The 144,179-nt window shown below is 47.4% G+C and overlaps 1 protein-coding gene across 5 annotated transcripts; it reads right to left on the reverse strand.

The window, feature by feature from the left end:
• Nucleotides 1-856: 856 nt before the first annotated feature.
• Nucleotides 857-120,549, reverse strand: LOC142311104 (mitochondrial coenzyme A diphosphatase NUDT8-like). 5 transcript variants are annotated; one of them, XM_075349216.1, is made up of 6 exons: nt 70,187-70,264; nt 34,841-35,088; nt 34,412-34,544; nt 32,739-32,816; nt 22,978-23,129; nt 857-1,480 (listed from the first exon to the last, which is right to left on the reverse strand). In XM_075349216.1, exons 1-5 carry the CDS (start codon nt 70,244-70,246, stop codon nt 23,019-23,021), a joined length of 630 nt encoding a protein of 209 aa, XP_075205331.1. In that variant the 5' UTR covers nt 70,247-70,264; the 3' UTR covers nt 857-1,480; nt 22,978-23,018. The 5 variants fall into 5 exon arrangements, with proteins under 5 accessions (XP_075205331.1, XP_075205326.1, XP_075205327.1 ...); XM_075349211.1 differs by lacking the exons at nt 857-1,480; nt 22,978-23,129; nt 70,187-70,264 and adding exons at nt 28,244-28,465; nt 119,724-119,798; nt 120,503-120,549; XM_075349212.1 differs by lacking the exons at nt 857-1,480; nt 22,978-23,129 and adding exons at nt 28,244-28,465; nt 69,480-69,759 and having other exon boundaries at nt 70,187-70,271.
• Nucleotides 120,550-144,179: the final 23,630 nt, after the last annotated feature.

A 144,179-nucleotide genomic window follows, 5' to 3' on the forward strand; every position in this document is an offset into this window, starting at 1 on the left:
GACATGGATGGTGTCTACGCACAGAACTTGCAGCTGCCACGCAAACAGAGAGTGTTGGGCTGTCGCCCTTCGAGAGCGTTCCTAGGGATGAACGCTACCGGACTTGAACTTGGGTCATCCTTCTTGTTTTGGACTCAAATTACGGTGATGTTGCATTTAACATGCTTTTTTTCTTTTACAGGTGGTCTGGGACTCAATAGTGAAATCCTCAAAAGTGATTTTCAGACGGGGAGTGTGCTGTTCCTACCTGTTTTCTTTAAAACCTTTAATGACATATCTACTGTTATTTAATTAATGTTATTCAATGTATATACGTTCATGCTTGTCCTTTGCTGCCATCTACTGGTCAGACCATTCTGTTCCCCTGGTTTCTTTTAGTCCAGCCTGTGGGAGTGTTTTCAGCCCTACATGTGACCTCACATCCTGACTCTAAGTTACTTTCACTTTTAGTCAGTGCATCGTGAGGAGCACATCTCTGTCATTTGGGCTTCAGAAAGGAAATGTTTTTGACCATAGTAGCAGCTCTAGGACCACCATCACAAGACTACCACAGTTACAGCCACTTGAACCACTGTATTGCTGCATGTTTTCGTTCATGGAGGAAAAATAAACCACCGTTGCTTCACCTCAGCGTGTGTACATTTGAATCCATCCACCCTGGAGCGCTCTAGTCATGTCTGCCCCATCTAGTGGAAATGAAGTTAAGACTCCTCACATCTCTACCCAACTACCTGCCTTCAATCGCCTCTAAGTGGGGACAGAACAAAGGGGACGAATAATATTGCACGCCCCACTTTTCTGTTATTTATTTTTTTAAAACGTTTAACATAAGCAATACATTTCGTTCAACTTCACAATTGTGTGCCACTTGTTGGTGATTCTTCACCATAACATTAACATTTTTATCTTTATGTTTGAAGCCTGAAATGTGGGAAAAGGTTGAAAAATTCAAGGGGGCCGAATACTTTCGCAAGGCATTGTATCGCCAAATCCCCGATTTCCAATCTTCTACTGTCCAGTTTTCATACTTCTTATCATAATATTGAAGTGGAGGCTTCTTCGCCTTGTTTCGGGCCACCATTTCAGAATTGTGTAACATTCATTACATAGTGCTTGCATGGACATCTGTGATCTCACTATTGATGAACTGAATAATGTTGTTTTTCTTTTCTTGGGAAATCTTCTTTATGGCTGCTCCTAGATTCAAGCCAGTTACCTTTTGCTTGGGAATAAAACTAATATAAAACTTAACTATCATAGGATATGAGAACAGATTGTAATTTGTAGCATACGGGAAGAAAAGAAAATTGCCAAACACCAGGAGCAAAACAGTAACAATGCAGTACTACATGATAAGAATCTGCATATCTAATCATATGCTAAATAGTTAGAAGTTTATGTATCAGATAGCCAAGATGATTGTCTATAAAATGAAGGTAGTCTCACTCTCAAAGCTGTATTGGATGGTGAGATATGGAGCCTGAAATTCAAAAGTTAAAAACATTGTTACCCTTTTGCTTATCACTGTATGACATAACATTTGCATCTATCTTCCATAAACTGCAATATTATAAAAACAAACCTAATTCTTTTTTTGTTTAAGGAAAAAAAAGTGTAGCAGACTGCATTTTTTTGCATTCTTAAAAAAAGAACACAAATCAAATGCAAAAAATGCATGTGAAACTGCAGTGACGTAACTAGAGTCTGATAGGTCCAAAGCAGATATTGTACCTGGGCCACCACCTGACCTGCATGTTGTTAAATGTATTTGGCTCTTATAGCATTCTTGATCCTATAAAGACATAAGTGTTTGCCCCTCATGTATTAATGTCCTCCATCTTGGCTCTTTGCCCCTTCTTGTAATAATATTCCCATCCTGGTCCCTTCCAGTGATAATGTGACCCAACCTGGCCCCTTCCTTTAAACATGTCCCCTATCCTGGCCCCTTTCTGTAATAATCTCACCCATTCTGGCCCCTTCCTGTAATAATGTCTTTCGTCCTGGCTCCTTTCTGTAATGATGTCACCCTTCCTGGCCCCTTCTTGTATTAATGTCCTCTTTGCTGCCTACTTCTTGTAATAATTGTGACAACTCAGAGTCTGGCCACTTGTGGGGGCGTGAACTATTATTAATTAGGTCAGATGTATGGTTCCTTTGTTTGTTAAATGAAAACGAGTTAGTCATTGTCTCATGTGAGACTGATCTGACTACATAGTTCAGAGGAAAATTATGCAGTTGCATTGAACTAGCGACCAATGAGAGAGCAGCCAACTCCACTAATCCTGTAAGAAAACTGAGTGGTATAAAAGGGTCTTTTGTCTGTCAAAAGAAAAAATATTCTACATGACCTCAGCCTAGGAGCTATAGTTCCAACTTGAAGGGTTACAGAACTGCTTCACTTTGAATATACAGTTAGGTCCAGAAATATTTGGACAGTGACAATTTTCGCGAGTTGGGCTCTGCATGCCACCACATTGGATTTGAAATGAAACCTCTACAACAGAATTCAAGTGCAGATTGTAACGTTTAATTTGAAGGTTTGAACAAAAATATCTGATAGAAATTGTAGGAATTGTTCACATTTCTTTACAAACATTCCACATTTTAGGAGGTCAAAAGTAATTGGACAAATAAACCAAACCCAAACAAAATATTTTTATTTTCAATATTTTGTTGCGAATCCTTTGGAGGCAATCACTGCCTTAAATCTGGAACCCATGGACATCACCAAACGCTGGGTTTCCTCCTTCTTAATGCTTTGCAAGGCCTTTACAGCCGCAGCCTTCAGGTCTTGCTTGTTTGTGGGTCTTTCCGTCTTAAATCTGGATTTGAGCAAGTGAAATGCATGCTCAATTGGGTTAAGATCTGCTGATTGACTTGGCCATTGCAGAATGTTCCACTTTTTTGCACTCATGAACTCCTGGGTAGCTTTGGCTGTGTGCTTGGGGTCATTGTCCATCTGTACTATGAAGCGCCATCCGATCAACTTTGCGGCATTTGGCTGAATCTGGGCTGAAAGTATATCCCGGTACACTTCAGAATTCATCCGGCTACTCTTGTCTGCTGTTATGTCATCAATAAACACAAGTGACCCAGTGCCATTGAAAGCCATGCATGCCCATGCCATCACGTTGCCTCCACCATGTTTTACAGAGGATGTGGTGTGCCTTGGATCATGTGCCGTTCCCTTTCTTCTCCAAACTTTTTTCTTCCCATCATTCTGGTACAGGTTGATCTTTGTCTCATCTGTCCATAGAATACTTTTCCAGAACTGAGCTGGCTTCATGAGGTGTTTTTCAGCAAATTTAACTCTGGCCTGTCTATTTTTAGAATTGATGAATGGTTTGCATCTAGATGTGAACCCTTTGTATTTACTTTCATGGAGTCTTCTCTTTACTGTTGACTTAGAGACAGATACACCTACTTCACTGAGAGTGTTCTGGACTTCAGTTGATGTTGTGAACGGGTTCTTCTTCACTAAAGAAAGTATGCGGCGATCATCCACCACTGTTGTCATCCGTGGACGCCCAGGCCTTTTTGAGTTCCCAAGCTCACCAGTCAATTCCTTTTTTCTCAGAATGTACCCGACTGTTGATTTTGCTACTCCAAGCATGTCTGCTATCTCTCTGATGGATTTTTTCTTTTTTTTCAGCCTCAGGATGTTCTGCTTCACCTCAATTGAGAGTTCCTTAGACCGCATGTTGTCTGGTCACAGCAACAGCTTCCAAATGCAAAACCACACACCTGTAATCAACCCCAGACCTTTTAACTTCTTCATTGATTACAGGTTAACGAGGGAGACGCCTTCAGAGTTAATTGCAGCCCTTAGAGTCCCTTGTCCAATTACTTTTGGTCCCTTGAAAAGGAGGAGGCTATGCATTACAGAGTTATGATTCCTAAACCCTTTCTCCGATTTGGATGTGAAAACTCTCATATTGCAGCTGGGAGTGTGCACTTTCAGCCCATATTATATATATAATTGTATTTCTGAACATGTTTTTGTAAACAGCTAAAATAACAAAACTTGTGTCACTGTCCAAATATTTCTGGACCTAACTGTATTCTATATGATGTCAGCTTAGAAGCTTCAGTTCTAGCTGGAGGAAAACAGAACTGCTTCAAGAATCATTCTACAGGATTTCAGCTTATGATCCATGGTTCAAGTTGAAGATTCACAGAACTACTTCACTGCTCAACGCTGAGCCCACTAATTTGCTTGGAGAACGCAGGATTGGACAACTCTGTCTCTTGGCTACATATCTTACTTTGCCCAGTCAGCTTCCTAAGCTTGCCAATATTCCCTCTCAGTGGGTGTCTGCCAAAAGCTGGGTGCTGCTGGGTGAGATAGTTGGCCCTGGAAGCTCCGAATTCTAAAGATTCTAATTCCTGGTGGGCCAGCAGAAAGGTGTGAGTGTCACTTTCACCATCTTGTGTTAATATGTTTTTGCCTGTTGGTGGACCAATAAAGTCTTACCAATGTGTGTTTCCTTCATCCTGTGTTGTCTGAGTAGTGTTTTTCCCGTGGAAAAGGAAAGTGGGTGTATACTGGGATGAGCCCTGGTCCGTGTGGTCTATCTGAAGACAGCCAGGCCAGTGTATATGGATAAGAAAGGAGAATATTCAGCTCACCCCTCTTCACTCCAGGAAACCACCACCGATGCACGGAAACGCCCTGGCCCGGGTGGAAAGCACATTCAGCAAAGGAAAAAATCCAGCATCGTATACGGAGATATAAAGATTAAAGACCGCAAGGTTGAAACGCGTAGGGTAGTACCTGTTCACCTCGTGTCCTTGTGTTCCTCACTGTACTTACGTTTTTAACGGATTCAAATAAATTTCAAGTTTTATGTTTATATCTTCGTATACGATGCTGGATTTTTTCCTTTGCTGACTGACCCTTGTGTCTCCACAATAATATCCCCAGTGTTACGGTCACAGAGGGGCGGTGATCATTCGGGGGTGGACACACTGGGCTGTACACCGGACTGCCCTGAAGGACCAACCACCAGAACCAACAGAAAACCTAAATGCATAACAGCCAGGGACCAGTGGAGATTGTCTCTTAAGGACGGGTACAGTCTCCTAATGTCCGTTGTTGGTGTGCAAGGATATGGCAGCATGGTGGTGGGAACTCGGACTTGGCAGCACAGGGGTGATGGTTCTGATGTGGCAGCACGGAGGTAGTGGCTCAGACATGACAGCAAGTAATAGTCCAACAAGGTTAGTGAAAACAAAAAACAGCACATAATAAAAGTTGGTATATGTGTATATATGGAGTATATGCATCATCCATAGTATGAAACAACGTAAACCCCCTCACCGGGTGCGTGACTTCTTTTTCTTCTACCAATTTTTACCTTTCTCTCATATCTTACCTCCTTCTTCACTCACATCATTCTATTATTCATTGTTTACGTTGTTTCATTCTATGAATGGTGAATATACTCCATATATACACATATACCAATTTTTATTATGTACTGTTTTTTGTTTTCACTAACCTTGTTGGACTATTACTTGTATGTGTTTATAATGGCATTATGCTATATTTTTTTGAGATATCTTGTACTATTCAGTATAAACTGTCCCAGATGAAGGCTCTGAGTAGAGCCGAAGCGTCGGACAAATTTGTCATTTGAGAACTGTTATACAAATTGGTTGTCACTGTTTTTTTGTTTTTTTTTTTTAATAAAACCACAAGCATTCACAAGCAATCCATTGACTGGTATACCCTTTTCTTGACTGTGTGTCGAACATTTTTCTAAATTGAGACTTACTTTTTTTCTGAGCACCAGGCTTTTGTAGTTGAGGCTAGCTTATTCTTCATAACTTTTCACATTGAGGCCTATTTTGACCCATGGTAAGGATCCAATATTAGAGAGTCTAGGTACTGTCCTGACTTGAAAACAAAGTGTGCGGCCAGAGCAACCAGATCAAATAACCCAAAATGTATCAATTTTTTTATTAGGATATCTTAAAAACACACATGACAAACAATAAATATAATAGAGGTCACAAGGTGTACATAAGTACACCCCCAGCGGGGCAATGACCAAATGACAATGGTGATTCAAACAACATGTAGTGCAGGTCAAATGAATTGACAAGTGATTAAATAAATGTTTCAATGCAGATAATCAATATAATCAATATAATGTATCAGACACAAGAAATCCATATATTTATCGCCTAATGCGACCATATAGTGCACAACTCACCCATGTGGAAGTCCCCACACGCAGCCCAACACGAGTTTTGCAAGATGCTTTTTCAAGGGAGGATTCACCTCACAGGTGTTGCATATAATCATGCTGATTATACAGCATGATTATTGCACAAGTGTGCCTTAGGCTGGCCACAATAAAAGGCCACAAATGTTGCAGTTTTACAGTATTGGGACGGTCCACCATTTGCCAGTCTGCCATCTGGCCTGTACAGTAAAAAGTGGGATTCTTCTGTGAAGAGAACACATCTCCCAACATGCCAGTTGCCATCGAATGTAAACATTTGCCCACGCTAATTGGTTATAACAACAAACTGCATTCAGATGGAGGTCCTGATGAGGATGACGAGCATGCAAATGAGCTTCCCTGACATGGTTTCTGACAGTTGTACAAAGGGCTAGTAAGACGTAGTACAGCGTATTCCCCACTAGGTGGCAGCAGAATAGTGAAGGAGAGTCACAGTAACACTGTAACAGAAAGGCAACTGAAGTACAGCAGAGTAACTTCAGCATGCAGTTAACAGGCAAACCACCAGGGGGCAATAGAGTAGTCAAACAGTCAGGGTCTAGCCAGGAAAGTCAAGTCACTGCAAAGGGAAAATCAAAATCAATTCAGAAAACAGAACCGAGTCGGAAGCCGGAAGATCAGGTATGCAGAGGGAAACACAAACAACAGATAGGAGCGGGAAGTCAGGAACTGGGACAGATGGACGAACGGGGAAGGGTACAGGTCAGGGCACGGTAACAAGGAGTCAGATCAAACAGGAACTCTCACCAGAGCCAGTCACAGGCTGCAGAACAAAACTATAACCAGTATAGGAATGCAAGAGCAGAGACCAGATATAGTGTCTCCTGAAACCAGAATGAAGCTGATGGGAAACTCTGGAGAGGACAATTCCGGTTCTGAATCATGACAGGACCCACCTCTCAAAGGGGACGACTGGACTCCCAGGTTTTTCAGGAAACCGTCTATGGAAGGTACAAACCAGTCGACTGGCATGGACAGATCTTGCTGGGACCGATCCTCCGGTCCATAACCCCTCCAAAGTATTAAGTACTGAAGCGAGCTGCGGACCATCCGGGAGTCGATAATGCACTCAACTTCATATTCCATCTGCCCATCAACAGAAACAGGAGGAGGAGGAGATGGAAACTCAGCAGAGGAGGGAACAAACGATTTGAGAAGGGACTTGTGAAACACATTGGGGATGCAAAATGACTGTGGTAAACGCAAACGAAAGGCAACTGGGTTCACAACCTCAACGATCTCATAAGGACCAATAAACGTGGGACCCAAATTAACAGAGGAAAGTCTCAGACGGATGTTTTTTTGTAGACAACCACACTTTGTCCCCCACCAGAATATTAGGTCCTACAGATCAACGCTTATCAGCAAGCGCTTCTATCTGCCTTGGGCCACCCCAATGTTCTTCTGTACCTCCCTCTTAACCTCGCCCAACCATGGAACTTCCGAATCAGCCCCTGGGCACCCTGAATCCAGTCTGGAAAATTCACCAAAATGGTGGTGGTAACCGTAATTACAGAAAAACAGAGTGGTGCCAGTGGATTGATTAACCCGGTTATGGAACACAAATTCAGCTACAGGCAACGAGGAACACCAATCATCCTGCTGAGATGTGGCCAGACACCGTAAAATCTGATCCAGCGACTGATTGGTCCTCTCCGTCTGATGGTAAGAAGAAGAAAAAGGTCAATTCGATACATAATCTCTTGCAAAATGCCCTCCAAAGTTTAGAGATGAATTGCACCCCTCTGTCGGACACCAGGTTCAGAGGCACGCCATGCCAAGCCGTACAATATGCTCAATAAACAATTTAGACAGTGTTTCTGCATTAGAAAAAACTGCCAAGGGGACAAAATGTGCCTGCTTGCTAAATCTGTCCACCAACACTGGAAAGAGGGATATCGGTGATAAAATGCATGGACAAATGAGTCCAGGGTCTATATGGAATTGGTAATGGTACCATTTCCTCGGCCGGACAGTTTTGGGAGACTTTAGCACGTGCAGACATATCACAATCAGACACAAATACGGCGACATCAGAGGACATGGAACGCCACCAAAATAACTTGGAAATAGCTCTCCAGGTGGCTAAGATACCTGGATGACCACTAAGCGCGGAGTCACGGACTTCCTGGAGAACTTGTAACCTAAATTGAGCAGGAACAAAGAGCTTGGTATCAGGCAACAAAGGAGGGGCAAGTAACTGGGTATTGCGAATTTCCATCTCTAATGTGCAGGATAATCCAGCAACAACAACCCCATGCGGAAGAATGGAGGAAGGAGGTTCGGGAGGTGATATCAAATCCAAACTACGAGATAAAACAATCTTGGAACCGGGTCTAAAAGTGATGGAGAAATGGAAACGTGAAAAAAAAAAAGTGACCACCTAGCCTGTCTGGGAGTTTAGGAGACTCGATATAAGACAGGTTTTTATGGTCTGTAATCAGGGTTGCTCTGGCCCACCGGGGTAGAGGGGAATCCCCCGGTAGGCCCCGGGCCCTTAGTGGGCCCCTGTGCCTTATATAGTGCGGGGCGTCTGTACAGGGCCGCGGGGCCGCCTGTTTCTCAGGGCGGACGAAAATTGGTTGGCAGATTGGGCAGCTCATCCAGGGCCCTCAAGCTCTTAGGGGCCCCCAGCCTTTCAATCATTAACTTCGGTGATCGTACAAGTTCTGTACGATTACTAAAGTTTCCGCAGATGCAGGACCTTTAGTGACATCACATGTGTCATGTGACTAACCAAAGGTCCTAGCGGTGCACTGCGGGAGTCCCCAAGCCTGCACCGATGAGGTGTGCAGGACTTGGAGACCGCGCCAGTATTCAAATGTATGCGTGTCTTTCAGGCGCGCATACATTTGTACAGTGCGGCCGGGGACCGGAGGCGGAGCAGCGCTGCTCAGCCCCGCACCGCGACGTACCCGGGGCCGGAGCTGCAGAGGAGGAGGACGCGACAGGACTGAGGCAGAGGAGCGCGCCTCAGTCCTGCACCGACAGCCATCACCAGGGCCACAGCTGCAGGGATGAAGAGGAGGATGCGCAGGCACAGGTAAGCGCTCCAGAGGAGCCGAAGATGTACAGTAATTTTACATGACGGTCTGTGGTGGGGGAGGAGCAGTGTTATTTTACAAGGGGCATTAAGAAGCGGTGGACCATATTATGAGTCAGTGGGGGATACTATAGGGTAGTGGGAGGGATATTATAGGGTAGTGGGGAACATTATAGGGCAGTGGGGGACACTATAGGGCAGTGGGGGACACTATAGGGCAGTGGGGGACACTATAGGGCAGTGGGGGACACTATAGGGCATTGGGGGACACTATAGGGCAGTGGGGGACACTATAGGGCAGTAGAGAACATTATAGGGCAGTGGGGAACATTATAGGGCAATGGGAAACATTATAGGGCAGTGGGGGACACTATAGGGCAGTTGAGGACACTATAGGGCAGTGGGGGACACTATAGGGCAGTGGGGGACACTATAGGGCAGTGGGAGACATTATAGGGCAGTGAGGGACACTATAGGGCAGTGGAGGACATTATAATGCAGTGGGCAACACTATAGGGCAGTGGAGGACACTATAGGGCAGTGGGGGACATTATAATGCAGTGGGGGACATGATAGATCAGTGTGGGACATGATAGGGCAGTGGAGGACATTATAGAGCAGTGGGGGACATGATAGGGCAGTGGGGGACATGATAGGGCAGTGGGGGACATTATAGGCCAGTGGGAGACATGATAGGGCAGTGGGGGACATGATAGGGCAGTGGGAGACATGATAGGGCAGTGGGGGACATGATAGGGCAGTGGGGGACATTATAGGGCAGTGGGGGACATTATAAGGAAGTGGGGGACATTATTAGACATCAAGGATTGTGGAAAGCAGCATAGTATAATGAGGAATGGGAGGGGGGAATTATACAGGGATGTAGTATGGGGGAGATATTATAGAAACGGCAAATGTTGGGGGGACATTATGGACAGGGGCACTTTGTGGGGCTATCTTGGAGAGGTGCAGTGTGTGGGGGAATATTTTGTGAAGGAAGCAATTAACAACCCCATCTCATTCCACTTGTTTCCCCAGACATTATTAAATAAAAGGGGCCAGAATGAGGGACATAATTACTATATGGGGCCAGAATGAGGGACATACATTATTAGTTTATGGTGGCACTTGGGGCATAATTACTCTAGGGGCAAATTAGGGGACATTGTTACTGATAAAATATAAGTTAATTTTGAGGATACTGATAATTTGAGGATACTGACAATGAGGGAACAAGAGTCTGACATAGTGTAGAAATTGGGGAAACTGTGGAATGTGCTCTAGGAGTGATTGGCTAAAGGTGACTGTTATTTTCTGCAGAGTTGCATCATGACAGAAAGAAGTGATGGCGGTGAAGAGGAAAAGCGAAGGTGAATAACGTCAGCTAGAGACGTCACTGTTAAGTCAATGTATTAAATGTATACACACATACACACACACTGTCACGGTGTGGCGGTATTTCTCCCTTGTATATGGTATTATTGTGTTGTGTATGGAGGTCACTTTTTCTCTTTATAAGGGGGAGATTATTTCCAATAGAAATTTAAATACTTGAACATTTAACTCCTCCCTGTCCTGTGATTATTACACAGCAGCACATATGCACTTACAGAGGTTCTCCGGTCAAAACAAGTAATCACTTTTTCTAAAACCAGGCGCACACAGTATTTGCTGAGTTTTTACCCCAGTATTTGAATCCAAAACCAGGAGCGGTAAAATCAGAGAAAAAGTAGAATAGAAACACGGGCACCACTGCTGCCCACTCCTGGATTTGGCTACAAATACTGATGTAAGATACTGACCGAATACTGAAAGTGTGAACGTGGCCTAAGGATAAGTGATAACTTATTCATCAGTGGGGTCCGACTCCTGGGACCTGCACCGATCGTGCAACTTTTATCCCCCATTACACTGGAGCTCGTGTCCGACTCGACCCCTGATCCATTCATTCCCTCAGTGGCTACGAGCGCTGTACTTGTTTTTATCTGACCGCCCCAAAGAGGATGAATGGAGCTGCGGTCACACATTCCACCTGCCGCTGCAAAATGTACCCCAATATTTCGATCGGTGCGGTTTCCACTGGTCTGTCCACCGATCAATACGTTATCCCCAACCTAACCTGTGGATCGGTGATAACTTGTTTTCACCAAAGACCCCATTACTTTAAACTACTATAATTGTACATCCCTGTGTATACAGTCAGCGCTCCACTATAACGGGGATAACACTAATGGGTGTTTATATTTAGCTTTAGGGTGGGCCCCTGGAGTGAATTCCCCTGGTGGGCCCCAGACACCCCAGTCCGATCCTGTCTGTAATCACCGTAATCCAATGAACAGCCCTCTCCAAAAAGTGCCTCTATTCTTCAAAAGCCAATTTCATTGCTAATAACTCCTGATTTCCCACATCATAATTCCTTTCCGCGGAGGAAAACATTTTGTTGAAAAACACACAATGGTCTCAGATTGGTTAGTGAAGTGGGTCCCTGAGTAAGCACCGCACCCATTACCACCTCTGAAGCTTCCAGCTCTACAATGAACGGTTCAGAGAGATCGGGCTGAACAAGCACAGGAGCAGTAAAACATTTTTTTAGCTTTCCAAATGCTTCAACCGCAAGAGATGACCAAACCTTAACATCAGATCAGTGAGTGGCTTGACCACTTGAGAGAACCCCTTAATAAACTTTCTGTATTAATTGGTGAAACCAAGAAAACGATGAAGGCCCTTGAGTTCTCTGGGTTGTACTCAATTAACAATAGCTTGTACCTTTCCGGGATCCATACAAAACCCCTCGGCCGAGAGAATAAATCCTAGAAAAGAAAGCTCTTGAACACAAAAGGTACATTTCTCGGGTTTCACAAAGAGGGATTTCTCCCGCAACCTAGTAGGTACAGCACACATATGACCAATGTGGGACTCTTTGTCGGATGAAAAAATGAAAATATCATCCAAATGCACAACTGCAAAACTCCCAATTAAATCAGAAAATACGTCATTCATGAAATTCTGAAATACAGCAGGAGCGTTTGTGAGACCGAAGGGCATGACTAGGTTCTCAAAAAAGCCCTCAGAGGTGAGAAATGCCATTTTCCACTGATCCTCCTCCTGGATGCGAATGAGGTTATAGGCTCCCCTGAGGTCCAGCTTAGAGAACCATTTCATTCCACATAACTGATTATAGAGATCTGGGATGAGTGGAAGGGGATAGGCATTTCTGACCGTAATTTTATTGAGTTCCCAAAAATCGAGGCATGGGCATAAGCCACCATCTTTTTTTTTTTTAACCCCTTCAGCCCCCGGGCACTTTCCGTTTTTGCGTTTTTGTTTTTTGCTCCCCTTCTTCCGAGAGGCGTAACTTTTTTATTTTTCCATCAATCTTGCCATATGAGGGCTTGTTTTTTGCGGGACGAGTTGTACTTTTAAATGAAACCATAAGTTTTACCATATAGTGTACTGGAAAATGGCAAAAAAATTCCAAGTGCGGAAAAATTGCAAAAAAAGTGGGATTGTACAATAGTTTTTGGGATATTTTATTCACCGTGTTCACTATATGGTAAAACTGATGTGTGGGTATGATGCCTCAGGTCGGTGCGAGTTTATAGACACCAAACATGTATAGGTTTACTTGTATCTAAGGGGTTAAAAAAAATTCACAAGCTTGTCCGAAAAACGTGGCGCACGTTTTGCGCCATTTTCCAAAACCCATAGCGTTCTCATTTTTCAGGATCTGAGGCTCATTGATGGCTTATTTTTTGCGTCTTGACCTGACGTTCTTAACGGTACCATTTTTGCGCAGATGCTACGTTTTGATCGCCTGTTAATGCATTTTGCGCAAAATTTGCGGCGACCAAAAAACGTAATTTTGGCGTTTGGAATTTTTTTGCCGCTACGCCGTTTACTGATCAGATTAATTGATTTTATATTTTGATAGATCGGGCATTTCTGAACGCGGCGATACCAAATATGTGTGTATTTTTTATTTTTTTAACCCTTTAATTTTCAATGGGGTGAAAGGGGGGTGATTTGAACTTTTAGGTTTTTTTATTTTTTTTTAATTTTTTAAAACTTTTTTTTTTACTTTTTTTTTTTATTTTACTAGTCCCCCTAGGGGGCTATTGCGATCAGCAATCCGATCGCTTTGCACAATCTGCAGATCTCAGCTACAGAGCTGAGAACTGCAGATTTGCTGCTTCACTTTCAATGCCGGCTGTATTCCGGCATTGAGAGGAAGTGACTCATGTTAGCCACAGGCGTCATCACATGACCCTGTGCTACCATGGCAACCGCCGAAAGTCACGTGATCATGTTACGTGACTTCCGGCGGGGGCGGGGTAAGTCACTGTCATGGCAGCGCCCATATACATATCGCTGCCAAGACTTTGGCAGCGAAATGTAAGGGGTTAATGGCCGCGGGTGGAAGCGATTCCACCCGCGGCTAGCAGGCACACATATCAGCTGTTGATAACAGCTGATATGTGCGCCGATCGCCGCCGCCCGCCGGCGGCAGGGGGCGGGGCTTACCGGAACACGATCCATGACGTATCTAGTATGTCATGGGTCGTTAAGGGGGTTAATAAAAAAGAACCCAGCAGCCACAGGCGACACAGAGGGATGTATGTGACCTTTACGTAAACTATCGGAAATATACTTTTTCATAGCAGCACGTTCCGGGCCAGAAAGATTGTACAAACGGGCCTTGGGCAATTTAGCACCCGGAAAGAGAATGATGCTACAATCGTAAGGGCGATGTGGTGGGAAAGCTTCAGCCTCTTTTTCGGAAAACACGTCTCCAAAATCTTTTAGGTACTCCAGAATATCCTCCAGATTAGGGGAGGACACTTGAACAATAGTAAGACAGCCATTTGCACAGTTAGGACCCCATTTAACAATATCATGAGATTCACAGTCAATAACAGGGTTATGCATCTGCAACCAGGGGAATCGCAACACCATCCCAGCCGGGAGGTTATCCATGATATAACATGAAATAAGTTCCTGGTGAAGGGAACCCACTTTGAGGAGGAACTCCTCAGACACAAATTTAACCACATTCTGTCTTATCAATGACAATGATATGAATAGGAGTTTCTAGCCTAACTGTCCCTATCTTAGCTTTGGACACCAGACTAGAATCAATGAAATTCATGGAGGACCCATAGTCTACGAAAAAAGAGGCAGAGAGGCAAAAACACTTTCCCATACAGAGTTCCACCTCCAAAAGAATCTTTTGAAATGAGAAAAAGGGTACCCGAGAGTCTGGGTGACCTCCTCGACTATCACCCAGACTTAGGCGTTTTCCCAGTGGCTTGGTGGTTGGAAGGCAAATGGGACAGTCCTTCTTCCAATGTCCTGAGCCTCCGCAATAGAAACACAACCTCCTTTCCATTCGCCGTCTCCTCTCTTTGTCCTTGGAATCAATGGCACCAACATCCATGGGTTCAGGATGTGTAACAATCTCGGACTTGACAGGATAAAATGGAGTCTCTATCAGGGTCATCCCTCTCTCCCGCAACCTCTGATGCATACATACTGCCTGGGTCATGGCCTTCTCCAAAGAACTAGGTGGAGGATGAAGGGCCAGAGCATCCTTTAGATGATCAGACAGTCCTCTCCTAAACTGGCATCTTAAAGCAGAGTTGTTCCAGGACACCTTGGTGGACGACTGACAGAACTTAGAACAATACCATTCAGCCATGTGAATACTCTAAGCGAGACTCATAATCATGTCCTCCGTCACCATGACCCAATCAGGTTCGTCGTAAATAAGTCCCAGGGTGTCAAAAAACCTAACAACCGACATACGTTCAGAGGCTGTCGGGGGCAACAAAAAGGCTCAAGTCTGAGGACCCTCCCTGAGCAAGGAGATAATTAGACTGCCAGGACCCAACAACCACCATTTTTCCCCCCCTAGAAAGACACAACACCGTTCTCTTATAAATTAAAATACTTTTATTTGAATTTTCCATTTTTGGAGAGAGGTATGGGGAAAAAAACCACTCTCATCTTTTGGCATAAAATTTGGTCGCAGCTTTTAACCAGGCATTAACTTGCCAACATCACGGGGTTCAGGCAAATGTACCGCCATCCGGCCGTCCGGCGCGGGTATTTCACCACCACTTTTCCTACCCCTTCCGCTGCTGCGACTTAAAACACAGTAAACTCCAACAAACTTGGAAAACAAAAGGGAGGGAGGGTGGGAAACAGGTCCGGGTCCTGCAGCCGAGAGGCTGGAAGCTGGGCAGCACAGTGATATGTATCCAGGAGGCGGGGCTTAGGCCAGTCACACCACAGGAGGCGGGGGCGGCAGGTCAGTGTCTTTCCAGGGGGGAGAACTCTATTTTAACATGCAGAGGGGCCAGCAGTCAGGGGGCAGCATCTCAAGTTTCTGGCTGCAGTGCCCCTCAGACTGCCAGGACCCAACAACCACCATTTTTCCCCCCCTAGAAAGACACAACACCGTTCTCTTATAAATTAAAATACTTTTATTTGAATTTTCCATTTTTGGAGAGAGGTATGGGGAAAAAAACCACTCTCATCTTTTGGCATAAAATTTGGTCGCAGCTTTTAACCAGGCATTAACTTGCCAACATCACGGGGTTCAGGCAAATGTACCGCCATCCGGCCGTCCGGCGCGGGTATTTCACCACCACTTTTCCTACCCCTTCCGCCAAGGAGCAGCACAGCGCCAGCAAGCTGCGACCCCACCCAAAAAACTGAAATACCTGAGCCGTCCCAGGAATTTCCGCAACCACCATATCCACAACATCATCATTCGGGATGTACCCATCTGAGCTTAAGGACAGCCAAATATTGCCTTCCAGCTGGCGGTGCCAGACCAACAACCTTTTTTTTTTTTTTTTTTTTTTTTTTATAAAAACACTTTATTAACAGCACAACTTGGGTAGGCCCCGATCGACCATGCGCCAGGAGAGATCCTTATCACCTTCTTCCATAGCTCCAAGCCCCCTGGGCCAGAGGGTAACCTTCGACCGGATCGTTGTAACACTCTGCACTAAAACAGGGAAATTTGTACCTCTCTGACCGGATAAGGGTAAGAGGCCTAGCTAGACGGCCTTGGACCAGATACTTGAAGCCTATGTGTATCACCAAGTCGATTGTAAAAAAGAGAGCTCACGCAATCTTGGTCCCCTCCGATAAACCCACAGCTGAGCCAAGCCCCGGCAACCTCTCCAATTACTTTCACTGTAACAGGAACAAAGAACCGACCACCAAGGCGAAGAGGCGAAGATCCGCTCTCCTCGCAGCCAACATACATGGAAGTAACCTCGGACCCAATCACTGGGCCGACTTGGATCTGAAAGGCAAAAACACTGTCAGAACAGGGAATTCTCGTAACCGTCAAACACCTCTTCTCTCCAAGGTGGTACTGACAAAACTTTTTTTTTTTTTTTTTTTTGGATAAACAAATCACAATCATATCATTTTATATTAGCCCTGTACGCTGTTCTGAATCTCCTTACGTGTCGAATAAAAACCCGATTTCAAAAAAGAAAACCAACTCCGACCTGTCGTCCCTCATAATGCATTTCCATTGTCGTCACCTGATCCACTGAAACTGTGCTCATGTATGCTGGCTCCTGAAGCCTTGTAGCACCCCAACTCTGGGAGAGTCCGTGCCGGGTACCAGGCTGGCAAACACCAAAAATAACGAACGAGTAACCGTCGCATTACCAACCAAAAACCAGCCCACAAAATGGAGGACAAACTACGTGACGCTAAAATGAAGTGCCGTCGTCATGGGTAAAAACTGGTCCCATACTCCCGCTCGCCTAAGAGAAACAACCGACAACGTCGGGACACCCGCCGAGTGGGAGAAAAAGATCCAAAATATCAATGTATAGATTTGCAATGGGGCGAACAATCCAAACCACCCCTTTTTTTTTTTTTTTTTTTTTTTTTTAAAACAAAACAATCTTCGGCTAAAAAAGAATAGGCCTACTGTGCTCCACTCGCTTACCATAATCATCCAACCCTTCAATACCTTTCACCCCACAAGACCCTCATCGCTTCAGTACCGTTCCACAATTTAAATTTGGGAAGACCGTCCTCGTAACAGTTTGCTTGCAACCGAAAATGGTGCACATTCGCTGACTACTGCAGGGCGTGTAATACAAGAGGGTGGCTTGTAAAATCGTCACGCACATCAACCACCGGAGCAACACCCGCTGAATAACGTACCATAGAACCGTCAAGTCCATGCAAAATGGAGGCCTGGATCATGGGCCTAACTTCACCACACACCCCACCATCTGGCTGAGAACTCCAAACCTGGATCCTGCTGGTGGGTTGAGTTACCAAAATACCTGAGATTGGGATTGCAATAAGGTGCCCGATGCTAACCCGGACCCAGATGCCTGTTTCGTCTTCAACCCTGCATTGACCCATAGGCATTCCAAGCCACAAAAAACCTAATCAGCCTGATTACTTATTCGAGGAAAGGGCTGTATTTGGTTAAGGCTTTTACCCACCGGCACCGTCGGACCACTGGTCATTCTCCTATTTCCCAGTCCACCCCCCCCCCTTTTGTGTAGCTGGAACCATAATAGGGGGAAAGGCGCAATCAAAGGTAGGTTAATGGACCATGCCCCCCCCCGGGCCCAGCATAAGGAGCATTTTTTTTTTTTTTTTTTATATATATATATATAACTATATAAACCTTTTGTATCGCAAATGATCTCAAACAGCTGGCCCTGCAACGCCATAATACTCCATCTACAAATCTGTCTGTTCCTGCTCTTGAAACTATTATGGCATGGCACGGTGGCTCAGTGGCTAGCTGCAGCCCTGGGGTCCTGGGCCCAAATCCCGCCAAGGACACCATCCGCAAGGAGCCTGTACGTTCTCCCCGTGACTGCGTGGGTCTACTCCGGGCACTCTAGCCTCCTCCCACACCCCCATAAACATACAGGTAAGGAATCCAGACCGTAAGCCCCAATGGGGCAGCGTCCCCAATCCATGCAACGCACCCAAAAACTAAAAGCGAATTTATACCTTTTAGAATATTTATGTGGAAGTAATTGTCCAGAAAATATTAGCGAGCCTAATTATTCTGCGAATAGCTAACCTTGCCGGTTTACCCATCTCACTTGTTTATTTTTGGTTCCTACGGTAAGGAAAACCAATTAAAACATACGTAATTAACCAAAGAGGGAAAATCTAGTACAAAAGGATGAGAATTACTTCACTACAAAAGAGAAGCAATTTTAGAAAAACAATCAAACCATGCAACTGTACAGAAATATACTTCTCACACTTCGATAAAACTATCTGTGGCCAATATAGATCACTTCTTTCACTTACAGCATGAAATTAGGGGTATAACAGGGGTGTGAGATCCCGTGATCCCATCATATTGTCACTAATCACTAAATCACTTGAAGGGTCAGTTAACCGGTGGCAACCAGATTATTACAAGGAATGGAGGCCGCCTGTATTAAACTAAGGTTGAAAAATAAGATATGTTTAATTTTTGAAAAAACGTCTCAGAGGAGATCTCATTCGTACCTCGTCCGACAAGCCTACAATCTGCCGTAACCCTCAGTCTGATACAGCGCCGCACAATCAGCTCTGCCCTCATCTACTGTCTCCTCACCTATCCCCTGTAGACTGTGAGCCTTCGCGGGCAGGGTCCTCTCTCCTCCTGTACCAGACTGCGCCTTGTATGGTCAATGATTAGTATACTGGTACGTATTTTGTAAAACCCCCTGTCCCATGCAAAGCGCCATGAATTATATGGCCCTATAATAAATAATAATAATTTGTATAAATACCCTCGTGGTCAATATAAATAAACTGGCACCAGACTTAATCCTCCGAGATAGGGAAAGCTTCTTTACAGTTAGAGCGGGTAGATTGTGGAATGCTGTCTACAAGGGGTAGGAATGCTAGATACCATCACAGCTTTTAACAGGAACGGGGAAAGGGCGATTCCCTCAGCACCAATAACATTGTTTGTTATAAATAACTTAGTGACAACATGTAGAGCTGGGCGGGAAGCCTGTTACCTGTGACATCACGTTATCCTCCCTAGGGGGACTTATCCCACCCCGCATTCCCCATCAGGGTACTCACCTGGTGATTCAGGAAATGGCAAGACGACTGGATCTAGATCTACCCACGTAACGCCTGCTACGACGACGCTCACACCGATCCAAGGGTTAAGATGACAGACTCCCGACATGGTGGCTACCCATGCCAAAGCTTGCTACCGTGACCCCTGCACATGACCGTACAACGCAATGGTCGGCACCGAACCCACCGCCGCCATAACATGCTGAAACCACTGTGTGACAACGGTGAGGGGCTGTTAACAGTCACCATTGTCATAATGTCAAATGGAGTGTGTTTTGGCCTGGGAGGGGGCTCGGTGTAGATGTGGTATCAGCAGGAGGGAAAACATGCCACCTGCTGACTGTTGCTTCTTGCCCCTGTTCACTACCAGCCCCCCTCAATTTGAACAATGAAGTCCTAACAGAATCCCTTAACCCGCCCGCTCACTGGGAGACCCACATGGTCCCTGGTTCATTCCCAGGCTAGCCCCCTTGGCATTCCCGGGGCATACAAACGGAGGGGAGGGGAAGTTCAGTGCGTGTGGGATGGGGTGATTTGAACTCTTGCAGGTTAGTGCCTGCATACTACATTCCCCCCTACCGTGCCTCCAACCTGCGCTGTGACAGGGACTGCACTGAGTCTGCACTTCAATTAGGCTGTGTGCGTAATTCATGCGTCCTGCGTCCCCTGCACAGTCTATGGAGACTGTGCAGAGGCCGTACGCACGTTGCATAGTAGAACGCAGCGATTCAGCTGGGGCCCGAATCCCTGTGTTCTAAGAAGTGACATGTCACTTCTTCCGTGCGCTCCGCCGGCAGCTCCTGCTCTGTCTATGGCAGGAGCTGCAGGCTGAGCGCACGTTCTCTGCCGGCACCATGCGCCTCAGAACGGAGCTTCTCAGCTGCGCTCTGAGGCACACCTTTTCGGTGCCGTGCAGAGCGCACACAGCCCTACCCTGCTCCTTCTCAGTACTGGCGGCGGTGGCTGGGCGGCGGTGGCTGGGCGGCGGGTAGGCGGGGCCAAAGACAAAAAGCGCGAAGCGCTCTTTTTTTTTTTTTTAAAAAACTTAATGGCGGCTCAAGCTGACCGGCGGGCAGGTAGTTTCCTCAGAAACGCCGCTCGCCGGCGCCCATAGCTTGAGCCTCAGCATGGAGAGAGCCGCTCACAGCTAAAAGCGCCGTGAGCAGGACGCTTTCCTCCATGCTGATTTTTGGGGAGGCTGGAGGGAGGGAGGGGGTTAAGGGTGTTTAAAAAATGACGAGCACAAGCGGACCAGCGGGCGGGTCGTTCCCATAGAACGCTGCGCTCACCGGCACACACTGCTTGTGCCTCAGCAGAGAGGGAGCCGCTCACAGCTAACAGCGCTGTGAGCTGAAACGCTTACCTCCCTGCTGATAGCTCTCATTCCGCATCCAGGAGCGGGTCCCTGTGTCCGGCTGCCCAAACAGGTCCGGGTCCTGCAGCCGAGAGGCTGGAAGCTGGGCAGCACAGTGATATGTATCCAGGAGGCGGGGCTTAGGCCAGTCACACCACAGGAGGCGGGGGCGGCAGGTCAGTGTCTTTCCAGGGGGGAGAACTCTATTTTAACATGCAGAGGGGCCAGCAGTCAGGGGGCAGCATCTCAAGTTTCTGGCTGCAGTGCCCCTCATTCCGCCCCGCTGGCTCTCATCCCCAGAGAATCTCTCTAAATGTAAAAAACGTCTTTTTCCTCAGAGAATGTATCAGGAAGCTTAACCGTGGGTTCAGGAGAGTGTAGGAAAATATTACTGGAATCCAGCTGTCTAATGGCTGACTGAGCCATGGAACCCTGGAGGGTTTTTACCTCAGCCATAAGCTCCCTCTGAAGCTGATTATGGGCACCTGCAAGAGTTCTATGCTCCACGGACAAATTCTGCATCATCTGAATTAACTCTGACAACTGTTCAGCAAGTGCACGTAAAAAGTCGATAAGAAGAGAAAAAGCATGGGCTGGTTATAATGTCACGCTGTACAAAGAGCTAGTAAGACATAGTACAGCATATTCCCCACTAGGTGACAACACAGTAGTGAAGGAGAGTCACAGTAACACGGTAACAGAAAGGCAGCTGAAGTACAGAAAAGTAACTTCAGACAGACCACCAGGGGGCAATAGAGTAGTTAAACAGTCAGGGTCTAGCCAGGAAAGTCAAGTCACTGCAAAGGGAGAATCAAAATCAAGTCAGAAAACAGAACCAAGTCAGAAACCGGGAGATCAGGTATGTAGAGGGAAACACAAAACACTGACAGGAGTAGGAAGTCAGGGACTGGGACAGACAGACGAATGGGGAAGGGTACAGGTCAGGGCACAGTAACAAGGAATCAGATCAAACAGGAACTCTCACCAGAGCCAGTTATAGGCTGCAGAGCAAAACTATAACCAGCACAGAAATGCAAGAGCAGAGACCAGATATAGTGTCTCCTGAAACCAGAACGAGGCTGATGGGAGGCAACCGCTGACATGACCAGGCCGGGTCTGGGAAATTCTGGAGTGGAGAATAGCGGTCCTGGATCATGACATATTGTTGCAGCAGTTGTCTGGGTGGCTGGTCTCAGACAATCTTGGAGGTAAAGATGCTGGATGTTGAGGTCCTGGGCTGGTGTGGTTACACATGGTTTGTGGTTGTGAGGTCGGTTAGATCTACTGCCAAATTCTCTGAAACGCCTTTGGAGACGGCTTATCGTAGAGAAATGAACACTCAATTAATTTGCAACTTTGGTGGACATTCCTGCAGTCAGCATGCCATTGCACGCTCACTCAAAACCTGTGACGTTTGTGGAATTGTGCTGTTTTATAAACTGAACATTTTAGAGTGGCTTTTTATTATGGCCAGTCTAAGGCGCACCAGTGCAATAATCATGCTGTCTAATCAGTATCTTGATATGCCACACCTGTGAGGTGGATGGATTATCTCTGCAAAAGAGAAGAGCTCACTAACACAGATTTAGACAAATTTGTGAACAATATTGGAGAGAAAAAGGCCTTCTGTGTACATAGAAAAAGTCTTAGATCATAGAGTTCCGCTTATGAAAACTGGAGGAAAAACAAAAGTTGTTGTGTTTATATTTTTGATCAGTATAGATGACTTGTTTGGGCTGTAAAAACCTGCTGACAGGTTCCTTTTAAGTTGGGGAAATCAGGCAGTTTTGGGTGCAGATGAGCCAAGAACAGAAAAAAAAGCAGAAGTGGAAACTGAGCAAGCCGTAATTACACTGAATATGTGAGTTCTGAGGAAGACCCTTCAGGTGTTGCCCAGGTTGACATGTCCACTTCAGAACTTAAAAAAATTAGCTAAGGCGGGAGCCAGGAAACTTAACACAGCTTTCACTAGTATTGTCAATGAAGCCATATATAAGGGCTTCTCAGAATTATGTAGGGAAGTTAATAATTAGTGATGGGCAAACTTGCAGATACCCGCAATCAGTGGTCCAACCAGATTTATAAAAAAACACAAAACAAAACAGTTCAGGCCCAGAATTGATCCCTGATACCTGGCCGGATGCCAGTGCCCATATAAGTCTATGGGGATCCAAATCAGGCGCTTAAAGATGGTGGTAGGAGGGATAGGGGGATTGGAGTAAGCACTTTATAATTACCAGTCTCCATGTGGCTGTAATGCTATTTCCAGGGCCGCTCTTTAAACCTCATGCATATGCACTACTCCCCTCGTCCATTGGCAGTCCCTGCGTCTCTGATTGGTTGCATTGATTGGATGCGCCCCCATCCTGTGTGACAGCTGTCTGTGTGTCTATATTGGTGTAAAAATAAACAAAATTATTGGCATTGGGACCCCCCATATTATGATATTCAGCACAGAAAAAGCATACGACTACAGGTTGCAGCCCCCAGGAGTGTGCTTATCTTGGCTGTGAATTAAAATAAGAGGGACCGCATGCGGCTCTTTTCTTAAATTATTTAAATAAATAATTTTTAAAATACGGCGTGTGGTTTCCCCCCAATTTTGATACCTAGCCATGATAAAACCAACAGCTGGGGGCCGGTATTATTGAGTCCCCCAACCTAACAATAGCAGTCTGCAGTTGCCCAGGATTATTGCATCCATTAGATGCGACAATCCTGGAGGTTTACTCGGCTCATACCAACAGCCCTAGTGTGGCTCCATTTGGGGAAATAAGGGTTCAATGACAGCTCACAGCTGCCACTAAGCCCTAAACTATTAGACCCCCATTACACAAAACACAGAAAAAAAATTATTTGAAATAAAATAAAAAAAAACCTTTATTAATCCCAAACACCCAGGTCCGACATAATCCACATGAGGTCCCAAGACGATTCCAGCTTTGCTATATCTGAAGTGACAGCGCGCGGGCACAGAATGTGACCGCACACTGTGGGCTTTAGGCAGAGAATGACTTAGTCGCAGCGATGAGCGGTGACGTTCCTCAGGTTAATTGCTGCCACAGCTGGAGGTTCCCACAGTCCTCCACCTTTGATTGCAGGTAACCTGAACTCAGGTGACCTCATTGTACTGAGTGACCTCACCTTAGGACGTATGAAGGACGTATGAATCAAGCCGCATACAAGGTTATCATGGAAAACCAGTTGCTCCCTTCTGCTCATGCAATGTTCCCCAGCTCTGAGGACTGTATTTTTCCAGCAGGACAATGCGCCATGCCACACAGCTAAGTCAATCAATGTGTGGATGAAGGACCATCACATCAAAACCCTGTCATGGCCAGCCCAATCTCCAGACCTGAACCCCATTGAAAACCTCTGGAATGTAATCAAGAGGAAGATGGATAGTCACAAGCCATCAAACAAAGAAGAATTTCTTAAATGTTTGTGCCAGGAGTCGCATAAGGCCACCCAAAGCAGTGTGACAGACTGGTGGAAAGTATGCCAAGACGCATGAAAGCTGTGTTTAAAAATCATGGTTATTCCACAAAATATTGATTTCTGAACTCTTCCTGAGGTAAAACATTAGTATTGTTGTTTCTAAATGATTATGAACTTGTTTTCCTTGCATTATTTGAGGTCTGAAAGCAATGCATTTTTTTTTATTTTGACCATTTCTCATTTTCAGAAACTAAATACAAACCTTTTTGCTTGGAAGTTCGGAGACGTTTTTCAGTAGTTTATAGAATAAAAGAACAATTTACATTTCACTCAAATATACCTATAAAGAGAAAAATCATACAAACGGAAAATTTGGAAGTGGTCTCTAAATTTTTGCCAGAGCTGTGTATATATATTCAGCCTCACTCTATCACTTGCACTTATCGAGGCTGCGCACATGTATGCAAATCTTATACTAACAGTCATACGCCCGCCAGTTCTCAGCACCCGAAAATTCTCACAGCAATGGCTGCCCAGATTCACAAAACTGCAGTCATAGAGTGAATACAGACTTGTACCCTAAAGCCAGACAACCCCTTTAATTCTAGTTTATAGTAGAAAATCTACTATAAACCCAAAACATTAACATTTCTATATGGGAAGATTCTTCACTATAGTAACGAGTTTTGCAACTACTCTATTCTGCCAATTTTCAGTGTGAACATACCCCAAATGGTGGCGATTTTGAGAAAAGTACTAGTACAGATATAACAGTATTTGGGCCTCCAAACCGCGGGGAGGGGACCGGTATATACAGTACAAGCACAGCTACTTCAGTTCCCAGGACACTTTTCATATACCCCGAGCACCACTATAACCAGTATCTTACCTCTTGCTGGTCTTGATCAGCCACGTCTGGCCAGAGTTGGAGGAACGTATGACACAGTTTAGACCCCTTTCACACATCAGTTTTTTACCATCAGTCGCAATCCATCGTTTTGTGAAAAAACGGATCCAGCCCTGGATCTGTTTTTGTCTCAATGACTTTAGCGACGGATAGTGACACATGGCCTCACGTTTCATATGTCATGTGACTGATCCATCGTAAAATGTTTGTCCGGCCGACATGGCCCGACGTCCACATGAACGTTTTTGTCTGCGTCGAAAACATGGACAGCAATGGATTTGTTGTTTGTTATAATGGAAGCCTATGGGCGCAGGATCCGTCGCAATCCGTCAAATGACGGATTCCGGCAAGTGATCCGTTTTTTTCATGCCTAGATGAGGTGTAAATTAATTTCTGGTCAGCAAAATCTCTCTCTCTCGCTCTCTCAGGATAGATAACCTTTGACATGAAAAAAAAGTGGTACGACGGATCCGTTGCATCAGTTTTACCACAATCTGCGACGGATCCCTTGCATCAGTCACAAAACGGATTGTGACTGATGGCAAAAAACTGATGTGTGAAATAGGCCTTAATGTAGAGAAAAGACAGCAAGTCAGCAGCCGAGCGCGCAAGACACTCAGCCCAAAAAAATGGAATCTGTTTTAATTATAATAGCAATGAGCCTCATTACCCGCTGTATGAGTGCTAATAAACCAGAACTCTATAAGCTGACTTCTGTTGTCTGGAAATTTCTTTTAGGGGTGGTTCACCCATTTTTTAATTTTTCACTATTAATTTAAATCCCTATTATAAGTCTTTTTTTTATTTACCTTCTATTTCCAGTTCTGGCACTGAGCGGCGCTATTCTGCTTGCTCAGTGCCGATCACATGACCCCTGGGTGCTGTGGCCTGTGGTATCCACTGATCTCACGTCAACTTCCGGGCTCTGACAGTTAACGTTACATCAGCAGCTGCCTCTGATCTTGAGTGACTGTGCTGTGGGCGGTGATCAAAACATGTCACAGCCCAGCATGAGCAGAAGAATTCACTTAGGCTGCTTTCACACATCCGGTTTTAGCAGAGCCGGACAATCCGGCTCTAAAACCTATGCAACGGATGCAGCGACAACACCGCATCCTTTGCATAAGTTTTTGACATGCGGCCCATCCGTTTTTTGCCGCTTGCAGCAGGCTACTGAGCGGCGGCCGGATGCGGTGTTTGCCGCAGGACGCTGCATGCGGCATCCATAGGCATGCATGGCAAATTCCGCCGCATCGGCCGGATGCGCCGCGATGCGGTTTTTTTTTTTGCCGGACAAAAAAACGTGCCAGGCAACGTTCCATCCAGCCACCGCATCGGCTAAATCTGCCGCATGCGGCAAAAACCGGACGGAACGCAAGCCCATGCGGCACAATACGGCACTAATGTAAGTCTATGCAAAAAAACGCAACCGGCGGCAAAAAAAAAAACGGTTGCGGTTTTTCTGCAAAGCGCCGGATTGTGCCGCACAGGAAAAACCGGATGTGTGAAAGCAGCCTTACCCATCCTGCAGCTGTGTGCAGACTGGCACCAGGAGAGGAGTCACGTCGGGTGAGTATATTATTGCGCAGGGGAGAGAATGAGCAGAGCGCAGTGTGTGCACAGTGTGTGAGAGCAGAGCACAGTGTGTGTAGTGTGCAGAGCACAGTGTGTATGTGTAGTGTGAAGAGCACAGTATGTGTGTGTAGAGTGCACAGCACCGTGTGTGTAGTGTGCAGAGCACAGTGTGTGTGTGTAGTGTGCAGAGCACAGTGTGTGTGTGTAGTGTGCAGAGCACAGTGTGTGTGTAGTGTGCAGAGCACAGTGTGTGTAGTATGCAGAGCACAGTGTGTGTGTGGAGTGCAGAGCACAGTGTGTGTGTGTAGTATGCAGAGCACAGTGCGTGTGTAGTGTGCAGACCACATTGTGTGTGTAGTGTGCAGAGCACAGTGTGTGTGTAGAGTGCAGAGCACAGTGTGTGTGTAGAGTGCAGAGCACAGTGTGTGTGTAGTATGCAGAGCACAGTGGTGTGTGGTGTGCAGAGCACAGTGTGTGTGTAGTGTGTAGAGCACAGTGTGTGTGTAGAGTGCAAAGCACAGTGTGTGTGTGTGTGTGTGTGTGTAGAGTGCAGAGCAGTGTGTGTGTGTGTAGTGTGCAGATCACAGTGTGTGTAGTATGCAGGGCACAGTGTGTGTAGAGTGCCGAGCACAGTGTTTGTGTGTGTGTAGAGTGCAGAGAGCAGTGTGTATGTGTGAGAGCAGAGCGGTGTGTGTGTGTGTGTGTGTGTATAAAGTGCAAAGCACTCTGTCTGTATCCCTCTATCTCTGTCTGTATCTCTTTTATCTCTCCTCTATCCTGTCGCTCTCTCTATTCTCTCTCTTCCACTTTTGACTGTTTTGAAAACTCCATGTTAAAAATGCATGCCACACAGATGGTACGGACGACACAAGGAGACTAGGCAAGAGGGGAAAAAGCACTCGCAAGACCCCCCGTGTCATTTTTTTTTCAATTATTTATCTCTTTCACATGTTGCACTGGCCAATCATAATTTTTGTACACACACACACACACACACACACAATCACACACACAATCACACACACACACACACACACACACACACACACACACACATACACACACACACACACACACACACACACAATGAACTATATTAGAACAAGCAGAAGATAGATGCTTTCTTCCCCTGGTTGTGCAGAGCTTGGAGCTGCTGTTGTCACTGATGTGATTTCTCTCAGTGCTTCGATAACATGCAGACACAGGGAAGAGGGCAGGGAGGAGTCTTTGGGTGGAGAGCTGAGTGAGTGTGATAGATACAGGCCTACAGGCCACCTCAAAGAATCACAGAAGTTGTAGTAACTGAACCCAGGAAGTCAGGAGAGAGATTAACCCCATCAGAGCTGGATCCAGCAATGAGGATGTGCTACTACAGCATGATAAAAGGTAATATTGCTGAAATAACATAATAGATGTGTGGGGAGGCACATAATAGCAAGATTTAGGAGAGAAAAAAAAACAGTTTTGGTAACTGGACAACTTCTTTAAATTCCATAGAAAGGAAGTGAAATTATGTACATAAAAAAATCTTTATTTTATCTTTTTGTGTACTTAACAGCACTAAGTTTTTTTTTTAAATACTGTCACCGAATTCGAGAGCCACTTAGGACGCTATGATATGAGCCCGGGAACAGCAGGGATAGGGCCGAGTCTGTCATCATTGCTGTAAGCCCCCATACTTTGTATCCCGGGAGCTGGAAGACTGGTAGAGTATAAGCATAGCGCCCATGCTGGCGGAAACATGTGCAACCACGAATGGAGCTTGTACATGCAAGTGAAAGTGGAAGTGTGAGGAGTGATTCCACCTAAGAACCAAACAGAAGATCATGAGTAAGACAATCTTGGGTCAAGAATACAATGTTAGTGTAATTCTTCTTCAGAGTAGAGTTAAGGCTTGGTGCACACTACATCTGTTCACCTAGCCTACCGTATAGGTCCAGAGCTTTCCCTGATGTACACTGTAATGTCATCATAGGTGACCATTCACCAGTCTAAGGCCAAATTACTGTTCTGCATATATTTAACTGTATAGGAAAACACATCGGACTATACTTTACTATAGGGCTCATGTCCACTTGTGTACTGCTTCTGATGCGAGAACATCAGAAGCGATATGCTAATGACCCTCTGCTGCATGCGTCAGCCAAGGGTCATGCGACTGTGATGCGATCTTGCGATCACATCACATCTACGGAGAAGATGGAGGGAACATTTTCTCCCATCTCCTCCGCTGTCTGTCTCTAAGTGCACCGCACTGCACTCACATAACATGCGAGTGCACTGCGATGTTGGGGTGCGTGAGCCGAAACTGTGCAACACGCAGCATGCTGTGATTGCACTGAGAGCCCGATTCGAGACGAAAAAAAAAAATATAAAAAGGACACTGCCCCATAGATTAACACTAGTGCGAGTGCAATCCGATTTTTTATCGGATCGCACTCGCACATGAAAATCGCAAGTGGACATACAGTGGTCCTCTGCAAAGAAACTTGGCAAAAAATAGAACAAAAAAATTACTGCTTGGTTAAAATTCTGTATTAATTACTGGACCAATGACATTGAAGGAAAAAGCAACGTCTGTTTGGTGCGGTCCAGCTTTATCCAGGGAGCCTGGATAAATTGTTTAGCCGTGGGGTGAAAATCAGTTTTTCCTATTTTGCTACTTGCTACCAGTCTGTTTTGTATTAATGATTGTTGTACGTATACCCTTTTTCACTTGTAAAGCGCCTTGGAATAAATGGCGCTATAATAATAAATAATAATAATACTTGCAATTTTCTTAAACCAGTTGAGCCCCACATTTGGCTGTGATAGTGCTAACTCAGAATTTATAGAGCTGAAAGTATATGCACATGTAACTCATATATACTCTTAAGCTTGCTTCATTTAGTATTCCCAATCAGTTTCTATTATTTGCAGAGAAACTTATACCATGCAGCATGTTTCTCTATAATAGGCCCCTACAGTAGACGGATGACTTGCCATCCCTCCAGACTAGGCCCACAGACTGGCACATACTTCCTGAGTGTATGCACCCGACAGTGGGCACAGATGCAGTCTGGGCCTAGGTTAAGCCAATACCAAAGATCATTCTAGCCTTGTGTTTTCTAGTGATATCCTCATGTACATGGGCCGAAACAGCTGAACGGCTGAAAACAGCGGGCTGCACCATGCCCTCCGCTGCACGCTGCCGTACGATATCACCGAAACCTGCATACTTAGGATATGCAATAGTGGTGAATACATTGATGCAGGATGGGGCTGGTAGGTGCTTCTTACACTAATCACCCTGTGTGACTGCTATAGCTGACATGATGACTTCACTTCATCACATCTGCTGTGTGGAGTCAGTACACCGCACACCGTGTAGAGCGCTGGGGAACAGTAGTAAGGTAAGTATACAGTCATGGCCAAAAGTTTTGAGAATGCTACAAATATTAATTTTTACAAAGTCTACTGCTTAAGTTTTTCTAATGGCAATTTGCATATACTACAGAATGTCATAAAGAGTGATCAGCTTAACAGCAATTACTTGCAAAGTCAATATTGGCTAAGAAAATGAACTTTAACCCCCAAAACACATTTCAACATCATTGCATTCCTGCCTTAAAAGGAGCAGCTAACATTGTTTTAGTGATTGTTCCATTAACACAGGTGTGGGTGTTGATGAGGACAGGGCTGGCGATCAATCAGTCATGATTAAGTAAGAATGACACCACTGGACACTTTAAAAGGAGGCTGGTGCTTGGCATCATTGTTTCTCTTAAGTTAACCATGGTTAACTCTAAAGAAACACGTGCAGCCATCATTGCTCTGCACAAAAATGGCCTAACAGGGAAGAGTATCGCAGCTACAAAGATTGCACCTCAGTCAACAATCTATCGCATCATCAAGAACTTCAAGGAGAGAGCTTCCATTGTTGCCAAAAAGGCTCCAGGGCGCCCAAGAAGGACCAGCAAATGCCAGGACCGTATCTTAAAACTGTTTCAGCTGTGGGATCGGACTATCAGCAGTGCCGAGCTAGCTCAGCAATGGCAGCAGGCTGGTGTGAGTGCTTCTGCACGCACTGTGAGGCGGAGACTCTTTGAGCAAGGCCTGGTTTCAAGGAGGGCAGCAAAGAAGCCACTTCTCTCCGAAAATACATCAGGGACCGACTGATATTCTGCAAAAGGTACAGGGAGTGGACTGCTGAGGACTGGGGGAAAGTCATTTTCTCAGATGAATCCCCTTTTCGATTGTTTGGGACATCTGGAAAACAGCTTATTAGGAGAAGAAGAGGTGAGCGCTACCACCAGTCTTGTCTCATGCCAACTGTTAAGCATCCTGAAACAATTCATGTGTGGGGTTGCTTCTCAGCCAAGGGAATCGGCACACTCACAGTCTTGCCTAAAAACACAGCCATGAATAAAGAATGGTACCAGAATGTCCTCCAAGAGCAACTTCTCCCAACTGTCCAAGAGCAGTTTGGCGCCCAACAATGCATTTTCCAGCATGATGGAGCACCTTGCCATAAAGTAAAGGTGATCACTAAATGGCTCATGGAACAAAACATAGAGATTTTGGGTCCATAGCCTGGAAACTCCCCAGATCTTAATCCCATTGAGAACTTGTGGGCAATCATCAAGAGACGGGTGGACAAACAAAAACCAAGAAATTCTGGCAAAATGCAAGCATTGCTTATGCAAGAATGGACAGCTATCAGTCAGGATTTGGTCCAGAAGTTGATTGAGAGCATGCCAGGGAGAATTGCAGAGGTCCTGAAGAAGAAGGGTCAACACTGCAAATACTGACTTGCTGCATTAACTCATTCTAACTGTCAATATAACCTTTTGGTACTCATAATATGATTGCAATTATATTTCTGTATGTGATGTAAACATCAGACAAACACAATTAAAAACCAGAGGGCAACAGATCATGTGAAAATATAATTTTGGTGTCATTCTCAAAACTTTTGGCCATGACTGTAGGTGTTGTGGTTCCCCCCCTCTCCCCGCATATGTGATTGAATATATTGAAGTGAGGTTATGTGGAGGCTCATGCTGTATATAAGGAGGCTATGTGGGGGCTCATGCTGTATATTGGGGACTGTAGAGGCTCATACTGTATATACAGGGCTATGTGTGGGGTTATAAAGTATATAAAGGGGTGTCTGCATACTTAAAGGGTTATTACCATCTCCAAGATCCTATCTCAATATGTAGTAGGTGTAATAATAATATTAGCAAATACCTCCAATTAGAATTGTAGAAATGTAGTATAGTTCTCTTGATAAAGCCATGCCTCATGTGCAAGACTTTGCAGCTTGGGTATCCATGGTTACATTCACTTATATAGTGAGTTAGTTAGTTGCTTATGGTTGTAACCATGGATACCTAAGCAACTGCAATGCCCTGCATATGAGGTAAGAGACATGGCTATATCAGAAGAACTATACTACATTTCTAATTGGAGGTATTTGCTAATATTATTATTATTTCACCTACTACATATTGGAGATGGGAATAACCCTTTAAGTATGTGGACACCCCCTTATATATACTGTAGCTTGAGACCCCACTTAGCCTCCCTATATTTAGTATGAGCTTCCACATAACCCCATATATAGTGCAAGCCCCCATATAACCCTCTTATATACAGTATGAGCCACATTTCTAATTGGAGGCATTTGCTAATATTAATATTACACCTTCTATATATTGGGATAGGATCTTGGAGATGGGAATATCCCTTTAATTGTGCTGAATATTAAGTGATACAATTAATATCAAATAATAATTATAATATGTGTGTATTAATATTCAGCAAGATTGATTTCAGTCTATTGGCTCAGCACTCCACAACAGTCACGTCTCTCTTGTGGCCCCTCTGGGAATATTAATTGCCCACTTCTACTGTACATTATTAGAGTGAACTACTCGTACAACAGACTAGATGCCTCATGCCTCCCCCAGATGGAAATCTCCCTGTTACCATACCAGTGGAGCCTCTACAAAAGTGCCACATCACACTGAACATAGCATGATTGCTAGATCACCTCAAAATGCAGAAATCAGATTGTAGAACGGTGCTACTAACCTCTTCTGGATTGGGATTTGCTGCCAGATCTTCCAGACATCCAATATTCGCTAAGACTGGCACTATGACCATGCCTGTCTGCAAGTACAGAGGGAGAAACGTATTAGGTGAGGCAGAAGTGGAAAAGATCCCAAGCGATACAAGTACAGGACTCTTTTTACCCCCTTCCCAATATGGCCAATTTCCGTTTTTGCGTTGTTTGCTCCCTTTCTTCCAACAGCCATTACTTTTACATTTTTATAAAAAAAAAAAAATTACAAGAGAGGTGAAATTGAAAAAACCCACAAAACGCAATTTTGACAATTTTTTGGTAAGTGATTTTTAAAGCATACATTGGATGCCTGCAATATGATTCTCCTCCTCTGTTCGATTACAGCAATGCCAAACTTGACAAGTATTTTTTTTATTATTATTTTAGTAGTGAAAACTAAATTGGATATCGCCATTTTCCGGGACCCATAACATTTTCATTTTTCGCACCCTCTACAATCCATTTTACACTATGTTGCCCAACTAATCCATCTGTCCCCCCGCTAGTCCTTGACATCTCCGCTCTGCCAATCCCTTCACTGGCTTCACATTCCCAACGACTCCTTACAAATTTGACCTAGTCTCCTGGTACCTACCTGTATGCAACCTCCGGTGCTCACAAGATCTCCTTCTCTACTCCCCTCTCATCTCCTCTTCCTATATTCGCATACAAGATTTGTCCCGTGTATTCCCCATACTCTGGCACTCTCTGCCCCAACATATCAGACTCTCACCTACCACGAAAACCTTCAAAAGATACTCGAAGACCCACCTCTTCCAACAAGCCTACAACCTACCGTAACCCTCAATCCTCCATAGCGCCACACGGCCATCTTTACCCTAACCTACTGTATCCTCACCCATCCCTTGTAGACTGAGTCCTTGCAGACAGGGTCCTCTCTCCTCCCGTATCACTATGTGCATTGTATTATTCATGATTATTGTATTCGTCTATGTATGACCCTTTTCACATGTAAAGTGCCATGGAATAAATGGCGCTATAATAATAATAATAGATAGATAGATAGATAGATAGATCACCCTCACCTACTGTATCATCACTCATCCCTTGTAGACTGTGAGCCCTAGCGGGCAGGGTCCTCTCTCCTCCTGTACCAGTATGTGCCTTGTATTGTTTATGATTATTGTACTTGTCCCTATTATGTACACCCCTTTTTCACATGTGAAGCCCCATGGAATAAATGGCGCTATAATAATAATCTGTTACACACAAAAACAGCTCCCTATGAAATGGGGGTAGTGCAGCACTCAAACTTCCAAATTATTGCGAAACATTATAGTCCCTTTAAAAGCTTCCTAACAAATATAAATCATAATCCCTATGCAGTTTTAGTCATGGCATACATCAACATAGAATGATTCGAAACGCGTATGACTTCACATTTACTTTTGCCAGGGTGTACTGTTTTAAACGCTGTGTATTTTAAATGGACTTCGTAAAATATCAATTTTTAAGATAATTTTGAAGTTTGCGTGCGAGACTACCCTCTTTACTATGGGACTATTTTTGCTAGTATCTGATTTCAGCCCAGGGTTCCTTTGTCTTTGCACCAGTTGTGGATCCAATATCCCAGGAGGGATTTTGTACGAGGAGAGGTGAACACACTTTCTTTTTTTCTTACCCAGTCTGTGATTGGCTTCATTGGGCCCCAGACTGTGCTGCGAGGCAGCGTTATCCCCAGCTCCTCCTGGGCTTCCCTTAGTGCTGTGTCTATCGCATCTGCATCTGATGAATCAAACTTGCCACCTGGAAAGCTGGAAACAAATACACGGTATACAGATGGGCAAGGCAGCTAAAAAGGGCACGTGACATTGTCACATTATGGTCAGGATTTTCATGGGTTTTGAAATCTAATGCAGAAAAATGCAAAAAAATTCCATAAGAAAAACACAACCTCCAAGGGCAAAAGCAAAAGATTACAATTGATGCTGCTGGTTAAGAGACGTTGTCGACTGTTCCCCACAACAATGGGGGGTGGTAACAAAGGAACCTGTTAGTTTGTTGAGCCTCAGAAACATCTTTATTCTCTGCAAAGCAGCTGGCCACCTACCTTACATCTCCCTTATGTCTCCCTTTAAGCTTGGATGATCTCAAGGTGTAGAGAAAGGCAGGAGTCCCATGAGAGGTGCATAACGTCACCAGGACCCCCGCTGACACCCTCTGAAGCAGAGGGGTCTTGCCCAGGATCTGAAGGCACCGCTGCTCTGTGCCAGCGCTCAGGGCTTCATTAGGAAGTTGTTGGAAATCCTTAGTGCAGAGACTACGGCTCAAGAGGGCTGGACGCAGAAACATTGGTTCCTATAGGGAAATAGTGACAAAGAGCAGACATTATAAAGAGGAATGTTCCTGATGCACTCATACATGCAATCTATACAGAATTGTCCTCTACCTAACTCGTCCATTAAACGTCTTTGCACTGCTTGCCACGGGGCAGTGCACTCCTGGTCACTGACAGTTTGGACATGACTGCACTGTTGACATGAGCTGAGCGCTCTCACAGGCTGCAAGAAGAGGCAAAGATCAGTGGTGTCACTGAAGCTGGTCAGATTCAGTGATCTGTCCACTGCAGAGCAGCGCTTACAAGCTCTAATTGAAAGACCTTGTAAGCGCTGCACTCCTTACTTAGATTAACCACTGCCAATAGCTTGCAGTGGTGGCCGATAGTCTGGGCAGGAAGCTGGAAATAATAACATTAAGCCTCTCTACTCTTGAGAACTGAGGGGATTTTTTTTTCATGAGAAGTGAATTGTAAAGTTGTTGATATACATTTTGTAATTTTAACCATTTCTGATGAGACTAACCCTTTGTGACAAAAGTCAATGATAAGCAATATGTCCTCTGTCCCACCTTCATAAATATGTTGAAATTTTCTGCCTTATTACAAAGTCGAGGCTTTCTAATATCCAAACAGCTTTCAGTCACTGCAGGCTCCAGGATCATCTGGTTTTCCCTACTAATGGAGATCTCTTCTGCTATGTACAGTGTGTACGGAAAGTATTCAGATCTCTTTACATTTTTCACTCTTTGTTTCATTGCAGCCATTTGGTAAATTTAAAAAAGTTCATTTTTTTTTCTCATTAATGTACACCATGCACCCCATCTTGACAGAAAAAAAACCCCAGAAATTCAGACATTTTTGCAAATTTATTAAACAAGAAAAACTGAAATTATCACATGGTCAGAAGTATTCAGACCCCTTGCTCAGACACTCATATTTAAGCCATATGCTGTTCATTTCCATGTGATCCTCCTTGAGATGGTTCTACTCCTTCATTGGAGTCCAGCTGTGTTTAATTAAACTGATAGGACTTGATTTGGAAAGGCACACACCTGTCTATATAAGACCTCAGCTCACAGTGCATGTCAGACCAAATGAAAATCATGAGGTCAAAGGAACTGCCCAAGGAGCTCAGAGACAGAATTGTGGCAAGGCAGAGATCTGGCCAAGGTTACAAAAGAATTTCTGCAGTACTCAAGATTCCTAAGAGCACAGTGGCCTCCATAATCCTTAAATGGAAGAAATTTGGGACCACCAGAACTCTTCCTAGACCTGGCTGTCAAGCAAAACTAAGCAATCATGGGAGAAGAGCCTTGGTGAGAAAGGTGAGGAAGAACCCCAAGATCACTGTGGCTGAGCTCAAGCGATGCAGTTGGGAGATGGGAGAAAGTTCCACAAAGTCAACTATCACTGCAGCCCTCCACCAGTCGGGCCTTTATGGCAGAGTGGCCCAATGGAAGGCTCTCCTCAGTCCAAGACATATGAAAGCCCGCATAGAGTTTGCAAAAAACACATGAAGGACTCCCAGACTATGACAAATAAGATTCTCTGATCTGATGAGACGAAGATAGAACTTTTTGGTGATAATTCTAAGCGGTATGTGTGGAGAAAAGCAGGCACTGCTCATCACCTGCCCAATATAATCCCAACAGTGAAATATGGTGATGGCAGCATCATACTATGGGGCTGTTTTTCAGCTGCAGGGACAGGATGATTGGTTGCAACTGAAGGAAAGATGAACACAGACAAGTATAGAGATATCCTGGAAGAAAACCTCTTTCAGAGTGCTCTGGACCTCAGACTTGGCCGAAGGTTCACCTTCCAACAAGACAATGACCCTAAGCACTGTTAAAAAGCATTACAATTAATACATCTAGTTATCAGATATGTTATAGTAAGACATATAAGTTCACAGTTCTGTTGGAGGGCATAGGTTATTAATAAAGTTTATAAGTATTAAAATATCCCTATTGAATATATATGCTGAGCACGGAAGGATATATATAAATCCATTCCAGAAGCTTCCCGAGGCTTCCAGAAGCTTACGTAAAATGAACTATATTCAACTGTGTTCCACTAGAACACCCTATATGGGCTAAGCAGCTGGTATATAATACACGATGGAGGGGGTTACGGGGCGCTCCTCCACGCTGCCTGCGGTGAGAAGATTCCAGTGCTGCAAAGATGAAGACACGCTGTCCAGCCTAGGAGATGAGATGACATCCCATGCATTGCCGTTCAGGAGCCAGAGAGAGATGGGTAAAGACTTCCCATTGTTCAGTATGGACTAAATGAACTATTTTTACATAAGCTATCAAAGTATATTATTTTTCCTTTCTGTAACTGAACCCTGGCAACCATTGTATTTTAAATAGATAAAATACATTTATTTTTTACATCTTTGGAAGTTCTTTCATTCATGCGGCTTTACGTATTTTGAAGAAAAATATATTTAAGAGTATATTTTTTAACATTTTGGTGAGCCACCCATTCGTGTTTTTTCTATATTTTTTGTGCTTCTTCCTTCACTTTGCATACGGGGGGAGAGACAGAGACATATATCTCCTGCAAAAGATCAGGAATCGACAATTTATAAAAATCACGCAGAACCTAGGAAATACGTATAAGTCAAGTTGCATGAATGTTTTTTTTAATGAACTTGAAAGTCTTTACAAAGTTACAGAAGTTAACTTTTGACGTATTTTTGAGCAAGAAAGATAAAGTCAGTCCATAAGAAGTATTGGACCTGTTGAACAAAGTGAATCAAGTCTTACAGGATCATCCATCAGATCATCTGATCATTTCAGGTAAGAAAATGGATTTTATCTCTTCATATGTGAAGCAAAGTAAACTTCAGTTCACTTATCCAGATATTTCTAATGTAGAAGAGATTTGGTTACGCTTTTATGAGGAGTGTGAACTTGAGAATTCACGTATAGAATGTGCAAGGTCTTTTAATAGAGAGAAACAGAAAATCAGAAATGTCTGTCATTTAGTCTATGATTTTCACAAGTTAATCGTAGGAAAGTGTAAAAATGGTGGAAATAGACAACCTGAATTGTCAGGAGAGTCAGTGACAGAGAAATCCAAAGACTGCTTAGAACTTGGAATGTCAGTCAGTGATATTGTGAATTCTGACTGTAATGTTGTAAATGATCAGTCAGATGATTTAGACTGTAATTTTGTAAATCAGAATTTTGATAATGGCGACAGACACGTGTTACCTAATCAAGGTGCCTTTCAAGATACTGAGAAAGAAGCAGGAAATGACGTAGAGAAGCCAGAAGGGGAAGGAGCCAGAGTGGGAGACGTGCAGACAGGACACGTGGAGAGAGAAAATGGCGACGATCAGTTTCTAAAAATAGAACAGGCCAAGTTAGGGATTACACTTAGAAAAAATTTATTGGACATATGCAAATTAATTCCTGCATATAATCCTAAAATACATGTTTGCAGAAATTCAGAGATATTTGAAAGTTCCATCGAGAAGTTAAACCTAACTATTAGTGAGACGAATCAGTTATTCCGTATGTGGTTACCTCAGCATTTTTTTAGACAATTGGCATTAAAAAAGTCTTCTGGCAATGAGACATTTGATTGTTCAAATGATAACGACATCATAAGGCTAAAAAATCTCATATTCTGTACAAGGAATGAATCTGATCCAAACTATGAGATGTTGAAGGAATTACAAATTGAACAGAATGAGAGTACGTTCTCATTTATGTCCGTTTTTGAACGTTTGTATAGGGCGGTTATTCCAAATGTCGGATTGGATGGAATGATACGTTTATTCATCAAGAAATTTAATTTCCTTGACAATGCAGCCTGTGCGGTGGCATTAAATAAAAGGTCCCTATTCGAATGTACGACATTTATTGATTTTGTTAGAAGTCGCCAAAGTCAATCAGAACAGAAATTAATTAATTCTGAAAAACCAACACAAAAAAGGGAGAGTTTCCGTGAAAAACCAACAGTGTCTCCCAGATCCAAAAATTTTTGTGACAAGATTTATGAAATTCGCAGGAAATTTCATGTGAATTATAAGTCATACACCCCCCCTCTTTCCTTGTCACCTTCAATGAAAGAGAAAATTGTCACAAAATCTGATACCGATTATCTCAGACAAGCGATTTTTAAAAGCCCTGAAAGACAGAAACAGGTGTCTTGTGCGGATTCTCTCCCCTGGTCACTAGTGAAAGAAAAAAAGTCGTCCAGAGAATTTGATAGGCAGCGACAGCTGTGTGGGTTTTCAGAGAAAGATAATTTTTCTCATTTAAGGAAAAAAATTGAGTTACAAAATAACTTCAATTCCCATTTTCTGGAAATTACTGTAATAAATCGAATCTTGCAAAAATTGAGGTTTGGTCTTTAGCTGGATAAAAGGGGATTTCTGGATAAATTAATTTTGCTATTTGATAATCATAATTTTTCATATACAGTGAATATATATATATATATATATATATATATATTAGAAGTAGTGATAGTAAATCAAGGTCATATTTTCATTTAGTCAAATGATAGTTTAATGTCATAAATTAAATAATTTGATCTCTGTATATGAATAATAATATTTAAAATAAAACAATAAGAGGAAGTAACAGATTCTAAGTGTTTCATTTTTATCATAAATATGATAATAATTTTATTCTTTTATTTCCCTCAGAATTTATCAGTAAAGCAGATTGATGAAGTATTAACTTTTATTTATACATATGTTCTTGTCCTCAATCAGGTAACATATATTTTATTGGGTAAGATTAATCGCGAAAGCAAGATTAATATTATTATTTTCTCAGGTACCAATTGCCAGAGTATTAGTGCTTTAACGTTTCTTTTATGAATATACATGCATTTTCTTTAGAGTTATTAGAAATGTAATCTGAACTTTGGAGTGTTGTAAAACTGCTTGCTGTCTTGGAATGGTGTTCCTTGCACGTGACCTAAAGCATGTGACTTGATACTAAAGCTAAAAATAAATGTTTGTTCCATGGTCATATGTACAGTCTGTAATTCATTGGAATTTGTTTTTTTCGAGAAGTACTTCAAATTAGTAACATAATCTTTGAAATGCGCATAGAATAATGGGGAATACAGGGATTTGTGTCCGTCAATGTTTTTATGTGAAAGTATATGTTACAGTCTTTTGTGCATAGATGTGTCAATGAATGATTGATTGTTTGAGCAGCTGCAAATGCTAAAGTCAAAGTACTTGGATCCAGAGAGAGAAAAAAAAAAAAGGGGAATTTTTGTTTTAACTTTGAGGGTATAATATGTATGTATACTATTAGATAATAAGTTATAGTACATAAGTATAAATAATGAAGGAATTTATACAAGATATATATTTTAATTCTTAGACATATTTCTTTAGTATAGAGACATTAGGATTTTTTTATTAAGGGTTTATTCTGAAGAGTTACATTCTAGAATAAGGTTATAACGTTTTGATTTTTTTTATATATATCTTTTGTGTTAGTCACTTCCTTTACTGATACACAGATTGGTAATCATTTTTTCTTTTCAAATATGGAAGTGATATTTATAATATGGTCTTGAAGATATACAACACAAATTTTAATTTAATTTAATCTAAACATATTAATTTTTATAATATCATATTTCATGATATTGAAAGGGAGAGGTTTGGTCTCAATCACACATTTTATATTTGATAAATATATGTGTTTACAGGATACTTTAATAATTAATATTTCAAGTACAAAGGAAGAATTGGGAATAAAAAAAAAAAAAAAATAAAAATATATTTGAAGTATATCATAATGCATTTATATACTAAGAGAAGTGTATTATTTGCAAGGTTACATGACTTAATTATTGGTTACTGATAGGTTTGGTAATTTTATAAGATACTGGTAATATTAAGGTTATCTGGTAACATTAAGGTTATGTATTATTAAAGACATAGGTGTTATATACTTAGAAGGCCTTATTTTTATTTCAAGTTTTATTTTTATTCTGATTTTCATTTTTCTTTTTATTCCTATTTTTATATTAATTATTATTTAATATTCACATTTTAATCAAAATCTTAATTCTACAATTTTTATTTTTTCTGTAGATTTTAAATATCTCAATTGAGAAAACACTTCAATATTTAGTTCAGTAATATCTAATATAAGAATATTACTTTATTAAATATGAATGATATTAAAAGGGAAAAGTTCCATTTTTTGGAAGAAAAGATACTTTTTTCATCAATATATACAATTGTTTATTTCCTAGTAATACATTATTTTTTATATTAATATGGATGAAATATTACTTATAGTTACACATTTCTTTATAGTAGGTTATTTAATAAATAATAGACAAATCAAATAAATTAAATTAGAGTAATAAAGATGGAAGATTAAGGTACATCTAGGTTTACCTTCCTATATTTACAAATAATATATATTATATTTTTAATCAATAATAATTTATAATGGGTATTATTGTGTTTTGATGATATCATCCAGTCTTTTCTAAAAGGTTATTTGCTTTGGTTTATAATTTACAAATGATCTAACTAATAAGCCACATTGTTGCCTTTCATATTTATAATATGATACATGTTATAGGTACACATTATATTATTTCATATTTTATATTATATTTTGGTTACATTCAACACATTGCCACCTATGGTTTTGGAAGGGTAATGCACCAATGACAAAAAAGGTCATTACAAGAAAATACTATTGTCTATACCATTATGCAGTATTTTATCATTCTGAGTATCAATTACATTAATACTTCTACGATAATAATAATGACATGGTATTATAGTATTAGAGTTATGATACGCTGTGACATTTATTAGTGATAGTTATTGCCATATTTGGTATCTAGATTAGGGAATGAATCAGTCTTCAATCAAGATTACAGAAGATAAAAAGACTTTATATTTTTTCCTAAAAGTTAAAAGGGATTCTGCAAAAAGGTCCAAAAGGTAACGTCTCAAATAAGACTGTGTAACATACAAAATACACTTACCGCGTTTGCATCTCAGAAACACAATAGTCCTATGATTCCAGGATGGACAATGACACATGGTCTGTGCATTAAGACCTCCCTAAAGTTACTAAGAAGAGCAATGACATGTTAAAGTTAACCCCTGTCGTGCTGACCAAGAACGTCTTAACATCTGTTCCAGGATTGGACAACAGGCAGCATGAAGGATACAAGGTGACTAATGCAAATTACACTGCACAGACATCAAAGACTTTTGTTATTCTTCTACACTTTTGAACTGTGGTTTATCAACATTGGCTATGGACTTTGTAATAAAGAATAAAGTTTATGGACTTTGATCTAACAATGATAAACGCAATATGGGACTGTATTAAATTGGTAACCATTCATTTTTATCAAAGGATTTATTTCTAAGAGACTGTGTTTATGCCGGATTACATCGGAGATAAGAAGACATCAACTCAGAGGACATCATATGGTGACCGGATTTGGTTTTTGCATTTCTTTTTAGGTTTAGCGAAGTATAGTTATATACATTTTTATATGATTGAACAGTCACAGCCTGTCATAACAGGAATCAACATTATTATATTATTGAACTTACAACATGAATAATGTAAATTAATTATTATTCATCATTATTATTGATATTAATCCATTATCGCCAAATAAGGAAAGAAGATTTGTTATTTTAATGATGTATTAATTAATTTTCGGGGTTACTCCACCCGCTTCAAGGGGGGTTTGTTAAAAAGCATTACAATTAATACATCTAGTTATCAGATATGTTATAGTAAGACATATAAGTTCACAGTTCTGTTGGAGGGCATAGGTTATTAATAAAGTTTATAAGTATTAAAATATCCCTATTGAATATATATGCTGAGCACGGAAGGATATATATAAATCCATTCCAGAAGCTTCCCGAGGCTTCCAGAAGCTTACGTAAAATGAACTATATTCAACTGTGTTCCACTAGAACACCCTATATGGGCTAAGCAGCTGGTATATAATACACGATGGAGGGGGTTACGGGGCGCTCCTCCACGCTGCCTGCGGTGAGAAGATTCCAGTGCTGCAAAGATGAAGACACGCTGTCCAGCCTAGGAGATGAGATGACATCCCATGCATTGCCGTTCAGGAGCCAGAGAGAGATGGGTAAAGACTTCCCATTGTTCAGTATGGACTAAATGAACGGCAATGCATGGGATGTCATCTCATCTCCTAGGCTGGACAGCGTGTCTTCATCTTTGCAGCACTGGAATCTTCTCACCGCAGGCAGCGTGGAGGAGCGCCCCGTAACCCCCTCCATCGTGTATTATATACCAGCTGCTTAGCCCATATAGGGTGTTCTAGTGGAACACAGTTGAATATAGTTCATTTTACGTAAGCTTCTGGAAGCCTCGGGAAGCTTCTGGAATGGATTTATATATATCCTTCCGTGCTCAGCATATATATTCAATAGGGATATTTTAATACTTATAAACTTTATTAATAACCTATGCCCTCCAACAGAACTGTGAACTTATATGTCTTACTATAACATATCTGATAACTAGATGTATTAATTGTAATGCTTTTTAACAAACCCCCCTTGAAGCGGGTGGAGTAACCCCGAAAATTAATTAATACATCATTAAAATAACAAATCTTCTTTCCTTATTTGGCGATAATGGATTAATATCAATAATAATGATGAATAATAATTAATTTACATTATTCATGTTGTAAGTTCAATAATATAATAATGTTGATTAATTATTATTCATCATTATTATTGATATTAATCCATTATCGCCAAATAAGGAAAGAAGATTTGTTATTTTAATGATGTATTAATTAATTTTCGGGGTTACTCCACCCGCTTCAAGGGGGGTTTGTTAAAAAGCATTACAATTAATACATCTAGTTATCAGATATGTTATAGTAAGACATATAAGTTCACAGTTCTGTTGGAGGGCATAGGTTATTAATAAAGTTTATAAGTATTAAAATATCCCTATTGAATATATATGCTGAGCACGGAAGGATATATATAAATCCATTCCAGAAGCTTCCCGAGGCTTCCAGAAGCTTACGTAAAATGAACTATATTCAACTGTGTTCCACTAGAACACCCTATATGGGCTAAGCAGCTGGTATATAATACACGATGGAGGGGGTTACGGGGCGCTCCTCCACGCTGCCTGCGGTGAGAAGATTCCAGTGCTGCAAAGATGAAGACACGCTGTCCAGCCTAGGAGATGAGATGACATCCCATGCATTGCCGTTCAGGAGCCAGAGAGAGATGGGTAAAGACTTCCCATTGTTCAGTATGGACTAAATGAACTATTTTTACATAAGCTATCAAAGTATATTATTTTTCCTTTCTGTAACTGAACCCTGGCAACCATTGTATTTTAAATAGATAAAATACATTTATTTTTTACATCTTTGGAAGTTCTTTCATTCATGCGGCTTTACGTATTTTGAAGAAAAATATATTTAAGAGTATATTTTTTAACAAGCACACAACTAAAATAACAAAGGAGTGGCTTCAGAACAACTCTGTGACCATTCTTGACTGGCCCAGCCAGAGCCCTGACCTAAACCCAATTGAGCATCTCTGGAGAGACCTGAAAATGGCTGTCCACCAACGTTCACCATCACATCTGACAGAACTGGAGAGGATCTGCAAGGAAGAATGGCAGAGGATCCCCAAATCCAGGTGTGAAAAACTTGCTGCATCATTCCCAAGAAGACTCATGGCTGTACTAGCTCAAAAGGAGGGTGCTTCTACTCAATACAGAGCAAAGGGTCTGAATACTTATGATTATGTGATTTCAGGTTTTTCTTGTTTAAAAAAATTTGCAAAAATTTCTTCATTTCTGGTTTTTTTTCTGTCAAGATGGGAATTATTAATGAGAAAAAAAAAGAACTTTTTTGAATTTACCAAATGGCTGCAATGAAACAAAGAGTGAAAAATGTAAAGGGGTCTGAATACTTCCCGTACCCACTGTATGTATGGCTCCATGCTCTAATTGGGTCTTTACTGAATGTGTGCTATATAAGTTCGCCTGTACCTGGAATACTGTATTCCTGCTGATAATACAGATAAATCTCTCTTCAATAAGGAGGGACCATACCCTTAGCAGATCCCTCCAGGCATATGAACTACTCTTAATCATTATGCTGATTTTCATGAGCATTAAATTATCCTTAACATGTTTGTCAGATCAGGAGAATTCATTTTAATATGCCTTAATTGGTTATACATCAGAGGGGTCTTCTATAGAGAAGAATGGTCCATCGATCACGTCGGGAATCTACGGTCGCTAGACAGGAGCCTTGAGAACCCCCTTCTTGTGTGATGGTATCCGAGGCTCTTATTTGATTAGATGACCTGGCATGACACACGCCAACCACCAACAATTTACCATCAGGCCAGCTAATCAACAGCAGATGCTAATGGTTTCAGGTAAAAAGCAGATCCTAGTGCTCCTATCCTGCAGATAATCAATGTGGTCAATGGAACATGTCCTACAAAGAGATTCACACCAACCTTAGTCCTCTATTATCTTGTGAATATGCCATAAATATCTGAGAAGGAGCGACTCCTTTAGCTTAACTGACTAGTGCCAGAAAGCTGTTGTCAAGACATATAATATTATAAGATGCATCAAAAGCGGGATAGATGATCAGCAAAAATATAAACCAGTCTGAGGCCTCTTTCACACGTCCGTGAAAATCATGCATGTTTTTCACGGACGAGTCAAAGGTGCGTATTGCCCTCGGTGAGCCGTGTGTATGGCACACGTGTGTTCTCCATGTATTATCCGTGATAACACAGGGAGAACGGGAACTTTCTACTCACCTGTCGTCGCTGTCCGTGGTGCTGATCTTCGGTCTCCGGTCCTGCCGACTCCCCGCTGCTGCTGCTTCCGGCCGCAGTGAAGTGAATATGCAATGAGCATAATGAGCGGCGTTCGGCAGCAAGTGACAGCAGCGGCAGAGACAGGAGGGCTGGAGAAAGTGAGTAAAGTTTTGTTTTTTTTTCTCGCAGACACATGTGTTTTCTCCGGTGCGTGTCACACGGAACACATCCGTGTGGTCCGTTTGTGTTTGTGTGACCCGTTTGCGTTCCGTGTGACACCCGTGATGCTGGAGAAAAACGGATATGTCTACGTGTGGACCACACGGGCACACGTATGCTCCACACGTACACACGGTCCATGGCAGAATACGCACGTGAACGCAGACCCATTGATTTTAATGGGTCTACGAGTGCCCATGACTCCGGTACATGAGAAAACTGACCAAACAGGTACCAAAGGCACAGACGTGTTAAAGAGGCCTGAGACAGAATTCCTGAATGTGAACCACGTTAGGCACAAGTGTATAAGAAGGAGATAGCACAAATGGAGCAAGCACAGAGCAGGTCATTTAAGAGGACAGACCAAGTTGGAAAAGTTTATTCCTGGGATCAGTATAGTACGACTGATCCTGAGAACAGATCTATGATGAGCCTCATCTAAATAGGTTGATAATAGCGTGGCGCGGGGTGGTAGTCGTCTGTATTACGCTAGCACGCTACGTGGAGGTCCTGCCTGAGTGGTGTTGCACTATGGAGGTGATAAGCCTTTGCAGGCCACGTTACCGATGGTTTTGGCCGGCCAGAACCAGATAGTATACAGTTCATTAAGGGAGACCACAAGTTCCTTAAAAACTTAGTTTTACTAAATATAAATTTGAATACGATGTACATTGGATAGCGGGCACAATCTTCTCCTACACTTCATTGTCACAGAACATCACTTCAGCTGTTCCAACCTCTGTAAATCTTTGTCTGCCCAACACTACCCAGCCTAGTACATCACAGTCTTTAGAAGTCAGTTTCCTCCTTAAGCGGTTCCACAAATTTTCCCTCTTGTAGGTATGTTGCCAATATGGCTGGAGTAAGCACTAAGCTACTGGAGATGATTAGGGAACAACCGCTCAAGTAGACACTTCATTCCTTGTCCTGCTCCGACTTGCACCAGAACCCGTCTCTTGGGCACTCGTTCCATTGGTCAGTGCGCTATCCCGACTCCACAAGATCATTTCGTGTCATAGTCACATCCTTCTCAGTTTTCCATCTTTTCCTCAGTTGTTCTATCCTCTATAACAATCTCCCTCACTTCAGGACACCCACGTCATGGGGCTCTGCTGTTACTCAGACCTGAAGTCTGTCTCTGTCACAGGCTGGGCCCTATCTGACGTTCTAACAAAAAGCGTCTCTCTCCCTCAGCAAATCCCCTATGGGCTGGTCCAAACTGTTTCTTACCCAACATAACCTTAGTATTTCCGTAGCAAAATCTGCAGCAAAATTAAGACAATTTAGTGAGAAATTAGCTGTAGCAATAAATCCAGAGTACATGTGTGCTTCAAATCGCTGCAGAAACAGTGCCTACTGAAAAGCCGATTTCATGCGCTCTGGATGCAGCCCCTCCCATAGACAGAGCGGGGGCTGCATGCAGAGCGCACGAAAGAAGTGACATGTCACTTCTTAAAACGCAGCTCTTCGGCAGTAGCCGAAGCGCTGTGTTCTAATACGCCACGTGGGCATGGATTAGGCACAATCTTCATAGATTGTGCTGGGGACGCAGGACTCATGCAGTTACGCTGTGGTGCAGATCGCAGTGTAACTGCATGAAAATACGCTACGTGGGCACATAACCTTAAAGGGGTTTCTCTATATCATACAAGTATAAAGTTGCAAAGTTCTTGAAAAGACAAGCAACTTTGCAATTTACTTCTTGAAAGTGCAAAGGATTTTTAATAACGGAGCAATCTATAATTTTGTTTACTGCTTGTTGCCTAGGTTACCGGCCACTACTGAAGTCTATAAGCGGTAGCTAGTCTTCTAGAAAAGGAGCAAATAGAACTGCTGAAGGGCTATAGCCTTTGCTTTCTTCTGCCCTGATGGAAAACAATGCCACGTGACCTGCCCAGAGAGCTACGGGGGCATCCATGGCTTTATTTCAGAAGGGGTTGTCCAGCAGAGGGGTACATTTCAGCAGATCAGTCTGTTCTCCTACAGCTGTGTATGAGATTTTTGGAAATCTGCAGAGAACATCTGAAATGGCCACGCACCCTAAGAAACATGGCGCATACAGATGTGTAGAAAGCTCCCGGTCTGCCTCTTTCCCCGTCTGTCTCTTTCCCTATCTATCTCTTTTCCCGTCTGTCTCTCTCCCTGCCTGTCTCTCTCCCTGTCTGTCTCTGTCTGTCTCTGTAATGCTGCCACCAGGGGGAGCCAGAGCTCTGTAGCATAATACACTACACAGAGCAATGAGAACCAGGAAGTGAATTCACAGCGTTCTCATGCATTACCTCAAAGCACAGCTGAGAAGCAGAGCTGCAGAGCATGCAAGGAATAGTCACACAGGCTGGGTCAATCACCGTACGGGCAGAAGCAGGACCGAAGGAATGAGCAAAAGCGGAGTCAAAGTCAGGCCAAGGTCAGTACCGGAGGAAGTAACCGAGTGGGGAAATAGGAGAGGGGACAGAGGACAGGAGGGACGACCAGGGGATGGAACACAGACAAGGGCACGGGGGCACAGGAACAGACAGATCAGGATATCACTCACAGGACCGGCAATCACAGGCAAAGCAGTGCTAAGCTTATAGCCGGCACTGGTTCACTGGAAATGCCAGCTTTTAAGGCATCCAGGGTCTGGAAGTGAGGCTCGAGAGAAGGCTCCGCCCCCTAGCCATGTGGACAGGGAGGTGAACCATGACAGTCTCTTTCCCCATCTGTTTCTTCCCCGTCTGTCTCTTTCCCTGTCTGTTTCCCCGTCTGCCTGTCTCTGTCTCTTTCTTTGTCTCTATCGCTTTGTTTCTTTCCCCATCTGTCTCTTTCCAGGTATGTCTCTTTCCCCGTCTGTCTCCCCGTCTCTTTGTCTGTGTCTTTTCCTGTCTGTCTCTTTCCTTGTCTGCCTGTCTTTGTCTGTCTCTATTTCTCTGTCTCTTTCCCCATCTGTCTCTATCAAGGTCTGTGTCTTTCCCCATCTATCTTTGTCTGTCTCTCTGGCTGTCTCCTCCTTCCCTGTCTGCCTGTCTCTGTCCCTGTATGCATGTCTGTCTGTCTCTTTCCCCATTTGTCTCTTTCCAGGTCTGTCTCTTTCCAGGGCTGTCTCTGTCTGTCTCTTTCCCAGTCTGTCTCTGTCTGTCTTTTTCACCGTCTGTCTCTGTCTGTCTCTTTCACCGTTTGTCTCTGTCTGTCTCTCTCTGTCTCTCTCTATCCGTCTCCCCACTGACATCTTATTACCTCACATATAAGCTTCTTATACTATGAATGTCTTTTGTTTCTATAGCAACCACTCACAGCTCCTACTAATAACCTGTAGTTCCAGGCTTCACACTGCTGGTTCATTTTTTAGTTGTTGCTCTCCCGCTGTTAAGCACACATCGCTGTGTGTGACAGCGAGAGAGCAACAATCTGAATGTGCAGGGAGCAGGAGCCGGCATCTGGCAGCCTGCGGTAAGCTGTAACCAAGGTAAATATCGGGTAACCAAGGGAAGCCCTTTCCTTGGTTACCCGATATTTACTTTCGTTACCAGCGTCCGCCGCTCTCACGCTGCCAGTGCCGGCTCCCTGCACACGTAGCCGGAATACACATCGGGTAAAATTAACCCAATGTGTACTCTGGCTACGAGTGCAGGGAGCCAGCGCTAAGCGATGTGCGCTGGTAACCAAGGTAAATATCGGGTAACAAGAGCTTGGTTACCCGATGTTTACCGAGGTTACCAGTGTCCGCAGCTTCCAGACGCCGGCTCCCTGCAAGCGCAGCATCGCTTCCACGTCGCTGCTGGCTGGGGGCTGGTCACTGGTGAGATCGGCCTGATTGACAGCTCACCAGCGACCATGTAGCGACGCAGCAGCGATCCTGACCAGGTCAGATCACTGGTGGGATTGCTGCTGCGTCGCTAAAGTGTGACAGTACCATAACAGTTTATTTTGTTCCTATAGCAACCACTGACAGTTGCTATTAATAACCTATAGCTCCCCCCTCCATTCAGTTTAATGACAGCAGGATTTTAGAGACTAAAGCGGGCTTTACACGCTACGATATTGCTAGCAATTGCTAGCAATATCGAGCGTGTAAGCACCCGCCCCCGTCGTGTGTGCGATATCGTGTGATCACTGCCTCAGCGAACATTATCGCTACGGCAGCGTCACACGCACTTACCTGGTCGGCGGCGGCGCTGTGACTGCCGAACAATCCCTCCATCAAGGGGGAGGGACGTTCGGCATCACAGCGACGTCACCGCGACGTCCCTAAGCGGCCGGCCAATCAAAGCGGAGGGGCGGAGATGAGCGGGACGTAATATCCCGCCCACCTCCTTCCTTCCGCATTGCGGCCGGCGGCAAGTAAGGAGACGTTCCTCGCTCCTCCGGTGTCACACAGCGATGTGTGCTGCCGCAGGAGCGACGAACAACATCGATAATCAACCCTTACCGATTTTTGACTTTGGGACGACCTCTCCATGGTGAACGATTTTCACCATTTTTGAGGTCGCTTAAAGTCGCTGGTAAGTGTCTCACGCTGCGATATCGTTAATGACGCCGGATGTGCGTCACTAACAACGTGAACCCGACAATAAAACATTAACGCTATCGTAGCGTGTAAAGCCCCCTTAACTGTAAAGCACGGGGTTAAAGCAAAACATAGTCTACAACGCTCCCTGGATCACATGAGGCGTCTGTGCAAAATTCCGTGATTGTAAATGCGACGGTGCGGATTCCTTTAGCGGACATGCACACATACAATCAGCTTTATATATTAGATTTGCTTGGCTAAATGTCACCTTGTCAGTGATTGCAGCCTGGGAGAGCCAGAAGTCATTGATAGTTCAGACATGGACAACTGCTAGCTCTAATCTACACTTCAGTGAAGGAAAATGACATGTAAATAAAAAGCATTTGATATTCCACTCTATCAACGTCCATAACATGCGGTAAATGGCGGAAAAGTATTAAACACCAAAATGGTGTTTTTTCAGGAACCGCACCCTAGGGGCACAAAGTGATCCAAAGGTATGTTCCCCAAGATGGTGGGATAAAAACCACAGCTAGTGTACCGCCCCGCTCTCAGCAGCCGAGCTGCTCGGATCCGGTCCTTCTGTGGGTGGATCGAGGGTCTCCGGACCCGGGGGTCTCGCGGTCACTTCAATTGAAAAGGGGCTTATGGTGTATAAGATTTTGGAAAGTTTGTACGTGATGCCACCCACGGTATGTGGCAAATGGGGTACCACCGCTGCCATTGAGGGGACTCCAGGGGGCGTTGGGCTGGCAGCTGGATGTTGTTAACCCTCTGTGGGTAGGGATGGATGCCCCGGGGCCCAGTGGGAGTTGTGGTGGTGGCAGGGATTGCAGGGAATAGTACAGTCACAGCTCGGTTGTCCTGGTGTTGGATGAGGCTGTGTTGATGTGGAGGGTCAGGAAACACAGAGTCCAGTACTTAACCAGAAATTGCCGGTGTCCGTAGGCCTTTGGTACGGGGGTGTTCAGATCCCACACCCGGTACAAGAAGCAGGGCCCTCTCTCTCTCCTGCAATCCAGCTAAGAGTCACCTTCTCTGTTTCGCACGGGGGAAGTCCTCGCTTCGCACAAGTCCGGGGTCCCGTGCACACTACCGGCGGGCCACTACCCTGCCCCGGTCCACTATGGGATCCCCTGAGCCTACTCTCCACTTCAGCTCCAAGTCTTCTGCTTTTTCTTTGCTTCACTTCCCCTGCAGCACAGGAGCTACATCCCCTGTCTTCACTCCTCTCCCTCCTTCCACCGACTGATTCAACTCCTCCGCTCCTGCTCCTTTAGTTACACTGGGGGGGGGGGGGGGGTGCGGCTGCTTCACTGTACCAGTGTTGGATCAGGTGGTACTATGGAGGTTTAACTCTTTCTGTGACTATCTGGTTTTGCCAGGGCGTCACACTAGACACAAAGAACAAGCCCCCACCAGGCTCAGATGGACATCTTCCACTTTAACCCCTTCACCTCAAAGCCTACATTCACCTTAAAGGGAACCTGTCACCAGGTTTTTCCCTTATAACCTGCGTCCAGCAGCAGCGAGCACTTATATACAGCATTCCAGAATACTGTATATAAGAGCCCAAGCCGCTCTGTAGAAAATAAAAACCACCTTTATCAATTATCATACTCAATAGAGGTGGTCGGGTCCAATGGGCGTTGCTGCTCTCAGTCCAGCAACTCTTCTCTTCCTTCCATCATCATGCCGTCACGGACAGACTTGGGGAAGGTTCGACATCAGAAGAGACACACAACAAGGGGTTCACTAAAAACAAACAAGGGGTACTTAAATAATAGTGGGCACTGATGCTAGGGATGGGGATGATGGTACACCTCTTGCACTCACCTACAGCTGCTCCCTGCACTCTTAGCCAGTTCCTATAGAGGTTCCCCCCCTGCCGAGCAGGATACCTGTAGCCCCGAGAGACCCTGTAATAGCTCTAACTAGTGAGCTGGCAGGCAAAGATCACTAGTCCCACCGCTGCACTAATACAACATGATGGGAAGGTACAACAGACGGGAAACAAGAAAGGATAAGGTCCAACTTCACAGTTGCAGTCAGACACCAGGACTGCAACCTACTCTGCTTCACTACAACAAGGTCTCTAGCAGCTCCTTCCATCTTAGGGCCTAGCTTCAGAATAACCAACAGCCTCTACTGGGAGATGTGATCATATATAGGGGAAGGGAGTGGTCACCAAACGGACACACCTGAGGCCAGGAGTCAGAAGCTGCTAGAAAGTGAAACTGACATTAACCTTTTCAATACCAAAGGAAAAGAAATGTACCACCCCAGCGCCAGCAGCCGGGCTGCTGCTCGGATCCGGATCCGCAGTGGCTCAAGGGGTCTCCGGACCCAGGATGGGTCGCGCGGTCACTCGAAGTAATAGGGGGGTATTTACAGGGGATTTTGTGGTTAGAGTTCGTGACACCACCCACAGTGTGTGGTAAGGTAGAATACCACCGCTGCTGTTGGGTGCGCCCGGTGTCGATGGAATGGCAGCCAGGTGTTTAACCCCTCTGTGGGTAGGGGGGAGTGCCCCGGGGCTTGGTGATGGTGAGAGGGGAGCACCGTTGGGGAGGAAAGGGTCATTGCGTACTCACTCAGTCCAATAACGCTGACACCGACAACTTGTAAACCGGAATTCTTAGCACCGCTGTAGCAGGGAGGGAGTACGCTGGGATCCCGTGCCCGATGGTGTTGCTTGTTAGCCTGTGACCTTTTCCTTGGCACTTTCTTTACTGGTTGGCCCCTGTAGTATACAACTAGTCGGGTTCCGCTCACCCGTATGGCTAACGGAGTGAGCTTGCTCTCAGGGTTCACACTTGGGATTTTCTGGACTATGTATTGGGAAAATCCTATTCCCCTCGTTGCGCTAGTACCCTGATTTTGGAGCAGGTGGAGGACGAATCATGAAGTCTTCGCCCTCGTCGGGTAAATTACCAGGACGCTTGAAGCTACTTCCCGGCCTAGGGTTCACATACCCCGTCGTGCCCTGGCCCCTTCCCGGAGATGGTTCAAGGCCACCGGCTGCCCTGCTCGGCAGTTCCATGCCCCTTGACACGATCCCCTGCGACCGGGGTTCCAGCTCCTACCAGGCCCAGACCAACGTCTGCCACCTAGTAAATGAGGAGCCCAGCTCTTAACCTCCTCCAACCAACTTGTGACCTCTCTTCTCGAGAGTCACCACTCAACTGACTACTCCTGACACTCCCTAACCTACCCCCCAAGTGGGCGGCCCTATTCCCTTCAGGCTACCCATTGGTGTGTCTGGTGGGTGTAGTGCAGAGTGTTTCTAGGGTTTTGATTAGCTTGTTCTTAGCAACACCAAAGGCCAGGGACCCGTAACTAAGGAGGAGATGGACACCATGCAGAAGGGCAGATTGCACAATTTCCTGTGACGACCTGATAGGCCAGGGCGTCACATTCCCCTTTGGTTAAAGGTATCTCATCCCCGAGCTACAGGACACCAGAGGTTTATTTTTTTTATTTTTTTTTAACTGTAGAAAAAGTAAGAAAGGAGTTAACATTTTTATTTGAAATTTTCATCCCTCGCAGGGGACGCACTTTTCTTAAGTGTTACTTAACTTTAAAGAGTTCATCGCCCAATGGTGGGACGCTACCAGTTTTTGTGGTAACGGAGGCTCAACCTGCTTCGTTGCAGCCCCTTCCTGCGGCAGTCCAGTCCCAATGTCCCGGATCCCAATAACCCGTCACCCAAACAACCTGAACCCCTGGAAACCTATCCGCGGGTCCGTGACCAGGTTAAGGTCCCGGGCGTGGTCTTAGACTGGTTGTTAATCAGGTAACTTCTTCTTGGTTACTCAAGCATTCATTTGCTAACATTTCTACATGAAAAACAACAAACTGTGGAAAATAATAACCAAAACCACCGATACCTAACAGTTTTATGGCATTAAACTACTGGCATTATGTGAGGGCCGGGGAGGACTGGTAGGCCCAGGAGGTGGATCCACTGGACCGAGCACCCCACCTGGAGGGCAGGGTACACGGTAGCTGGAGCACTAACGTGGCAGGAACGGGTGCAGGTATCAGGAAGCAAAGACAGGACCAGGTCACTAAGGTCACAGCGTACTTTAAGGCAGTAATAGGAAACAGGAACAAAGACCTGAGCACTTAGCTCACAAGACAAGGCATAGAAACACAAGCGATGATCCGGCGCCGCCCACATGGAGAGGCCAGTCCTATATACTCAGCACAGCCTCAGGTCATTTCCTGTTGCAGTAGTGCTGGGGCTATAAGACCAGGTGAGTGGGCGCGGCCCAGTCCTATACAGAACATTAGTCAGAATCAGACTCCTGAGACCAGGAACAGGACTCTGGGGAGCATGAGCGGGAATGGCAGGCGTGACCGGTGAACGCATGGACTGGACCAGTGAGGAAAGAGCGGTGGTACGCTGGCGAGGCAGGATCAGTGGGTACAGAGCGGTGGCGTGACGCAGGTGTGACTGGCTCAGTGGTTATGGAGCGGTGCCTGGATGGTGAGAACGGCTCAGTAGGTAAGGAGCGCTGCTGGGACACCGGGAGCGTGACACATTATAACATTTTTCAACACTCTTCTCTGTACCTCCGTGGAGGTTGACCAAAGTTAGCACAGGTTGATCTTCTTAATGCTGGACCCTCATCCCCGTCTGATGACATGGCTACATTCCCTGCAGGTTCCTCGCCCTCAGTGCTGGGTGTAACTGGTAATACCCTACGTGTGCGTGGCAAGGGAACAGGCGCTACTCTAGGTGCTGGAGTAGGTGCAGTGTCAGTAAGCCTTTCCTGTTCTGGTTCTTCCACGGGTTGTGGGAATGTTAACACAGAGACTATTAGGGGCCCTTTGCACACTACGACATTGCAAGCCGATGCTGCGATGCTGTGCGCGATAGTCCCCGCCCTCGTCGCAGCTGCGATATCATGGTGAAAGCTACCGTAGCGAACATTATTGCTACCACAGCTTCACATGCACTTACCTGCCCTGCGACATTGCTCTGGCCGGCGACCCGCCTCTTTATTAAGGGTGCGGGTCGTGTGGCGTTATAGCGACGTCACACGGCAGGTGGCCAATAGAAGCGGAGGGGCGGAGATGAGCGGGACGTAAACATCCCGCCCACCTCCTTCCTTCCGCATAGCCGGCCGGGCATCGACTCCTCTCCCATCACCAGCACCATCCACAGCAGGAACACAGCGTTGCCTGGCGATCGGAGCAGAAGTCAATGGAGCAGACTCCGGTGGTGACGTAACAGGAGTGCCTCCAGTTTCTTCCAACCAAAGTGGCCTGCGCTATTGTGATAGCCTTCCAGCACCATCCGAGCATCCTTCTGTGGCACAATCACCTGCCACACCTTCTCATGCGTCTTCGGGTCAATGATGCTCCTGTAGAGTTTGCCTTGGTAGATAAATAATCGACCCCTCTCTCTCCACAAGTACTGTGCCTCAGGCGGGGCTTCGGCATCAAGGCTGGTGCCAGGTTGAGTGATCAGCTTCTTCACCAAGCCAACCGCAGGATCATTCTCTTGAGCCTCCCTCCAGTTGTAATGAGGTAGCGGATTCAGGATTGCTTCCTGGTGGCTGGTGTGTGACTGCTGGCACTGGTTGGCTCCCCGATGATGGAACACTGGCAGTTCGATCTCTTCAAGGTCATCTACATGTTCACCCTCGTCGGCTAAGTGAGGCATCCTTGACAGAGCATCTGCGTTGCCATTCTTACGACCATCTCGATACTTGACAATAAAATCATAATTTGCTAGTCGGGCTACCTAACGTTGCTCCATGGCACCCAATTTAGCAGTTTCCAAGTGACTTAGTGGGTTGTTGTCCATGAAGACGGTGAATTTGGTGGCTGCCAGGTAGTGCTTGAACCACTCTGTGATAGCCCAGACCATGGCCAGGAAATCTAGCTTGCATGAACTATAATTTTCTGGGTTTCTTTCAGTAGGCCGGAGCTTCCTGCTGGCGTAAGCGATCACCCGTTCTTTGCCTTTCTGCACCTGTGAAAGCAGGGCTCCCAGCCCCACATTACTGGCATCGGTGTACAGCACAAAGGGTAGACTGTAGTCAGGGTAGGCTAGAATCTCTTCACCCGTCAAGGCCCCTTTCATTTGTCTGAAGGATTGTTCTTCTGCTTCTCCTCAGTTGAACAGTGGGACGGAGGTCTTTCCTTTCTTTGCTTGGCCTACCAGGAGCTCTTGCAGAGGCGCCGCCATCTTCTTATAGCCCTTGATGAACCTTCTGTAGTAGCCCACCAGGCTAAGGAACTACCGTACCTCTCGGACAGTGGTGGGTGTGGGCCATTTCTGGATGACTGTGACCTTCTCTGGGTCTGGTGCTACTCCCTCTGCGCTGACCACATGACCTAAGTATTGGACCTTCGTCTTTAGTAAATGGCACTTTGATGGCTTCAGCTTCATCCCATATCGGGATAGCGCTTCAAAGACTTCAGCCAGGTGTTTCAAGTGGTCCTCATAGGTCTTGGAGTACACAATGACATCATCCAGGTAGAGTAGGACGGTCTCAAAGTTGAGGTGCCCCAGGCAGCACTCCATCAACCTCTGGAAGGTCCCGGGGCATTGCAAAGTCCAAATGGCATGCTGTTAAACTCACAGAGGCCCATGGGGGTGGTGAAGGCCGTCTTTTCCCGATCTTCCTCTGCTACAGATACTTGCCAGTAGCCACTTGTGAGATCTAGAGTAGAAAAGTAGTTAGAAGCTTTCAAGGCAGCGAGGAATTCTTCTATCCGTGGTAAAGGGTAGGCATCCTTGTGTGTTATCTGATTTACCGTCTATAGTCTACACACATCCTCATTGTGCCATCCTTCTTTTTCACCAGGACCAGGGGGGCTGCCCAAGGGCTGAAGCTGTCCCTAATAACTCCTGCCTCTTTCATGTTTTTCAGCATGTCTTTGGCACTCTGGTAATGGGCTGGTGGTATAGGCCTATGTCTTTCTTTAATGGGAGGATGACTGCCCGTGGGTATGTGATGTTGCACCCCTTTGATCCTACCAAAGTCTAGTGGGTTCTTACTAAAAACCTGCTCGTATTCCTGCATGACCCGGTGAACCCCGTGTTTCTGGTAGGTGGGGGTAGAGTCAGTTCCCACATGGAGTTTTTGGCACCAGTCCTCTAACTATTTTTGGGAGGTCTCGTCCGCTTTTGAGTCAGCTTGTGTCAGGGGACCTACAGGTTGTATAGCGTTGTTTGGGCAAGTAAACAGTTTGGCTATGGTAGCATAGTCTCGCTTCCTCCTCCCCACAATTCAGCACTCGAACAGGTACTCTTCCCTTGTGTACGTCAACTACCCCTCTGGCTGTCAGGATTGTGGGCCAGTGTTCTGAATGAGTGGGTTCTATTACAGCCTGGTAATCCCGTCCTTTGAGACCTACCGCTGCTCTGCACCACAACATCATCTCGCTCCGTGGGGGTATCACAATGGGGTTAGCATCCATCACCCGTACGCTACCAATTTCACTGCCAATCTGGTTTACTTGTTGCTTCCTCAGGATGACTCGGATCTCTTTCTGCAGGGCTCTCCGTCATCCGCCCTCAACACCCTCAGCAATCTGGTGAAGCAACAACAAGACTTCTCCTAGACAATTCTCAATGACATTAGTGCCTAGAATCATTTGTGGACTCCTTTCCCTTGCATCATTATATACAACAATCAGTCCTTGTCCCTTCATTTCCTGCCTTCCCACCTTTATGGTTACCTCTTTGACCCCAACCTGGTCTATAGGTTGTCCATTAGTAGCATAGATAGTGAGGTCAGGATCCGGTCGTCGGAGATCTTCATCCAACCAAAACCTGTGATAAAGGACGTACGGGATTGACGTTACCTGGGATCCAGTGTCCAATAGTGCTAAGGTGGGGATCCCGTCCAGGGTGATGGACAGGACCAGGCGCGATCAGTACGAGGGTGTTCCTATTCCTGGGGACTGGCCCTTGGCCTCAGGTTTGACCCGTTTAAAGGACTGGCCCTTGCATAGTGGCCTGCTTCCCGGCAACGGCGGCAGATAGGTTGTCCAGATGGGTCATAGAGATCACTGCTCCTCCCTCGGGATGAGGGACCTCTTCTCCCTGCGCATCCAGGGGACATCCTCCGGGCTGTCAGCTAGCAGGATCCCATGGGGGGCTTTGGGTTCTGGTGGAAGTTGCATCGCTTTCAAAATCCGGGTGACGTCCTTGCTAAGCTGTTACACCTGGGAGGACAGAGTATCTGTGACTCCAGCCGAGGTGATGGGTCCTTTTGCAGCTACCAGGGCCTGCGAGGAGGATTCTGCTCCAACAGTCGGGCTGCTGGTAGGCCATGCTGGTTGGTCGGGGTCTGTGTCAATGGGGGGTTGAAGTGCCTTCACAGCCCTGCCTTTCAGAATGGCAAAGTCCACATCACTGTGTTCCAGGGACCACAGCCTCATCTGTTTTCTATCCTCAGGGGAATGCAGGCCCTGCAAGAACTGTTCTGTCATCATCCTGTTTCCCTCCTGATCACTGACAGGGTCCACGAGTTTAAGAGCCCGCAGTGCAGCTTGCAGCCTGAGGGCATAGTCTCTTATGCTATCTTGGGGCTTCTGGCGGCAGTTATAGAAACCCATTCTCAGCTCTGCCTCTGTGCGGTTTTCAAAGGCGGCTTTCAATTTGGCAAAAATGGTTTCTACAGAGCTCCGGTCATCACTGGTCCAGGCCTCAGCCTCTAATTCTGCTGCTCCAGTCAGTTGCCCCAGCACCACTGCGGCTCTCTGCTTGCCGGTCATTGCGTACATGTCCAGCAAGGTGCTGAGTTTTTTCTTAAATCCGGTCAGGGTGTCTGCCTTACCAACATATTGGGGCAGCCAGGTCGCCCCTGGGACATACGGTAAGGAGATGGGCATAATTGGGGATATTTTAGCCAGCGCGGCTGCGGCCGCCGCACCGGAGCTAAACGCTGCTGCGTTCTCCGCGCTGGGGCCAGGTGTCGCTTCGGCTGCGATGCCCTGGCTGGGGGCATTGGTACTCACAGCGTCCATTTTCCCTCAGAGTCCCACTTCTTCCTTCAATCAGGGCGCTTCCTGTCTTCTTCTGCAGGTTACTCCCTCCTCTTCCGGGGTCAGAGCGCTCTGGGGATCCTGGGACAGCCACACCTCTTCATGGGTGGTACCTCTCTTCTGTGTGGGCTGCAGTCTCCAAATTCATGCGCTTTTGCGATGTCAATATGGCGGCGGTCCAAATTTTCTGAACAGACCTCCAAGTCGCACAGTCACCTGTCTTAATAGGTCTAGTCCTTATCTTGTTCACAGCGCCAGATGAGTCGCCTACCACTGTGCTGCCGCGGTCGCCTCCGGGACACTGCAGGGACTTCTCCCTTTGGACCCCTCTGGTCACAGGTATGTCAGGTTGCTTACTTTTTTGTCGTGACGCCACTCTCGGTTTTGCGGTCCGGTGATGGGTGACCGCAACTGCAGTTTAACGAGCGTCTGGGGCTGATGGTATCTGCAGTTGGGTGGTGTGGCCTCCCGAGAGTGAGGCTGGCCCCAGGGGCTCGGGTGTATATGTGTGGAACCACAGGTCGCAGGATGAATCAGTCACAGTCCAAAGTGTCTTTTAACTTGTTTACTCACTGTTTGTTGGTTCGTGAGGTACCCGGGCGATACTGTGATTAGACCAGGTGGGACAAGGAACTCCTTCAGACCGAACTGAGGGCAGCTGCTAGCTCGCCTTCCTAGCACTCCTTTTGTTTTGGACAACCCCTGACTTGCAGTATCGTGGGATTCATCCAGGGAAGTTGCTGCGGCCTTTCTTCCATTTCTGGCCTGTTTGCCGGCAGCGTGGACCAGGTGAGATGGCTGCTGGCTCTATCTCCTTATGGGTCCCCCTGTCGCTACTGAGGCTCGGGCTCTGTGTATTTGGTGAGGAACCTCTAGTCCCCTCCACCTGCAGGTTTAGAAGATCAGTAGATCGATGTCTGGCTCTAGGGACCTGTTCCCTGTGCGTGCTGAGTTACCAGCAGTCCCCGTACTTGACTGCCCCTCTCCAGGTGTCGTTCATGCTGACTTTCTGGTCACTCTTCTCCCCCGCTAGCAGTTACCACACCTGCAGGGTCTGACTAGCGTGGCTGTACCTCTGCCTCTCTCAGCAGCTTCTGTACACTCTCTGCTCTCAGACTGGCTTGCTCCTCCACTTCCTTTCTGCCACTGCAACCTAGCTTCCAGCCCCTCCTCTACACCCTTTGCTGGGAATTGAAGGCACGCCCCCTCTTGGGTCTGCCCAAGGGTCCCCTCTAATGGTGTGGGCATAGCCGGCTTTAGCCATGTGCGAGTTGTGCGGCTGCACAGGGCGCCGGCAGACCAACAGCATAGGGGGCGCCGCAGGGAGCAGCTGTTTACTTTCACTTTGCTGCTCCTAATGCACAGGCTCCAGCAGGGAGCGCTCCCCTCCCCTCCGCTCTCCTCTGCTTTGCTCTGCGTACTGTCTGCTCCCTGCACAGGCTCCTGCATGGAGCGCCCCCTCCGCTCCACTCTGCTCTGTGTACTGTCTGCTCCCTGCACAGGCTCCAGCAGGGAGCGCCCTCCCTTCCCTCCACTCTGCGCACTGTCGGCTCCCTGCACAGGCTCCAGCAGGGTGCGCCCTCACCTGACCTCGGCTCTGCACTGTCGGCTCCCTGCACAGGCTCCAGCAGGGGGCGCCCTCACCTGACCTCGGCTCTGTGTCCTCTCTCCTGTCTTTACCAGAGAGAGGGCAGAGGGAAGGGCATCAGCACTGCCGGAAATGCTGCTACAACAGCCACACTGAACTCCTGCAGCCCAGGAAGTGACTGTATGTGAGTATAACATGCTGTGTGTCATCTGTAATGTATTATGTGCTGTGTGTGTTATGTATAACATGTGTGCGTCCTGTATACTGTGCAATGTCTGTCTATCTATTATCTGTCTGTCTGCCTATCTCTTATATATCTGTCTATATCTATGTATCTCTATCTATCTATCTATCCATCTATCCATCCCTCTATCTATCCCTCTATCTATCTATCTATCTATCCATCTATCTATCTATCTATCCCTCTATCTATCTATTTATCTATCCATCTATCCCTCTATCTATCTATCTATCTATCTATCTATCCCTCTATCTATCCCTCTATCTGTCTATTTATCTATCTCTCTATCCCTCTATCTATCTATCTCTCTATCTATCCTTCTATCTATCTATCTATCTATCTATCTCTCTATCTATGTATCCCTCTATCTATCCCTCTATCTATCTATCTATCATATATCTATCTATCTATCTAGCTGTCTGATATTTATTTGTCTATCATCTATCCAGCGTCGGTCTGGCACACAGACACCAGTCAATGCCCCAGAGGGCTCTCCAACTGGACATAGAGGGGAGTCGCCGGCAGGGGCACCACTGGCATCAAAGATCCGGAGCTCCGGCCCAGAACTTCTTGGCCGGAGCCCCGAATCTTCTGCAACCACCGCACTGAACTATGTCGGCGTCACCGCGATGCAGTTCAATCCTGTGACAGAGCACAGAGCTCCATGCTCTATCACTGCCCGTCTCCTAAGCCACAGACTGCTGCAGACCTGTGTCTTAGGAGACCGTATATCCACAAGGGTAGAGCAGTGACATCATTGCATAGTGCTGCCTCCGCAGGCCACCATAGAAGAGAAGATGGAGGCTGCGGTGCTGGGAATCCGGATTAGGTGAGTATAATTTTTTTTCATGTCTATATGGGATCTGTGGGGGCTCCTGTTGTATATAAGAAGCTATGTGGGGGCCCCTGCTGTGTATGGGAGCCTGTGTGAGGGCTCCTGTTGTGCATAGGAGGCTGTGTGGGGGCTCCTGCTGTGTATAGGAGGCTGTGTGGGGGCTCCTGTTGTGTATACCAGGCTGTGTGAGGGCTCCTTCTCTGTGTAATAGGATGTGTGGGGGCACCTGCTGTGTATAGGAGGCTGTGTGGGGGCTCCTGCTGTGTATAGGAGGCTGTGTGGGAGCTCCTGCTGTGTATAGGAGGCTGTGTGGGGACTCCTGCTGTGTATAGGAGGCTGTGTGGGGGCTCCTTCACTGTGTAATAGGATGTGTGGGGGCACCTGCTGTGCGCAGGAGGCTGTGTTGGGGCTCCTGCTGTGTATAAGAGGCTGTGTGGGGGCTCCTGTTGTGCATAGGAGGCTGTGTGAGGGCTCCTTCTCCGTGTAATAGGATGTGTGGGGGCTCTTGCTGTGTGCAGGAGGATGTGTGGGGGCTCCTGCTGTGTATAGGAGGCTGTGTGGGGGCTCCTGTTGTGCATAGGAGGCTGTGTGAGGGTTCCTTTTCTGTGTAATAGGATGTGTGGGGGCACCTGCTGTGTGCAGGAGGCTGTGTGGGGGCTCCTGCTGTGTATAGGAGGCTGTGTGGGGGCTCCTGTTGTGCATAGGAGGCCGTGTGAGGGCTCCTTCTTTGTGTAATAGGATGTGTGGGGGCACCTGCTGTGTATAGGAGGCTGTGTGGGGGCTCCTGCTGTGCATAGGAGGCTGTGTGGGGGCTCCTGTTGTGCACAGGAAGCTGTGTGGGGGCTCCTGTTGTGCATAGGAGGCTGTATGAGGGCTCCTTCTCTGTGTAATAGGATGTGTGGGGCACCTGCTGTGTGCAGGAGGCTGTGTGGGGGCTCCTGCTGTGTATAGGAAGCTGTGTGGGGGCACCTGCTGTGCATAGGAGGCTGTGTGGGGGCTCCTGCAGCTATTTGCATATAGTTGTTGTGTGGCCTCTAGAGTTAACTCCTCTTATGGACTCCAGACACCCCAGTCCAACCCATCAATCTTTTCTATAGTATCTATGTATGTGTCATGTATATGGTGTAATTTATGCAGTGGCAAAATGACTGGGCCTGTCGGTGATGGGGGCCATTGCTATTTTCTCGGATGCATGGTTGAAAACCATTGAGGAGCAGTTGGCCACTGGCTCTCTGTTTCGCCCTTGCTCTGCAGCTGTGGGCCCTGGATAAGTGTAATGACATCAGGGGGAGCCTGGGACGTGATAGCAGTGGGCCCAGCAGCTGCGGCCAGAGTGGGTGCAGAGCATGTGTAGGGGGTAATAGATTCATATATATATTTACTAGCTGTAGTACCTGGCGGTGTCCGGGAAAGTACGGTAATTGTCTCACTCTCTCTCCCTCTCTCCCACCCTCTGAGTCCCTTTGTGTCTGTCTGTCTCCCTCTCTCTGTCTCTGTGTATCTCTATCTATGTGTGTCTCTGTGTCTATATCTGTGTCTCTTTGTGTCTCTGTCTCTGCGTGTCTCTGCGTGTCTTTGTGGGTCTCTGTGTGTGTCTGTCTCTGTGTATCTCTGACTATGTGCCTGTCTCTGCCTCTGTGTCTGTCTGTCTCTGTGTCTCTGTCTGTGTGTCTCTGTGTGAATGTGTCTCTGTGTGTCTGTGTTTCTGTGTGTGTCTGTGTTTCTGTGTGTGTCTGTGTTTCTGTGGGTGTCCATGTCTCTGTATGTGTGTCTGTGTGTCTCTGTCTCTGCGTGTCTGTTTGTCTCTGTCTGTGTGTCTCTGTCTTTGGGAGTCTCTGTGTTTGTCTGTCTCTGTGTATCTCTGTCTGTGTCTTTGTCTCTTTCTCTGTGCCTCTGTATCAGTTATCAGTCTTTGTGTGTCTATGTCTCTGTGTGCCTCTGTATCAGTCTCTGTATTAGTCTGTCTCTGTGTGTGTCTCTGCATCAGTCTCTGTGTGTGTGTTTCTCTTTGTGTCTCTGTGTTTCTGTGTCTGTCTCTGTATCAGACTCTGTGTCCCTGTGTGTCTCTGTATCAATCTGTGTGTCTCTGTGTGTCTGTCTCTATATCAGTCTCTCTGTGTCTCTGTGTGTCTGTCTCTATATCAGTCTCTCTGTGTCTCTGTCTATCTGTGTGTCTCTGTCTCTGTGTGTCTGTGTCTCTGTGTTTGTCTATCAACATCATATTATCTGACACATTACTTGTCTTATACTAAGAATGCCCTTTGTTGCCTATAGCAACCAATTACAGCTCTATTAATGACCTGTAACTCCCAGCTCTATTGATTTTAATGTAAGCAGGTTTTTCGGCAAATAACTGTAAAGTGCGGGGTTAAATTTTCCCCTCAAAACATAGTCTATGACGTTCCTTGGGTCACATGAGGCGTCTGTGCAAAATGTTGTGATTCTAAATGCGACGGTGCAGATTCCTTTAACGGACATGCACACATACATACATACATACATACACACACACACACACACACACACACACACATACATGTACACACATATATACACTCAGCGTTATATATTAGATTATACACATTACATATGCCCTGTACCTGTCACGTATAGTGTGTAATGTAATGTAATTCTGAATATTGACCTGCCATATCCTATAGGTGTGTAATGTGCACTCTGTTAGGATTTCACTTGCCGATTCGAGTAGTTGTCACCTGATCGCTCATTTGTGATTTGCAATGTGTGGTCATCTGCCGAATGACGTCTTCTCCATTTTTCTCTCAAATTGAAAATTATAACAATGAGAAAATGATAACAATGAGAGAAGTAGGAGGAGACGTCATTCTGCAGATGACCCCCAGTCTGCAAATCACTGGTGAGCGATCACACGACCACTCAAATTGGCAAATGAAATCCTAACAGTGTATATTACACATTTTGGGGGTTCGACCAGTCAATGTGCAGAATGTCAGACACAGGGGAGACACCGGTCAGTCCAGGGCAGCAGAGCAGGGAGAAGACATTGGGCACCGGCCTCCCGGACGCCTCATCCTGACTGCATCGTCCTCGGCAGAGATAAAATGTGTTTTATCTGAAATGTGGAAGCATCAGAGTAAAATATACAGGACTGCAATAATGGAGCCGGTGTCTGATTCCTTCCACGCGGGGGTCGTGCAGGAATCAGCGGTCAGATTCCTTACCTGGTAGAAAATAACATTGCAGTCTCATATGTTACATGGCGTCACTGCTGTCTGCACATCACATGGAATGGTTTAGGGGATGTTAACACGGGGCATCTTTTTTACCACAAATATGCAGCGTTTTTGTCCCAAGAATGCACCAAAAACGCACCCCGGCAAAAACCCATAAAAAAACGCAATGTGTTTTTGACACAATTTTACCGCGTTTTGCCCAATGCGGTTTTTAAGTCTAATCTATTGACTGGAAGGGTTCAAAAACGAAAACGCAAAAAGAACTGACAGCTGCATCTTCAAAAACGCAGGCAACAAAAGATGCCTAGTGTGGACAGCAAAAGAGAAATCCCATAGACTTTGCTGGGAGAAGGAAGTGCATGCAGGGGCATCTTTGTGACCTAAAAATTGCAACAAAAGATGTCCTGTGTGAATTTAGCCTTAGTGTCATTATGAAGGCCATTCTATCAGTGTAATGCATCGTCAGCAGCTGAGGTGTATTATGAGGTTCTGCAGCAGCTGAGTTGTGCATTATGAGGTTCTGCAGCAGCTGAGGTGTATTATGGGGTTCTGCAGCAGCTGAGGTGTATTATGAGGTTCTGCAGCAGCTGAGGTGTATTATGAGATTCTGTAGCAGCTGACTTGTATTATGCGGTTCTGCAGCAGCTGAGGTTTGTATGATGAGGTCCTGCGGCAGCTGGGGTGTGTATTATGGGGTTCTGCAGCAGCTGAGATGTGTATTATGGGGTTCTGCAGCAGCTGAGGTGGGAATGATGAGGTTCTGTAGCATCTGAGGTGTGTATGATGAAGTTCTGCAGCAGCTGAGGTGTGCATTATGAAGTTCTGCAGAATATTACATCATTCGGCGTGGGTTTATCTTACAAATTTTCCATCAAAAGTATTTGCAGCATTGCCAAATGGGGTGAACCCAGACTGGTTAATAAAGGGATTACAGTATATATGCCATAGTTCTTCCATACACCATGCCCCTCCCTCATGGTGTGCATGTGATGCTGCACCTCAGTCTGTTCAGGTCAGTGGAGCTGAGAGGCAGTGACACATACACAGCGCCCCCCATCCTCATGGTGTGTATGTGGTGCTGCACCTCAGTCTGTTCAGGTCATTTTAGCTGAGAGGCAGCGACACATACACAGCGCCCCCCATCCTTATGGTGAGTATGTGGTGCTGCACCTCAGTCTGCTCAGGGTAGTGGAGCTGAGAGGCAGCGACACATACACAACACCCCCCCATCCTTATGGTGTGTATGTGGTGCTGCACCTCAGTGTGTTCAGGTCAGTGGAGCTGAGAGGCAGTGACACATATAACATGAGGACTCTTTATTATGTATAAAGCAGAGCTTTTTTCTAATTTCTTACATTCCCCTTTAACATTTGTATTTTGGACTTTTTGGTCCGGAGTACACACAGCATCGGCCTCCGGCTCCATGGTGCCTTGTCTGGTATCATCTGGTACATTTATCCCCAGGATCCCACCAATGGGACCATGACCTGTGCCGCTCTAAATGTATAGGAATTTATAACATCTCTTCACGAAGAGCGGCAGTGCTTCATTCTCCAGATACATGTGCGCCCCATTGGGGGGATTCATATGTACCATCCATAATGTAATATCCAGGCATACAGCATGTATGAGATGAGAAGACCCCCCCAATAAGAGTAATTTCAGATGTGGTGAATTAATGTGGATTTGAGAAGCAGATTCTCCAGCACAAATCTGGAGGACTTTATTGTATATTTGAAGAAATCAATTTTCTTAGGATATAAAAAAAATGGCCTCTGGTCCTCATTTGTTTCCTGGAAACTGGGTAAAAAATCAGTGGGGGGGGTCACCAAAGGGCAGTTTTGCACAGGGCACCATTCAGGCTAAGGCCGGCCCTGGGTGTGGGAGACCTGGTTGCTATGTGTCTGTGCGTACACACCTCGTTCTGGCCTTTGGAGTCACCTGGAAGCAATGTCCCTGCAAGGGTGCAGTACTCAGTGGTGCCTGACCAGGTCAGGGGCGCCACACATTTTTTACCCTGTCTGTAAAAAAAATTTGATGTCTAATTTTTTTTTTTTTTTTTTTTTATGCTGATGAAAGTTACAGGTTATTTTGAATGTAATTATAATTCTACGCTTTACAGTGACTGCAGCTGAGGTCTTCATATTAGATGTATTAGCTGTATACTTTTATTACTTGTGCTCTTGATTTATTATGGTTTTCCAGTTTGTCTATAGAAAAATGAACTTGGGATATACAGTACATCCCTCTGTAAACTCGGGTGCCTGGATAGGATACCATTCCATGTACAGATAAGAAAAGGAATCGAGTACACCAAAATAATAACGCAGAAAGTGTAGATTTATTAGAATTTCAATCTACGGTAAATAAATGACGTTTTGGTCTAAAAATAAGGATTAATTCAAATGGATTGCTAAGGGAATGAAGAAAAAGGCAATTGTGCCGCCCCCGTGCCAGCTGCTCGGATCCGGACCTTCTGGTGGGTGGCTCGAGGGTCTCCGGACCCGGGGGTCTCGCGGTCACTCTGAATAAAAGGGGGACATATTTGTACGGGGTTAAGGATAAAGTGTTCGTGACGCCACCCACGGTCTGTGGTGAAGTGGGACACCACCGTTGCTGTGATGGGGCATCCGGGGGCGGTGGAACGGCAGCTGGATGTTAACCCCTCCGTGGGTAGGGACGGTTGCCCCGGGGCCCACTGTCTCTGTGCAGGGTATGGTAGTGGCAGGGACTTTCACGCCCGGACGGAGCAGGGAAACAGTTATTACTCACTATTAAAGAAACCACACGAGTCTTTTGGCAAACCAAGGTGCTGGTGGCCGGCCGCCGCGGCCGGGTTGTATTCTGGTCCCCCACCCGGTTGGTGGTCTCTATCCCTTCCTCTGCACTGTTTGTGTATTTGGACTTTCTGGTCTGGAACTCAGGAGTCCACTGCCGGCTGGATGTGGGCCTAAAGAACCTTGCCCCCAGACGCTGGCCCGTGAGATCTATGGGTCCCTGGCAGTGGCCTTATCCCTATTGGTTGTCTGTTGTCTTCTTTAGGGTCTTTGGGTGGGACAGTACCTATAATCCTGGTCTCAATCGGTTAATTAGCTAAGCCGCTGGTTTCGGTCCTAGCTTCAGGGTCCGAGTACCCCCTGTGTGCACGGTTTCCGGTCACGGGTCTCCAGTGTCGGTACCGGCGGGCTCCAACCCTTCTCCGGTCCTCCTCAGAGCTACCGCTCCGTCTTCCCGTCTCCTGCTGATGGAGACCACCGTCTGCCACCTAGCCAAGGCACCAGGGCTCCTACCCTGGCACCATTCAACTTCAGCTTCCTCCTCCTGCTGGGGCTACACCTAGCCCCCAGCCTCCACTCCTCTCAACTTGAACTCTCAGCTCAGACTCCTTGTTTTCCTGCCCTGGGCTGTCTAGACCCCTAGGTGGGTGTTCCCAACCGCCTGGTCTGGCCCACTGGTTTGCCTGTCTTGCCCTGAGGGGGGGGGGGTGACTAGGGTTTCAGGTCAGCTGTGTGTTACCTTAGTGAGGGAAGGTGTTGTGCGGGGGTCTATTTGTGACTACCTGGTTTTGCCAGGGCGTCATACAATGATGTGGGCATAGTGCAAAGTGAGAAGGGGATAACCACCCTGGTGATGTGCGCTCCTCATCAGGGCAGTTATCCCCTTCTCACTTTGCTCTATACCCTCATCATTGCTTTTGTGTTAACCTCCTTAGCAATCCAGCTCAAGGAGGTCTTATTAGACCAAAACGTCAATTATTTGGATTGCAATTCTAATAAATCTATACTTTCTACATTATCATTTTAGAGTCCTCAATTCCTTTTTGTATCCATTCGTAAAAATATCTAAACTACTATAATGCCTTGCACATGAGGTAGGCAACATAGCTAATCGGGAGATCTATATTACATTTCTAATTGGAGATATTTGTGAATATTTTTACACTACATATTGGGATAGGATTTTGGAGATGGGAATACATACCCCTTTAACACCTTCACAACCTTGGACGTATCTATATGTCCAAGGTCACCTCCCCCAGTTACTAAGGGCTCCAGTAACCTGATCAGCAGATGTGACGCCCTGGCCTATCAGGTCGTGACAGGGTATTGTGCAATCTGCCCTTCAGCACAGTATCCAAGTCCTCCTTGGTTACGGATCCCTGTTCTTTGGTGTTGCTGAGATCAGAGCCAGTCAAAATCCTAGGAACGGACTTCCTATCCGGCGCTGAGGATGTAGGACGTGTGGTGAGGAGCTCCTGCACCTGCAAGAGATCATACTAAGAATCAGGGACGGATCTGTGCCCATTCGACACCCCAAAGACACAGCTGCTGGGGGATAGCTGCCTCTGCAAGAGACTCCCTGACAAAAAGCTGGGTGAGAGACAGATTGAGGGTCTGGCAGACATACCGGGGTAGAGACCGGAGGATCCCCTGACCCAGGACTCCTGCTGTGGAGACTGCCGCTGATATCCCTCGCTCTGGTCAGATTACAGCGAGGAAGACAGAACACAGCAGTGCTGGGCTGGAGCCTGCCATTAAGAGCTGAGGCCAGGGATAGAGACTGGATCAGGGGTAGGTCGGGGCGGTCCACGCTCCCCCCGCTCGGGTAGCACGGATCACTGAACTGCTGGTTGAGGTCCCCACCGGTGTCCCTCTGCCCCCCTAGATTGTGCTAAGTAGTGCCCTCACCTGTGCTGAAGAGAGAGTCCTGAGGACTGCTGGAGGTCTGGAGGGCAGAGAAAGCTGCATTCCTGCCAGACTGCTGGATCCCCGGGAAGCAGGAAGTGAGACATCTAGTGGGTGAAACAATATAGTGCATCTCATACTGAGCCATCTGCAGGACACTGCCTCCCTCTAGTGGCCATCATTGAGAACTGCATCTTATAAATTGATTGCTGGCTTCTGAAGGAGCTGGCATTAAGCCACTCATATACTAAGACCCTCACACTACAATTTGTTGTCTTCCCTCGTTAAAGGGACAGTGCTTTTGCAACTTACAGACCTGTGTTTTATGGAGTGGTACCTCCTACGTAGTGCACAAAAAATGGACTACTCTCGCGTAAGAGACAGGGCCAGCAGCGAAGGGGAGGAAGAAATGGCACCGAGTTCCCTGGAAGAACAAGTCCCTGTTGATATATCTCAACCACTTCACAATGCCTTTGTGAGTGAATCTGCCTAACACTCTGACAGCAACAAAGAAGTAAATGGTAGACTTTAAAACAATGGCAACAGAGGTTGCAGCTAATATCATGCCAGAGATCCAGAAAACCATAGAGAAAGCTATCCAGCATGCCCTCCACAACTTTCAGGGGCAATTAAACAAACATAAAGGACAAATAGAGGAGATGGAACAGAGTGTGTCATCCCTGGAAGAAGATAACAAACAACTGTCCTCACAGTTAGAGGAAACGGTCGCAGAAACGAAACGCCTAGCGGAAAAGGTTGAAGATCTTGAGAATAGGTCCAGGCAGAGCAACCTGAGAATGGTGGGGCTATCTGAAGCGGTTCACGTAGCCGAACTTCAACGCTTATGTGAAAGAGATCTCCCGGCGGCTCTGGGAATTAATAGAGACTGTAGAGTCGAAAGGGTTCACAGGGTGGGCCCAGACCTACGCTCTCATGCCCAAAAATCTGGTGATCAGACAAGACCACGGGGGGCAGCACGGTGGCTCAGTGGTTAGCACTGCAATCTTGCTGGGGTCCTGGGTTCAAATCCCACTAAGGACAACATCTGCAAGGAGTTTGTATGTTCTCCCCGTGTTTGCGTGGGTTTCCACCGGGTACTCCGGCTTCCTCCCACACGCCAAAGACATACAAATAGGCAATTTAGATTGTGTGCCCCAATGGGGACAGTGTTCCTGATGTATCTAAAGCGCTGCGGAATATGTTAGCACTATATAAAAAAAAAAGACCACGCCAAGTGATCATGAAATTTTTATACAACAACGACAAGTTTGACATAATAAGGACCTACAAAAAGATAACCCAACCATTGATCATAAGAGGAATGAAACTTCTTCTGTTCGAGGATTATTCTGCAGATGTGGCCAAGTGAAGAGCTTTCAGCAAAATATGTGTGTCTCTGCATCAATCTAAAAAAATTGTTTAAAAGAACAGAGAGTCCTCAGTGGTTGATACCTTTTAATGGCTAACTGAAAAGATGGTAATAATTGCAAGCTTTCGAGACTACTCAGGTCTCTTCATCAGGCATGGTATAACACAAAATCTGAAGAGTCACGTATTTATACACAACAGGACTTAGAATAGTGCAGTAAAAAAAAAAAAAAAAAAAAAAAAAAAAAAAAAAGAACAAGTTATATGAAACAGAACTATCTCTATGGCAGGGGGACAAGCTGTTCTAGCCATAAATACTGCTGCAGTTCAGTGTGAAAGTTTTATTGTCCTTTGATAAGGGTCTGGTCCAGGGCTGTGACACGCTCGGATGGTCAGAGGAGCACATCTTTTAACTGATGTAAAAAGACATGAATCCATGAGACACATTCATTCCTTCTCTGAATGTGTCAAAGGTCATCATAAGTTTGTACTCCCATAGTCTCCTGTCTCTCTGGGACTTGAAGTTTCCTTTCAATACCAGCAATTTCATGTCCATGATGCTGTGGTCTGGGTTACAAAAATGTTTGGCCACAGGTAGATCCATCCTTTTTTCTCTAATTGTGTGGCGGTGAGAATTCATCCTTGTCCTGAGCTGTTGTCCTGTCTCCCCTACATACAGACCCCCAGTTGGACATTTGGTACATATAATTAAGTACACCACATTGGTTGTGGTGCAGCTGAACGTACCTGGGATCTTGTAGTCCTGATGTGATCTGGGAATCTTTATCTTGTCCGTTGTCAATATTAATGGACAGGTACGTTCAGCTGCACCACAACCAATGTGGTGTACTTAATTATATGTACCAAATGTCCAACTGGGGGTCTGTATGTAGGGGAGACAGGACAACAGCTCAGGACAAGGATGAATTCTCACCGCCACACAATTAGAGAAAAAAGGATGGATCTACCTGTGGCCAAACATTTTTGTAACCCAGACCACAGCATCATGGACATGAAATTGCTGGTATTGAAAGGAAACTTCAAGTCCCAGAGAGACAGGAGACTATGGGAGTACAAACTTATGATGACCTTTGACACATTCAGAGAAGGAATGAATGTGTCTCATGGATTCATGTCTTTTTACATCAGTTAAAAGATGTGCTCCTCTGACCATCCGAGCGTGTCACAGCCCTGGACCAGACCCTTATCAAAGGACAATAAAACTTTCACACTGAACTGCAGCAGTATTTATGGCTAGAACAGCTTGTCCCCCTGCCATAGAGATAGTTCTGTTTCATATAACTTGTTCTTTTTTTTTTTTTTTTTTTTTACTGCACTATTCTAAGTCCTGTTGTGTATAAATACGTGACTCTTCAGATTTTGTGTTATACCATGCCTGATGAAGAGACCTGAGTAGTCTCGAAAGCTTGCAATTATTACCATCTTTTCAGTTAGCCATTAAAAGGTATCAACCACTGAGGACTCTCTGTTCTTTTAAACAATTTTTTTATCTCTACTGGCTAACACGGTACAAAGATATATTTTACTTGTATCAAAATGGAGGATACCAGAATGTACCGCATCTTTATGGAACTAAAGACACTTCTGAAGAAACGCGCACAACTGGACAGCGACATATTTTTCTTATCCAAATGCAAAAAGGAGAATCTGATCCCCAAAGGACTCTGGATTACAAACCCAATTCTACATACCTACAATACCCATTATGCACAAAACCTTTGTCACAGGACTTCTGAGAGACTAAGGAATCACCTTTTGCATGTCTTCTACAGCATCAAGAGTAAAATCCAGAGGGAATTTGAAACACAAAGGAAGACACTTCCAGAAAGCACAGAACAAGAAGTACAACAATACTACTACAGACTACGAACCCTTCTGATCCACAACAAGGAAAAGAAGCTACACAGACTGCGCCTCAATTCAGGACTTAATACAAACAGGTGGAGAACAAAGCCAAAACCTGACAACTTGGAAACCAAGTTCATTCAAGGCACAAAAGCATCTAACTGTGTTATCAATCTCTCGGATTACAAACCAAACAAAATGGAAGTTGCTGTGCTTTCTAGAGGACTCTCATTTTGTCCGACTAAAGCTCTAGACAAAATTGAACTCTGCAGCGACATGGAAGATTACTTCAGGAGACTACGTCTGAGGGAATATTTTAGCGATGCAGATGTTTCAGAATCCTCCCAGACTGAAGGAAGACGGATCTTGACAACCAGGAAAAGATCAGATTGGACACCTCCACCAGGACGCAACCCTCATCTGGATAACTATATAGACACTTTCAGACATTTGGTAAAATCCACTTTCCTAGACACACACAGGAGGCAACCATCCAACATCAGTGCCCAGGAGAGAAGGGCCATAAAATCTTTGAAAACCAACAAAGAAATCATCATTAAACCTGCAGACAAGGGGGGTGCAATAGTCATGATGAACAAATCAGACTACATGAAGGAAGCACACAGACAACTGATGGACACACGCTACTATAAGAAATTGGAGTCTGACCCTACACAGGACTATTACAAGGAACTTAACAAGTTGGCCTCTTGTCTGCCTGACATATCCATAAGAACTGATGAACTGATACCGGTGAGTCCAAGAATAGGCACATTCTACATGCTTCCCAAAATTCACAAATCTGGAAACCCAGGAAGACCCATCATTTCATGTGTGGGCACCCTCACTGAACAAGTCTCTGGATGGGTAGAGGGTATCCTTAAACCCTTGGTAAGGGATACAACCAGCTACATCCAGGACACTACTGACCTATTGAAAAAACTATCAGCAATAGGTCCTCTTCCAGAGGGAACCATCCTTGCCACCATGGATGTGGAATCCTTGTACTCGAATATTCCACACCAGGATGGATTAAATGCTTGCAAAATTTTCCTGGAAAATACAGGAACTGATGCCAATTCTGTGGTGAAGCTTACAAAATTTATCCTCACCCATAATTACTTTGAATTTGACAATGACATATATCTACAGGAGACTGGGACTGCAATGGGAAGCAAAATGGCACCACAATATGCAAATCTTTTCATGGCCAAGCTTGAGAGTGACTTTTTATCCTCTTGTCCTATCAGGCCTCTGGCCTACTACCGTTACATTGATGATATTTTAATCATCTGGACAGAGTCTGAGGAGCAGCTGAAGACCTTCCATGAACAATTTAATCAGTTTCATCCCACCATCAACCTAACACTCAACTACTCCTGCACGGAAATCAACTTCTTGGACACCATCATTAAACTACGGAACAATGAAATACAGACATCCCTGTACAAGAAGCCAATTGACCGTCCAACATACCTGAAATGGGACAGTTTTCATCCAAAACACATAAAAAACTCTATTGTATACAGCCAGGCTATCAGGTACAATCGGATATGTTCCAACAGTACAGATAGAGACAATCACCTTGAGGGCCTCAGAAAAACCTTTTTGAATCAAGGCTACCACCCAAGAACAATTGAAAACCAGATTATAAGAGCCACCAGAATATCAAGAAACCATCTTCTACATTATAAAACCAAAGAAGAGAACAACCGGGTCCCTCTTGTAGTCACCTACAATCCACATCTAGAGGTGTTTAGAGGAGCTGCACGGAAACTACAACCATTACTGCAAAAAGATGCCCGGTTAAAATCTATTTTTCCAGACCCCCCACTTCTGTGTTTTAGACAGCCCCCAAATCTAAGAAGCATCATTGTCAGAAGCTCCCTGTCCTCTCCAACACCAACAGGAACATTTCCCTGCAACCAGAAAAAATGCAAGACCTGTCCATTAATATTGACAACGGACAAGATAAAGATTCCCAGATCACATCAGGACTACAAGATCCCAGGTACGTTCAGCTGCACCACAACCAATGTGGTGTACTTAATTATATGTACCAAATGTCCAACTGGGGGTCTGTATGTAGGGGAGACAGGACAACAGCTCAGGACAAGGATGAATTCTCACCGCCACACAATTAGAGAAAAAAGGATGGATCTACCTGTGGCCAAACATTTTTGTAACCCAGACCACAGCATCATGGACATGAAATTGCTGGTATTGAAAGGAAACTTCAAGTCCCAGAGAGACAGGAGACTATGGGAGTACAAACTTATGATGACCTTTGACACATTCAGAGAAGGAATGAATGTGTCTCATGGATTCATGTCTTTTTACATCAGTTAAAAGATGTGCTCCTCTGACCATCCGAGCGTGTCACAGCCCTGGACCAGACCCTTATCAAAGGACAATAAAACTTTCACACTGAACTGCAGCAGTATTTATGGCTAGAACAGCTTGTCCCCCTGCCATAGAGATAGTTCTGTTTCATATAACTTGTTCTTTTTTTTTTTTTTTTTTTTTTTTTTTTTTTTTTTTTTACTGCACTATTCTAAGTCCTGTTGTGTATAAATACGTGACTCTTCAGATTTTGTGTTATACCATGCCTGATGAAGAGACCTGAGTAGTCTCGAAAGCTTGCAATTATTACCATCTTTTCAGTTAGCCATTAAAAGGTATCAACCACTGAGGACTCTCTGTTCTTTTAAACAATTTTTTTATCTCTACTGGCTAACACGGTACAAAGATATATTTTACTTGTATCAAAATGGAGGATACCAGAATGTACCGCATCTTTATGGAACTAAAGACACTTCTGAAGAAACGCGCACAACTGGACAGCGACATATTTTTCTTATCCAAATGCAAAAAGGAGAATCTGATCCCCAAAGGACTCTGGATTACAAACCCAATTCTACATACCTACAATACCCATTATGCACAAAACCTTTGTCACAGGACTTCTGAGAGACTAAGGAATCACCTTTTGCATGTCTTCTACAGCATCAAGAGTAAAATCCAGAGGGAATTTGAAACACAAAGGAAGACACTTCCAGAAAGCACAGAACAAGAAGTACAACAATACTACTACAGACTACGAACCCTTCTGATCCACAACAAGGAAAAGAAGCTACACAGACTGCGCCTCAATTCAGGACTTAATACAAACAGGTGGAGAACAAAGCCAAAACCTGACAACTTGGAAACCAAGTTCATTCAAGGCACAAAAGCATCTAACTGTGTTATCAATCTCTCGGATTACAAACCAAACAAAATGGAAGTTGCTGTGCTTTCTAGAGGACTCTCATTTTGTCCGACTAAAGCTCTAGACAAAATTGAACTCTGCAGCGACATGGAAGATTACTTCAGGAGACTACGTCTGAGGGAATATTTTAGCGATGCAGATGTTTCAGAATCCTCCCAGACTGAAGGAAGACGGATCTTGACAACCAGGAAAAGATCAGATTGGACACCTCCACCAGGACGCAACCCTCATCTGGATAACTATATAGACACTTTCAGACATTTGGTAAAATCCACTTTCCTAGACACACACAGGAGGCAACCATCCAACATCAGTGCCCAGGAGAGAAGGGCCATAAAATCTTTGAAAACCAACAAAGAAATCATCATTAAACCTGCAGACAAGGGGGGTGCAATAGTCATGATGAACAAATCAGACTACATGAAGGAAGCACACAGACAACTGATGGACACACGCTACTATAAGAAATTGGAGTCTGACCCTACACAGGACTATTACAAGGAACTTAACAAGTTGGCCTCTTGTCTGCCTGACATATCCATAAGAACTGATGAACTGATACCGGTGAGTCCAAGAATAGGCACATTCTACATGCTTCCCAAAATTCACAAATCTGGAAACCCAGGAAGACCCATCATTTCATGTGTGGGCACCCTCACTGAACAAGTCTCTGGATGGGTAGAGGGTATCCTTAAACCCTTGGTAAGGGATACAACCAGCTACATCCAGGACACTACTGACCTATTGAAAAAACTATCAGCAATAGGTCCTCTTCCAGAGGGAACCATCCTTGCCACCATGGATGTGGAATCCTTGTACTCGAATATTCCACACCAGGATGGATTAAATGCTTGCAAAATTTTCCTGGAAAATACAGGAACTGATGCCAATTCTGTGGTGAAGCTTACAAAATTTATCCTCACCCATAATTACTTTGAATTTGACAATGACATATATCTACAGGAGACTGGGACTGCAATGGGAAGCAAAATGGCACCACAATATGCAAATCTTTTCATGGCCAAGCTTGAGAGTGACTTTTTATCCTCTTGTCCTATCAGGCCTCTGGCCTACTACCGTTACATTGATGATATTTTAATCATCTGGACAGAGTCTGAGGAGCAGCTGAAGACCTTCCATGAACAATTTAATCAGTTTCATCCCACCATCAACCTAACACTCAACTACTCCTGCACGGAAATCAACTTCTTGGACACCATCATTAAACTACGGAACAATGAAATACAGACATCCCTGTACAAGAAGCCAATTGACCGTCCAACATACCTGAAATGGGACAGTTTTCATCCAAAACACATAAAAAACTCTATTGTATACAGCCAGGCTATCAGGTACAATCGGATATGTTCCAACAGTACAGATAGAGACAATCACCTTGAGGGCCTCAGAAAAACCTTTTTGAATCAAGGCTACCACCCAAGAACAATTGAAAACCAGATTATAAGAGCCACCAGAATATCAAGAAACCATCTTCTACATTATAAAACCAAAGAAGAGAACAACCGGGTCCCTCTTGTAGTCACCTACAATCCACATCTAGAGGTGTTTAGAGGAGCTGCACGGAAACTACAACCATTACTGCAAAAAGATGCCCGGTTAAAATCTATTTTTCCAGACCCCCCACTTCTGTGTTTTAGACAGCCCCCAAATCTAAGAAGCATCATTGTCAGAAGCTCCCTGTCCTCTCCAACACCAACAGGAACATTTCCCTGCAACCAGAAAAAATGCAAGACCTGTCCATTAATATTGACAACGGACAAGATAAAGATTCCCAGATCACATCAGGACTACAAGATCCCAGGTACGTTCAGCTGCACCACAACCAATGTGGTGTACTTAATTATATGTACCAAATGTCCAACTGGGGGTCTGTATGTAGGGGAGACAGGACAACAGCTCAGGACAAGGATGAATTCTCACCGCCACACAATTAGAGAAAAAAGGATGGATCTACCTGTGGCCAAACATTTTTGTAACCCAGACCACAGCATCATGGACATGAAATTGCTGGTATTGAAAGGAAACTTCAAGTCCCAGAGAGACAGGAGACTATGGGAGTACAAACTTATGATGACCTTTGACACATTCAGAGAAGGAATGAATGTGTCTCATGGATTCATGTCTTTTTACATCAGTTAAAAGATGTGCTCCTCTGACCATCCGAGCGTGTCACAGCCCTGGACCAGACCCTTATCAAAGGACAATAAAACTTTCACACTGAACTGCAGCAGTATTTATGGCTAGAACAGCTTGTCCCCCTGCCATAGAGATAGTTCTGTTTCATATAACTTGTTCTTTTTTTTTTTTTTTTTTTTTTTTTTTTTTTTTACTGCACTATTCTAAGTCCTGTTGTGTATAAATACGTGACTCTTCAGATTTTGTGTTATACCATGCCTGATGAAGAGACCTGAGTAGTCTCGAAAGCTTGCAATTATTACCATCTTTTCAGTTAGCCATTAAAAGGTATCAACCACTGAGGACTCTCTGTTCTTTTAAACAATTTTTTTATCTCTACTGGCTAACACGGTACAAAGATATATTTTACTTGCATCAATCTAGGAAGAGCTTCACACTTCAGTACCCAGCATTACTGAGTATTTTCCAAAAAGATGGTGTCAATGTGCCGCCCCCGTGCCCAGCAACCTGCCGCTGCTCGGGTCCGGACTCTCCGCTGTGTGGCTCGAGGGTCTCCGGACCCGGGGGTCCTGCGGACACTCCGAATAAATGGGGATGGATGGATTTGGGGACGTATATGTACGGGCTGAGCCGTATTAAGTTTGTGACGCCACCCACGGTGTGTGGTGAGGTTGGACACCACCGCTGCTGTTACGGGGCACCCGGGGGAGATGTTGTGCAGCAAGTTGTTAACCCCTCCGTGGGTAGGGATGGTGGCCCCGGGACCCGGTCGGCTTTGGTGCAGGGAGAAGGGCGACCGCAGAGGGTGCTGGTGTACTCACTGTCAAGAAAACACTCCAGTCTCTGGTAAACCAAGGTGATGGTGGTCGGTGCCCGCAGCCGGCTGCGTTCTGGTCCCCTACCCGGCTGGTGGTCTCTGTCTTTCTCCTGCACTTTTTAGTATGGTGGACTGCCTGTGTGTGAAACTTCAGGAGTCCGCTCCCGGCTGGATGTGGCCTAAGGAGCCCTTGCCTGCAGACGCTGGCCCGTAGGATCTATGGGCCTTGGCGGTGACCTTTTTATCCCCCTCGGTGGGCTGTTGTCTTCTATTAGGGACTTTTGGTGGGACAGGACCTCTAGTCCTGGCCTCAATCGGTTAATTAACCGGTTCCAGTCGCTTCTGGTCCCAGCTTCAGGGTCCGAGTACCCCCCTCTGTGCTCCGGTTTCCGAGTCGGTTCCCCGGGTCGGTACTGGCGGGCTACAACCCTGTCCCGGTCAACCTCGGTTCCACCGAGCCGTCTTCCCGGCTCCTGCAGATGGAGACCGCCGTCTGCCTACTAGCCAAAGGCACAAGGGCTCCTACCCTGGTACCGGTCAGTAGTTCCAGGCCTGACACACAGGCCTGCTCCTCACTCCTCTGACCTTGAACTCAGACTCCTAACTGTTGTTTGTCCCGCCCTGGGCTGTCTAGACCCCTGGGTGGGCGTGCACCGACCGCCTGGTCACGCCCACTGGTGTGTCCTCTGGCCCTAAGGGGGGGTGACTAGGGTTTATGTGGTTGGCTGATGTTACCTGTGAAGGAACGGTGTAATGCAGGGGCCTATATGTGACTACCTGGCCCGGCCAAGGTGTCACATCAACATTGTCTACAACTCGACAAGGGACACCGAAAGAGACATTGAAAAAATACTGCAAACGGCAAAAACTGCAGAGAGAAGAGGAGACCCAGAGGGGGACAACCGAACAATGTCACCGAAATCCCAGAGATCAACAGGTCGTAATAGGTGAAGCAACCCAGAGATAACTTGTGAATGGTGATGTAGTATATACCCTTACCCGCTTTCCCTTAAAACGGTCTGGACTGTTTGTGAGATGATACCAAGATAATGAATGAATGAATGAATCGGGGGCCTGGTTGGGAAAGACCTGTGAGGGAGTTCCTGGAAACCTGGTCTACAGCGCCCCCCTGTGGCCAGACGCAACAAGGTAACTGCTGGAACTGTGTATGCCTGTTTGTAACCCATGCTTTGATTGTAACTGTACTCTGACATATGTATATTCTGTAGATTCCCTATTGTATATATTGTAGTTTCTAGTGTGCTTTAGGCTGATTAAATTATATAATTAATCTTGGGCTGTTCTGTTATCTCGATCTTGAATCCCACGTCTGTGTGTTCGGCTAATAGTTACCGTAAATCGGTTGGTGGCAGCGAGTTTGTGCCAAGGATTATTGTGGGGAGGCCAGTGAGATTCGGGGAGATTTTATATATTCCGCCCGCGGAGGTCGGGGGAATATATACCCTACTCTCACCGGGGACCCTTCAATAATCGGCATAAGTAGTATAGCGGCCTCCTTGCTTATTGTCGGGCAATTCCATAATTGGCCTGACTATAAGAGGGGCGCTAGAGAGCGCATCACGTGCTCTGTCTGTCGGTCGGGAGGTATAAAGGAGGGGTGACCCCCACTTGTTACCCCCCGATTGTGACATACTGGTAGCCAGCGCGGGGGATTTCTGAGTGACCCCCCCGGTGGTTTGTGACATATTGGTTTAATTGAATGAATTGAATGAATGAATGAATGAATGAACTTTTTTCGGGAGGAGAGGAAGTGGGGGTTGGTGGGAGAGGGCCAGGAATGGGTTATGTCATGTCATGTGGGGCCTGCCATGCCAGAGGAGGACGCTTGTTCACATCACCTCTATCCCCATCTGGGGATGTGTCCTGTGGTTTTGGTGGGGGAGGAGGTGGAGTGGTCTGTTTAGACAAATTGGGAGGGGATAGTTGGGGGATACAGATGTCGTCCTGATTGATATTCCCTACATATCATGTGGTGCAGGTTGAGTTTCTCTAATATGCTTATGCTTGTGTAATCAAACCCCTTTCCCAATCTCAGAAAAAGTGAAGTCCATAGCGCTTCTGGTGGTGCGCGCAGTTCGGAACACACCACAGTGCATTTTGAATTTAGAGTTATTGTTGCCCTAGGATCTATTTCCTTGTTGTGTATTTCTTGTTCTTTTTTTTTAACACCTTTCTTCATTCAGGAGTCACAGACAGACTCCACATGCTGTTTAACCCTTCCACAAGTATCTAGTAACAGGTAGTAACCAAAACTAACAGGGACTCCTATGATTGTCATTTCCTGGAAAGTAAAGGGTCTACGATCCGCATACAAAAGTTCTAAAATATTGAGGCACCTTAAACGATTCTCCCCAGACATTGTCCTACTTCAGGAGACTCACTTAAGGGAAGAGGATTTTTTCAGGCTTAATAGATTCTGAGTGGGGACAGTAGTGGGATCGGCAGCACAGGGTAGACATGCAGGGGTAGTGATTTTGTTCCCCGCAACTTCGTTTTTAAATTATTGTCTCAGGAGTGTGACGACCAGGGGAGATGGGTACGGGTCACTATAGACCATGGGAGAGAAACCTATTCTATATATAACATTTATGGCCCTAACAGTTCAAACAAATCCTTTTTTAAAGATATAGAGAAAAAAATTGTCCTGGATAATTCTCCCTTGAAAATTACTGGAGGTGACTTTAATACAGTACATAGGATAGAGGAAGATAGAAGGAGTCAGGGTAGGACCCCCCAGAGAGAGGAGAACGCACTCACCTCTCTACTCAATCAGACTGGGCTGAGGGATGTCTGGCGCTGGCTGCATCCTGATGCTAGAGAATTTACTCACTTTTCCCATGTCCACCAGTCCTGGTCGAGAATTGACTACCTCCTGACCTCTGAGAGTCTATTAAACAGGTTGAAGTCGGTCGAAATTTTTGATTTGGTTATATCAGGTCATGCCCCAGTGGGTATGGAACTGACGGACAGGGTGGTCAGAGAACAGATTTTATATGGAGGGTTCCAGGTCTCCTGATGAAGGACGAGGGATTCAATGACAAATTGGGCTGCTGGTGGGATGAGTTTGTATCTGACAACAGAGAACACGTAGATGAAACTGCTCTGTTTTGGAACACGGCAAAGACGGTGCTGAGAGGCAGAATTTTAATGTACATCTCTTCACTCAAGAAAAAAGTGAAGGAGGGGTATTCTGAATCGAGTGCATAACTCAGACATGCCTATACAGAGTTCCTACAGAACCCCTTAACTCAAAACAGAGAACATTGGAAACTGACCAAACAAATGAGACGTGGATAGACAGGAGGCAGCAGGTGTATAGATCTAGGCAAGAGGTCGAATTACTTAGATATGGCAACAAAGCGGGTAAGCTTCTGGCGAAATTGGCAAAGGGACGGTTACAAGTATCCCCCATAGTCAGAATAAAAGATGGACAAGGAAAGGTAACCTCTGATCCCAAAAAAATAAATTCCACTATACAAAACTTTTATAAAGATCTATACAAACTCTCACACATAAATACGACAGAGGTTAGAGCCTTCCTCCACAGCTTGTCTCTCCCTAAACTCACGCAGGAGCAGCAGGATGTAATTAATGCAGACATAATGGAAGAAGAGGTGAAGCAAACTATAAGTCATCTTCAAAATGGAAAGGCACCCGGTCCTGATAGGTATAGTGGGGAATTTTACAAAGCACTCAAGGAACAGGTTTCCCCAGTATTGACTACTTACTACAACAACATTTTGACAACAGGAGATATTCCAGGTAGATCCAAGGAGACGTATATCAAAGTAAATCCAAAGCAAGGCAAAGACCCCTTGGAGGCTGGTTCCTATAGACCTATTTCACTTATTGACTTAGACCAAAAGATTATATCCAAAATAATAGCTGACCGCTTAGCAATGGTGCTTCCCCAACTGGTGAAGCCAGCTCAGGTGGGATTTGTTAAGGGAAGAGCTGCAGTTAAAAACATAAGAAAAGTCTTGGCAGTGCTGGATGAGGTAGGACGACAGCAGCATTTAGGAGACAGACCAGCCCTCCTAACTCTTGATGCAGAGAAAGCATTTGATAACGTTAGTTGGGAGTGGCTGGGGGCGACGTTGGACCCGTTCAATTTAAAAGGCAAATTTAGAACATTTTTGGATGGGGTCTACAATAGTCCTACATCTAGAGTACACACACCAGGATTCCTCTCTGATTCTTTTCACTTGCACAAGGGGACCAGACAGGGATGTCCAATCTCACCATTGCTGTTCAACCTGGCCATGGAACCCTTTGCTAGATTTATTGAGGAGTCAGATCTATTTGACGGAATCAGAGTAGGCAAAGATAAAGTTAAGATTGCTCTATTTGCGGATGACGTCATACTTTTTTTGTTGAGACCACTAGAGCAGCTGGGGAGGATCTTTGACTTTATTCAGAAATTCAGTGAATATTCGGGGTACAGGATTAACATCAACAAAAGTGAACTTCTAGAATTAGGAGACAAAATACCTCAGGGTCAAGCTAGGTCTGGACCTACGTGTCTCAAAGTCATACATAACGTATTTGGGGATAAAGATAGGGAGGAGACCAGATCAAATCTATTCACTTAACTACACCACCCTTTATAGGTAAAAATTTTTTTGGGAACCACAATGGTGGCATCACTTACCAATATCTCTTTTGGGTAGATGTCACCTGGTTAAAATGGTTAGCTTTGCCAGGCTCCTATACCCCTTGCAAACCCTGCCCTTGATTTTAAAACATTTAGACATAAACAGACTGAAGAAGGCCTTTACACATTTTATTTGGACAGGTAATAGACCCAGAATTGCACTAGAAAAACTGATGCTACTGAGAAGTGAAGGCGGGGTTAATTTTCCAAATATACCGTGGAAAGCTTCAAGAGGAACCTCAACCTCAAGAGGAACCTCAAGACCCACCTCTTCCAACAAGCCTACAACCTACAATAGCCCTCAGCCCAGTAGACCACTGCGCAACCAGCTCTGTCCTCACCTATTGTACCATCACCCATTCCCTGTAGACTGTGAGCCCTCGCGGGCAGGGTCCTCTCTCCTCCTATACCAGTCTGTCTTGTACTGTTAATGATTGTTGTACGTATACCCTCTTTCACTTGTAAAGCGCCATGGAATAAATGGCGCTATAATAATAAATAATAATAATAATAATATAATATCGCCTCTTTATTTAGACATGTAGTGGACTAGATACACGACACTAGTTAGTGAGATCCTCCTTTTTATTATATGTTGGAAGGTAGTGAGGAAGGCCTTTCAGCTTCCCTTTCTAGTTTCCAAACATATGCCAATATTTGGTCACCCCGAGTTCCCCCAGGGAGCTGAAATTAAGAGGGTCATTGATCAGAGCTGTGATCAGTTGCAGACAGCGGGGTCCATTATGTGCCGGGTGGAAAAACGGTGGATGTCTCCACAAGAAATTATGGACAAATTCAAGATACACGGGAAGCATTTCATGTAGGTCCTGCAGCTTCATTTTTTTGTCAGTCCAGACTCAGAAAGTTGGAGAGGGAATCTGTCTTTCATGCCTTAGATGACAGTATAGGCCCGCGCACCAAAATGGCGAGTATCACCTCATTGTACAGCACCATGAGGCACAAATTTGGTGAATTAAAACAGAGCAAAATGTTCAGGACATGGGAGAGGTGGACAGGAGATGGGGAGATAGCGGAGACAATATTACAAGGGTGGGAACAGGTGAGAAAATCCATCTTGTGTGAGAGATGGAGGGAGACTTATTTCAAGCTCATGCACACAGTGCTGTATGGCTTTAACATCCCGCGTTCCCATAACTGCCCTGGCCGGATTACAGCGTGTCCTAAGTGTGGGGTGCCCTTTACGAATCTGTGGCATGGGGTGTGGGAGTGCACAGAAGTAACAATATATTGGAAGTGAGTAGGGACCAGATTCAAGCATGTTGGGGAACGAAACTTCCACAAACACCACAGGCTCTGCTCTTCCACCAATTACGCCCCCCCGAATCTGAATCTCAGAGTATGGTAGACAAAGTAAAGATTCCTAGAAACATCCACACATTTTTAGTGGTGGTTCTTTGGGCTTTGTTTAGTGAGTGGCTTAAACCAAACACTCCATCAATGGGAGCAATAATATCTCAAATGAAACATCTATTGGACTGGAACTCATAGAAGCAGAAAGGAGTAAAGAAAAGTCAGCAGGAAAAGTTTTTCCGCTGTGGAAAAAATTAATTGGTTTTTATTATAGTCCTCAGGACATCCTGAAAATAATTAGCCCTTTCCGCCATACAGAATGGTATTGTCTGGAAGACCTGGGAGGGATGTTGGAGGTTTTGGGACCATCATTAGACACTTAGCATGTACCATATGGAGATGGTAGTCGACACCATAGCAAGAACATAATTGTGGAAGGGTTCACACTCACATTCTTATTCTTTGTTTGTGATACTACCTTTTATTTTTTCTTCCTTTGCAAGGTTTACAGTTGCATTGACAAACAAATCAATCTCGTGTATGCTGATGTTTATTACTTGTTTATTATTTGACCATGGATATGACTGTTTAATTTTTTTGTTATGTTTAAAAATTTGAATAAAAAAGATGTTTAAAAAAAAATAAATAAATCCTAGGAACACTTTGCACCACACCCACCAGACACACCATTAGGGGGGCCTGAAGGGAATAGGGCCACCCACTTGGGGGTTGGTAAGGGGAGGTGAGAAGTGTCAAAGAGGAGAGTTGTGAGGTGACTCTTGAGAAGAGAGGTCACAGGTTGTAGCTGGGCTCCTCAGTACTAGGTGGCAGACGTTGGTCTGGGCCTGGTAGGAGCTGGAACACCAGTCTCAGGGGATCATGTCAAGGGGCACGGATCTGCTGAGGAAAGCAGCCTGCAGCCTTGAGACATCTCCGGGCAGGGGCCAGAGCACGACGGGGTACACGGACCCTAGGCCGGGAAGTAGCTTCAAGCGTCCTGGTAATTTACCCGATGGGGGTGAAGTCTTCAAGATTCATCCCTCACCCGCTCCAAAATCGGGGTACTAGTGCACCGATGGGATAGGACTCTTCCCACAAGTACAGTCTAACAAATCCCAAGCGTGAACCCTGAGAGCAAGCTCACTCCATTAGCTATATGAGTGAGCGGGACCCGATTAGTTCCACACTATAGGGTCCAAATAGTGAACAAGGTGCCACGGAAAAGGTCACAGGCTAACAAGCAACACCAAGGGCACGGATCCAAGCTTGTTCCCTCCTGGCTGCAGAGGTGCTTAGAATTCTGGTTTACAAGCTGTCGGTGTCAGTATTCTTGGACTGAGTAAGTACACAGAAAACCCTTTCCTCCCCAACGGCACCCCTTCACTACCATCACTGGAGCCCGGGGCCCAACCCCCTACCCACGAAGGGGTTAAACACCTTGCTGCCATACCACCGCCACCGGGCTCCCCAACAGCAGCGATGGTACTCCACCTTACCACGCACCGTGGGTGGCATCACAAACTTCATAATCCCCTGTACATACTTGCCCTTTCTAAACTCGAGTGTCTGCGCAAACCCCCGGGTCCGGAGACCCCTCGAGCCACCGCGATTCCGGATCCAAGCAGCTCGGCCGCTGCTACAGGGGCGGTACACAGACATGTACAGCTAACGTGGGATTTGAATAGCCACGGCGGGGATCGTGCCGTTCCCCGCCGCCAGGGTGCGATGATGTTGCCATGATCACGCAAATTCAGCTGATGACCCTTGATGCTACCATGACTCACTTCCTGTGAGGCGACAGAGCGCCGGTGCTCACAGGAACACAGCATTTCTGCTAATCCGAGCAATGCAGCAGCTGTGATCAGCAGAAGCAATCTCAGTGTGCAGTGATAAAGGGGACAAGTAAAATCAATTAAAAAAGTTAAAAAAAATATGAAAAAAAACCCACAAAACTAAAATTTCAAATCACCCCCCTTTCGCCCCATTGGAAATAAAACAAAAAACATATTTGGTACCGCCAAGTTCAGAAACGCCCCATCAAAATATAAAATCAAATAATCTGATTGGCAGAAGGCGTAGCAAGAAAAAAAAAATCCAAACGCCAAAATTACGTTTTTTTTGTTGCCACAACATTGCATTAAAATGCAATAACAGGTGATCAAAACATCACATCTACACAAAAGGATATAATTAAAAACATCAGCTCAAGACTCAAAAAATAAGCAGTCTTAGATAAAAGCACAACTCTACATGTTTGGTATCTAAGAACTCGTACTGACCTGAGGCAACATACTCACACATCAGCTTTACCATATAGTGAACACTGAATAAAAGACCCTCAAAACAAATCGTGCAATTGCACTTTCTATGCAATTTCACCTCACTGGGATTTTGTTTTCCAGTACACTACATGGTAAAACTAATGGTTTTAGTCGAAAGTACAATTCGTCCTGCAAAAAATAAGCCCTTATATGGCAAGATTGATGGGAAAAAAAAAGAAAGCTAAAATTTAAATGCTAAAATTCAGTGTGATGAAGTTTTTAATGCATTATTTAGAAGGGTATTTTCATTTAGAATTGTAATGATATATTCTAGTGATCTGGCAGAACAATCGATGAAGCAAGAACTGTGCTCCATCAAGGGAAGGTGTCGTGAATAAAAAATGTTTTCAATAACTGAAAAAATACAAAGTTTTAATGTTTTGTTTAAATATTATTTGTTTTTAATTGTGAAAATATAAAAAAAATAAAAGTTTGATATTTTCCACTGTTAAACACAAAGGGGGAGCAACTGCTGAAATCCTACTGTAGAACTAGCTTAGGCTCACCTCACATCAGCGGTATTTTGCTGTAAAACCGGATCAGTTACAATTTTTTTTCCTTTCAATTAATTTCCAATGAAATCGCGGCAAGCTGCGGTCACATGCAGTTGCATATGATGCAAGCAACCGTATGTGACCGCATCTTGCCGCTATTCCATTGGAAATTAATTGAAATGAAACGCATTTGTAACGGATACGGTTTTGCAGCAAAATACCGCTGATGTGAGGTGAGCCTTACATTACAGCTGCAGTAAAAGTGGGCAGAATCTGCTCTCCTGTGTGTGATTTCACCTCCCCCTCCCAATCTGGGTGTTTCCAAAAGGATAAGAGAGGATGAAGTTTAGGATCACAGTGCAGAGCCATTTTGATGGCGACCGCAAAGTGATCCTAATATGTCTAAAGTGTCACTAAGGCCAGCTGCATAGTGCTCCACTGTATCCTGTGCCGCACTGTATCCCAATGCCCCCATATACTGTTGCTGCCGGCTGGGATTGGAGTTCCGAGGTGACATGCAGCGAGGAGGGGTCATCTGTAGTGCAGTGCCGCTCAGGCTGCAATGTCACGTCGCGCTCACCGCTCCAAACACATGCACTCACCTCAGACCTGTGCCCCCGGAAGCCTGTCCTGTCAGTGATAACAGTACATAGCAGCGAGGAGCAGAGGCCCGAGGTGAGCACACGCGGGAAGGAAGGGGGGGTGAGCGAAGTGGGAGGGGGATGAGCGGCAGAGTGGGAGAGTGAGCAGAGGGGGGATGAGCGGCAGAGTGGGAGGGTGGTGAGCGGCAGAGTGGGGAGTAGCACACCAGGATCAGTTACGGTGCAATCACCGCTGCCCAGCATCGGTACTCACCCTATCTATCCAGGCGGGTGACAGGGAGAAAGTGGAGCACACGGCATATGCTGTGAACTCCACAAAGATTGCGCTGATCTCCTCTTTCTGCTGTGATCTGGACAGCCCAGGGGGCGAGTCCAGATGACAGCATACATTGTTTCTGTGTTAAGTATAGGGGTCGGAGCCTGACAATGGTCTTATATGCCCAGGGGGCTAGCATAAATGAGGTAACTGTCGTTACTCACAGCAAATCCAAGATGGCAGCCCCCAGCGCTTCAGTAAAACTAGAATTAGATAAAAACTAAATAAAAAGTGAATTTAATTTTGTATAAAAAATACTTGATTTCATAATCACTTATTAATACAAAAATAAAAAATGCGACACCTTACCTTTAATAACAAAGTGTGCGAAGGCCCTTTTACTTTTTTCCTGCACGTCAGAGAACAGTACCACAGCCTCAGTTAATGATGCTTCTGTGCTAAAGATCCCTGTACAGCGAGCGGCACACAGCCACTTCATTCTTAGAGAAGCCGAGCGCCCTCATTATGTCGCAGGCGAAGGGGCGCGCTCGCCACGCTCGGGTCCGGGGCTTCTGCTGCTGCTGCTCGGTAGCTCGAGCGGTGGGCCGGACCCGGGGACTCGAGCAGCGCTCCTCACCCGTGACGCCACCCACGGTACGTGGTGATGATGGCACCACCGCTGCTGGTGACGGGGATCCCGGGAGCGATGATAGGGAGCAGCTAGGGTGTTGTCCCCTCCGTGGGTAGGGGTTGGTGTTCCCGGGGCCCGGTGATGATGCAGGGAGGCTGGATGGCTAGGGTGCAGGGTTGCAAGGGCAGCGCGGCGTGGTGACGGATGGCACTGTGGTACTCACTCAGACAGAAAGTCACAAAGTCTCTGGTAAACCAAACGGCCGGATGGATGGGTCTCGCACGTATAGGTACCGTAGGAGCCCTTTTGCCCGCAGGCGCTGGCCCTTGGATCTCTAGCCTGTGGCGGTGGCTGTATATCCTCATGGTGTGGACTGTTGCTTTCTGGCGTGACTATGGTGTTAGGAAACCCCTGGGGTTCCGGTCACTTTCGGATTTGACCGTTGTCGGCGGCTCCAAGCCTAGTCGGGGTCCGATGGCCCTGCCTGTGTGCTTAACTTCACTCCGCTCCCCGGTTCAGTACCGGTGGGCCACCGCCCAACCCCGGTCCTACGGTTCCGGAGAGATCCGCTAACTCCTGCAGACGGCCACCACCGTCTGCCGACCTTGCTGTCAGTGCCTGGGCTCCAACCCAGACACTTGCAGTTTATACTCCTCTCACTTTCACCTCCAACACTGAACTAGAACTTTTCCCGCCTCCAGGCCTGTGAACTCCTCGGTGGGTGGGGCCAACTGCCTGGCTCCGCCCCACCTGGTGTGGACATCAGCCCCTGGAGGGAGGCAACAAGGGTTTTTGGTTGACTGGCGTAACTATCCATGGGAGGGGGTGTGTATGTTATGTTTGTGACTACCTGGCTAGTCCAGGACGTCACATTCCCCCTTGGTGAAATGCAGACCGTCCGCGGGCTGCCCGTCCATCACTGGTTTTATTTTTGTTTCTGCAAAAGATAAATTAACATGTAAACATTCAACATAAGCATATTTTCATTCTTCCCTTACGGGAGGCTTGGTACTTTAACGTTGCAAACGGTAAACATCTTTATTAAAACGAACGGGTTCATGGTCTTCCACTCCCCCACCCAAGCAACCTAAACCTTGATGCTGCCCCTAAGAAACTAGCAGCACCCCTTTACCCCAGTCCTGGTCCAGGTTACCCGAACGAGAACGGGTACGGTATCTCGCACCCGGCTGTCACTTCAGGGGACCCCACATCTAGGGGGACCCCTGACCCCCGGAGGATGGCCACCAGTCCTGGTGGTGACCGGGCCCCAACCTACTCTGCTGTGGGCCATTCCTCCAATCTGCCTCTCCGGAGGCGGCACGGAACGGAAAACGGCCCACAAATTATTTACAAACCCACAAGTTCGTGGGTGGCCTGCTAGTTCACGGCCATGTTCATGAACAGTTTCTCATGTGGGAGGTAAAACACACAGAGTCCATACGGGGACAACTTGCCGGCAACGGCCGGGATAATCAACTGGTTGATGATCAGGTGAGACTTCGGTTTTGATTAGTGTTCATTCAACGGAAAAACAAAGTGCTGAGGGTCCCAACGGGGACAACTTGGTTGCAACGCTGGACCGCTGCCATTATTTGAGGTCACCCTCCTCATAGGCCTCCTCCAACTCAACATCCGGACGGCACAGTGGGGGAGGGGACTGGGACCGCCTCTGGGCACTGCGGCCTACCCTCTGCTTGACATCCATGGCAAACCAGCCCCTCTCCCCGCAATGTCGGGTGTAAGTCACTAAGTCGCCCGGTTGTAGATCGCGACCAGGATGACTGGTTGGCAGGTGAGAGTTCACATCTCGGCGGGCCACGAATATCTCGGCCTCCAGGCCCGGTTCGTACACGAAGCCGTATCCCCGCTGAGGATCAAATCGCCTCACCTGGCCTTCATACACCTGGCCCCGCACCCGAAAGGTGGCGTTGCGGAGATTGTCCTTCTCCTTTATGACGCGTGCCAGCATTTCGGCCTTCCGCTGCTCCCTAGCGGCAATTTCCTGGCCCAGCTGGCTCGGCTCCCTGTCCCAGTAAGGGGCGCTTGCATGCCCCTGCGCGCGGGTCGGGCCCCGCTGGACTTCGCCCACACCGGTCACGACCGGTAATCTCTTGTGGGGGGTCCTGCGGTGACGTGGCCTGGGCTGCTGCTTTGCAGCGATGACCTGGTGCAGCCTCAGCCGAGGCGTGGGGTGCAAGGACAGCAGGCCTCACCTGCTAGGCCTTCCGGTTCATGGCTTCCACCTCTCAGGTAGCCGGACGGACTGCCGGGGCCAGGACGGTCTCTGGTGCGGCTGCTTCCGGGGCCGACGGCTTCTTGTCGCGGACGGGCACCTCCCGCGGGATCTTCCATGGCAGCGAGAGGGATGCGGGCCGTTCACGGACAATGCTTACAGGCTGGTCCTCCAGGGCGGACGGACTGGGTTCCGCTGCCGGTGTCGGGGACAGCGAGCCTAGTGGCGAGGTGGCATCAGCCGGTGCGGGTGGCGGGGGAGGCAGCAGAATGAGCGGGCACAGACAGGGCCCCTCAGCCGCAGCGACCGGTCCTTCAGGGACACAGGGGTGTGGGTCGCTTACCCGCTACTCCAACACTGCCTCCACCTCGCGTCTCCGCACGGCCGCTGCCACCTCCTCCATTTCGGCCACCCAGCATTCCATCAAGAATTGGACCTGGGCCTGCAGGTGGCAGCACATTTGCGCGGTCCGGGCCTCCACCCACGCCGCTGTGCCTGGCATGGGCTCCGGGATCTCTGCGTGGCCGGACGGGACGGACATGTCAGCACTTGTGCTTCCAGGAACCGGATGTGTAGCAGAGTCCTGGCGTCCCTGCTCTTTATGCCCTCGGTTACATGAGGCAGGCCTTCACCCGCCCCCCTCTTGGTTCTTTCTAGCACTTCCTCTTTGGGGCGGGGCTTCACTTTCGCGTCCTCCCTATTCGGGGAAGACGCTCGAGCGGGAAATCTTCACGCCCAAGATGGCGGAACTTCAAATTTTTCGGACGGACGCCGCCGGCGGGGACTGCAAGGCGCACTTCTACCGGCAGGTAGATTGGTTCTATCCTGTTTGTGATGCCAAGTTGTCGCGGGCGGAGGGGTGCGCTCGCCACGCTCTGGTCTGGGGCTTCTGCTGCTGCTGCTCGGTGGCTCGAGCGGTGGGCCGGACTCGGGGACTCGAGCAGCGCTCCTCACCCGTGAGTGAAAAGGGATGGTTGGTTTGGGGAGATAGTTTGTGACGCCACCTACGGGATGTGGTGATGGTGGTACCACCGCTGCTGGTGACGGGGATCCCGGGAGTGATGGTAGGGAGCAGCTAGGGTGTTGTCCCCGCCGTGGGTAGGGGTTGGTGTTGCCGGGGCCCGGTGATGATGCCGGGAGGCTGCATGGCTGGGGTGCAGGGTTGCAGGGGAAGCGCGGCGCGGTGCCGGATGGCACTGTGGTACTCACTCAGACAGAAAGTCACAAAGTCTCTGGTAAACCAAACGGCCGGATGGACGGGTCCCGCAGCCGGCTGCAGTGTCTTTGCTCTCCCCGGACAGGTGATGGTGGCTGTCTTTCCCTGCACCTGTGTAGAATGTGTTGACTCCGATGGTTTCCCAACGGTAGTCCACTTCCCGGCGTATAGGTACCGTAGAAGCCCTTTTGCTCGCAGGCGCTGGCCCTTGGATCTCTAGCCTGTGGCGGTGGCTGTATATCCTCACGGTGTGGACTGTTGCCTTCTGGCGTGACTTGGGTGTTAGGAAACCCCTGGGGTTCCGGTCACTTTCGGATTTGACCGTTGTCGGCGGCTCCAAGCCTAGTCGGGGTACGATGGCCCTGCCTGTGTGCTTAACTTCACTCCGCTCCCCCGTTCGGTACCGGTGGGCCACCGCCCAACCCCGGTCCTACGGTTCCGCAGAGATCCGCTAACTCCTGCAGACGGCCACCACCGTCTGCCGACCTTGCTGTCAGTGCCTGGGCTCCAACCCAGACACTTGCAGTTTATACTCCTCTCACTTTCACCTCCAACACTGAACCAGAACGTTTCCCGCCTCCAGGGCTGTCAACTCCTCGGTGGGTGGGACCAACCGCCTGGATCCGCCCCACCTGGTGTGGACATCAGCCCCTGGAGGGAGGCAACAAGGGTTTTTGGTTGACTGGTGTAACTATCCAGGGGAGGGGGTGTGTATGTTGTTATGTCTGTGACTACCTGGCTAGTCCAGGGCGTCACAATTATATAGTACAAATATGTAAGCAAGGGAGTCCACCTTTACTGTTACTGCTATTATGGAGTTTTTAAATGGTTAAAAGCAATAGAAAGTCTGCACAGAACATGTTGGAAAAGTATCCAAAATAAGTCCTGGGAAGGTCATTACCGATGAACGCAGTTACACTGACCAATACATCTAAGCACACTGTGCTGCATGAATGTCTAAGCTAGTTATTAGTTTTCAGCCACCAGTTATCAATAAGAGCTGTAGGTCAGTCTTATAATAAAGGAGTAGGTTTACTGTTAAAATAGCACAAGGTGTTATATAAAAAAAAGAGGATGGAGAAGACATGTACAAGACAGATTCCAAAAGAATCACCAGTCAGGGCCCGTACCTTCTCGCTAAGGCCCCTAGTGTGCTGTCATGTGCCCCCTACAATGCCAAGAACAAAGTGACATTGTGCAGTGAACAAACAGTTTCTCCTTCATAATTGCACGTTTGCCCAAGGAATATCACTCTTATAAAGTAACTGTGTGCAAACAGAATATGAACAAATGACTATGTTAAAGACTCATTCACTATAGACATTTGTATATGACCAAAGGAAGGAGAAAAACAGTTTGAGTGAAAAAGTGCTAAATATTTTTACAATCAATGGTAGCGGTGGGATTTATGCTCACCAACTATCCCACCACAAACCAATGAGACTGGTATTACCTTCCAATTGATAGGGAGGGGGGGGGGGGGCGACTGTTTACACACCACACATTACCCCAGGCAATACCAGTGATACTCTAGGTCCTCCTTCCCAGGATGGAGAAGACCTTGTAAAATCTACTTATATTAGTGTTTACCGTCAGTGTAGGGTTCCGTGTTTCATGTTTGCAGACAGTGTAGGGTCCTGTATTGCAGTGTTTACAGTCTGTGCAGGGTCCTATATTGTAGTGTCTACCATTACCATAGGGTACCAGGTTGTAATGTACAGTTTTGTGTGTTGCAGTGTACAGTCCCATATTGCAGTGTGTACCGTCAGTGTAGGGTCCAGTGTTGCAGTGTAGGGTCCAGTGTTGCAGTGTGTACCGTCAATGTAGGGTCCCGTGTTGCAGTGTAGGGTCTAGTGTTGCAGTGTGTACCGTCAGTGTAGAGTCCCGTGTTGCAGCGTGTACCGTCAGTGTAGGTTCCCGTGTTGCAGCGTGTACCGTCAGTGTAGGTTCCCATGTTACAGTGTGTACCGTCAGTGTAGTGTCCCCTGTTGCAGTGTGTACCGTCAGTGTAGGGTCCCGTGTTGCAGTGTGTACCGTCAGTGTAGGGTCCCGAGTTGCAGTGTAGGGTCCAGTGTTGCAGTGTGTACCATCAGTGTAGGGTTCCGTGTTGCAGTGTGTACCATCAGTGTAGGGTTCAGTGTTGCAGTGTAGGGTCCCCTGTTGCAGTGTGTACCGTCAGTGTAGGGTCCTGTGTTGCAGTGTGTACCGTCAGTGTAGTGTCCCCTGTTGCAGTGTGTACCGTCAGTGTAGTGTCCCCTGTTGCAGTGTGTACCGTCAGTGTAGGGTCCCGTGTTGCAGTGTGTACCGTCAGTGTAGGGTCCCGAGTTGCAGTGTAGGGTCCAGTGTTGCAGTGTGTACCATCAGTGTAGGGTTCCGTGTTGCAGTGTGTACCATCAGTGTAGGGTTCAGTGTTGCAGTGTAGGGTCCCATGTTGCAGTGTATACCGTCAGTGAAGGGTCCCATGTTGCAGTGTGTACCGTCAGTGTAGGTTCCAGTGTTGCAGTGTAGGGTCCCATGTTGCAGTGTTTACCGTCAGTGTAGGGTCCCATGTTGCAGTGTGTACTGTCAGTGTAGGGTCCCGTGTTGCAGTGTGTACCGTCAGTGTAGGGTCCCGAGTTCCAGTGTAGGGTCCAGTGTTGCAGTGTGTACTGTCAGTGTAGGGTTCCGTGTTGCAGTGTGTACCGTCAGTGTAGGGTTCAGTGTTGCAGTGTAGGGTCCCCTGTTGCAGTGTGTACCGTCAGTGTAGGGTTCCGTGTTGCAGTGTGTACCATCAGTGTAGGGTTCAGTGTTGCAGTGTGTACCGTCAGTGTACGGTCCTGTGTTGCAGTGTGTACCATCAGTGAAGGGTCCCGTGTTGCAGTGTTTACCGTCAGTGTAGGGTCCAGTGTTGCAGTGTAGGGTCCCGTGTTGCAGTGTTTACCGTCAGTGTAGGGTCCCATGTTGCAGTGTGTACTGTCAGTGTAGGGTCCCATGTTGCAGTGTAGTGTCCCGTATTGCAATGTGTACCGTCAGTGCAGGGTCCCGTGTTGCAGTGTTTACCGTCAGTGCAGGGTCCCGTGTTGCAGTGTTTACCGTCAGTGCAGAGTCCCGTGTTGCAGTGTTTACCGTCAGTGCAGGGTCCCGTGTTGCAGTGTTTACCGACAGTACAGGGTCCCGTGTTGCAGTGTTTACAGTCAGTGCAGAGTCCCGTGTTGCAGTGTTTACAGTCAGTGCAAGGTCGCGTTTTGCAGGGTGAACCGTCAGTGTAGGGTCCGGTGTTGCAGTGTTTACAGTCAGTGCAGGGTCTCGTGTTGCAGTGTTTATAGTCAGTGCAGGGTCCCATGTTGCAGTGTTTACAGTCAGTGCAGGGTCCCGTGTTGCAGTGTTTACCGTCAGTGCAGGGTCCCGTGTTGCAGTGTTTACAGTCAGTGCAGAGTCCCGTGTTGCAGTGTTTACAGCCAGTGCAAGGTCGCGTTTTGCAGTGTGAACCGTCAGTGCAGGGTCCCGTGTTGCAGTGTTTACAGTCAGTGCAGAGTCCCGTGTTGCAGTGTTTACAGCCAGTGCAAGGTCGCGTTTTGCAGTGTGAACCGTCAGTGTAGGGTCCGGTGTTGCAGTGTTTACAGTCAGTGCAGGGTCTCGTGTTGCAGTGTTTACAGTCAGTGCAGGGTCCCATGTTGCAGTGTGTACCGTCAGTGTAGGGTCCCGTGTTGCAGTGTAGGATCCCGTGTATTACTGAGCAGTGTGATGTGCGCTTGTCTCAGGTAAACTCTGTCACTATATTTTACATATCCGGTCATAGGATCTATATGTGATCTATGTGCACAAGCAGAACGAATAATCATGTGTCGCTTTTGTGTGGGGTGCCCGTTGTAGTCCAGTATGAGACACTTCCTGCTGGCATCATTCACTGGGGCCTGTGAGGGGTGCACCCGGATATGACCTGGTGGTCTATGGAGCGCACGTAGCGTTCCACAGTACGTGGGGCATAGATGACGCTCCAGCAGTGAGCAACTCCACCCACGTCACATCTTATGAAGTTGGGCTTGCAGCGTCACATCCAGGGACGTGGTCAATGGGCGGCGTTCGGCGCCATTTTTAAAACACAAGTCGTTCCCCATAAGTCATGGAGCAATGGTGACTGAGGCCGAGTGATCACTTGGCAGACGGCGGCCGGTGGTCCATGCCCTACTAGGGAGCCCCTGAAGAACCCTGGTGGGATTTTCGATCGGGGGGAAACGCGTCGGGCATTGCTGTGAGATGTCAATTTGGACTATGGTTCATTGAACCACTCATAAGACTTCTAAAAAGCTAAGTATTATGACTATGACTATGAAAAACTAGGATAATTGGCATGGTTACTTGGACCTTGTTATTCTACCCTCATTTCTGCTCCATTTACGTAAGTGCCTTCTGTGAAGTATGTATTTTGCCCTTATTTATCTTCTATGAAGTATCCTCCTCTCTTTTTGCCCTACACATGCTAGGAAATGTTCAGGTATGTCCTATGTCAGCCTTTAATGATTGTGGAAGGTGACAGGACTGCAGCATTTTGATCTGCCTGTGCTTCATTGAAGTGTCACTAAGAACTGTGGACAATTGTTGTTAACCCTTTAAAGATTTATGCAGTAGGATACTGGAAATGTATCCAGATTGAGGATTAAAAAACTGTTCTTTGATATTTCAGATGAATACATGGTACACATGGTACTTCATGTATAAAAGTTGAAGCACTTATATATACACTAGAAGGTGGCCCGATTCTACGCATCGGGTATTCTAGAATTTACGTATTGTGTAGTTCATGTATGATTTTTGTTATATATATATATATATAGAGAGAGAGATGTTGTTGTCTGTAGTTACCAAGTGTTTGTGTAGGGCGCTGTACATGTTCTGGGTGTTGTCTGGGTGTGACGGGGGGTGAGAGCGGTGTTGTATGTGTGTTGCGTGTGTTGCGTTGTTTGTGGAGCGCTGTGTGTCTGTAGCGTTGTGTGTGTGTTGCGCGGTTTGTGTGTGTGTGGTGTGTTTTGGGGGGAGGTATGTTTTGTGCAATGTGTGTGTTGTGCGGTATGTGCGTATATTTGTGTGTGCCGCGGTGTTTGTGTGTTGGGTGTTGTGTGTGTGCAGCGTTGTCTGTGTGTGTGGGTGTCTGTGTAGGGCAGTTGTTTGTGGTTCCCAGTGTGTGTGTGTGTGTGTGGTGTGTTGTGCAGTGCGCGCGTGTGTGTGTGTGTGTGTGTGTGTGTGTGTGTGCATCAGCCTCTCTTCTCTCAGCCTACCTCTCCCAGCCTCCCTCCTCCCAGCCTCCCTCAGCATCAGCCTCCCTCTCCCAGCCTCCCCAGCATCAGCCTCCGCCAGCATCAGCCTCTCTCCTTCCAGCCTCCTCCAGCATCAGCCTCCCTCTCCCAGCCTTCCCCAGGATCAGCCTCTCTCCTCCCAGCCTCCGTCCTCCCAGCCTTCCCCAGCATCAGCTTTCCCCTCCCAGCCTCCCTCAGCATCAGCCTTCCCCAGCATCAGCCTCCCGTTCCCAGCCTTCCCCAGGATCAGCCTCTCTCCTCCCAGCCTCCTTCCTCCCAGCCTTCCCCAGCATCAGCTTTCCCCTCCCAGCCTCCCTCAGCATCAGCCTCCCTCAGCATCAGCCTCCCGTTCCCAGCCTTCCCCAGGATCAGCCTCTCTCCTCCCAGCCTCCTTCCTCCCAGCCTCCCTCAGCATCAGCCTTCCCCTCCCAGTCTCCCCCAGCATCAGCCTCCCCAAGCATCAGCCTCCACCAGCATTAGCCTCTCTCCTTCCAGCCTCCTCCAGCATCAGCCTCCCTCTCCCAGCCTTCCCCAGGATCAGCCTCTCTCCTCCCAGCCTCCGTCCTCCCAGCCTTCCCCAGCATCAGCTTTCCCCTCCCAGCCTCCCTCAGCATCAGCCTTCCCCAGCATCAGCCTCCCGTTCCCAGCCTTCCCCAGGATCAGCCTCTCTCCTCCCAGCCTCCGTCCTCCCAGCCTTCCCCAGCATCAGCTTTCCCCTCCCAGCCTCCCTCAGCATCAGCCTCCCTCAGCATCAGCCTCCCGTTCCCAGCCTTCCCCAGGATCAGCCTCTCTCCTCCCAGCCTCCTTCCTCCCAGCCTCCCTCAGCATCAGCCTTCCCCTCCCAGTCTCCCCCAGCATCAGCCTCCCCAAGCATCAGCCTCCACCAGCATTAGCCTCTCTCCTTCCAGCCTCCCCCAGCATCAGCCTCCCCAAGCATCAGCCTCCACCAGCATCAGCCTCCCTCAGCATCAGCCTCTCTCCTCCCAGCCTTCCCCATGATCAGCCTCTCTGCTCCCAGCCTCCTCCAACACGCCGTGCTCCTCTGCCGACACTCACACACCCGATCGCATCCACTCACACACACCCGATCGCATCCACTCACACACACCCGATCGCATCCACTCACACACACCCGATCGCATCCACTCACACACACCCGATCGCATCCACTCACACACACCCGATCGCATACACTCACACACACAGACACTGACGATATCGCACATACGCGCTTATACTCACAACATCCGGGGATATCACATGCTTCTGGCCATGTGATCTTCCGGCAGGTCCTGGAAGATCACAACAGCACAGTATCGAGGCCGAGAAGCAAGCGATATCCCAGGATGTTGTGAGTATTTGGATGCGATGTCATGTGTGAGGTGTGTGTGAGTGTGATCTGATTTGTGTGTGTATGTGTGTGTGTGTGTGTGCTGTTATGTGTCTGTATTTTCCGCAGCTGCAGGACCTTGATGTGTGGATGCGATGTGATGTGTGTGTGAGGTGTGTGTGAGAGTGAGTGTGAGCCGGTGTACACTGGTAACTATGATACACATCGGGTAACTAAGGGACCTTAGTTACCCGATGTGTATAATGGTTACCAGCTTTCACGGCCTCCGTGAAGATCCCAGCATCGCAAGGTTATGTGTGGCGCTGCCGGGATCCTGACGGAGCCGGTGTAGAAGCAAGCGATATCCCAGCATGTTGTGATGTGTGAGGTGTGTGTGAGAGTGAGTGTGAGAGTGAGTGTGATGTGATGTGTGTGTGTACTCACCTGGGAATCGGGGCTCCGTGTCAGTTGGGCCAGAGCGAGCGTGAATTGCGTGAGGGGGGAGGGGCCTGCAGAGAGCCGGGGCGAGAGGCCAATCCGTGTGGGGGGGCGGGGCCATGGCGAGCCCAGCGGCCAATCAGCTTTGTGTCACCGTAAGGACACAATTTCGGAGCATGACAGACAGACAGACAGACAGAATAAGGCAATTATATATATAGATTACTGGGAGCATTCAGCACCTTACAATTGATAATTGGTGTTTTTTTGAGGTTTATCATGTGTTGACACGGTCCACTTAAACACTATTGTAACAGAACCTTGACTGCCTTAAGTATTGTGTGTGATTGGCAACTGTCTATTGAGCTTAGTGCAGTGCAACTTTCCCGCACTCCCTCTTTCCCAGACCAGCTGCACTTGAGAAGGGTGAGTCATCGTTGAGCGGGGGCGCCAATTGCGTCCAGGTATAGGGTGCCGACCTCCGCGGCTAGGTAGGGCCACAATAGGAAACCATCTGGCCACACCCCTGTTGCACTGCAAGAGAGGTATATACATGATTTTTGCACCACTCACCACTACATATTGATGATGGGCAGTATTATATGTTTGGTAATTCATGTGGACGTATGATCACCTTGTTTGGCCACAAAAAGGACTTCTCCTTCCCCATTGATATCGTGTATTTACCTATGGGAATCCTGCAGGAAGACTCTTGTTAGCGGCTTAACTACAAAATTGAAAGGGATCTACTGTCCCATATATGTGTTTGTTGTTGTGTGGGGATTATCTGTTTGAAACTGTATCTAATAAAATTGATTTTTTTAAGGTTTTTTTCTTTTTGGTTTTGATGTCAATCACACCCTTATATATTTTTCATGTTTTTTTTGTAGAGTCCAGTGTTGCAGTGTTTACAGTCAGTGTTGGGTCCCGTGTTGCAGTGTTTACTGTCAGTGTAGGGTCCCATGTTGCAGTGTGTACCATCAGTGTAGGGTCCAGTTTTGCAGTGTAGGGTCCTGTGGTGCAGTGTGTACTCTCAGTGTACGGTCCCGTGTTGAAGTGTGTACCGTCAGTGTAGGGTCCGTGTTGCACTGTGTACCGTCAGTATAGGGTCCCGTGTTGCACTGTGTACCGTCAGTATAGGGTACTGTGTTGCAGTGTGTACCGTCAGTGTAGGCTCCCGTGTTGCAGTGTGTACCGTCAGTGTAGGGTTCCGTGTTGCAGTGTGTACCATCAGTGTAGGGTCCCGTGTTGCATTGTAAGGTCCAGTGCTGCAGTGTGTACTATCAGTGTAGGGTCCCATGTTGCAGTGTGTATCATCAGTGTAGGGTCCAGTGTTGCAGTGTAGGGTCCCGTGTTGCATTGTGTACCATCAGTGTAGGGTCCCGTGTTGCAGTGTGTACCGTCAGTGTAGGGTCAGTGTTGCAGTGTAGGGTCCCGTGTTGCAGTGTGTACCGTCAGTGTAGGGCCTAGTGTTGCAGTATAGGGTCCCGTGTTGCATTGTCTACCGTCAGTGTAGGGTCCCGTGTTGCAGTGTGTACCGTCAGTGTAGGGTCAGTGTTGCAGTGTAGGGTCCCGTGTTGCATTGTGTACCGTCAGTGTAGGGTCCCGTGTTGCAGTGTGTACAGTCAGTATAGGGTCCCGTGTTGCAGTGTAGGGTCCCATGTTGCAGTGTTTACTGTCAGTGTAGGGTCTCGTGTTGCAGTGTGTACCGTCAGTGTTGGGTCCCGTGTTGCAGTGTTTACTGTCAGTGTAGGGTCTCGTGTTGCAGTGTGTACCGTCAGTGTTGGGTCCCGTGTTGCAGTGTTTACAGTCAGTGTAGGGTCCCGTGTTGCAGTGTGTACAGTCAGTGTAGTGTTCCGTGTTGCAGTATTGAGTTCCGTGTTGCAGTGTTTACAGTCAGTGTAGAGTCCCGTGTTGCAGTGTAGGGTCCTGTATTGCAGTGTTTATGTGACACCCTGGCCGGGCCAGGTAGTCACAGATAGGACCCCGCATAACACCAGTCCCTTACAGGTCACACCAGCCAAACACAGTAAACCCTAGTCACCCCCCCTTAGGACCTGAGGACACACCGGTTGTCGTGACCAGGCGGTTGGTGCATGCCCACCAAGGGGTCTAGAAGGTCAAGGGCGGGACACAGGTCAGTTGAGTTGAGTTTGGAGTCTTGTCTAGAGAGGAGTGAGGAGTGAGTCAAGGCCAAGTGCTGAGGGGCAGGCCTGTGTCTGGGGCTGCTCTGATTATTGACAGGTGCCAGGGTAGGAGCCCTGGTACCTCTGGCTAGGAGGCATACGGAGGCCTCTGTCTGTAGAAACCAGGAAGACGGCTTGGTGAAACCGTGGTGGACCGGGACAGGCTAATGGCCTGCCGTGCCGGTACCGACCCGGGGAACCGAATCGGAGACCGGAGCACAAGGGGGGTACTCAGATCCAGAAGAACGAGGTCCAGAAGCCACTGGACTGAGTTAATCAACTGATTGAGGTCTGGACTTTAGGTCCTTTCCTACTAAAGTCCCGACTGAAGACAACAACGAGGGGGATAAGCAGCCACCGCCACGGGCTCAGAGATCCCACGGGCCAGTTTCTGCGGGCAAGAGGGCTCCTCAGGCAACCACAAGCCGGGAACGGACTACTGAAGTTGCAAGCGCAGGAAGTCCAACATCACACAAAGGTGCAGGAGAAAGACAGAGACCACCAGCCAGGTGGGGGACCAGACTGCGGCCGGCTGCGGGCACCGATCACCATCACCTTGGTTTACCAGAGACTCGTGTGTTTACTAATAGTGAGTACAACAGTGCCCTCCGGCCGCCCATCTCCCTGCACCGCCAAACTACTCCCCAACGGGTCCCGGGGCCACCATCCCTACCCACGTAGGGGTTAACAACTTGCTGCATACCATCTCCCCCGGGTGCCCCGTAACTGTAGCGGTGGTGCCCACCTTCACCACATCCCGTGGGTGGTGTCACGAACTTTATACGGCTCCGGCCGTACCACTACGTCCCCAAACCACCCCCCCCTTTTTTTGGATCGGAGTGACCGCAGGATCCCCCGGGTCCGGAGGACCCTCGAGCCACCCACTGAAGGTCCGGATCCGAGCGGCTCGGCTGCCGCCGAGCACGGGGGCGGCACAACCTTCTTTCCCTTTCGCCCATGACAGCACCACTTGAGAGATAGGTTCCGCCCACATCAGGACAGGAAACCCACTGATAAAAAGGCGGTACCTCTCTCTCCTCCACATCAGTTTGGTTTCCTGTCCTGATGGAACAACCCACGGAATCTCCCAGGTCTGACCCGGTGTCGAAGTTTGGTTTCTTACCAAAAGCCGGCATTCGGGCCTGGATGCACCTCCCCAGGACTTTGGCTGTCTGCGGTGGTGGGGCGCGGGCCTGGAGCGGGAGCTCGGCTCTGCGTCGCCCCAGGCTATGTGATCCTCACACGGAGCCCGTGAGACGGGCGCCCTGCTGACGGACCGCCGGGGTGAAGAGGAAGTGATGCGGCACCCGGAAGTTCATCACCTGCGCAAGGTGCTCCAAGATGGCGGCGCCCAGAGAACGGATTTCGGGAGGGAAATTTGAACCAGGGAGGTATGAGCAGTCACCTTCGCTGCATTCTGGTGAGTATGACTTCTCGCCTATTCAGGATGGAAGACAACTCTCCACCAGAGCAGGATGTGCTGGAACAGCATACAGATTCCCAGGGCAGCAAGGGGAGCGCTCCTCCGGCAGGGCTAGTCCCTCCAGTCCGGCAAGTCGACATTTCAGGGGATCTGAGAAATCCAAATCTGGAAGTCATAAACTGCCTCCGAAACCGGCACCAGATCCGCCATCTTGGGGGGTGAGTGTCTGCTGCAGCATTTCATTGTTTAAAAGTCTCCCCCCTATGTTCCCTTCTTTCTTCAGGAGGTACCTTTAAGAGGAATCATAGGAATTGTGGGAGCAGATACTCAGGTCACAATCCCTGGTCACCTTGGCGATTGAAAAAACAGTCATGACCCTCAGACATCCTATGTCTCTTGTGGGGTCCCTCACATCCTGCATCCCCACGGTTATTGGGCTCAGATAGATATGAGATCCCTTCAGATGGAAGTCCTGGCCTGACAGCAACAGTCAGGAGGTTTCTTGGATATGAGAATCCGCTTGGATCCAAAAGATGTTGCTTTCCCTGTCCTGGTGGCAGGACTTAACTCATCTGTCCGAAGGGGTGTCATGGTATCCCAACATCACGGATATCATCACAACAGATGCAGGTCACTTAGACTGGGGAGCTTACCTGAGAACTCACCTGTTACAAGGACTATGGGATGATCATGTGAGGACTCAGTCCTCAAACTTCAGAGAACTTACTTCAATGAAATCGGCCAGGGATCATCCCATGACAATAAGTGCAATGCTGATCCCCTGGTCACAGGGTCTTCTATATGCCTTTCCACCCCTAGTTCTTCTTCCGGCAGTGCTCAGGAAGCTTCGGGACGACAAGCCCTCATTATCCTCATAGATCACTTCTGGCCAAAAAGAGCCTGGTTCTATTGGCTCCAAAGCCTGGCAATATCGGACCCTTGGATACTGCCGGACAGGACAGACCTACTAGTCCAGGAACCAATGTGCCAACCCAAGGATCCTGCCCCCCACTTGACAGCGTGGCATTTGAAAGGCAGCTGCTCCTAGCACAGGGATTCTCTGAGAATTTAGTAAAACTCTCCTTAAAAGTAGGAAGCCGGTCGCCACCGGTATTTAGGAAAGGGTCTGGTGGAAAATCCAGCAAGTTTCCGGGGCACAGATCGGGGTCCCCCTCTCTTCCCGGCCATCCTGGAATTCCTTCAGTAGGGGTTGGAGTTCGACTTATCCACTAGCACCTTTCAGGTACAAGTTTTGGCCCTAGGAGCCCTCTACAAACATAACCTCACAGAGAATAGATGGATTAGCAGGTTCATTAAATTCCGTGCTAGAGCGACTCTTGTCCCTTATCCTCGCATGCCTCCATGGGATTAAATCTTGTCCTTGATGCCCTTATAGACACCCCGTTGAGCTTCTTTCGGATGTTCCCTTCAAGACCCTGAAGGTGGTACTACTCATCGCTTGACGTCCACTAGACGGGTGGGTGACCTACAGGCGCTCTCCGTTGTCCATCCATATACCCAAATTTTGGTCGATAAGGTGGTATTGCGTACGGATCCCTCATACCTGCCTAAAGTGGTCAAGCCCTTCAAAGGTCCCAGGAATTCATACTGCCTTCCATTGTCACCCTCCTTCCAATGACAAAGTGGCCAGGCTCCATAGCTTGGATGTGAGACGGGCCCTTGTAACCTACTTAGGACCAGGGAATGGTGGAAATCTCAGGCCCTGTTTGCTGCATTCCAGGAAAAGTCCCGGGGCTGTAAAATATCTACAAGCACCTTGGCTAGGTGGCAGCGGGATGCTATCTCGCTGGCTTACTCATCTAAGGGGGTGCCAGTTCCCCTGCAGATTAGGGCTATTCCACTAGGTCACTTTCTCCTACTTGGGCTGAGAGGGCAGAGGTCTCTACTGGTCAGATATGCAGGGCCGCCCCTTGGTCCTTTTCCTCTACCTTTTACGTCACTATAGACTTGACTTGTCCTCCATGTACGCCATGACTGGCAAACAGCGCGCAGCGGTAGTCCTGGGGCATCTGGCCGGCGCCGCCGAGCAAGAGGTGGAGACTTGGGCAGACGTGGACCGGGTCTCGGTGACTGCCATCTTTGACAAACTCCAGATTGCTTTTGGAACCCGCACTGAAGCGGAGTTGCGGATGCAGTTTTACCATTGCCGGCAGCGGCCACAGGACAGTATCTGAGACTATGCCCTGCAGCTACAGACGGCCCTGCGTACACTGAGACGGGTGGACCCCATTAATGAGGCTGACAGTTTCAAGATGCTGGTAGAGCAGTTCCTGCAGGGGCTGGATTCTGCCGAAGATCGCAAACAACTACGGCTGTGGTCTCTGGACCACACTGACTTGAACCTTACCGGCCTAAAAGACCGGGCCATAAAAGCCCTCCAGGCGCCGGATGCTGGTGCTCCCGACCCGATGCCTTGGCCGGTTGACACTGCTCCCGTCTCCGTAGCACCCCCCATGTTGGCCCTACCGGCCCCTGCCGCAACCAGCAGGGCTCAGGAAGATCTGCGGTCGCACGTTCGGCGCCTGAGTGATGACGTCGCCAGGATCCTCGCCGCCCTGCAGCTACAGATGAAAGTCAAGCCGACGGAGAAGATACAGCTCGCCGACAGCCCGGAAGACGTACCCTGGGTGCACTGGAGGAGGAACACCGATCCCCGGTACGGACCACCTGTCTGCTACAAGTGTAACAAGACTGGGCACTAGGCGTCACGATGATGGCTCTCCTCGACACCGGATCGCAGGTAACAACTATACCCTATACGTTGTACCAACGGTATTGGTCAGATAGCGAACTTGCCCCACCGGACGATAGTCTTACCATTATTGCGGCCAATGGGCTCCCAGGTAAGGTTCAAGGAAGTGACTTTGACTGTAGGACGAACCATGCTGAAATGTCAGGGGATGATTGTGGTGCAGAATGACTCCAGTGACCGTAACCCGAAAGTAGTCCTAGCGACCAATGTGATTGAGAACTGCATGGGAGAGATGTTGAGCCTGTTGCAACAATTGTCTGCCACTGCGGGAGGGCGCCGGCAGAGGGCTCTGCAATGCGAAATCCGGACCCTCCTGCAGCGGCAACAGGTGAACATGACAGGTGGAGAGATAGGTGGTGTGCGAGTGATGGACGTAGCGCCTTTGGTGGTGCTGCCTCGGAGTGAAAGGATGATCTGGTGCAGGGCAGCGGTAGGCCTCCAGGGACAGGATTACCCGGCAGTGGTGGAGCCGCTGCCTTTGGAGCATTGGCCCACAGTGATGGCAGCCAGAGGGGTGATTGATGTCAAGAAGGGGAGAGTGCCCGTGAGAGTGATGAACTGCGGTGAGCAGGAGGTCAGGCTACCCCGCTACGCTACTATAGCCAAATTGTTCACAGTAGACGCACACGCTATCTATGAAACAGCCACCACGACCACCACACTGCATTTAGACAGCAACCCTCCTCCCAAACAGTTAGAGGAGTGGTGCCGGGAGTTGCATGTCGGCACCGAGTCCACACCCATGCATCACAAAGAAGGGGTATATCGGGTAGTGCAAGAGTACGGACAGGTTTTCAGTAAGCACCCGCTAGATTTTGGGAGAATTAAGAAAGTTGAGCACCATATCCTTATGGCACACATCCACCCATTAAAGAGAAGTACAGACCAATCCCACCTGCACACTACCAATGCGCCAAAGATATGTTGAGGGTCAGCCGGGATAGTTGTAGTCCCTGGGCAGCTCCATTGGTACTGGTTTAGAAGAAGGCTGGTACCATGAGGATGTGTGTGGATTACCGGAAGATTAATCAGATAATGCATAAAGATGCATACCCTCTCCCACGTATGGAAGAGTCGCTGGCTGCGCTGAAGACTGCTAATTATTTCTCTACCCTTGACCTTACTAGTGGATACTGGCAGGTGGCGGTCGCGAAAGAGGACCGCGAGAAGACTGCATTAGCTACTCCGATGGGACTCTGTGAGTTCAACAGTATGCCATTTGGGCTGTGCAATGCCCCGGGAACCTTCCAGAGGCTCATGGAATGTTGCTTGGGACATCTCACTCAACTTCGAGACTGTTCTGCTGTATTTGGATGATGTGATCGTCTATTCCAAGACGTATGAGGCCCACCTGGAGCACCTCGCGGACGTGTTCGCGGCCCTCTCCAAGTATGGGATGAAGTTGAAGCCCTCTAAGTGCCACCTGTTAAAACCCAAAGTGCAGTAACTCGGGCATGTGGTGAGTGCAGAGGGCGTGGCCCCGGATCCTGAGAAAATCACCGCTATCCAGAGTTGGCCACAATCTACCACTGTGAGAGAGGTGAGGCAGTTCCTGGGCCTGGTGGGCTATTACCGTCGCTTTATCAAGGGATACACGAAGATGGCCGCACCCATGCAGGACCTCCTCGTGGGACAGACCAAGAATGACAGAGCTCCCGGACCCCCGTTTGTCTGGGGTGAGAAGCATGAAGAGTCCTTCCAACAGCTGAAGTCGGCCTTGACAGGGGAAGAAATCTTGGCTTATCCCGATTACGGCCTCCTGTTCATTCTCTACACCGATGCCAGCAATGTGGGCTTGGGAGCTGTGCTGTCCCAGATGCAAGATGGCAGGGAGAAGGTGATCGCCTACGCAAGTAGGAAGCTCCGACCGACAGAGCGGAATCCCGAGAATTACAGCTCCTTCAAGCTGGAGTTCCTGGCCCTCGTCTGAGCGATAACTGAGAGATTTAAACACTACCTAGCGGCAGCGAAGTATACTGGTTACACGGACAACAATCCATTGACCCATTTGGACACGGCTAAATTGGGTGCCTTGGAGCAGCGATGGGTGGCCCGACTATCCAATTACGACTTCACCATTAAGTACCGGGCTGGCCGTAAGAACACCAACACAGACGCCCTGTCTCGAATGCCACACCTGCCTGACGAAGGGACAGAGGAAGACGGTCTGGAGGAAATCGAGCTGCCCGCATTTCATCAGCCAAGGTACGAAAAGCCCTGTGTTGGCCAGCAGCAAGTGAACCTCGACCCGCTGCCCAGCCAGGGGTGGCAGGAAGCCCAGGATCAGGAGTCCGCAGTCCAGCTCGTCAAAATGATGATTGCCCAAGGTGCCTCCAGGCTGGGTCCTACCTCTTCCTCTAAGGCTCAGCAGTTGTGGAAGGAGCGTGACTGCCTCTACCTGCATCAGGGTAAGCTGTATAGGGGGTTGATTAACCCAAAGACACATGAAAAAGTTCGCCAGCTGGTGGTACCCCAGGCGTGTGTGCCCAAGGTCCTGCAGGCCTACCATGATGGCGCAGGGCACTTCGGCTGGAAGAAGCTAGAGATGCTGCTGAGGGAACGCTTCTACTGGAGTGAGATGCGGGAATCCGTGGAGGCCTGGTGCCGTGAGTGTGGTCCCTGTGCGTTGAGGAGACGGGACGAAACCAGTCAGAAGGCCCCGCTGCAGCCGATTATCACCCACCAGCCGTTGGAGTTGGTCGCTCTGGACCATGTCAAGCTCACGCCTAGCCAGAGCGGATACATACATGCTCTGGTCATTGTGGACCACTACTCAAGATTCATGGTGGTTGTCCCCGTCAAGGATTTGACAGGCCGCACTGCAGCCCGAGCCTTCCAGGCCTACTTCTGCCAGCCACATGGTTACCCGGAGAAAGTGCTCACGGATCAGGGCCCGGCTTTTGAAGCGGAGGTGTTTCAAGAATTCTGCCACCTGTACGGGTGCAAGAAGATCCGAACCACGGCCTACCATGCCCAGACTAACGGGATGTGTGAGAAAATGAATCATCTGGTCCTTAATCTCCTCAAGACACTGCCCCTGGAAGAGCGGAATTTGTGGCCCGAGAAGTTACAAGACTTGGTGACATGTACAACAACATCCCCTGCAGCTCCACCAAGTTCACACCTGCATACCTAATGAGAGCTCGGCCGGGGCGGCTGCCAGTGGATCTGGACCTGGACATGGAGGTGCCTGAAACTCTTTCCCCCACTGCCAACTGGCATGCCAAACGACAGAAGCAGTATCGACAGATCCAGGAGTATGTGGAAAGGAATCTGCTTCACACCCGGGAGAGGCAAGCACAACACTTCAACAAACGGGCTCAGGCTGCCCCTTTTGGACCCGGAGATGTGGTGCTGAAGCGTAAAAGAAGGATGCACAAGCTTGATGACCAGTGGCAAAGGACCCCCTACGTCATACAACCCACTGGATGGGAGGACAACAGCCACTGTTTCCAGGGACCACCTGAAGAAGTGCCCAGAGCCCCTGAAGTTGGTAGAAGAAGTTCCCACTCCTGCGCCGAGCGTGGAGAAGAAGAAAGAGGTGATCCACACCGTGATGGGTGATTTCCCAGCGGACTGGCCTATGCAGAATTGGGCGGTGATAGTTCCCGTCATCATGTTCCCACAACCCGTGGAAGATGTGCAGCCAGAGGAGTCCGTCAGCGAGTCACCAGAATGCTGGGCCAGGTAGTCACAGATAGGGCCCCACATAACACCAGTCCCTCACAGGTCACACCAGCCAAACACAGTAAACCCTAGTCACCCCCCCTTAGGACCAGAGGACACACCAGTGGGCGTGACCAGGCGGTTGGTGCACGCCCATCAAGGGGTCTAGAAGGCCAAGGGTGGGACACAAGTCAGTTGAGTTGAGTTTGGAGTCTTGTCTAGAGAGGAGTGAGGAGTGAGTCAAGGCCAAGTGCTGAGGGGCAGGCCTGTCTCTGGGCCTGCTCTAATTGCTGACAGGTGCCAGGGTAGGAGCCCTTGTACCTCTGGCTAGGAGGCATACGGAGAAAAGAATAACTCCAGCACACTGTATATTTCCCAAAATGAAGGTATAATGGACACAGATAGTTGATTTCGAATCCTTTTCTTTTATTTAAGGTGCAAAAGTGAAAAAGTGCTGTACAAAACAAGTCCGCCAAGTAACGACGTTTCGACCTCACGGGCCTTACTCGGGTTGGACAGACTAAGATGGGCAGGAATCACTAGCAGGTAAGGATATCAAGTATACAAATGTGCTTATCCACCTGCACTAAGACATGAGAAGCTGTGGGCTGTATATGAATCAAAAGATGGTGAGTACAATCCTTGTAGTGGGTAGATCATATGGTTCCTGGTAGGGAAGGCTCAAATGGTCACAGCACTTGTGGTAAAACACTGATCTCTGTATATTTTGATAACAAACGCCCACAAAGTAGGTTGTCTGAGGTGGTATATATAATCCTAGTGCAGTATAGGTCTGTTTAGGGTATGTTGGATAGGAGTTCACTGTGCAGCCAGGGTTCTGAGAATCGGTGTGCCAGGCTCCAAATTAAGGAGGATGTGAGATCCAGGGATAAAGTAAAGAATCAGATGTACTAGAGGATTAGCCTGGGAAGGTGTCCATGGAGTATGGCTTTAATGAATCAAAATAGCTGTCAGGCTGGTGCTGTGGGAACAGACCGTGCCAAAGTCCCGACTGAAGACAACAGCCCAACGAGGGGGATAAGCAGCCACCGCCACGGGCTCAGAAATCCCACGGGCCAGCGTCTGCGGGCAAGAGGGCTCCTTAGGCAACCACAAGCCGGGAACTGACTCCTGAAGTTGCAAGCACAGGAAGTCCAACATCACACAAAGGTGCAGGAGAGAGACAGAGACCACCTTCACCACATCCCGTGGGTGGCGTCACAAACTTTATATGGCTCCGGCCGTACCACTACGTCCCCAAACCACCCTCCCCCCCCGCAGGATACCCCGGGTCCGGAGGACCCTCGAGCTACCCACTGAAGGTCCGGATCCGAGCGGCTCGGCTGCCGCCGAGCACAGGGGCGGCACGTTTACAGTCAGCGTAGGGTCCCGTGTTACAGTGTTTACCGTCAGTGTAGGGTCTCGTGTTGCAGTGTTTGCAGTCAGTGTAGGGCCCCGTCATTGGGTAACACATCTAAACCCGCCTGTATATACATTTAAAAAAAAGTGATAATGAAAGAATATAAGAGGCTCGTTCCAAGATACTGCGGAAATGCTGACACGAGTTTCCAATTTGGTTGGGGGTGTAGGAAAGCCTCACTGCTGGTGTAGAGCACTGTACTTACTCTCCGATTTTCTGCAGTTCCTCTCCTCTGCCACTGTACAGCGTTAGACAGCCTCTCCACATCGAAGCATACCTTAAAGCAGAAGCATAAGAGATCTTTCCATTTATGTACAGAAATTATAGGTACAGCTCTAAATTCTAAAACCTGTAGTGGATCCCATTTCGAAAAGGCTTTTTTACACTGGATCCAATCCAGTTGTCACAAAAAGGTGGACAGCAGCCAGAATCTAGTTCAACCACAATAACAACGTCTGGAGGCTCGTGCAGTAATGGTGGCAGCTACTACTCGTTAGAAACACTTTGGAATGGGTAAAGCCAAGGGCACGAACCCGACCAGAGCAATGTCCCCTACCATGAAAGGTCACGTGAGGAGCATCAAGAATTCGGTTTTATGTACATAAGTCCTGTGCATGAGGTTGTAAGGCCTGCAGTCCCTGCATCTTTATAGCACAGATGAGCAGGGACGGCCTCTGCTGCCTAAGTTGAAGACATTTATCGTACGATATCTGGTCTTATGCTGTGTAGACGACCTCGTGTTTAGAAGTCATTCTCAACGCTCCTCCGTATCCACCCCACTTCCCAAATCACACAAATGCCAAGCACCACCATGACTTCAGGCACTGGCACATAGACCGATCACTGCAAAAGTGCATGTCTAAAGTCTGACGCCTTCCCTCAGTGATCTGCTTGCAGAGGCAGAAGCTGACAGTCATACCTCCCAACCTTCCTGGATTCTGCGGGAGTGCCACGATTTTTCAGGTCTTTCAGGTCTGTCCTGCACTCTCGCAGCTCACAGCTGATGACTGGGCTGCTCAGCACCACATGCTCATCTATCTGTACGACTAGTCACACTAATTAGAAAGTAATTCAAATGCTGATTTTACCATTATGCTGGTACCTTTCCCTTAACATCAGGGTTGTTTGAAATCAGCACTACAAACAAAATTCAGCGCTGTAAGGAGTTAATAGGGGTAATTCCTACTATCGGGGTCCCTTTAACCACTTAAGGACCGAGCGATTTTTTTTGTTTGTGCTTTCATGTTTTCCTCCCGTTATTATTATTGGGAGGTACATATGTCCCCCAGATATGGCGGGCATACCACTGATCTCAAGATTCCATAATGCACATCTCACATATTTCAGCTTAATCGTAGGTCATACGGAAGACCCACAAATGAATATCTGCCCCCCAGAACATACCGGATCCCCCTTGTGTGGTATCCACCTTCTGCTAAAATCATAATATAAAATATGAGGGTAATATTGTCCGCCGCATGGGATGCTCCCAAACGGAGATATGAGGACTGTGAGGATTCCATAATTTTGGAAGAGGGAAAACCCCCCTCCCTTAAATGATGTCTGCAGAGGTGGGGGCTGCAGGTGGGATAGAGGTTAATGTAAGACAATGTGTCTTTACCCTCTGCGTCAATGCCTTGTGAATATACATTCTGTGTAAAGGATTGTCCATTTCCTGGGGTGCCTCTCCCCTATATCTGAGTCAAAATCTGTGACCAGGTGTAGTAATCTCTCTCATTCTTCCTTTTATTTTATGTAACTGTATACTGTATTTGTATTGTTCCCTTTTGTAAATTCTTGTATATTTTTATAAACACTGCCTTCTATTTTGGATTAAATATATAAAATTTAATAGTTTCTTTCCTCTTGCTTTATATACGAATCCAAAACCCGAAGAGCCTTATGCTATCTGAAATAGGTGTCCGGACTGCCTGTGAAACGTCCGGTGGTGGCAGCGGAATTATTGTGGTGTAGAATTATAGGGGTGCTATCATTAAGGTACCGAGGTATATATATATTCCATTAGCGGGAATCGATGATATATACATTTACACTTGCTGGGAGACCTCCAATATTTGGCATTATTAGCTCAGCATCCTCATTTACTTATTGTCCGTCAGTACCAAAATTGACCTGACACTAAGGGGACGCTAGAGAGTAGTCGTGTTCTTGACAAATCCATGAACAGCGGGTGGGATTCTGATGTGACCCCCTCAACTGTTCATGACAAATTGGTCACTTCAAATGCAAAGACAGTATTTATAGGGGAGTGAGAGTTCGTGACGCCACCCGTGGTTCGCGGTAAGGGGAGTACCGCCGCTGCCGATGGGAGTACCTGGGGAAGATGGAGGGGGGCAGCCAGATGACATTCCCTCCACGGTTAGGGGAAGCCCCGGGACGCGTGATAATGAGGTGTAGGGGAGCGTGGTGCAGATTGGAAGCAGGGGAGGACAGCGTACTCACTCAGGCCATGTTGGTATGGATGCGACGAGAAGTCAGACTCTGACACAGAAGTAAACAAAGTCTCTGGGTGCCGCTGCCACTTCGGGGGAGCTCGTCCAGGAATCCGCTCCCGTTGGTATTGCTGATGGTCTGTACCTTGCCTCCATGCACTGTATTTTAGATGTTCTGAGTGACCCCTCTGCTTGAAGCTGTCGGGGTCCTGCTCCCTACTGTTAAGTGGGGGAGCTATGCTCTCGATAGCTGACACTTGTGATTTCAGTAGGCCGCACAAGCTGGAAAGCCCTATCTCCCTCTTTTGTGTTGGTGCCTTCAATCTCTGAGCCCTTGGGGAAAGTTCATAAAAAAGACTATCCTCCACAGGTTAATTATCAGGTTGCGTGAAGCTACTCCCTGATCTAGGGTCCAGTACCTTGCCATGCTTGGTACCAGTTCAGTTACTAGGTACTCCGGTGCCGGCCGTACTCCTAAACTAAGCCAGGCACCCTTCTCCAATGCCCTGCGATCGGGTCTCCGACTCCTTCGGTCCCAGACCACCGCCCGTGACCTAGCCAAAAGTCCCCAGGGAGCTCCAACTCCCAGCTCCTCACTCTTTGGGAGCTACTACTGTTCTGCCTAAGCTTTGCTCTCTACTTCCTCTCTCTGACTTCCCCCTCCCACCAATCTGCTTGACCCCTAGGCGAGTGGCCCTGTTCCAGTTAGACCACCCACTGGTGACAGGGTGTGGTGTGAGGTGTGACTAGGATTTGGATGCTGATGGAGCAATACCAAGGGTTGGGATCCCAGAACCATGGGGGTTGAGTCCTGCACCAGAAGGAAAGGAGTGCAGTACCCTGTGACACCCTGACTAATTCAGGGGCGTCACACATACAAGGGAGAAATACCGCCACACTGTGACCAGATGCCATGTTATCACCACACAGTGACCGAATACAACAACATAAAAGGGAGAAATACCGCCATACTGTGACCAAACATATTACCACCACATAGTATTCTATACATATTCTATGTATGATCCCCGCTCCTATACTTATGTGTTTTATCACTCTTTTACCTTGGATGTCCGTGAGATGACTTCTGCGCATGCACGCCGTGGGCTGACAGCTTGAGCGCATCCCAGAAGGCCTCTGTGAATAATGTGGGCGGGATTGCTTGACATCACCAGGGATTTCCCTGACCCGCGGCATCATTGTGAGACCGGAAGTGATGTGCTCGTGGCGTCCGCTCACGCTGCGCATGCGCAATGCATGTTAATCATCTCACGGTTATACTGGGCTATATATAGCCCGGCACACACAATCAATGTATGGCCCCTCAAGGAAACGCAGCGTCGGGGCCCCAGGACAGCACTTGCCGTGGAACTACATAATGGGTGAGCACTATTGACTTCTATGACTTGGTGGCCGCAGCGTGTCCCCAGTGCCAAAGTGGGCTTACTACTCCATCTGTGTATGCTGGGCTGTGCGAGTCTGCCCATTTCAGGTGAACTTTCGTTACCTCACCAGTGAGTGGACATCTCTGCCTGCATCCGTGATTTAACACATGGACATGTGATTTTATTCAATTTAACTACACAGGGCATACTTTATATTTACTGATGCTATGATTGCATGCATGTCCTGTGGAGTGTTGACACGGATGCAGTACTTAGACTCCTATGCTGGTTAGTTGTTACCTTATTCTGTACCTGTAGGGCTGACTCTAACATCCATGGCAGTATGTGACTATTTTTATATCATTAGTGATACACTTTGTACCTTTAAAAAAATCTTTGTATGCTGGGTACACTCTGCCTTTTGCACCACTGTAATACTGTGCTCCTGAACTACTATAACCGTGGCAATTTGCTGCCCTATCTCTTTGCACTTTATCTTCCCCCTTTTTGTACTTTGTGTCTATTTTATTAAATATCTATATCAATAAAATTATATATTTAATATCTAAAATATTGGAATATGACTCCGTTTTTCTGATTATCTATATTGTTTGGAGTTTCCATCTGTGAGTCTCTATGATGTATTTGATTACATTAATGTTCTGTGTTATCCCAGCTGTATCATCTGATATAATGGATTTTAAAGCACGCGAACAGACATGGCGTGAACAACTTGACCAAGTTTTTGGGGGAGAGAGTGGTGCAAGCGTTGATTTTAATTCTACGGACTCATCTGATCTTACTAAAAAATACAAGGAGCTTATGAATAAGAGGTTGCGACTTTGGTGGAACAAGGCCTTCCTAGAGAAATATTTAACCTGTGGCCTGGTTCCCAGGGTCCTCCGGGTGCAGGTATCCCCTGCTTTCCTCACTGAGGATGACGTTTTTAAAAGTCAATGGGAGGAACAGGCGACTACCTGTTCCAGAGGTTTTATTTCCTTGCTGGTCAAATCCAATGAAAATTCATTGACAGAACTTGATGCTGATTTGGGTACTATTCAGGAAGATATTAAAAAATCATTATCCCCTGAGAGATCTTCTAAATTTTATGCTGATCTCGATGTGGAAATCCAAAAGTGGGAGAAGGAGATCATTGGGACCAAGACTAAGAAGTATCAGAGGGACCTGTCTGACTTCCAGAGCAATAAGGTCTATAGGTGGAGGAAACAATACAAAACGCCGAGATCCTCGCCACGCACCCGGTCTGCCTCATATTCATCGGTATCATCTGTTGAGGACAACTCGACTAGAAGGGAGGATGGTGATGCTGGTAGTGAACGGCTGGGCTTTATTAGAAATTTTTCGGTCTGCTACACAGTCAACCAAACGTAAGATAACACCACCTTTGCAGACCGAAAAGAGAACCAAGAACAGAGCCATGGAGGTAATTAATTTATCTACTCACTCCATTACCCCCCAACAATGGGAGGTTCTGCCTTTGGGTCTCACATTTGTACCATCTAATCACTATGATTATTTCACAGCCCTAAAAGACCTGCATCTTTTTGCAAGGAAAATTGTCCTAAGAAAACTACACTCTAAAGGTGATGTTGCTGAGTTGGGCCTCAACAGTCGTGCCGAACGGGAGGCGGTCCGGGTGCTGCAGGAGCTGGCAAGTGAGTCTACCATTGATGCACCTGATAAGTTCCCTCGCTTTATCCTCCCTAGGTCTACCACATTCACCTCTTTGTCCATCTGTCCCCAGGTTGACATTTTCACCCAGTTGGTGGCAAATGATCTGAAACAAATTAACAACAGGAAGAAAAAAGATAATCTTACATCGGATCAGAGGCTAGCCCTGGGTGAGTTGAAGTCCTGGGACGATGTAATTTTTAAACCTGCTGACTAGGGGGGGAATGTGGTTATTTGGCCGGTGGAGAAGTATGAACGGGAGGTGTTCAGGCAGCTCCGGAATAACGAGGTATATACAACTTTGACTCATAATCCTGTGGGAGGTTTTTCATCTATCCTATTAAAGATTTTGGAGCAGGCCCTGAATGAATGTACTATCACCAAAAAGGTATTTGATGGCCTTATGGTAAAAAATCCCATTATTCCAACGTTCTACCTGTTGCCAAAAATTCATAAAGATCCCCAGAATCCACCCTGACGTCCAATTGTCTCTGGCATAGGAGGGCTATGCGATCCAATTTGTAAATTTATAGAGCCTTATTTGCACCCTTTAGTGGAAACGCTGCCCTCTTATGTCAGAGATACTATGGACGTCCTTCAGTGCCTTGATGGCATGATCTTGGAGCCAGACATGTATTTGGTGGTGGCTGATGTCGAAAGCCTGTACACAAACATCAAACATGATGATGGCTTGGAGGCATCACAATACTTTTTAACAATGAGTAATTTGGATGTGGACTTGGTCGGTCTGGTGTTGGAGTTGTTGCGGTTCATCCTTACACATAATTTTTTTATTTTTAAAGATAGGGGTTTTTTTACAGAAACAAGGTACAGCTATGGGAGTGGCATGTGCCCCGTCGTATGCCAACCTCTTCCTGGGTCTCTGGGAGAGGGGTATTTTTGGCGGGGCAGATGGCGCTCCCCAGGTAGAAGGATGGTACAGGTACATTGATGATATACTATTCATCTGGCAAGGTTCGCTTTATGATTTACAGACATTTATGACAGGATTGAACCGCAATGACTCCAACTTCAGACTTACCTACAAGTGTGACAAACGGGAGATTGACTTCTTGGACATAAAAATACTTATACAGACTGACGGTGTGGTACACACTGATCTGTATAGAAAGGAGACCTCTGTTAATGCCCTCTGCACGCCTCCTCTGCCCATACACCACCTACTGTGAGGGCAATTCCTATACGCCAGTTCCTCAGAGCTAGGAGTATTTGTTCGTCGGGCGAACTCTTTGAGGAGCAGGCAGAGAGGGTTTAAAAGATAGATTTACTGAAATATGCAGTAGTAGTAAGAAGGATTTGCGGGGCACTACTTTCACTGAGGACTGTCCACATTAAACAATCAGCAGCTAGTTGTAAAAAGCACACACGGTGCTATTGATCTCTGCTGCGAGCAGAGGAGACTTCCAGGTCGGACTATACTGAATACAGCTGCGGGGTGCTTGTTCCAAAAGCATCAGAGCATAGAACATTAAGCAAAGGAAGAAAAAAGGAACGGCACTCACCGGTAATTGCTGTGAAGTGTTCAGATTTATTTCATGGTCAGAGGATACATGCTTCGGCGTTACAGGGAGGGAATGAGGATTGTTAGCACAAAAAGACTACGGCCGTTTTGCCCCTGTAGGTGGGGCTTCAACAGGTCTTACAGTAAGACCATCTCCTTTGATGACGGCAAGGAGGAGTATGAATTTGAAGGACCACTTGGTCAAAAGCCATTATGTGGCAAAGGTGACTAACCCCCTGGCGGTGGGTAGGAGGAGAGTCGGCTTTTACCCTTGTGGTGACTGTTGTGCGTGCCCTAATATGGTGAGATCAACTGTGTTTGAATCCGCGGATGGCTATAGGGAATTCAAAATATTAGACTATATATCGTGCAGTAGTACATATGTGGTATATTATGCCACATGTACCTGCAATTTAATTTATGTAGGTCTCAGCTCTAGGGAATTGCGTGTTCGCATTCTTGGCAGCACGCAGGACTGAGGAGCCGGCCCTCCTGAAACCCATACCGAGACATTTTCGTATTCACCACAACTGTGACCCCGGCTGGATTTAAGGTGCACGGTATTGAACAGATTAGGATGGGCTCTAGAGTTGTGGATATGAAGCGTCTTTTGGCACAGCGCGAATGCCGTTGGATCCATATCTTGGGTACATTGAAACCCTGTGGCCTGAACGAGCAGCAGAGTTTTGCTCCTTTCTTGTAAATTATGCTGGTTATCCTGAATCCTTAGTTTTAATTTGTGTCTTTTTATCATATTTTCTTACCCCTTTCTTCTTTTTTATTCTTACTCCTTGCATAGGTTCTGGGGATCTTCGTTTTTTCAACCGACGTTGTCACTTCTGTGGAGCGAAAATAAATTACTTCCTGACATCTGCATATTATCTTAAATTGGTTTCGTTCCCTTTTGTATTGATATGATGTATTTCTGTCACATGTCTGTAGATTAATTCTATGTATGATCCCCGCTCCTATACTTATGTGTTTTATCACTCTTTTACCTTGGTTGTCCGTGAGATGACTTCTGCGCATGTGCGCCGTGGGCTGAAAGCTTGAGCGCATCCCAAAAGGCCTCTGTGAATGATGTGGGCGGGATTGCTTGACGTCACCAGGAATTTCCCTGACCCGCGGCATCATTGTGAGACCGGAAGTGATGTGCTCGTGGCGTCCGCTCACGCTGCGCATGCGCAATGCATGTTAATCATCTCACGGTCTCGGAGGACCCTCGAGCTACCCACTGAAGGTCCGGATCCGAGCGGCTCGGCTGCCGCCGGGCACGGGGGCGGCACGTTTACAGTCAGCGTAGGGTCCCGTGTTACAGTGTTTACCGTCAGTGTAGGGTCTCGTGTTGCAGTGTTTGCAGTCAGTGTAGGGTCCCGTCATTGGGTAACACATCTAAACCCGCCTGTATATACATTGAAAAAAAAGTGATAATGAAAGAATATAAGAGGCTCGTTCCAAGATACTGCGGAAATGCTGACACGAGTTTCCAATTTGGTTGGGGGTGTAGGAAAGCCTCACTGCTGGTGTAGAGCACTGTACTTACTCTCCGATTTTCTGCAGTTCCTCTCCTCTGCCACTGTACAGCGTTAGACAGCCTCTCCACATCGAAGCATACCTTAAAGCAGAAGCATAAGAGATCTTTCCATTTATGTACAGAAATTATAGGTACAGCTCTAAATTCTAAAACCTGTAGTGGATCCCATTTCGAAAAGGCTTTTTTACACTGGATCCAATCCAGTTGTCACAAAAAGGTGGACAGCAGCCAGAATCTAGTTCAACCACAATAACAACGTCTGGAGGCTCGTGCAGTAATGGTGGCAGCTACTACTCGTTAGAAACACTTTGGAATGGGTAAAGCCAAGGGCACGAACCCGACCAGAGCAATGTCCCCTACCATGAAAGGTCACGTGAGGAGCATCAAGAATTCGGTTTTATGTACATAAGTCCTGTGCATGAGGTTGTAAGGCCTGCAGTCCCTGCATCTTTATAGCACAGATGAGCAGGGACGGCCTCTGCTGCCTAAGTTGAAGACATTTATCGTACGATATCTGGTCTTATGCTGTGTAGACGACCTCGTGTTTAGAAGTCATTCTCAACGCTCCTCCGTATCCACCCCACTTCCCAAATCACACAAATGCCAAGCACCACCATGACTTCAGGCACTGGCACATAGACCGATCACTGCAAAAGTGCATGTCTAAAGTCTGACGCCTTCCCTCAGTGATCTGCTTGCAGAGGCAGAAGCTGACAGTCATACCTCCCAACCTTCCTGGATTCTGCGGGAGTGCCACGATTTTTCAGGTCTTTCAGGTCTGTCCTGCACTCTCGCAGCTCACAGCTGATGACTGGGCTGCTCAGCACCACATGCTCATCTATCTGTACGACTAGTCACACTAATTAGAAAGTAATTCAAATGCTGATTTTACCATTATGCTGGTACCTTTCCCTTAACATCAGGGTTGTTTGAAATCAGCACTACAAACAAAATTCAGCGCTGTAAGGAGTTAATAGGGGTAATTCCTACTATCGGGGTCCCTTTAACCACTTAAGGACCGAGCGATTTTTTTTGTTTGTGCTTTCATGTTTTCCTCCCGTTATTATTATTGCGAGGTACATATGTCCCCCAGATATGGCGGGCATACCACTGATCTCAAGATTCCATAATGCACATCTCACATATTTCAGCTTAATCGTAGGTCATACGGAAGACCCACAAATGAATATCTGCCCCCCAGAACATACCGGATCCCCCTTGTGTGGTATCCACCTTCTGCTAAAATCATAATATAAAATATGAGGGTAATATTGTCCGCATGGGATGCTCCCAAACGGAGATATGAGGACTGTGAGGATTCCATAATTTTGGAAGAGGGAAAACCCCCCTCCCTTAAATGATGTCAGCAGAGGTGGGGGCTGCAGGTGGGATAGAGGTTAATGTAAGACAATGTGTCTTTACCCTCTGCGTCAATGCCTTGTGAATATACATTCTGTGTAAAGGATTGTCCATTTCCTGGGGTGCCTCTCCCCTATATCTGAGTCAAAATCTGTGACCAGGTGTAGTAATCTCTCTCATTCTTCCTTTTATTTTATGTAACTGTATACTGTATTTGTATTGTTCCCTTTTGTAAATTCTTGTATATTTTTATAAACACTGCCTTCTATTTTGGATTAAATATATAAAATTTAATAGTTTCTTTCCTCTTGCTTTATATACGAATCCAAAACCCGAAGAGCCTTATGCTATCTGAAATAGGTGTCCGGACTGCCTGTGAAACGTCCGGTGGTGGCAGCGGAATTATTGTGGTGTAGAATTATAGGGGTGCTATCATTAAGGTACCGAGGTATATATATATTCCATTAGCGGGAATCGATGATATATACATTTACACTTGCTGGGAGACCTCCAATATTTGGCATTATTAGCTCAGCATCCTCATTTACTTATTGTCCGTCAGTACCAAAATTGACCTGACACTAAGGGGACGCTAGAGAGTAGTCGTGTTCTTGACAAATCCATGAACAGCGGGTGGGATTCTGATGTGACCCCCTCAACTGTTCATGACAAATTGGTCACTTCAAATGCAAAGACAGTATTTACAGGGGAGTGAGAGTTCGTGACGCCACCCGTGGTTCGCGGTAAGGGGAGTACCGCCGCTGCCGATGGGAGTACCTGGGGAAGATGGAGGGGGGCAGCCAGATGACATTCCCTCCACGGTTAGGGGAAGCCCCGGGACTCGTGATAATGAGGTGTAGGGGAGCGTGGTGCAGATTGGAAGCAGGGGAGGACAGCGTACTCACTCAGGCCATGTTGGTATGGATGCGACGAGAAGTCAGACTCTGACACAGAAGTAAACAAAGTCTCTGGGTGCCGCTGCCACTTCGGGGGAGCTCGTCCATGAATCCGCTCCCGTTGGTATTGCTGATGGTCTGTACCTTGCCTCCATGCACTGTATTTTAGATGTTCTGAGTGACCCCTCTGCTTGAAGCTGTCGGGGTCCTGCTCCCTACTGTTAAGTAGGGGAGCTATGCTCTCGATAGCTGACACTTGTGATTTCAGTAGGCCGCACAAGCTGGAAAGCCCTATCTCCCTCTTTTGTGTTGGTGCCTTCAATCTCTGAGCCCTTGGGGAAAGTTCATAAAAAAGACTATCCTCCACAGGTTAATTATCAGGTTGCGTGAAGCTACTCCCTGATCTAGGGTCCAGTACCTTGCCATGCTTGGTACCAGTTCAGTTACTAGGTACTCCGGTGCCGGCCGTACTCCTAAACTAAGCCAGGCACCCTTCTCCAATACCCTGCGATCGGGTCTCCGACTCCTTCGGTCCCAGACCACCGCCCGTGACCTAGCCAAAAGTCCCCAGGGAGCTCCAACTCCCAGCTCCTCACTCTTTGGGAGCTACTACTGTTCTGCCTAAGCTTTGCTCTCTACTTCCTCTCTCTGACTTCCCCCTCCCACCAATCTGCTTGACCCCTAGGCGAGTGGCCCTGTTCCAGTTAGACCACCCACTGGTGTGCCTGACAGGGTGTGGTGTGAGGTGTGACTAGGATTTGGATGCTGATGGAGCAATACCAAGGGTTGGGATCCCAGAACCATGGGGGTTGAGTCCTGCACCAGAAGGAAAGGAGTGCAGTACCCTGTGACACCCTGACTAATTCAGGGGCGTCACACATACAAGGGAGAAATACCGCCACACTGTGACCAGATGCCATGTTATCACCACACAGTGACCGAATACAACAACATAAAAGGGAGAAATACCGCCATACTGTGACCAAACATATTACCACCACATAGTATTCTATACATATTCTATGTATGATCCCCGCTCCTATACTTATGTGTTTTATCACTCTTTTACCTTGGATGTCCGTGAGATGACTTCTGAGCATGCGCGCCGTGGGCTGACATCTTGAGCGCATCCCAGAAGGCCTCTGTGAATAATGTGGGCGGGATTGCTTGACATCACCAGGGATTTCCCTGACCCGCGGCATCATTGTGAGACCGGAAGTGATGTGCTCGTGGCGTCCGCTCACGCTGCGCATGCGCAATGCATGTTAATCATCTCACGGTTATACTGGGCTATATATATATAGCCCGGCACACACAATCAATGTATGGCCCCTCAAGGAAACGCAGCGTCGGGGCCCCAGGACAGCACTTGCCGTGGAACTACATAATGGGTGAGCACTATTGACTTCTATGACTTGGTGGCCGCAGCGTGTCCCCAGTGCCAAAGTGGGCTTACTACTCCATCTGTGTATGCTGGGCTGTGGATGTGCGAGTCTGCCCATTTCAGGTGACCTTTCGTTACCTCACCAGTGAGTGGGCATCTCTGCCTGCATCCGTGATTTAACACATGGACATGTGATTTTATTCAATTTAACTACACAGGGCATACTTTATATTTACTGATGCTATTATTGCATGCATGTCCTGTGGAGTGTTGACACGGATGCAGTACTTAGACTCCTATGCTGGTTAGTTGTTACCTTATTCTGTACCTGTAGGGCTGACTCTAACATCCATGGCAGTATGTGACTATTTTTATATCATTAGTGATACACTTTGTACCTTTAAAAAAATCTTTGTATGCTGGGTACACTCTGCCTTTTGCACCACTGTAATACTGTGCTCCTGAACTACTATATCCGTGGCAATTTGCTGCCCTATCTCTTTGCACTTTATCTTCCCCCTTTTTGTACTTTGTGTCTATTTTATTAAATATCTATATCAATAAAATTATATATTTAATATCTAAAATATTGGAATATGACTCCGTTTTTCTGATTATCTATATTGTTTGGAGTTTCCATCTGTGAGTCTCTATGATGTATTTGATTACATTAATGTTCTGTGTTTTCCCAGCTGTATCATCTGATATAATGGATTTTAAAGCACGCGAACAGACATGGCGTGAACAACTTGACCACGTTTTTGGGGGAGAGAGTGGTGCAAGCGTTGATTTTAATTCTACGGACTCATCTGATCTTACTAAAAAATACAAGGAGCTTATGAATAAGAGGTTGCGACTTTGGTGGAACAAGGCCTTCCTAGAGAAATATTTAACCTGTGGCCTGGTTCCCAGGGTCCTCCGGGTGCAGGTATCCCCTGCTTTCCTCACTGAGGATGACGTTTTTAAAAGTCAATGGGAGGAACAGGCGACTACCTGTTCCAGAGGTTTTATTTCCTTGCTGGTCAAATCCAATGAAAATTCATTGACAGAACTTGATGCTGATTTGGGTACTATTCAGGAAGATATTAAAAAATCATTATCCCCTGAGAGATCTTCTAAATTTTATGCTGATCTCGATGTGGAAATCCAAAAGTGGGAGAAGGAGATCATTGGGACCAAGACTAAGAAGTATCAGAGGGACCTGTCTGACTTCCAGAGCAATAAGGTCTATAGGTGGAGGAAACAATACAAAACGCCGAGATCCTCGCCACGCACCCGGTCTGCCTCATATTCATCGGTATCATCTGTTGAGGACAACTCGACTAGAAGGGAGGATGGTGATGCTGGTAGTGAACGGCTGGGCTTTATTGGAAATTTTTCGGTCTGCTACACAGTCAACCAAACGTAAGATAACACCACCTTTGCAGACCGAAAAGAGAACCAAGAACAGAGCCATGGAGGTAATTAATTTATCTACTCACTCCATTACCCCCCAACAACGGGAGGTTCTGCCTTTGGGTCTCACATTTGTACCATCTAATCACTATGATTATTTCACAGCCCTAAAAGATCTGCATCTTTTTGCAAGGAAAATTGTCCTAAGAAAACTACACTCTAAAGGTGATGTTGCTGAGTTGGGCCTCAACAGTCGTGCCGAACGGGAGGCGGTCCGGGTGCTGCAGGAGCTGGCAAGTGAGCCTACCATTGATGCACCTGATAAGTTCCCTCGCTTTATCCTCCCTAGGTCTACCACATTCACCTCTTTGTCCATCTGTCCCCAGGTTGACATTTTCACCCAGTTGGTGGCAAATGATCTGAAACAAATTAACAACAGGAAGAAAAAAGATAATCTTACATCGGATCAGAGGCTAGCCCTGGGTGAGTTGAAGTCCTGGGACGATGTAATTTTTAAACCTGCTGACTAGGGGGGGAATGTGGTTATTTGGCCGGTGGAGAAGTATGAACGGGAGGTGTTCAGGCAGCTCCGGAATAACGAGGTATATACAACTTTGACTCATAATCCTGTGGGAGGTTTTTCATCTATCCTATTAAAGATTTTGGAGCAGGCCCTGAATGAATGTACTATCACCAAAAAGGTATTTGATGGCCTTATGGTAAAAAATCCCGTTATTCCAACGTTCTACCTGTTGCCAAAAATTCATAAAGATCCCCAGAATCCACCCTGACGTCCAATTGTCTCTGGCATAGGAGGGCTATGCGATCCAATTTGTAAATTTATAGAGCCTTATTTGCACCCTTTAGTGGAAACGCTGCCCTCTTATGTCAGAGATACTATGGACGTCCTTCAGTGCCTTGATGGCATGATCTTGGAGCCAGACATGTATTTGGTGGTGGCTGATGTCGAAAGCCTGTACACAAACATCAAACATGATGATGGCTTGGAGACATCACAATACTTTTTAACAATGAGTAATTTGGATGTGGACTTGGTCGGTCTGGTGTTGGAGTTGTTGCGGTTCATCCTTACACATAATTTTTTTATTTTTAAAGATAGGCGCTCCCCAGGTAGAAGGATGGTACAGGTACATTGATGATATACTATTCATCTGGCAAGGTTCGCTTTATGATTTACAGACATTTATGACAGGATTGAACCGCAATGACTCCAACTTCAGACTTACCTACAAGTGTGACAAACGGGAGATTGACTTCTTGGACATAAAAATACTTATACAGACTGACAGTGTGGTACACACTGATCTGTATAGAAAGGAGACCTCTGTTAATGCCCTCTGCACGCCTCCTCTGCCCATACACCACCTACTGTGAGGGCAATTCCTATACGCCAGTTCCTCAGAGCTAGGAGTATTTGTTCGTCGGGCGAACTCTTTGAGGAGCAGGCAGAGAGGGTTTAAAAGATAGATTTACTGAAATATGCAGTAGTAGTAAGAAGGATTTGCGGGGCACTACTTTCACTGAGGACTGTCCACATTAAACAATCAGCAGCTAGTTGTAAAAAGCACACACGGTGCTATTGATCTCTGCTGCGACCAGAGGAGACTTCCAGGTCGGACTATACTGAATACAGCTGCGGGGTGCTTGTTCCAAAAGCATCAGAGCATAGAACATTAAGCAAAGGAAGAAAAAAGGAACGGCACTCACCGGTAATTGCTGTGAAGTGTTCAGATTTATTTCATGGTCAGAGGATACATGCTTCGGCGTTACAGGGAGGGAATGAGGATTGTTAGCACAAAAAGACTACGGCCGTTTCGCCCCTGTAGGTGGGGCTTCAACAGGTCTTACAGTAAGACCATCTCCTTTGATGACGGCAAGGAGGAGTATGAATTTGAAGGACCACTTGGTCAAAAGCCATTATGTGGCAAAGGTGACTAACCCCCTGGCGGTGGGTAGGAGGAGAGTCGGCTTTTACCCTTGTGGTGACTGTTGTGCGTGCCCTAATATGGTGAGATCAACTGTGTTTGAATCCGCGGATGGCTATAGGGAATTCAAAATATTAGACTATATATCGTGCAGTAGTACATATGTGGTATATTATGCCACATGTACCTGCAATTTAATTTATGTAGGTCTCAGCTCTAGGGAATTGCGTGTTCGCATTCTTGGCAGCACGCAGGACTGAGGAGCCGGCCCTCCTGAAACCCATACCGAGACATTTTCGTATTCACCACAACTGTGACCCCGGCTGGATTTAAGGTGCACGGTATTGAACAGATTAGGATGGGCTCTAGAGTTGTGGATATGAAGCGTCTTTTGGCACAGCGCGAATGCCGTTGGATCCATATCTTGGGTACATTGAAACCCTGTGGCCTGAACGAGCAGCAGAGTTTTGCTCCTTTCTTGTAAATTATGCTGGTTATCCTGAATCCTTAGTTTTAATTTGTGTCTTTTTATCATATTTTCTTACCCCTTTCTTCTTTTTTATTCTTACTCCTTGCATAGGTTCTGGGGATCTTCGTTTTTTCAACCGACGTTGTCACTTCTGTGGAGCGAAAATAAATTACTTCCTGACATCTGCATATTATCTTAAATTGGTTTCGTTCCCTTTTGTATTGATATGATGTATTTCTGTCACATGTCTGTAGATTAATTCTATGTATGATCCCCGCTCCTATACTTATGTGTTTTATCACTCTTTTACCTTGGTTGTCCGTGAGATGACTTCTGCGCATGTGCGCCGTGGGCTGAAAGCTTGAGCGCATCCCAAAAGGCCTCTGTGAATGATGTGGGCGGGATTGCTTGACGTCACCAGGAATTTCCCTGACCCGCGGCATCATTGTGAGACCGGAAGTGATGTGCTCGTGGCGTCCGCTCACGTTGCGCATGCGCAATGCATGTTAATCATCTCACGGTTATACTGGGCTATATATAGCCTGGCACACATGTGGCGCCCTGGACTAGCCAGGTCGTCACAGGTAACACAAACACACCCCCACCCCCATTAGACATTAACATTAGCCAAACACAAAACCCTTGTTGCCTCCCTCCAGGGTCTGATGTCCACACCAGGTGGGGCGGAGCTAAGTGGTTGGCCCCGCCCACCGAGGAGTTCACAGGCCTGGAGGCGGGAAAAGTGACAGTTCAGTTCAGTTCAGGAGGTTGAAGTGAGAGGAGTAGGAGTAGAGTGAAGGGTGTCTGGGTTTGTGGCCCAGGCACTGACAACAAGGTTGGCAGACGGTGGTGGCCGTCTGCAGGAGTGGTGGATCGACGTGGAACCGTAGGACCGGGAACGGGCGACGGCCCGCCGGTACCGACCGGGGAGCGAAGTGAAGCCAGCACACACAGGCAAGGCCATCGGACCCCGACTAGGCTTGGAGTCGCCGGAAACAGTCAAATCCGAGTGTGACAGGAACCCCAGGGGTTTCCTAACAGCCAAAGACCCGATTGAAGGCAACCACCCACACCGTGAGGGTATACAGCTACCGCCTAAGGCTAGAGACCCAAGGGCCAGCGCCTGCGGGCAAACGGGCTCCTCCGGCACGCATACACCGGGGAGCGGACTACCGTTGGGAACCCATCGTAGTCAAGACAGTACACTAAGGTGCAGGGAAAGACAGCCGCCATCACCTGTCCGGGGAGAGACACAGCACGTCCATCCAGCCGTTTGGTTTACCGAGGACTTTGTGCATTTCTTACTGAGTGAGTACACCCGTGCCATCCGGCACCACGCCGCGCTGTCCCTGCAACCCTGCACCTCACAAATCCTGCCTCCCCATCGCATTACTGGGCCCCGGGACCACCGACCCCTACCCACGGAGGGGGAAAACAACATCCCAGCTGCTCCATACCATCGCTCCTGGGATCCCCGTCACCAGCAGCGGTGGTGCCCATCTTCACCACAACCCGTGGGTGGCGTCACGGACTAAATTCCCCCAAACCAACCACCCTTTTCACTCATGAGGAGCGCCGCTCGAGTACCCGGGTCCGGCCCACCGCTCGAGCCACCGAGCAGCAGCCGCAGCAGTGCTGGACCCGAGCGTTAGTGAGCGCAGCGCAGTGGCGTCCTCCCCGCCCGCGACACACACAATCAATGTATGGCCCCCCCGAGGAAGCCCTACGCGAAACGCAGCGTCGGGGCCCCAGGACAGCACTTGCCGTGGAACTACATAATGGGTGAGCACTATTGACTTCTATGACTTGGTGGCCGCAGCGTGTCCCCAGTGCCAAAGTGGGCTTACTACTCCATCTGTGTATGCTGGGCTGTGGATGTGCGAGTCTGCCCATTTCAGGTGAACTTTCGTTACCTCACCAGTGAGTGGGCATCGCTGCCTGCATCCGTGATTTAACACATGGACATGTGATTTTATTCAATTTAACTACACAGGGCATACTTTATATTTACTGATGCTATTATTGCATGCATGTCCTGTGGCGTGTTGACACGGATGCAGTACTTGGGGGTACTTTGCACGCTGCGACATCGCAGGCCGATGCTGCGATGTCGCACGCGATAGTCCCCGCCCCCGTCGCAGGTACGATACATTGTGATAGCTGGCGTAGCGAAAATTATCGCTACGCCATCTTCACATGCACTCACCTGCCCTGCGACGGTCGCTCTGGCCGGCGACCCGCCTCCTTGTTAAGGGCATCCCGCCCACCTCCTTCCTTCCGCATATTCTACGGAAGCCGCGGTGACTCCGGTAGGAGATGTTCCTCGCTCCTACGGCTTCACACACAGCGATGTGTGCTGCCGCAGGAACGAGGAACAACATCGGACCGTCACGTCAGCGTAATTATGGATTACGCCGACGCTGCAGCGACGATACGATTACGATGCTTTTGCGCTCGTCAACCGTATCATCGAGCCTTTACACACTACGATGTCGCATGCGATGCCGGAAGTGCGTCACTTTTAATTTGACCCCACCGACATCGCAGCTGCAATGTCGTAGTGTGCAAAGTACCCCTTAGACTCCTATGCTGGTTAGTTGTTACCTTATTCTGTACCTGTAGGGCTGACTCTAACATCCATGGCAGTATGTGACTATTTTTATATCATTAGTCATACACTTTGTACCTTTAAAAAAATCTTTGTATGCTGGGTACACTCAGCCTTTTGCACCACTGTAATACTGTGCTCCTGAACTACTATATCCGTGGCAATTTGCTGCCCTATCTCTTTGCACTTTATCTTCCCCCTTTTTGTACTTTGTGTCTATTTTATGAAATATCTATATCAATAAAATTATATATTTAATATCTAAAATATTGTAATATGACTCAGTTTTTCTGATTATCTACTTGTTTTCTATGGTAGATTTCTATGGTTGCGCGTTCTAGGGTTAACAATAGTTATTGCAGCTCTGGAGGTGAGTGGAGGATGAGATATGATGTAACAAGAGAACTGACCGTGAAGACATGATGTAACATCAGAATAGTGACAGCAGCTCTGGAGGTGACTGGAGGATAAGACATTATATAGCAATAAAATAGTGACTGCAGCTCTGGAGGTAACTGGAGGATAAGAGAAGATTTAACAGCAAAATAACAACTACAGCTCTGGAGGTGACTGTAAGATAAGACACGATGTAGCAGCAGAATAGTGACCGAAGCTTTAGCGATGACTGGAGGATGAGACATGATGTAATAGTAGAATAGTGACCGCAACTCTGGAGGTAACAGAAGGCTAAGACATTATGTAAAATCAGAATAGTGACTGCAGCTCTGGAGGTGACTGGAGGATTAAACATAACTGTAGAATAGTTATTGCAGCTCTGGACGATAAGACACGATGTAATAGTGGAATAGTGACTGCAGCTCCGGAGGTGACTGGAGGATTAGACATAACATAATTGTAGAATAGTGACTGCAGGTGACTGGAGGATAAGACCTGATGTAACAGAAGAATAGTGATTGCAGCTCTGGCAGTGACTGGAAGATAAGATATAACATACTTATAATTAACAATAGTTATTTCAGCTCTGGAGGTGACTGGAGCATAAGACATGATGTAACAGCAGAATAGTGTCTGCAGCTTTGGAGGTAACTGGAGGATTAGAGATAACATAACTATAGAATAGTGACTGCAGGTGACTGAAGGATAAGACCTGATGTAACCGCAGAATAATGATTGCAGCTCTGTAGGTGACTGGAGGATAAGACACTATGTAATAGTGGAATAGTGACTGCAGCTCTACTGGTGACACAAGGATAAGACATGATATAACAGCAGAATAGTGACTGCAGCTCTGGAGGTGACTGGAGCATAAGATATGATGTAACAGCAGAATAGTGACTGCAGCTCTGGAGGTGATTGGAGGAGAACACATAATAAAACTGTAGAACTGCAGTTCTGGATTTGAATGGAGGATCAGACATTATGTAACAGTAGAATAGTGACTGCAGCTCTGGAGGTGACAGGAGGATAAGAAACAATGTAAAAACAATAGTGACTGCAGCTCTAGAAGTGAGTGGAAAATAAGACATGATGTAATAGCAGAGTAGTGACTGCAGCAATGGAGGTGACTGGAGGAAAAGATAGCATATAACAGCAGAATAGTGACTGCAGCTCTGGACGTGAAAGGAGGATCATACATTATGTAACAGTAGAATAGTGACTGCAACTCTGGAGGTAAAGATAGCATGTAACAGCAGAATAGTGAGCGCAGCTGTGGAGGTGACTGGAGCATAAAGCATAACATAACTGTAGAATAGTGACTGCAGCTATGGCGGTGACTGGAGGATAAGACACGATGTAACAGCAGAATGGAATAGATAAAGGGATAGAAAGAATGATATAGATAGATATACAGATAGACAGATGTTGTATACTGTATATAAGACATATCTTACACATGGCACATATACCCCGCACATAACACGTGACATACATGACACACAGCAGATCACACGCACTGCAGCTGGGTGCTGGTGAGATCGGCAGATGTTGCCCGCACAGTGTCGGCCATGTCTGATGTGGTGGGATGTCGCTGGCCGTTTAGACGTACAGTGTCGGCACTCGGTGTAAATCTAAAGATGGTGCCCAGCCCGCCCCTCTCCTCCCCCTCCCTGGCGGTGCACGGTCCCGGCACTTGCTCCGGTGCTCCCGGCCCTGACACACAGATATATATCTTCTTACACCTGTGTGTGATGGCCGCACAATAAGGCTAGTTTCACACATCCGTTTTTTTGACATCATAATCCAGCTTGTGCCTGATGCAATGGATCCATCGCAGATTGTTTAAAAACTGATGTGACGGATCTAGCGGATCACTGCACACACCCCGGTACTACCTCCCCCATCATCACCGCACACACCGACACTACCACCCCCATCATCGCTGCACACACCCCGACACTACCACACCCATCATCACCGCACACACCGACACTACCACCCCCATAATCACTGCACACCCCCCAGCACTATCTCCCCCATCATCACCGCACACACCGACACTACCGCCCCCATCATCACTGCACACACACCGGCACTACCACCCCCATCATAACTGCACACACCCCGACATTACCACACCCATCATATCCTTACACACCGGCACTACCACCCCCATCATCACTGCACACATCCCGGCACTACCACACCCATCATACCCTTACACACAGGCACTACCACCCCCATCATCACTGCACACACCCCGGCACTACCACACCCATCATCACCACACACACTGGCACTACCGTCCCCATCATCACTGCACACACCCCGGCACTACTGCACCCATCATCACTGCACACACCCCGGCACTACCACCCCCATCATCACCGCACACACGGCCACTACCACGCCCATCATCACTGCACACACCCCGACACTACCACCCCCATCATCACTGCACACACCCCAGCACTACCACCCCCATCATCACTGCACACACCCCGGCACTACCTCCCCCATGATCACCGCACACACCGGCAATACCGCACCCATCATCACTGCACACACCGGCACTACCACCCCCATCATCACTGCACACACCCCGGCACTACCTCCCCCATCATCACCGCACACACCTGCACTACCGCACCCATCATCACTGCACACACCCCGGCACTACAACACCCATCATCACCGCACACACCGATACTACCACCCCCATCATCACTGCACACACCCCGGCACTACCACACCCATCATCACCGCACACACCGGCACTACCGCCCCCATCATCACTGCACACACCCCGACACTACCACCCCCATCATCACTGCACACACCCCGGCACTACCACACCCATCATCACCACACACACTGGCACTACCGTCCCCATCATCACTGCACACACCCCGGTACTACTGCACCCATCATCACTGCACACACCCCGGCACTACCACCCCCATCATCACCGCACACACGGGCACTACCACCCCCATTATTACTGCACACACCCCAGCACTACCGCACCTATCATCACTGCACACACCCCGACACTACCACACCCATCATCACCGCACATACACCGGCACTACCGCCCCCATCATCACTGCACACACGCAGGCACTACCGCCCCCATCATCACTGCACACACCCCGCCACTACCGCACCCATCATCACCGCACACGCAGGCACTACCTCCCCCATCATCACTGTACACACCCCGGCACTACCTCCCCCTTCATCACTGCACACACACCGGCACTACCACCCCCATCATAACTGCACACACCCCAACATTACCACACCCATCATATCCTTACACACCGGCACTACCACCCCCATCATCACTGCACACACGCCGGCACTACCACACCCATCATCACCACACACACTGGCACTACCGTCCCCATCATCACTGCACACACCCCGGCACTACTGCACCCATCATCACTGCACACACCGGCATTACCTCCCCCATCATTACTGCACACACCCCAGCACTACCGCACCCATCATCACTGCACACACCCCGACGCTACCACACCCATCATCAGCGCACATACACCGGCACTACCACCCCTATCATCACTGCACACACCTCGGCACTACCGCCCCCATCATCACTGCACACACCCCGGCACTACCACACCCATCATCACCGCACATACACCGGCACTACCGCCCCCATCATCACTGCACACACGCAGGCACTACCGCCCCCATCATCACTGCACACACCCCGCCACTACCGCACCCATCATCACCGCACACGCAGGCACTACCTCCCCCATCATCACTGTACACACCCCGGCACTACCTCCCCCATCATCACCGCACACACCGGCATTACCTCCCCCATCATTACTGCACACACCCCAGCACTACCACACCCATCATCACTGCACACACCCCGGCGCTACCACACCCATCATCACCGCACATACACCGGCACTACCACCCCTATCATCACTGCACACACCCCGGCACTACAACACCCATCATCACCGCACACACTGATACTACCGCCCCCATCATCTCCGCACACACCTCGGCACTACCACACCCATCATCACTGCACTCACCCCGGCACGACTGCCCCTATCATCACCGCACACACACCGACACTACCTGAGTGACGTAACCGCTGACAACGTGACTCACTTCAGTTGCTCCGTGGAGCTGACAGAGAGCAGTCGTTGTCTGTGGCCGCACTCTGTCAGCTTCATGTAGCAGAGCTGAAAGCGTTGTGGGAGCTCGTGTGGATTACGTCGGACCTGGAGGGGTATTTGGGGATTTTAATAAAGTGGTGAAAGGGGGTGTTTTTTTTGTCTTCTATTTCAAATAAAGGATTTTTCGGTGTTTGTGTTTATTTACTTTCACTATAAATTAATCATGGGGGGTGTCTCATAGACGCCTGCCATGATTAACCTAGGACTTAGTGGCAGCTATGGGCTGCCATTAATTCCTTATTACCCCGATTGCCACCACACCAGTGCAAATTCGGGATGAACCGGGTAGAGTCCCGGGACTGTTGCATCTAATGGATGTGGCAATTCCAGGCGGCTGCTGGCTGATATTTTTAGGCTGTGGGGCTCCACATAACTTGGAGCTCCCCATCCTGAGAATACCAGCCTTCAGCCGTGTGGCTTTACTCTGGCTGGTATCAAAATTGGGGGAACCGCAAGCCGTTTTTTTTTTAAATTATTTATTTATTGTACTGCACGATATAGACCCGCCCACCGGCGGCTGTGATTGGTTGCAGTGAGACAGCTGTCACTCAGCGTGGAGGTGTGTCTGACTGCAACCAATCATAGGCGCCGGTGGGTGCGGGAAGCAGGGAATACGAGATGGAATAATGAGCGGCTGGCATTTTCAAAATAGAAGCCGCCACAGTGTGACAGCCGTGCAGCGCTGCGCGCCGGTGATCGGTGAGTACGAGAGATGGGGTGGGAGGGAGAGACCGACTGACAGAGAGATCGACAGCAACAGAGAGAGAGAAAATTCACATATCATCTGAGCATGCTCAGATTAAAAAACCGGATCCATCACTGTAATGCGTTTTTTGCAGGATGACGACAGGTCAGGCTACTTTCACACATCCGGTTTGAGCCCTGCGGCTCAATCCGGCTGTGAAAACTATGCAACGGATGCGGCGAAAACACCGCATCCTTTGCATAAGTTTTTACATGCGGCCCGTCCGTTTTTTTCCGGTTGCGGCATGCTACTGAGCATGCGCAGTGGAAAAAACCGCATGCGGCGACCGGATGCGGTTTTTTCCGCATCGCGCCGCATCCGGCCTCCATAGGTATGCATTGAAAAATGCGCCGCAGCGGCCGGATGCGGCGCGATGCGGTGTTTTTTGCCGGAGCAAACAACGTTGCAGGGGACGTTCGATCCGGCCGCCGCATCGGCTAAATCTGCTGCATGCGGCCAAAACCGGACCGAACGCAAGCCCCTACGGCACAATACGGCACTAATGTAAGGGTGCTTTCACACATCCGGATTTTTGCTCTGCGGCACAATACGGCGTTCTGCAGAATAAACGCAACCGGCTTTTGTAACGCCGGTTGCGTTTTTTTTTTGCATAGACTTACATTAGTGCCGTATTGTGCCGCAGGGGCTTGCGTTCGGTCTGGTTTTGGCCGCATGCGGCAGATTTAGCCGATGCGGCGGCCGGATCGAACGTCCCCTGCAACGTTTTTTGCTCCGGCAAAAAACACCGCATCGCGCCGCATCCGACCGCTGCGGCGCATTTTTCAATTCATACCTATGGAGGCCGGATGCGGCGCGATGCGGAAAAAAAACGCATCCGGTCGCCGCATGCGGTTTTTTCCACTGCGCATGCTCAGTAGCATGCCGCAACCGGAAAAAAACGGACGTGCCGCATGTAAAAACTTATGCAAAGGATGCGGTGTTTTCGCCGCATCCGTTGCATAGTTTTCACAGCCGGATTGAGCCGCAGGGCTCAAACCGGATGTGTGAAAGTAGCCTTAGGCTACTTTCACACATCAGTTTTCTGTATTCAGGCACAGTCCTTTTTTTTCCTGATCCAACGGATCCTGAAAAAAAAGTGAAAACCGTATCCACCGGATCCGTTTTTTTAACGGATCCGTTATGCCGGATCCGTTAAAAAACGGATCCGGTGGATACGGTTTGCATCCGTTTTTGCATCCTTTCCGTCCGTTTTTTGGCTGGATCCGTTTTGTTAATTACATTGGAGCATGCTCAGTTTAGAAAAACGGATCCGGCGGCCGCATCCGTTTTTTACCGCATTACGCCGGATCCGGCGTCCATAGGCTTCTATTGTAAAACACGCCGTATCGCGCCGGATCCGGCGCGATGCGTTTTTTTTGCCGGACAAAAAAACGTTGCAAGCTACGTTGCCTCCGGCCGCCGCATTAACTAATTTTGCCGCATCCGGAAAAAAACGGATGCAACGCAAAGCCATCCGGTACAATCCGGTAACAATGCAAGTCTATGGGGAAAAAACGGATGCGGTACCGGATCCGTTTTACCCGTTTTTTTCCGGATTGAACCTGATGGCAAAAAACTGATGTGTGAAAGTAGCCTAAAGTCTATGCAAAAAAAACCGCAACCGGCGTTACAAAAGCCGGTTGCGGTTTTTCTGCAGAACGCCGTATTGTGCCGCAGAGCAAAAATCCGGATGTGTGAAAGCACCCTCGATTGGCGCTAATACACATCATTTGGGAATAAAACGGATGCGGTGCCGGATTGTGCCTGATGCCAATAAACCCTGCTGCTCTCTGACACGGGCTATGAGCAAACGTGAAAGATAACTTCTGCTGCTGAATCTTTATGGGGACAATGATTAGCTGCGTTCATGGTTCCGCGTCTGTAAAGCAGAGAGTGGCGGGTTCTGCAGAGCGCGGCCGCCATTATTCTCTTCTCACTTATCATCCCCTATTGGAAGCTGAACTCTGTGTCACCTCTTCTGAACTTGTTGTCTAGCCAATGACGTCCCAGGCAGAATCGAGCGCCAGGATCTGATTGGAGCGCAGGATTGGCGGGAACCGCTGGTGCAGAAGATGAGGGCCGAGCTCCCCTCCGCGCAGAGCATTGTGGGAGTTTAGCAGTGGAGGAGCAGCATAGCGGAGCGGAGCCATTAGCAGACGATGCAGTCGTTTGTAGGAGGGGGAAGCCGTCCTGTCGTGCGACCTATGGATGAGGACCAGATCGTGGACGCACAGGAGCCGATCCCCGCTGAGGAAGAGCCTGGAGCGAGGATGGCATCGGCCGGGAGCGGAGGCTGGATAAGAGCTGGGTCCTGCTGCAGCTGGAGCGGAATGGTGAGACCTCTTCTGTGTCGTCTTGTCTATGTCCTGTCAGTAGATGTGATTGAGGCTCTTCAGTATCGGCCTCAGCAGCACCCCCAGCGCAGAGCTTCCGATGTGAGAAGATCGCAAGCGATGTGCTACTGACCCTCTGCCAGTGTGAGCCGGGGTCATGCGGAGGTCAGGAGGCACTGTCTCCCCCTCCTCCCCCCGTCTGTGTATATCGTACTGCGGTCGGACGATATGCAGTGCTGCTGTGCGATGTCTCCTGCTCCCATAGACTTGTATGGATGCATGAGATACAATCGCAGATGGCCGCTGCCCATAGTTTAGCACTGGAGGGAGCGTAGTCCTGTGTGTGAGCCTCAGGGCACTGACAGGGTTAATGTTACTTGTGCATCATTCCTCCTGCATTTATACCTTTAATGGTTAAATAAAGAAATATTTTTTCTTTAGCCATTAACCCCTTCACCTCAGGCATTTTTTCCCTCCCCTTCTTAGAGCCATGACCTTTTCTGTTTCCGTCCCTATAGCCGTATTGGGGCTTGTTTTTTCTGGGACCAGTTGTGCTGTTGATTGACTCCATTCATTCTGCCCCATAGTGCACTGGAAACAGAAAAAGTGCAGGGAAAATGCAAAAGAGTCATTCCAGACTAATAATTGGTGTATTTCCCGTGAGCCTCTATGGTGAACTGTCCCGGGCTCTGATTCCCCGGTCGCTGCGAGTTCATAGACACCAAACATGTTTCCTTCATCTATAGGGTAAACCCCCAGAAATGTATCAAGAACAGCTCTCAACCAATCCATATTAGCGATATAAAATGCATAAATGCATGTATCAGTAGATTTGCGCTGTTGTCGCCATTTTCCGCGGCGTTCTCGTTTCTCAGGATCGGGGCGATGTCTTATGTTTTGCATCTTAAGCTGACTTCTAATTCTATTTTTGGGTAGATATAATGTTTTGCCTGTTATTACATTTTAATGCAATAAAAAACCCGTAATCCTGGCTTTTTTTCTTTAGGCTATGTTCACACATCAGGTTTTTGCTGTGCGGCACAATCTGGCGATTTGCGGGAAAAACGCATCCGTTTTTTTGCCGCCGGGTGCGGTTTTTCCTCATAAACTTTTATTAACGCCGGATTGTGCCGCGTGTACTTGCATTTGATCCGTTTTTTTGCCGGATGCGGAAAAAAACGCAACTCCGGCATGCAGAGAGGAACGTTTTTTGCCTGCGGCAAAAAAACGCACAGCGCCGGGTGCGACGCTGTGCGGCATGGCGCATAATTAAAGTCTATGTGCCCCGGATACGCTGGCATGCCTCAAACGCCACAAGCATGTAACGGATCCGGGTTTTTCTTCTGAGCATGCCCAGAAGTGATATAAATTCATTGCTTGTCAGAAAATCAATCACTCACTCACTCACTCTCTCACTGACTCTCTCACTGACTCTCACTCACTGACTCTCACTCACTGACTCACTCACTGACTCTCTCACTGACTCTCTCACTGACTCTCTCTCACTCACTGACTCTCTCACTCACTGACTCTCTCACTGACTGACTCACTCACTGACTCTCTCACTGACTCACTCACTGACTCACTCACTGACTCTCTCACTGACTCTCTCACTGACTCTCTCTCACTGACTCTCTCACTGACTCTCTCACTGACTCTCTCTCACTGACTCTCTCTCACTGACTCACTCACTGACTCTCTCACTGACTCTCTCACTGACTCACTCTCACTGACTCACTCTCACTGACTCTCTCACTGACTCTCTCACTGACTCACTCACTGACTCTCTCTCACTGACTCTCTCACTCACTGACTCACTCACTGACTCTCTCACTGACTCTCTCACTGACTCTCTCTCACTCACTGACTCTCTCACTCACTGACTCTCTCACTGACTGACTCACTCACTGACTCTCTCACTGACTCACTCACTGACTCACTCACTGACTCTCTCACTGACTCTCTCACTGACTCTCTCTCACTGACTCTCTCACTGACTCTCTCTCACTGACTCTCTCTCACTGACTCTCTCACTGACTCTCTCTCACTGACTCACTCACTGACTCTCTCTCACTGACTCTCTCACTGACTCTCTCTCACTGACTCTCTCACTCACTGACTCACTCACTGACTCACTCACTCACTGACTCTCTCACTGACTCTCTCTCACTGACTCTCTCTCACTGACTCACTCACTCACTGACTCTCACTCACTGACTCTCACTCACTGACTCTCTCACTCACTGACTCTCTCACTCACTGACTCACTCACTGACTCACTCACTGACTCTCACTCACTGCCTCTGACTCACTCACTGACTCTCTCACTCACTGACTCACTCACTGACTCTCACTCACTGACTCTCTCACTCACTGACTCTCTCACTCACTGACTCACTCACTGACTCTCACTCACTGACTCTCACTCACTGACTCTCACTCACTGACTCACTCACTCACTGACTCACTCACTGACTCACTCACTCACTGACTCACCAACTGACTCTCACTCACTGACTCTCACTCACTGACTCTAACTCACTGACTCTCTCACTCACTGACTCTCTCACTCACTGACTCTCACTCACTGACTCTCTCACTCACTGACTCTCTCACTCACTGACTCTCTCACTCACTGACTCTCACTCACTGACTCACTCACTGACTCACTCACTGACTCACTCACTGACTCACTCACTGACTCTCACTCACTGCCTCTGACTCACTCACTGACTCTCTCACTCACTGACTCACTCACTGACTCTCACTCACTGACTCTCACTCACTGACTCTCACTCACTGACTCTCACTCACTGACTCTCTCACTCACTGACTCTCTCACTCACTGACTCACTCACTGACTCTCACTCACTGACTCTCTCACTCACTGACTCACTCACTCACTGACTCACCAACTGACTCTCACTCACTGACTGTCACTCACTGACTCTCTCACTCACTGACTCTCTCAGTCACTGACTCTCACTCACTGACTCTCACTCACTGACTCTCACTCACTGACTCACTCACTGACTCTCACTCACTGACTCTCACTCACTGACTCTCTCACTCACTGACTCTCTCACTCACTGACTCTCTCACTCACTGACTCTCACTCACTGACTCTCTAACTCTCTGACTCTCACTCACTGACTCACTGACTGACTCTCACTCACTGACTCTCTCACTCACTGACTCTCTCACTCACTGACTCTCACTCACTGACTCTCACTCACTGACTCTCTCACTCACTGACTCTCTGACTCACTGACTCACTCACTGACTCACTCACTGACTCACTCACTGACTCTCACTCACTGACTCTCTCACTCACTGACTCTCACTCACTGACTCTCACTCACTGACTCTCTCACTCACTGACTCTCTCACTCACTGACTCTCTCACTCACTGACTCTCACTCACTGACTCTCTCTCACTGACTCACTCACTGACTATCTCTCACTGACTCACTCACTGACTCTCTCTCACTGACTCTCTCACTGACTCTCTCTCACTGACTCTCTCACTCACTGACTCACTCACTGACTCACTCACTCACTGACTCTCTCACTGACTCTCTCTCACTGACTCTCTCTCACTGACTCTCTCTCACTGACTCACTCACTCACTGACTCTCACTCACTGACTCTCACTCACTGACTCTCTCACTCACTGACTCTCTCACTCACTGACTCTCTCACTCACTGACTCTCTCACTCACTGACTCACTCACTGACTCTCACTCACTGCCTCTGACTCACTCACTGACTCTCTCACTCACTGACTCACTCACTGACTCTCACTCACTGACTCTCTCACTCACTGACTCTCTCACTCACTGACTCACTCACTGACTCTCACTCACTGACTCTCACTCACTGACTCACTCACTCACTGACTCACTCACTGACTCACTCACTCACTGACTCACCAACTGACTCTCACTCACTGACTCTCACTCACTGACTCTAACTCACTGACTCTCTCACTCACTGACTCTCTCACTCACTGACTCTCACTCACTGACTCTCACTCACTGACTCTCTCACTCACTGACTCTCTCACTCACTGACTCTCACTCACTGACTCACTCACTGACTCACTCACTGACTCACTCACTGACTCACTCACTGACTCTCACTCACTGCCTCTGACTCACTCACTGACTCTCTCACTCACTGACTCACTCACTGACTCTCACTCACTGACTCTCACTCACTGACTCTCTCACTCACTGACTCTCTCACTCACTGACTCTCTCACTCACTGACTCTCACTCACTGACTCTCTCACTCACTGACTCACTCACTCACTGACTCACCAACTGACTCTCACTCACTGACTGTCACTCACTGACTCTAACTCACTGACTCTCACTCACTGACTCTCACTCACTGACTCTCACTCACTGACTCTCTCACTCACTGACTCTCACTCACTGACTCTCACTCACTGACTCTCACTCACTGACTCACTCACTGACTCTCACTCACTGACTCTCACTCACTGACTCTCTCACTCACTGACTCTCTCACTCACTGACTCTCACTCACTGACTCTCTCACTCTCTGACTCTCACTCACTGACTCACTGACTGACTCTCACTCACTGACTCTCTCACTCACTGACTCTCACTCACTGACTCTCTCACTCACTGACTCTCTCACTCACTGACTCTCTCACTCACTGACTCTCTCACTCACTGACTCTCTCACTCACTGACTCACTCACTGACTCACTCACTGACTCACTCACTGACTCTCACTCACTGACTCTCTCACTCACTGACTCTCACTCACTGACTCTCACTCACTGACTCTCTCACTCACTGACTCTCACTCACTGACTCTCACTCACTGACTCTCTCACTCACTGACTCTCTCACTCACTGACTCTCTCACTCACTGACTCTCACTCACTGACTCACTCACTGACTCACTCACTGACTCACTCACTGACTCTCACTCACTGACTCTCTCACTCACTGACTCTCACTCACTGACTATCTCACTCACTGACTCTCACTCACTGACTCTCACTCACTGACTCTCACTCACTGACTCACTCACTCACTCTCACTCACTGACTCTCTCACTCACTGCCTCTCACTCACAGACTCACTGACTCTCTCACTCACTGACTCATTCACTGACTCTCACTCACTGACTCTCTCGCTCACTGACTCACTCACTGACTCACTCACTCACTGACTCACTCACTGACTCACTCACTGACTCACTCACTGACTCTCACTCACTGACTCTCTCACTGACTCACTCACTGACTCTCTCACTCACTGACTCACTGACTGACTCTCACTCACTGACTCTCTCACTCACTGACTCACTCACTGACTCTCACTCACTGACTCTCTCACTGACTCTCACTCACTGACTCTCACTCACTGACTCTCACTCACTGACTCTCACTCACTGACTCACTCACTGACTCTCACTCACTGACTCTGTTTTGCTATATTTTTAGCACTAAGGTTCAGATACGGCTTTAAAGAAGGCAAATAAGTAATTTTATTATAAAGGTTAATATGAAATACAAACTTAAAGGAAAAGTATGATATTGCGTACACTTTTGTATATTGAACATACAAAGGTTAAGTACAGTTAAATACTTATATCACCAAGGAGATTTGGACATCATCTGTCTGGAACTACAGTCAGAGAAGCATGACATAGACAGAGGACTCCTGGACATCACTGCCCGGACGTCTCACGGAGCAGCAAACACGAGCTTCTGTCTGTGCTATATTTCATCTGATCTTATAGAGGCTTGAACAATATTACAAGCCTTAAGGTACCGTCACACATAACGAGATCGCTGCTAAGTCACCGTTTGGTGACGCAGTAGCGATCCCGTTAGCGATCTCGTTATGTGTGACACCAGCGATCAGGCTCCTGCTGTGAG

This window comes from Anomaloglossus baeobatrachus, chromosome 5 (assembly GCF_048569485.1).
Source record: "Anomaloglossus baeobatrachus isolate aAnoBae1 chromosome 5, aAnoBae1.hap1, whole genome shotgun sequence".
In the NCBI taxonomy this organism is placed as follows: Eukaryota; Metazoa; Chordata; class Amphibia; order Anura; family Aromobatidae; genus Anomaloglossus; species Anomaloglossus baeobatrachus.

Bases quoted from the DNA above. Each gene is read 5' to 3' on its own strand.
- LOC142311104 (XM_075349210.1), bottom strand. From the start codon at position 70,246: ATGCAGCTTTCTCTGCCCTCCAGACCTCCAGCAGTCCTCAGGACTCTC. The intron at 35,089-70,186 runs GTGAGGGCACTA...ATTTCCCTATAG, and splicing joins GGACTCTCTCTTCAGCACAG to GAACCAATGTTTCTGCGTCC. The intron at 34,545-34,840 runs GTAGGTGGCCAG...ATTTGTTTCCAG, and splicing joins AGACATAAGGGAGATGTAAG to CTTTCCAGGTGGCAAGTTTG.